This window comes from Sturnus vulgaris, chromosome 3 (genome assembly GCF_052056855.1).
Source record: "Sturnus vulgaris isolate bStuVul1 chromosome 3, bStuVul1.hap1, whole genome shotgun sequence".
NCBI classification, from domain to species: domain Eukaryota; kingdom Metazoa; phylum Chordata; class Aves; order Passeriformes; family Sturnidae; genus Sturnus; species Sturnus vulgaris.
The window spans coordinates 43,522,564-43,645,925 of record NC_142245.1 but is presented as its reverse complement, the minus strand read 5'-3'; the positions used below and the strand labels follow the sequence as shown (position 1 = coordinate 43,645,925).

General features: G+C 41.4%; 1 protein-coding gene and 1 long non-coding RNA gene across 2 annotated transcripts; one reads left to right on the top strand and one right to left on the bottom strand.

Annotated features, from left to right (window-relative positions):
- Positions 1-13,500: 13,500 nt before the first annotated feature.
- PGBD5 (piggyBac transposable element derived 5) lies at positions 13,501-76,095 on the bottom strand. Its single transcript, XM_088161485.1, has 7 exons — positions 75,414-76,095; positions 49,428-49,855; positions 41,370-41,504; positions 30,235-30,415; positions 23,396-23,593; positions 17,485-17,590; positions 13,501-16,015 (listed from the first exon to the last, which is right to left on the bottom strand). Exons 1-7 carry the CDS (start codon positions 76,093-76,095, stop codon positions 15,820-15,822), a joined length of 1,926 nt encoding a protein of 641 aa, XP_088017611.1. The 3' UTR covers positions 13,501-15,819.
- A 378-nt stretch (positions 76,096-76,473) lies between these two features.
- Positions 76,474-79,887, top strand: LOC148224310 (uncharacterized). The gene is made up of 2 exons (XR_015802858.1): positions 76,474-76,828; positions 79,577-79,887. It is a non-coding gene; the product is annotated as an uncharacterized LOC148224310 (long non-coding RNA).
- The last annotated feature ends 43,475 nt before the right edge of the window (positions 79,888-123,362 follow it).

Genomic DNA, 123,362 nt, shown 5'->3' with positions numbered 1-123,362 from the left:
TCCAGCAAATCCAGCATGGCAAGGCAAATCAATGCTGGGCCTATAGCTGTTTATTTTTCTGGATGAAATCAGCAAAGAGAACACTGCTAGATGTTCACAAGTAGTGCTTGCAGGCTACTGGTTGGAACTGATGCTCTGGAGGGCCTGTTAGTTTGCTCAGGGAGCATCCCCAAAATTGTTTGTCCACCTGGGAATCTCTGTGGTTCCCATTTTACAGAGCAGGATTAGGTGCTGGAATGGATCAAATTATTTACATATCATGCTGATGTCTCTTAAGAGGGGAAAATAGAGATAGACATAGTTCAATTACAAGCCAAGTGGCACAGAGTGGATGCCAGAGGCCAGTCCTTTCCCTGCTAAATCTGAAGTCCTTTATCAGCAAGGAGCAGGAATTGTCCCATTTTGAGCTAGAAAGGCGGGGTGGCTGCACAAGAAGAGGTTAGATCAGGAACAGCAAGGAGTATATTGATAGAGAGTTAACTCATGGCTGTTCTTGATAGCTTTTTTTTTTTTTTTTTTTTAAAGATGTTTCCAGGTACCAGGTTTAGGACAAAAATGCTTCATATTGTTGAAAATTACTTCATGGATGTGGCAACCATTTCAGTGGAAACTAGGGCTTTAAAACTTGCAAATATATAAACGTGCACTGGGAAATCTCTGAGCCACAGATAGATGGGAGCTTGAAGGGCAGGTAGAGGTAATACTATTTGATTTTAATTCCATTCCTTTGGTCTTTCCTTAGGCAATTGGTTACTGGGTTATTAAATCCTTTGGTCCATGCGGGCTCACTTTTTCCACCTGAAGTGTCCTGAGGCTGGACAAACACATGGATGCACTGAGCACAATTGGAGCACAGCAGGCAAGAGAAGAGAGTGCAGCACCAGGAACGTGCCAAGGGATGGTGCCAGGTGAGCACACCCAGGAGGAGTGACTGAGCAGCTGATATTTAATGTGCTGGGTGGAGAATCCCATCTCCAGCTCTCATTTCAAATTACTTTTCTTGCTACTTACAAAATGGTATCCTCAACCTCTCACATTAAATGTGAAGATGTTTCTGGCTGATTTTTATTTTATAATGGATAATGGCTGCAAACGGTTTTTAAATTTCAGATTTTCACATTGAGGAAATATGGGGAAGAAATTAGTCTGGAAAGGTTTAGTAAATTATTTTTGTACTTTATGGTGAATAGCAGTTTAGTGCCTTTGGGGACCAAATTCTACAGGATCTTAAGAATTTTATTCCTATCCAAAACCGCCACAGACATAAGCCCATAGAGCCTGCATTTTCAATAGACTCTTAGGTAGAAGATGGCATCTTTGACATTCTGGTGTCTTTTCATTGCATGAGTCCCTAAGGACAGTCTTTGAGAGCTTCTGAAGAAAACAAGTTTATATAGAGTTCTGAAGGCATGCCATGGTATTCTCAATTGGCCTGGATGCAAATATCTTTGTGCTGCATTTGAATTTCAACCTTTGTTAGCAGTGCCTGGGGAAGGGATTGTATGAGCTTCTGGATATCCTCACCTGGCACAAAGGGGTCCTGGTTCAAGGTGGGGCACCCTGGGCTCCATTGCTAGGGAAATTATGACAAAAAGGGTAGGTGGCTTTTGCCCCTGGGAGCCTCTGCACTGTGGGATTGGTTGGAACCAGCCCTGCTGTTTTGGCTCATGCCAGTACCATGGTACTTCTATGATCCACTTTGTATGGACTAAACACTTTCCAAATGAAGCTGAAGATGTGTCCAGCCTGTGTGGAGCAGAGCTGAACCTGGCAGGAGTGAGCAATGCCCTTGTAGCAATGACCATCAGATGACTTTCCAGGAAGATTAAAAAAAAAGGAAAAGCATTTATTTATCTAGATTTGGCTAAATAAAAAGTCATTTCCTGGGAGACACAAAAGGTAAGCCCAAATCTATGTGAGTGGAAGTTTTACTTGCTTCAATTTTACTTGCTTTGCCTGAACACTTGTATTGGAGGAGGCATCAGAATCAGCCTGGCTCCCTGTGCCTGCACAGGCTGGAGCAGGAGTAATCACAAACTGTGTTACTGCTCATGTTGTTGTGTGAAGAGCTCTGTTATTGTGCTGGTGCTCTCTGGTGGGGCAGGGGAGGGTACCTACCCCTCACAGGAAAGATTTGGGGGGGGTAGGGTTGTGCATATAAAAAAGGCAGTCTGAGCCCAAGGTATTCCCTGAGAAAATGCTTGTCTGTGCAAGATGGTTATTTCTGTGTTCACCTATGCATCCCATCCCACTGCTGTTTAATCTGTGGGAAATGTCCTTCCCTTTCCCAGCACATGGACTTGGCTACCCTTGTGGGTAGGATCAGAGTCATGCATCCTGTTGGCAGCTCTGCTTTCTTTGACTGGCTGCCCCGGAGCATGAATTTCCTTAGGAAAGCCAGAGATGGCAGCAAGACAAGTTTTCTGCTGGTTCCCTTGTTCCAGTTTCCTCCTTTTGGCAGAAGAGAATTTGATTTTCTTTCTCACTGTTATTATGGGCTGCGAAGAACAGCAGCTTAAATTAGCCCCAAGGAGGTGGAAAGGTAAAGGAATCGCTGTGGGGAGTTTGGTCTGACGCATGTAATAAGCACAAGCTCTACCTGATTCGACTGATGAACCCTGTCATATGCACATTCCTCTCCCCTGTTTGTTTTTGTTGTTTTAATTATCTTTTGGCAGCCATGCCAAATGCAACTCCCGCTCCTTTTCCCAACCACTGCTGCAATGTTACAGTGAAGTTCTTTGGCCACAGCTTGGCTTGGAAGGCTTAGGTCTATCCAAGGAGCCTCCTATGAAACTCAAGGCTGGGGTGAAGGTGCCTAAATATCCCCAAATAGTGACCCTTTTTCCCCCTTTCCTAAAACACTCCTGGCTCTGTCTTCTCCCCACTGCTTTGAGCAGCTCAGAGTCAGGCAGCTCTGCTGTTCTTGCCACTTCTTTGGGACACTCGTGCCTTGTTTGGCCAGAGATGCTCCTGGTGGAAAGGCAGAGTTGGGCTCTTCAGCCATCCAGTGTGGATGTGCACCCATGGGGACACAGATCTGGCATGTGTGACGCTGGCCGTGTTACCAGAGCCTCTGAAGGCTGTCCCTCTCTAGAGGAGACTTTTCATCAGCCCCAGGGACTGTGGAGCAGTTGCACTGCTCTGGCTTGAGGGGATGGACACCCTGCAGCACCTAGCTGATGGGGAGGGGAGGCAGCACACAAACCCCATCAGTGCCCTGCAGCATCACTGGGCAAGGCAGGATTTAGGTCACCTGCCTGGGGAGCAGGTTGTGCTCTGCTGACTGCCTCTGTCACACAGGCCTGAGGTGCTGACAGGAGAGAAGGGCAACTTTTGAACTCCAAGTATAACTCCCTTGACTTCCAATAAGGTGTTATGGTTTGCTTTCAGTGAGGGAAGGGAGCTTTGCAGCCACCCATTTTTACAGGATTCTGCCCTAAAAAGGTGGAGCTGCTCATACATTCCTGGGTGCTTCAGCCTTTGCATAGAGCCCCAGAGAACAGCAGCCAGATCAAATCTCATCCACTGCTGATTTACATTATCCACATGAAAAACTGGGTTAAGCTACCTCAGGCAAAAAGAAATCCTGCAGGCTACTGAGAGGCTGGCATTGCTAGAGAGGCTCTGCCAGCTGGGAAAGGGCGCTGCTTTCGTGCAACAATGAACCTCACCGTGTTATAAATAGCTCCTCGTTGTTCGAAAAGAAACAGGAAATTCTCACTCTCTTTCTGTTGCAGTTTTCTCCTTTCAGGTAGCATAAAAGCCATTTGGATATTTGCAGCACAGAAGCAGAGCTGGTTGGGACCAGAGGTCATAAAACCAATGAAACCAGAGGTAGGGTGAGCACATGGGGAGAAGAGTAGGCTCTGGCATGTCTGGTGGTTAAACCTGATGTACAGGCATGAGGCTGGGTCCCACCGACAGAGTTGCAGGACAGCATTTCCAGCTCCCTGGGGTTTGGGCTGTGGCAGGGCAGCTCCCTTGCAGCCCGATTGTGTTTGGCATCTGCTCTCCCTTGCTCAGAGGGAGCCTGGTCATCGCCCCTGCAGGCTGCTCTTTGGCGTAGCAATCAGGGAAGAGTCCTTCCCAGGCCTTCAGGCTGTTCATGATCTGTGACTTACCACTGGCCTGCTGAACCACCACTCTATATTGAAATTTAGTGGTGATGCTAGTGGAAAAATCACAAGAAACAGATCATATGGCCTGTGGGATAAAGTTCCTGAATTTGTTTTTCTTATCACATGAGCAACAGAAAGCTGTTGCTGGCAGCCACTGAGTCCACTTGAATGTTTGTGCTTGGTGTGTTTTATGTGTACTTGCCCCAGGCCAGGGGGGCTTTCTTTTGTTCAAAAAAGCAGCTTCTAAAATCACTGTAATGCACCATGCCTTGAAATTGGCTGCTGTCATCTCAGGCAAGAGAATGCTGCTTTGTATGGATGATTGTTTTAAGTTGTCTATGGCCAGTTTGTTGCACTGGCCAAGAAAGGGCCACAGATGTTTAACAGCTGGTCTGAATCCTGCTGAAGTACCTTTCAGATCCTCCAGGGTCACACACCTCAAGCTCCTGGCTTCAGTAACACGTTTTCTTCATTAAACGTGCAAGTATTTATTCTCTTTTAGTAAGTTTATTAAACCTGACTTGCAGTATTTAATAGCACTACTTGCTCAGCCTGGCTGCAAACTGTGGGTGATCATCTGTGACCAATTTAGTAAATACTTGACATTAGCTGGTGTCTGAAAAGACAAACTGTGGAACTCTGCAGTGGCACTTTGGAAATTGCTTTTCTGAACAGAGCAATGCTTTACCTGCTCAATATTAATTACAGGACAGGAGTGAAAAAAAAAAAAGTGATTATCTGAACACAGGAATGCTATGCTGATGTTATGCCAAGCTACTTGTTGGGATGTCTCTCTTCCACCCAGCAGTAGCTGTGGGGTTTAGGTGGTGGTGAGTTGCTGGGCACAGTAATGCAGAGGACTGAAGAAAGATGAATTGGAATGTCAAGGAGAACAGTACACATACTCTGGAGGAACACCAGCAGGTATAGAATTACATTTTTCTTTGCAAGTGTTGGATAGGGTCTTTCCTCTGCAGCTGGGTGCAAATACACTTGATTATGCTTGGAGACCAACTTTTCCAGTCCATATGTCCAAGATATAACTATGCCCATTAATTCGTGTGTTTGTCTTTATCTCCAACAGTTTCAATCTGAAAAGGCTGGGATACTGATAAACTAGTAGGCAAGGAACTTTTCCAGTTCCTGGGAGTGATTTGCAATTTATTCTGGTGTGGCTGCCTGCAGATACTAGTCTTATTTACAGCAAATAAATGTCTCTCTCCTTCCTGCTTTCCCTCAAACCTTTCCATTTCTTTGGGATTATTTTTTGGCATCATTGTAGGTGACTGTTTCTAAATTCTGTGTATGTCCAGGGGAGATGGAAGAGGTTTGCTTTGCTGTTTCCCCAAAGGGCCCAAGACAATGTTGCCATTTTAAATCCTGCCTTGTTGCCCTTGGGGAGTCTGAATCTGGCAGGAGGAATGTCTAACATTTCTCTTAAGGTTGCAGTCCAGCCCTGAGTCATAGAAGTAGAAAAAGGAGTGTATTTTGGCTTGCTGTGAACACACCTCGGTGTTTTAGCACTGCAGTTGGTACCAGCTGCCTCCAGGCCAGTGCAGGACAATGTCTGTGCTGTAGGAGGTGAGTCCCTCTGCTCAGAGGAGCTGATTCTCATCCAAGTTTGTGAATTGCCAATTCCTGTGAATCTGAGAACCTCCCTTGCTGCTGCTCTTGCTTCTTGGGTGAAGGATGGACTGCAGATTCCCAGGCAAAACCTGTGACAGGAAATACAATCTGCAAAAAAAGCCCTGGTAAAATACATGAATCCCATGCCAGTATTGCTGGAGCAGGTGTTCCTGGAGAATCCTGTCCAAGTCTTCACCTGGGAAAGTGGGGATATCAGAGAAGTGAGAGAGGTTTCTGGCTTCTCAATTCCCATCACCTTTTGTGTATTGATTTCTTAAACTCTCATTCCCAAAGACAAAAATGCGATTGTGCTGTAATCCAGGGGAACTGCAGCACGTAGACCATCTCTGAAGAGAGGAGATGGCTTTGCTTTGCAGGGGTCTGATGAGATGCCATTCATTACTGCCTGTAAAGTGCTTTTTCAAATCTCGGGTGAGGGTGCTTTAGGAGAGTCTGTGCTTTGACTTGGTGATAGCTGGGGGTGCTCTCTGCAGTGTCTGAGGTGGCATTTTTATTCTCTTTGTTCCTCTCTGGGGACAGAGGGACAAGTGGAACAGGATATTAGAAAACACTGCAAAAGGGAATGTTAAGTTTGGCTCAATTAATAAAGACCATGTTGTTGGAATTAATTGCAAATTCTCCTGAGAATAACTTCACGGGAGATTGAGTTACTGCAGGCCTTGGCCTGATCTGAATGGATGGCAATGTTGTAAATGACAGCACCAAGCTAACATGTGTGTCTGTGTCAATCAGATCCTGGGCTTCATAAATTAAATTCTTTCTTTTATTCAATTAGTGTGTTAAGGATTATTTGCATTGTTTATTGTACCTCTGCTGGTGTGGCCTGATCAGACACAGAGTTAGCTCTGGTCATGGCACATCCAGGGAACAAAGTGCTGTGCTGCTGGGGGTGACTCTCCAGCCACGACAGGGAACAAGGAGAAATTCTCAGCTGGTTTATGGCACAGCTGCACATCTCTGGTGTGTAGCTGGTCTCGCTGCAGGGCCTCATAATCCTCTCCTTAGGTCCCTCCTGCTGTGTGTGCTGTGGAGTAATGTGGGGAGCCATCTGTGTGTGGCTGGTCCCGTCTCGGGGAGCCCTGCCCTGAGCCAGGGCATGGTCATGCTGATCCACCACCCTGCTGATGCACCCACACATTTCCAGCCTCTGCACTCCTTTGGGATGAGCCAGCCTCCACTCTGAGCTGCAGACACGCACTGTGGTTTGATCACTTCTTGAACCTGGATGTGAAGCCTCAGAGCAGAAACCTGTGAGTTCCTCCCCTGCTCCTCAGCAGTGACTGTTGTGGTGCAAAAAACACACAGCAGAGTCTGTTTCTCATCTGAAGGGGCCAGACTGTCTTTCAGACCAGCACTGAGGGCTGCAATGCCTCTACTTACATGTTGAAAAGATTTCTGAGACTTGGCTGTGTTGAACAGCCAAAATCTCTTGACCCCCGTTTTGTGACACTAAGCAACTCCAGAAAAATAATCCCCTCCTAGGGACTGGGTCCATAAACACATGAGATAGGTCAGGGGGCTTGTTACTGGTTGCTTCTGTTAATGTTTTGTTTTCCCTGGAATTCTGGCTTCTTAGCACAGCTTAGGTGCAAACTAAATTCCTTCATGTGGAAAACACAAGATGCTATGAAGTAACACCCTGTGCAACTCAGACATGGCAGCCCGAGAGATCCCGGCCAGGGGTCAGTGTTGAGCCACACTCACACCTGGAGATGCCGGGCAGCCTGGTCCCAGTGGAGGCTTTGCAACCACGGGGAAAGAAGGGACACAGCCCAGGGCATGGGGGACATCTTTATTGTGGTTGTTGGCAAAGACCAACTGTAATCTTATCATGTGTTCTCCTGCAAGGCTTCTGCTACCTTGGTGGGATAAGGTTTAAACCAGGTCCTAGCAACTTGCTGCCTTGGAGCTGTGAAACAGCAGCCATCTGCAGATCACGAGTCTGGTTTTGCCTGCAAATATCACTCCTTTGGAACGCAGGTCATGGGTTTGGTGCAGACAACGCTTGCCAGGAAGAGCGTGAGCAGTGAGGACAAAGGGCTACTTCTGCTCAGCAGATATTTGAGAGCTGGGACAGCTCTCTCTGTCCTTGTGTCCACCCTGCTCTGCCATCCCAGGTGGCAGGGAAGTGTTGCTTGTTGGAGTCAGGATGGCATGGAGGGACAGTGATCCCCTTTCCTATGCCTGTGTGCAGACTACACTGCAAAGCTTTTTCAAGTCAATTAATTCTAAAGAAAATGCTTTTGTCCCCATGGCTGATAAAGATGGTAGGTTTATGATTCTAATGGTCTTAGAGTGTGAACCTGTAACTTACCTTGCAGCATATTCTCTACATCCTTTCACTTACCCACCCAGAGCATGACCCAACATATTCCTCATCTATTTCAGAAAAGAACAAGACAGGAAAAGCAACAGGTAATATATCTGACTGTATTTCAAAGTTGTTGATTGTAAACAAACTTTGTTGAAGAAATAAAATCACATGACAAGATATCAGAGTGATACTATAAATCCATTTTGTTATTGTTGCCACACTTCACATTTTTGGAACTCGGAATTCAGCTTATGGTGTACAAAACTTGTAAAAATTTATTGCAAGCGTGCCTTTGTGTAGAACAAAACTGGTGTCACAAAAGTAGTTCCCTGTCCCATGCAGAAATACAGTTGTGTGTCTCTTACTGTGAAGAGGTCACACACCTGCATTTCCTGAAAGACTTGGCTGTTATAAAACTGCTCTGAGATTTTTAAAAAGAAAATGAAAAAAAAAATTCATTTGCAGTGTATACTTTACCTCTGTAATTTATGCTTTCAACAGAAATCTTTAGAATTATAAAGAATATGGAGCTTTGCAACAGAACTGCAGTTGCTGATGGTGTGAGCACAGCCCAGTGGTCTTGAAAGCACTCAGCCAGCTAAGGCCCATCTTCGCCTTTGGAACTGTCACTGCATTTGATGGAATGTAAGTTGCACACATTGAAAAATAAAACAAAAAGTTGAGGGGGAGACTCCTTCTCCAGAATCCCCGCTGTTCCTGTTTCTACTGTGGTGCTTCCACAGTCTGTAGCTTCCATGCTGTGCTGACATGCAGCAGCGCTGTGACTCCAAGGCTGACGACTACTGAACATGTACAGTCTAAGGAAAGGCATGGGGTGAGGCCAGGGACGTAGGTAGCTAAAGCAGGGTTTGTGTTACTAAATCAGCTGTGCAGACTGGTTATGTTAAACATCAGCCTTTTCTTTTAATTCAAAGGCAGCAGGAGAGGGGAATATACATGCTGGAATGATGAGAGTTAGAAGGGATCACCTGGCTCTTCTCCCTCCGCATGCCCATCCTCTGAACTTCCCTCTGCCTTCTCAAACCCACTGTTGCCATTGAACTCCTCCTTGTGTCAGACCATGCTGATTAGCCTCACCTTTACAGGATCAGATTAATCACCGGCATAAACCTGAGTTTTGTTATCTCTGATATCACCCCTAGACCATGGGATCAAGCTATTTTTTATTTCAGAACTGAAATTCCAGACAAAGGTTTGGTTTATATCTAGAAGAAAAATCTAGGCTGCAAAATAAGTCCGAGAGACCCGAAAACTGTTTTTCATCAAATGAGCAACTATGTTTCATAGAGACATGCAAATTGTTCAGCAGTCACGTTTTGCAAATGCCTTGACACAGATTATTTGAGAACAAGACCACAAAGTTACTTTGACACAAGTAGGTTGGGGTTCTGGACAACTAAAGCTAGTGCACTGTTCTTTGCTTTTCAATTTCTAGGCTTTTTGTGGGGAACTAATGGAAATAAGTCAAAATGCTCTGAAGGCCAGAGCACACTGTAAATACTTGGAGTGTGAAAGCATTTGCCAGAGTATTTATTTTAGAAACAGAGTTGCCAGGGCTGGGAGCAAACTGCATAGGCCTGGCATTTTCCCTTTCCTAGAATAACTTCTGAAACCAGCTTGACTATGAAGTCTGCTTGTCCAAGGAGCTTGGATTACAAATTGTGTCTCCCCAGCTTTTTTCCCCAGTCAGGTCCTGCACATCACGGTCCTACAGCACAGCATGTCAGCCCTCTCCCACTGGGCTCCTCACCCAGGGCCCCAGGCATCCAAGGTTGTTCAGGTACAGCAAATGATGCTTTCGTGGGTAAGGTTTTCACACTACACATCATGTGGGCCACCTTGACATCCAATACAAGCAATTATTACTTCAAAAGTGTGATACAAAAGGGATTTACCACTTAAGGCCTTTTCATGGTACCTAACAGCTGTTCACCAAACCCATCAGAGTAAAAGGGCTTCAAAAAACAAAGCAAAACACAAAGAAAATCCCCAGACCCTGTCAAAGGTCTCCCTATGACAGCAATGCAGAGCTGAGGACTATTACAGCCATTCCAGTTGGAGTAGTGGATGTGGTGTTGCTGAAACCTCTTTGGGGTCCATCCAAACCTGCTGGGGCAGCACTAGTAGGGCAGAGCAGACAACACCTTCACAGTGATTGTAATCAGAACAGCCTGCTGAAACAATACCCTGTTTCATCTGAGATCTGCAAAATAGCAGAAAGGACCAGCAAAGAAAAGCTACAAAAGTAAACTGGAGGGCCAAGTCTGTGTTGGCAACTCTTCCAGACTGACCAAGAATCTGCAGGATGCTTTGGATGTGTTCTAAATGCGAGGAATGAGGGAAAAAAAGGTAAGTGTGGGGCAGGAAGCTTCTCCAGGGCTAGATTTCCAGAGACAAAGCTATCACTCAAAAGAAGAAGAGATCCTTTTTATAAAGCACAGCTGTACTGTTTCGCAGCAGTGAGGTGATGATACAGAGGTGCTTCCAGTTCATGATGCCTCTGGAAACAAAGGTAAGTTTAGGAAGAATTGTGACAAGAATGAGTATATATCAAGTAGCACTGATGACAGGCTTGCTTTTGAGTAGATGATGTGATGTGTTGGTGCAAGTATCCTAGTTAACAGCAGGCCAAATATACACCTGTTTTGAGCTTAGAGCTCCTTGCCCTTGTCAAACTGTGAACAGGCCTTTGACACTTCAGTTTTTCTCAGCCAGACTGAGATGAGCTTGTTTTACAACCAATCTTACATCAATCCAAGCATGAAGAAAGTGCCATGGCAAATTCCATAACAGAATAGGATGGAAGACTTCATATTCCATCTAAGCCTCAGTAACTTTTCTCAACTCCGTAATTATTTGTCTGAATTTCACACTGTTTACTGGACTATTGCAGAGCTTCAGATTTTCCATTTATCTCTTCTAAGTTCCTCTAGGCTTGTTGGGCTCCTTCATTTTATCAAATTTTCTCTTACCCTTTAGTGCAATTTGGTTTTGGCTCATGCCACCCTGTATGAAGAAACCTGTGTTATTATTATCTGAGAGTCCTTACTTAGGGGGAAATTATATTTGGCATACTTTCATTTCTAGTTTGGAAAAGTGCTTTTGAACAAGAACTTAGTCACTGAAAACAAAGAACATGGCCTTAATCAGCAGGAGTGCAAACTCCACTTTACAGTTTCGTCATCCCCCTTATCTGTGCTGTGCCTTGGCGTGTGGTAGGAAAGGAGAAGCTTTGGTAAGCTAATGATGTCTCACGAGTGCTGAGGTCGTTACAGCACTTTGCAGTCCTTGCTTGGAAAGTACCAGAGATGCACAGAATTATCAGAGCAGCATAATCCCCCCCTCATCAGTGGAATCAGCTCTAGCACGAGGGGACTAAGGCATGGAAGAATGAGATACTGGAGGCTTCTTTCACTACTCACCAGCTCAAGACAGACTTCTAAATAACTGTTAGAAAGAAAACAACACCATCGGGAAAAAAAAGGCCACAGAAATATAGCTGGAGGCAAAGAACAGGAATGCTGATTTTGAGTTGTGAAATTCAATTTTCTCCAGGAATTACCTGAAGAAAACAAAGTTGTACTTCTATAAATTATGATTCCTAAACTACTTGTATATAGAAGGGTTGAGGATAGATAATAGATACAAAAAGTGACGATGAGATTTCTTTAAATTATGCCTTATTTTCAAGTGTACAGATGGGCTGAAGTAAAAAGTGGCAGAATTCCTGCAAGCCCTTGAAGCATTTTTCAACTGAGACAACAGTGGAAACCACTTCCCAGTGGCTTCTAAGCCCTGGCAAGTGTGGTGTTACACACTGGGAAAAGAAATGTTTTCCAAGAATGGATCGTGGCACGACAGACATTTCCTGAAAGTGATGTGCATAGAAGGTGGTCAGTATGTTTTACTGAAGGTCCTGGTTCTTTGAAACAAAGTTTGCATACCATGAACAAGTAATTATCAGTTTTTAGAAGTAATGTCAGTGAAAATTAAATTCAGCAGGAGAGAAAGGAGCTGTGCTGTGCTTCCTTAACTACTTCAGTGTCAAACTTCTTTTTTTTTACTGAAAAAATTTGAAATATTCCTCTGTGACCTGGTCAGCATTTCTATTGCATTTTACCTACTGCTGAGTTCTCAGATCTCTTACCCAGATTGTCTTAAGGCTACAAACAACTCAAACTATCATTTCACAAGCTATTCACAATTAGACACACACGCACTATAACGAGCATCCTGGCACTACTTTGAGACTTTTTCCCCCTCTTTAATTAGGGAGAAACTTTAATGTTACAAACAGGTAGGGAACCAAATCTGAGTGAGCCAGTTTGCAGTAAAGGAAATAATCCTACACAGGCTGAGCTGCAGTTGACAAACTTTAGCCTTTTAAAAATTATCGTGTCTTCCTTAATTACTTTGCCTCGGTTGTAGTAACAGAAAAAGTGCAAGATGCTTTTTCAACAAGGAGAAATTTTAACTTTCCCCAACTCTATCCACTTCCAGTCAATAAAAGGAAAAGATGAGGGGGAGGAGTCATCTGTAGATATAGACTACACTTTGGTAGCTTGTTGGCTTTGAGAGCCAAAATTCAGGCATTTTGTACATACAAATATATATATAAATATTTTTGCTTACTTATGGAATGTTTGTGCATGATAAGAACAACAGTTCCAAATGATGAGGGATGGTTAAGGCTAAGAAAATGAAATTCATTGCAAAGCTATAATTTTGTCTTCATTTTTCTCCTTTACAAAGGAGACTAAAGCATCTTCCCTGTAATAGTCAGCCACTGTGTAATCCCCCGTCAACACCAATTCTAGGGAAAACTACTCAGGACCCAGTCCCTGAGGCAAAAAGCTAGGATCTCATAATTTGAGCTCAAGTAATTCACATAATTAACTGCATACATTGGTGAAAAATTAAATATCCAAGGCCTCAAGCCTACTGTTACCTAAAAAAGAAAAGGCATTTTCTGTATGGAATGGCCTAGGTCCAGGCCTTTAAGCATACATAGTTATGTAACAATTGGCCAAGGGCTCCAGATTTATGCCAGGGGCCTACAACATAGCTGGAGAGTGGTCTGTCTACTCTTCAGAAATGCCAAGTGGCTCCAAGGTTGTCTTGGAAACCATCCCATGTCTGCTGGGGGCACATGTGTGCATGGGATGCACATACCCCAGCATGGCATGGGAGTGTAAGGAAGCAGCTACTGTTCATCTAAGCCATCCCATCAGCAAAGTTCCAGCCAAACTGTTCCTTACTGCCAGAGTTTTAACCAACATGTAAGTTTATGGGACATAATGAGCTAGTAGCTACACTTCCTGATCCCATATCAGCTGGCATAGTCCAAAGCAGGGAACAATAAGAACACTCTGTGAAATTTCCTGAAGAAAAGAAAACTGTAGGTTTATATTGCTGAACATTTATTTTTCATGCTTCAGGCTAGCTGCTGTCTCTCTTTGAATACTTACAAGACTGACAAGAACCAGCTATCAAACACACTCAGTCTGAAGAGGGGTGGATTCAGTTCTCTGCAGGGCCAAGAAATTTTGAACACATCCTTGGGTTCCCGTGCAATGTGATATTGTCAAGGGCTAGAGTGGTACAAACCCACCTCCTTCTTTTGTGTTTAGGAGGCCTCAGTGCACAAAGTCTTGTCCTTTCTCCCATGTTTCCTGGGTGGAGACCTTGTGGACTGAGAAGTGAAAAGGATGCTTAGGAATCCTGCTGCTGTTCATTGTGCAGCTGGCAGGCAGAGCAGGATGGGTGGGACAGGCTCCAGGCTGTGGCACAAGCAGAACCACCAAGGAGTTGGCCATCCCCTTCTCTCCTTGCAACCAGGTGAGATCTGCCTCTAGGTCTATGCCAAACAGTAAGACTTTGGTGGAAACAGAAGGGTGTCAGTGCAAGGGTACTCCATGGGCTAGTCATTCATTTCCTAGCTTCTGCTGGATTCTTCCTCTGTTATTATTTACATGCTATGCATTTGCACGTCACAGAATGATGAAATCTGAGAAGTTTCCAAATATATGTTGGTTACCCTCTATTGCCTCTTGTCAGATTGATTTATCAGTGTAAATCTTACCAGGTTACATGTATCAATCATTCACTCCATTCCTCTTGAATCAACTCAAGTTAGTCTTTGGGAGTAAAACTTCTCAAGCTTGGGGGCCTCTAATCAACATGGTTTTCTGCCCTGTAAGTTAATGCAATTCTGTTTGTGCCCATCACCGCTAACCTTCAGAATACAAAGTTTTTTGATGATTGAGTTTCAGTGGACTGAAATCAATAAAGTGTAGAGGGCAGGGTCGTACTTCCCCCCGATATTGATTTCCTCATTTCAATCATACCTCTCTCTCTCGGCATTGTTTTCTGAAACTCCACTGGCTTTCAGATTCCACAAGCACCAAAACATGGCCTTGGCCACCAGCTCACGGTGATGCTTGTCCTCTACAGTGTCACTCAGAACAGAAGAACTCTTTGGGCTTGCTCTGTTTTAGCAAGGTTTAAGGTTGGTTGCAACTGGACTTCTTTCCTTTTCTAAGACACAATGCTACGGTATTTTCCTAAACATGTAATCTGCTTAATTACAACTACTGTGACACACCCTGAACTCTACCAAAAAGAATTCCTACAGAACACCCCACAGTGATAATGGGAAACACTTGGCTATTAGTGACTTCCTTTTTCTGCCGTGTGCCAAACAAAATTCTAAAGTGGACCAAAAAGGTCTTGACAGTTACCAAAGAAAAAGCAAGAAATTACTGTTCTTAAAACTTTAACAGTCCATTACATTAGCTTTTTAAGCAACATTTAAGATACAGTTGAAATCAAGAAAAAATATAGTTGATATATTTTGATTTCTCACCTGTACACTGACCGTGGCAGTTAAGATGTGAGGCAGTATTACTTACTGGTTTGCTCACTGTTAATACTTACAGTATTAATCACTGTTTGTGTATAAAATGTTTCATCCTGGTTAAAAATGAAAATCAGTATAATGTATTTGCCATTTTAAATTCACTAATGTACTTGGTTCCTCCTAATTTTCCTATGTTCTAACTGGGATCAAATTGTCTTATGTTACATGAATAAAAACAAAGGGGAAAAAAAAAACACAGAAAGAAAAAAGTCATGACTGGTCCTCAGTTCCTGGCTGCCTGCCTGTGAAGGTGGTGTTTGTCAAGATGCCAGCTGCAGTGTTCCTGTGCAGGGCTGCTCTGCCTGTCCCACTGGAGGACAGCAGTGACGCCGTGCGGGATGGCAGCCGTGCTCAGCCACAGCCCGCGGTGCAGCCTCACGGGGCTTGTCCTGGAATTTGGTAACTCCAAGGAAGGTGTAGAGTTTCCTGTAATACCCATCTAGGACTGCTGAGCTGTGCAAGCTTGTGACAAGCTCTTGGCCCAAAGGAACTTTACAAGATGCCCCTATTCAACAAATAGCATAGACATGATGGCTAATTTAAGTCTGTTTTGGGTGTACAGATTCCCACAGGGCATTCACATATGCAATTTTGTGTCAGCTTTTCCAGTGGCACTTTCTGCACGACATGTTTACATCCAGCTGATACTAGGAACAAAGTTTGCACCTCTCTAGTGGCATCACTTGGCAATTTTGGATGACAGCACTGGTGGTGTCACAAGTTCCTTGCTTTGCCGCTCCAGGTGTGGTATCTTCTGCTTTCCCTCCTTCCCTGCCTATGCCATCAAGAGCAAAGCATCAATGGGTGGGTGAGGTGTCCTCCAAGCCAAGAAGCTCCTTTACAAGTCTTTCACCAAACTGTGCACGGCTATACCTTGTCACGTGGTAGGCCTCTGACATTTTGTAGAGGATGTAGGCATTATTTATAGCGATGCTGATGGCAAACCAGAACACTTGTTGCCAGGTCTTGTTTGGTTTGTGAGAAATGAAATACCTAAAAGCCAAGAAAGGAGGGAAAAACACTGTTCAGCAGAACAATTGCAGCTGGGATGTGAGAAATCACTCCAGACAAAAATCTTTAAGTCCTTAAGGAGAAGCAGACATGGGACATAATGCCTGGTTCAAGCATTATTTAAAGAAATTTTGTACAATGTATTTAACAGACATTAACAAAAAATTTGCACGATTTTTGAGATTTGGGGTAGTGTGTAAAGGAACAGACCACCTTGCTCTCAGAAGCAAACTTCAGCAACACTCTCACCTCTGTATCACCCCATGTAAGTAAGAGTACTGATAAACATCCCTTGAGCTCACCCATGACAAATATCCTTGTGATGGGAGATGTAGGTCTGAATCCCTTCAATTTGTAACTAAAAAAAAGCCTCAGTCACATTACATTACAGTTTTGGGAAGCTTGCTGATGCTTCTCCTCAGGTTTATTGTGAGCAAAGAATGATTGCTGCTGCTGCTGTCAACAGTAGGTGGGAGGATGTGGGGGTAGAGCGAGAGCGTACACTGCTGGTAGGTGGACCACAAGGCAGAACTAGAAAGGACTGACATCTTTATATTTAGGTTCTGACTAATTCTAGGATTGCCAGAATATTCTCTCTTCAGTCATAAGACTTCCCATGTTCCCATTTTCCCATTTTCCTACTTTCATTTTTTTAGTAACCATTTAAATCTACTACCCCAGCTCTTTTCTGCATTGATTTCTTCAGATCAGATCCAAACATCATTCTCCAGCGACCACCTCCTCCTCTTTCATATATTCTACTGAATTCTTGCTGCCTTGCCCAGAACTGGCTTGAAAAATCTGTGCTGCTTTTTCTCTCTTCTCAATTTCTAGTTCCTGAAGTCTTCTGTGCCTCATTGCTATTCACACAGCCAAGCTTCACTACTGCTATTATTACTCACTTCTGTTCCTCCCTGCTACATTAAGAGCTAACACTGAGGACACCAACTGGAATTCAGGAGCCAAAAGTTCTACATTCTGCTCTCTCATCATGTAGATCAGCTTTACATGCATAACTGAATGTCTTTTTTCTTCTGGCTCCAGGTGATGTAAATATCACCAGGACAGATCACCAACTAAACACCATCTATGGCTAGAGATGGAGAGCTGAGCTAGCCTGAGAGACTTGTGGAGCTGGTAGACCCCTGTTGAATTCTCTATCAGTCTGCTGGTTCATTCTCCCATCACTTCTTAAAAGTCATTTATAAGGTACAAAGGACCTGTGTCTCAAAATTTCTTTTTTTTTTTTTTAACTGATGGATAGGTAGATAGAGCCAAACCAATACCAGCTATGCAGTTCTCGCTTTATGCAGAGCCAGCATTTGATCTTTGATTTCAACAGAAAGCAGCACTGGGCCCTCAGATACAGCTCAACATGAATAACTCAAACCTTGCAGCAACAGAGAAGGTGTGAAAGAAATACACAAAAACATGCATATCTTCTTACTTACTTGCTGTATTTATCATCATATTTGCAGATGTAGCTAAGGTGAGCAGCAAAGGCTTCAACTGCCAGTGGGCATGGAATTTCTCCACTTTTTCTCTTAATTATAACTCCTGCATCAATTAGAAACATAACAGTTTTAAATTGACATCATAATTCTAGCAATTGAAAAATATGTTTTCTATATATACCTTATAAAATAAGTATTATTGACAGTTTCCTCCCTAAAGCTGGAAAATTATCTCTAACAGATGCTAATTTGATTTCTTTTCCCACAGTTAGTACATTGAACAAGTGGAAGGGGAAGAAGAGGGATCATTTTTCAGTTTGAAATGAAAAGATGTTAGATACAAACATCTTTGCCATATAGTCAAAAGAACCCACACATTCCTGTAGTCCCACAGTAGCCCCCTACAGACAGTATTAGTCTTTCCTTTTTTGGATCACATGAAATTGTGGTCAGCTCTAGAGCAGTGACTTGCTGTTATATGCTTTGAATTCTGGAAGTCTCAGATTAGTCCCTTGAAATTAAATCTTTTGCTTATCTCCACCCATAGGGGCCAAGGGCAACATTACCTTCTCTTCACTGGGTGCCAATTGACACAGAGAAGAAAATGCAGTAAGAAGGAGCCAACTGGCTGAACTCAGTGAAGACAGAAGTGAAGCTGGTGGGTGATTGCAGAGCAGCCTAGCATTCCTGTTGTGGGGAGCCAGAGCTCAGAAGTACCCGTAGGCTGCTCACTGAGAGCACACATTTCTCTGCCTGCAAGTGCTGCTTCCCATCCTGCCTGGTCAGCTGGCTTGGTAACTCAGCTCATCATTCTGCACACTGCAGATATCTGTAGAAAGGCAACAGGCGTCACCCTGCAGCCTTCTACCAACCACTCTTGCACAGACAGGTGCTAGAGCAGGTTACTCCAGAAACGGGCCCCAGTCCCTCATGTGGTCTATCTTTGACCTGGCCTTATCCAACACTACAGCAGTATTTTTAAGTCCAGTGCCCTCCTAAGAAACTCCTTTAGATCTTTTCTGATTTATTGCTCCTGTCTTTCTTCCCCCTTGCTGGGGAAAGCTCCCTGCAGGAAGGAAGGGTGGGTAAAACAAACTTAGAACACAGGAGTCTGTTCCCCAATTTTTGACCTTATGCCTGTACAGGTTTCAATTGCTGGCTCTCCTGGGTATGGAGCACCCCTTACTCCATGGCCACAGAACACTGCCTTCTCTCAGGTGCAACACTATTTTCTCCAGGTCTAGAGCAGCACAGGCTTGGTTGGATCCTTTTTCAGCATTGTTTCAGTACAGGTACAATCCTTGGATTTCTCATTTCTAAAGCTTTCTTGAAAGCTTTGCCATCCTTCTGCCAACTCTTTTACAATCAGCCCTTAAATGCTACTCACGTTTTGATTACAGACTTCACCATTTCATTCCTCCAGCTGGAAGTCTCATTCCATCCATTATCTCTGTCAAGCCCCCTGTGCTGTCCTAGCTGGCAGGCTATTTTGAAGCTAGTATTGTGACACATACTAAATGTCATGTTACATCTGAGCCACGCAGAAATTTATTTGGGGTGTTTAAAGCCTGATTTTTCAAGAGTCCAAAATTATATTACCTCTGAATTGTTCAATACACTCTCCTTTCTCCTCTGCCTCCTCAAGCTGGGTGTAAATGTAGCCCAAGGAGCAGGGGGAAAAACCAATCAAACAAAAATTTTTTTCGTAACATTCATGCAATTATTATAGTGTGGTTTTGATTCTTTTAATGAGTCCTACACATATCTTGCCAGCATGAGGTAAAAAGAACTGGTACACCACCAGTCTGCCACATTAGCGCTGCAAAATCACTTGCCATCTCATCAGGGTAGGTCAGAGAAGGGTAAGTGTGTTCCTGGTACAAGTGTTATACAAAAAAAAAAAAAAAGTCACCTTTTTTCTCCTCTTGCACTCTTTCTTCCCCTTCTCTTTGGAGGGTTTGTATTTCCTTTCCAGTTTGCTTCATAAGTATTCATAATCTTTTAAAGAATGCACTGCTGTGGCAGAACCATATACTCCCTATCACTTTCTATTATATTCCCCATAACATTCCCCTGTTTTGAGAATATAAATAGCTTTATAGGCATACTATTTTTAGCCTCTCCTCGGCTTGTTTTGTAGCCATAGCCCACCTTCCCAGGGAAGACAACTGCCAGAGCTGGGTCATTCCTAGCTGCAGGCACATGGTCCCAAGCCAGCTGACTCACTGGCACATCCGATGAGACATTTCCCCTCCTGGTCCTCCCCCAGCACTGCCGTGTTCCCATCCCTGGCAGCACTCCAGGGAACACACTGCCTGCACTGCAGCCACAGCCTGCCTTTGCTTCCATGCTGGAAAGGGTGCCAACTGCCAGCCTCCATCCTGTCACCATAGAGAGGCATCAGTTTTTGGGTTTGGGGTTCTTTTAACTCTTTTTTTTCTTTTTGATTTAAAATTTTAAGCTGTATGATTGTGAAGCAAAACTTGGGCAGTATTACCTCAAATGAAACAAGCCAAAAGGTTTACATATGTTTGTTTCCTCGAAACACTTGTCTTAAGCCTATCTAGAATTATGCTTTTTTAAAAACTGGAGTCCCACTAATACTAGCTCTTGCATCCATCTTGAAACCCTGAGATTTCAAAACAATATAAAAGAAGGGGCATTGCATGATCCAAGTGCCATATGGCTTTTTTATCAGGACTTTGATTCCTTACAGTTCTTTATCAGAATTGCCAACATTCAGCATTGTACAAAGTCTCATGATCAAGGTCTTCCCCTCTTCAGTCTTACCATACTTGGACACAACCTCCTGACTGTAGTCTCACAAAGGATATATGGAAGTGGTAAGTTGAAACCCTGAGCTTATCCATTCTGAAATATGCTTTTTAACGTTATACTTCTTCCCCATATTTTCCAATTCTGGGCCAATCTCACAGGCTGATTTTTTCAGGAAACTAGATTGTCACCAGTCACCTGTCACTCCAGCTTCTCCTGGAGTAAGAACCAAACAGAGACTCATACAACTGCTTCATAAAATTGTGATGGCTCTGCAACATCTCCCATCTTCTCACATCTCATTTATGAGATGCTAACATGCCATCTGCAGCTCTTTATTCCTTGCATCTGTGGCCCAAGCTTTGTTTTCTACACTTAGTTATTGACTGTTTAGCTTTTAAGTAGAGCTAGTTAGTGAAGAACACCTGTGGAAGTTCTTCTCCCAAAGAAGCTACTTAAAAAGATCTTAGGTTCAACAGTTTTTTTGCTGAAGATGTTATTCTGGTCATCCTACTATGCAGCGAGGTTGCTGCCTCCTCCATCTTGCTACATGTGAAAGGTAGAAAAGATTGCAATTATTTTTAGAACACAATAATGGAGATGCTGGGGAAGTGGGCAGCAGATCTAGAGTGAAAAACCAAAATGCAGCCTTGTCCCACACATGGGGAGATTTGGGCCAGCGCAAAGATGATCTGCTTTAGAATAAGGTAACTTTTTAATCTCTGGGGGTCACAATTTCTTTTTAATTCTCACTTCTTCTGTAATATAAGCACAAGGAAAAATAAAGCTTAAGAGCAATTAAAAATCTGGCTGGATTTTGTTCTAGGCAGAAACTAGCAGGGTTTGTTTGCAAGACCAAAGGAATTAGATTCATCCTCCAGTATCTGAGATGATGTATTATGACAAGCTGGTTTAAAACATTCATAATAAATAACCTGCTGCATCTAAGAATAGTATTCATAGATCTGCTCTGACAAGTGCACTGCCCTCCTGGTGCCTCTGGCTTGGGTGAGATTTACACTCCACGTACAGGCAAGACTTACCTTCTTGACTTTTCTTTACATTTCAATAAATAGTAGTTATTAGCTATGTCCACCTCTTTTCTCATCCTAAGTGTTCTGTTGACCACCTCTTGCCTTCTGTTTTTTAAGGTTTTCTCTTCATGGCCTCCTCCAGCCCATGCACATTTATACTCAGCCAAGTGCAAACATGCATTGTGCATCACCAGATAATCTCATTGGCATCAGTCTCTTTTCAACTACCCTGTGTGGGTTTTAATCCTGTTTAACTACCTTCTCTCCCCTGTAACACATGCTGAGCATGTCTGTGCTACAGGCCTGCTTCAAGGAGCACAGATTTCTCCTCTTCCTCCTCTATATTTACATGCCTTAGAGGAGACTGGTGGTCCAGCTTCTCTCAAGTTGGTTTAAACTGTCTTTGCTGCACTGACTTAAGTGATGCCAAATCAGAGGCAAGCAATCTGGTCTCCTGCCTTCCCACCGAGCTTCCATCTGTTCCCATGTCCCTGCTAGAGACTCTTTGCCCAGCATCACTTTTCCAAAAGCCAGCCTCTGTTTTCTGCTCTGATTCACAGTGAACTATGTCAACTGTCCCAGCCAGCATTTGGTAAGCAATGAGTTGGGAAAGCCTCGTCCATCACACACAAAGGTCGTAATCATAAACACCTCACACACACCACCTACAATCCCTTCTATGGGGCCAAAACAGACCCAAGGTCAATCACAAGCACAACAGCTCACACCTCCACGTGCTGCTTTTAAAGGATGTTGCCAGCACAGTCTGCTTTTGCTCCTCTTTTTCAACATCACACTGATGTTTACAAGCCAAGTATTTTCCTAATATTTGTGAATTATAACCAAATGCTCCATGCAAGTCTACAAAAAACAAGTAGTAGTTTGTAGCAATAACACTTGTCCAGTTAGTGCTGCTGAATAATCTAAATCCAGCAAAAAACACGAGGAAAACAGCACAAATCCTGATGGTGAAAGCCCCTCATGGGGAGATACATTTCTCCAGAGACTGACTTCAGCAGGGTCTCCAAGTGCCATACTTCCTTCAAATATATATTTTCAGTATTTGTGCTCAGATGTCAGTCCATTTGAATCACCAAGTCCTCCCTCTGCTGGGATGCCCAGCACAATTCCTCAGGATCAGCCATACTTTGCTAAGGCAATGAGCTTTCTGGCAAGCACTGATAAACACACTAAGTCAGCTTTCTCAGCTTACCATACAGTAATTCTAGGCCTTAGCTTTGCTTCTGTAATCTGTACACACATGTGAGAGTTGCTTGGGATTCAGAAAATGAATGTAGAAGATGCCTCTGAATTGGTGGCTTTATATTTAAATGTTTATGTTATACTCATTTGTCTCTGGCAATTATACATAAATATGAATCAGAAAAATTGTAAGAAACTGCAACAACATTCTCACTGAAAAACTAATTTCAAGAAGTTAGTTAGTCATTGCAGTTTACAGAAGTTTCCAAATGTTCTTAAAACCATCTTATATTTTCAAAAAGGAAAATATTTCAGTAGCAAGAAGCTCTCTGTAATTATTTGAACTATCCAAATTATCTGTTTTGGTTTCTTTTCATCGACTGCCAAAATCAGTTTCACATAGAGCAGGAAACCTTAATCATATCTACTTCTGGCAATAAAGATACTTGTTTGTGACTAAGTTTTTACTGGATAAGAAAAATTAATGGTAGGATCTGCTTGGAGTTCAAAGTACATCACGACGTTTATTAATTTTTCTGTAGCAGTAATCCTACAAGATGCTTTGCAAATGGGGCTAATATCATCTTATGCAGTAATCATCTTCCTTTCTCTGACCATCAGCAAAGATATAATCTTTATACTCGAAAGGATAGTGGCACCACCAGCCCAGAAAAGGATGCTGCATTAGCAGTAGGCTTTTTAACCTTTGTATGGGAAAGAAAGAATAGCTGTAGGAAGACAAAAAGGGAAGTAATCATTACAGCTGTTTATCTAGAATGTATGATCAGTTACAATCAAGCTCTTTGTTCAGGCTTATTATCAATCTCAGTGACTCACTTTGGCTTGTGACATAAAGCAGGTGCACTTCTGAGATGAGAAGCAGGAATATTGCTTACCTTGTTGAACTGGAGAATAGGCATTGGTCAGAAAACGAAAGTGCCCTTTATTATACCAGCAAATCAATGACATGTTTCCCTTCATTCTTATTCTGTACTGTCCTCTGGACTGTGGAGTTGCAGAATTGTTCAGCATGGATGGAGGTAGGCCTGTGCAGTCACTCTTCCTGGTGCTCAGCAACCCACAGCAGTAAATCTCTGCATGTGAACAAAAACATTCCCCATCAGCAAGCCATTGCATGGACCCAGAGAGCAAAACCAGCAGAACAAACCTGAAGGACCTGTGAAAGAACTTGCCCTACAACTTTCTAGTCTAACAGATATGCCAGCCCAGTGGTTTTCTTCTGTAATACCAAATATTTGTGTCCTACAGACAAGTGCAGAAAGCCTCATCTCTTGTTGAAACATAATGACGCCTCCTGCAGATTTCCAGTTCATGATGAGACAACAGGAAAAATAATTCAGGGTATTTTCCTAGCTGTAACACCTCCAATTTGTGTTTAACATTACAACATGTTTAAAATTGGTCTCAAAACTCCCCAGTGCTGATATGCACTATGGGACAAATTAGAATTTATGATCCAAGAGAAGCTTGGGTGTTTAACTAAAAGAACAAATTTTGGAGGGATCAGGAAGGTGGCGAAAGCTACAGCCTCTCAGACGTTAACAAGTAAATTCTCCTACATGACTCCTATGCTTTTAGTCACAATAACTTAATCTACTGCTTCACTGGGCTGCTACATTCTTGATTTCTAGCTCAATACTCCTTGCACCTGCATCATCTGCTTTGCTAAGGAAATGCTGCTTGAGCAGCTAAAAACCACTGAAACCACTGTTTGATTTAAAAAAATGCAAATGCCAGAAGGATGGAGAAGATGGAAATACAAGCTCAGTGAAAACAAGTTCTGATTTTAGGACACTAAAGCAAGCACTGATCTTGTCCTGCACAGACACCAGAGGCTCTTGTAGGAGACACAGTCTGTTGCTCACAGCTTCTTGGCCTTTTCATATGGGAAAGATGCAATGAATAAAATCTAACACCGCAAAATGCATCTCAATACAGCCAGGTGGGCACAAACAAGGTTTGAAAACAACATCAATAACAATGCTTGAATTTTTCATTAGGCTCTGAAATACGAACAGCCTGTTTCTGTTAGTCCAAGACAAGGAGATCTTCTCGATCAAATTTTTCCCTGACTCAAAATCTTGGATGGAAATTTCCATGTTCTCCCTCAGTTTTGTGTTAACCCATTTGAGTGGAAAAAAACAGTGGGCATGGAAGCAGATGACATCTGTGCACATCTTGTGGTGGTTTAAAGCTCATCTGTCAGCTAAGTCTGCTTTATCAAATTTTTCATCATGCTGAATTTTGCATTATATCCTTACAGTGAAAATGCAGAGTCAGAATTCAGTGCCTGGCTTCCCCTAAACATGTTACCTTTGTTCTTACGTTTCCATAAACATGTTACCTCTGTTCCTGGATTTCCATTTATGTGGCTTTTCTGTCTCTGTCTTTCTGGAAGCACCTAAGCTCTTGAGAGCAGGTGCAGCCTTTGTCCTTGGTTCATATAGTGATTAGCATGCTGAGCATTCACTCAACAGCTCACAGACTCTACAGGAATACTAATAAATTAACTGCATATACTCATACATTGGTCCAGTTGCTGTGGGCAAATCTACAAGGAGCTACAGTTCTTCCATCAGAAATTTAAGCCACTGATGAGAGAAGAAGGTCAACCAACACAGCAATGGGAAACCTGTACTCCACCAGTTATTTCTAATGAATGAATCAGTCCCTGGAAATCCATAAGTTCCTTCTACAAAAGAAAATGAGAAAAGCCTGATGACAACAGGCTTACAATCATTATAGAGGGAATTGCACCTCCAGTGGAAAAGTGATTTTTTATTTTTCTTTTTAAAAATTTCTTCTGTTGCTAAGATATAGCCAAACAGTGTAGGTCATTTACCTGCAGACTTAGTTATTAACCTAGCAAACATTTATAAAGCTTTCTTCTAGCCAATATTAAGATCTTCCTGCTTTGATAACAAGCAAACCTGAGAAGCATTTCCTTAGCTGCCCAGAGTTTATTATTCATTGAAATGTGATACTTTTTCCAGGAGGTTGCAATGGAATAAAACCAAGCTAATAACTACATTGTTGTGCTAGAGCTTCAAACAGCAACAGCCATCTCTGAGATCCCATACTAATTAGTTGTAGCCTTTCCTTTTATTGTAGCAATAAGCCTGCAGAAAACTTCCAGCAGATGTTCCATTCCTCATGCAGAATAATGGGAACCATTTTCTCTCTAAGGAACACATCCTGTAGCCTTCCTGCTGTACAACCTAGAAAAGTGCAGCATTTCTACAAATTTACTAGCATCTCTCATCATGGATGAAACCCTTAATCTACTGTAGAGGTTTTTAAAACCACCCAGTTACTATAGCAATAGAAGCAATAAAAATTACACCCATCTGGCTCAATGAAGTTTTTGTGTGTAATTAAACCAGAATCACAACAGGTGTTTGCTGCACACACAGGAGTCACTGGAAATAGGTTTTTCTCTGGTCTTCTTAAACTGTAGGTGCAATATAAATGAATACCCCTAAGATAGTTTAGCAAAGAAGAATAAATGTGGTGTAGTCACCCAAAACTCATTCCCAGAGTCTCCAGCCTCCAGAGAGTTTGTGCTGAAGCCTGTTTCACCACACCTTCACTAGATCACAAAGGCCATCAGGCTCAAGCTAATTCAGGTGAAAATACACATTCTGCAATCATTTATTCTGCATGAAACACTGGGTCAAGTCAGAGCTAGGAAACCAGGGCAGGGATGCTATGAGGGGCAGAAGTGAGCTTGCTTTAGTCCATGTGCTGGAGTTGTAGGATCCTGCAAACCTTGTGGGAATGCCATAGTCAACCAGGCTGGCAGCTCTTGCAGCTTTGAAAAACAGAGCTAGCTGCTCCTGCTGGTTCAGAACACGTAGAAGGGACTTGCAGGGATCAGTGTTTAAGGGAAGCATGCAACACAGTGCTTTAGGAGGTTTTGACCCCTCTAAAGGACAATACTAATGCTTAGAGAGGGAAAAAGGGATGTGACTACGAATGAATGTCACAGCAAATAGCAGTGACAGCTGTCTGCTCACAGAAGAGAGAATCTGGGGCATTTCAGTGCAGGTTTCCAGTTCTATTCAGAGGCCAGTGAAAGAAATTCTTTGTATGTCCCCTGAAAAATAAAAGAGGTCTATTCAGGGTTTTGATTTTGAAAAAGATCAAAGTGTTCTATCTTATTTTCTGAAGTTTTCTCAGTTCTTGGTACCTTCACATGGGTCTTAGAATGATGTTCACTGACATGCCTTTATATTACAAGGCACACGATTGTCTACTGTGGTACAGGGAAGGTGCTGCACCACAGGCTCTCAATAGAGAGCATTACTGTCTTTAATGCATGTGTGGGCTAGGGTGAGGAAAATGAATAATAGTTAAGATTTGACAAAATTTTTATAGGATCACAGGATTCTATGGATTAAAGAATAGTTCAGGCTGAAAAACAACTCAGGTCTCTAGTCCCACCCCCTGACAGAGATGGGTGAGCTCTGAAGCCAGACAGTGCCATTCAGGGCTTTACCTTGTCTGGGCTTGTAAACTTCCAAGGACAGAGACTTCACAACCTGTCTGGGCATCCTGCTTCACTGCCCTCAGGAAAAAATCCTGCATCTAGTCTGAACATCTTTTGTTTCAGCCTAAATCTGTTGTTTTTTGTCCTTCCACAATGCACCACTGTAAAGAGCCAGCTCCATTCCCATGATAGGGTAGCATACGGCTGCTGTTGCATCCCCACAAAGCCTTTTCTCAACCTGAATAAGAACAGTTCCCTCCCCATAGCAGAGTATATTTGTATACAGAGTATTCTTGTACTGGGGGCATGTTGTCTAAAACTGTAGGAGGCAATAATCACCTCCCTTGATCTGCAGGCTACAGTCCTGTTAACACAGCCCAGGACAGTGTTGACCAGCTTGGTACCAGGGCATGCTGCTGACTCAGATTCAGCATCTTGTTACCAAGACCCCAAGTCCTTTCCATCAGCAATTTTGAAAGGAACTACTAGAGTTTGAGTGGGTGACTTTCCAGATTTTCCAGAATTGCCTTTAGTTGCCTTAAAACTTTCATGTTCCCAGAGAGTTTATGGCTTAAACTTATTTAAATATTTCCCTATTTCTCTGTTGATAGTCATGAAACCCCCAAACAAAATAAAGCAGCTAAGATCAATACCAATTTCTTTTTGGTTTTGGCTCTCAGTGGAATCTTTCTACTACTGGTCCTGCTCTAGCCCAGAAATTGAATCTTCTTGAACAAAAAAAGTAAATTTATCAGTTTAAGAATGGGTCTTGAACTGTCATGAGCACTTCAGCACAGATGCTTTTCAACAGGCTCTCGTGACACTTTCTGGTCATGGTGTCACTCTGCTCAGGTTTAGCTGAAGTCACACACCAAAAAAACCCCAACATTGACTTCATTGCTGAAGGAGACTCTGTGGCAGATCAGGAGAGATCTCTCTGTCCAGTCCAGGATTCTTTGCTTGCCTCTCCCCAAATGTACTGCTAATGCAGCAGGATCCCAGCAGGTGCTGGCAGTACACAATCTGCTTTGCAGCACAGTCAATAAACACCATCTCCTCCAAGGCTCTTACTGACTTCACCACAGCTTGACATCTCAAGCATCTCACCTCTCCCAGTGTCTCACAGTCCTTCCAGCTCAACATTCCCTTGCAAAACCTCTGAGCTAGCCCCCAGCAGCTCATGGCAAATGCAGACAATCCCACTGCCTTATTAAACAGAAACACTTTTCTCCCCATGATCTTATTTATGTAGGAGGGCCATCTATATTGCAAAGTCAATAAACCTGCTCTCTTAGTGTCCACCCCCCACCCACCTCATAGCTTCACCCCTAGGAAGGTGATAGTGTGTACCAGATCTGAAATTTAATTTTGGAGCCAGCTGTCAGAGATTATAAAGTCTCATGAAGCTATATAACAAGTCATGAACCAAAATGAAATCTCACTATTGCATTAGCATATTTGATCAGATAGTAAGTCAAAATTACATGTTTTAAAAAGACATTACTGAATTTGTTACCTGATAGAAACCATTAATTTGAATTATCTGTGCAGTGTAAAGCCTATGAATATATCAACTCTGTGAACAATTTGAATTATCTGCAAGTAATAAACACTCAGCTGGTTTAGTAGCCATGTATCTTTTTCACCAGGGTTACTGGTTAAAATGGATCATGCCAGATCATCTTTATCTTTCTCTAGCTGAGCATAAAGGATGAACTCAGTCAAGCTGTTAGTCTTTACACCTTTAAACCTTAACATTTCATCTCAGGTACAAAGAGTATGTGTGTTATCCTCTGTGTTTTTCTAAACTCACGTTTTGCATCCATTGGTTTGGTAGTCTTAAATATGTAATGACTATAATTAGCTGTGAAAAGCCTTCTAACAAAGATAGGTCTCTGCTCAGAGGAAAAACTCCAGTGCACTATAAATATGCTCTACTCCTTTCCCATTTGGCTGTTTGCAGCATTTGGGAAACCATGGCTCTTTTATGAGGTATGCAGATATTCCACTGTAGCCAGTGAGCTTCCAGCTTGCCTAAATTAATGTAGGAACAAAGTCCTGCATGGAGCTCAACAGATGCATCCCTCAGTGCTAGCACAGTTCTGTAGTGCTAGACTACAGCACTGGGGTAGCTCACTGATGTTCTCATTTCAAATGAGAATTAACATATTGTCTCAATTCCCAGACTTTCCCCCTGCTTTGGGCCTGTTTCATTAATATAATGGCTTGCATGGGTTAATTTTCTGCAATGCCAAAAAAACCCAACTTGGACAGCAATGGCGTGTCAGCAAAGGGCCTTGTAGCTGAGATGCATGATGGCAGCCTCCAGCCTCATTGCTGGGAAGGAGGCACCCATTTGGCACACCATCTATTCTATGCACCACAACACTAAAAAGCTGTGCTGACTGAACAAGACCAGAGTGACATGAAATGACTTAAAGCTGACTGGCAAGAGTGCAGGATCCTGTAATTGCAGGGGAGTCACAAGTCCTCAGCATCGCTGAAAGCAAAGCAACACGTGGCTTTTCCATGCTCAAAGTGAGGGGGCAGTTGACAGAAAGGATGACCTAGGATTGCTCTTTGCAGTAGCAAGAGACTTGCTTGGGAGAGCTGTATCAATGGACATTCTGCTGATTCATGTGGTTTTGCTAATGGAGAGTTCTATTACACTTTCAAAACTAAAATCTGTCCTATCAAGCTATGTTGATACTAACAAAAATCCCCCAAAACACAAAAAGCAAACTTTTCTAGAGCTTTTGCAAAGGCATAAAATGTCCTCTAGAGAAAACACATCTTTAACAGATTTTAAACCAAAGAAGACATCTAAGGCACATCTCTAAGGATTCATCCCATCCTTCATCTTTCAAAACAGGAATAGAAAAATCACAGGCAGATAGGAAATTCCTTGAAAAGTGCCCCAGGTCACATAGGAGATTTGACCTCACATTTCTAAGTCAAAGAACAAAAGCAAGCACTTTAAATAACCTTATTAAAATTGTTTTTGCATCTTCATTTTGAAGATTTAAAGAGGAAGATTTAAAGAGCAATTAGAAAGTCTTCTGCATAGTTCCTTCTCACAAATGAGAAGTTTTCTTAGACATGAACAACTTATCTATACAAGGAATTGAAATATCAGTAAAGACTTTTGGATTTTTTTTTTAATTCAATGGCATGAAGCCCCTAGGTCTGTCACCATTAAAACCCAATGAGTCATTCAATACACACCTTGCTTCTCAAATTCTTCAAAGAGATTCAAGCTGGTAATGCTCGGGCCTGTGAAGATGATGTAGTTCTTCCCAGAGGCGTTTTGACAAAGGCTTTTGGCCACCATACTGTGAAGCTGTGGTTTGTTCTTCAAAGCATCCAACCCGTCAGCACCACTCCCTTCTTTGAGATGGACATAAATCTTAAATGAGAAATGGTAAGAAAAATCAGGAGGTTATAAGGAATCCAGAGGGAGCAGATGCAATTCCCAACACACTGGCACAGCTCAACTTTAGACAAGCTGAGAAGGCAGCAAACACTTGTTATAAAGGCTAATTAAAGTCCCTCCCAACTGCCTGTTGCTTTTAAACCAATTCAGGTTAGATGGCACAGCGACTGATAAATACAGCATCCTTCACCTCACTTCTGAGGTTCCTGTCACTGTTGTGCAATTTGAAGATTTTTTGCTTGGCAGGGAAGGACTCCAGTCATAACTGGGATTACATATTATACTGGAATCTGCATAGGCTTCATTGCTGCCAGCAAAAGGAGAACACGGGAACTTTAGTTTTAAGAAAAGCCAGTGTAAGATGATGAGAAAGAAATGGCCCATTACCTTCATTGCATTAATATTCAGATTTATTTCCTGCTTGCAGTAACCATCAGGCTGTGACACAAGTGTGTATGCACCTCCACAAATGAGCAAAATGCACACCCAACCAGCCAGAACACCCTCATCAAACTCTCCAGGCACATTGCTAACATTCAGAGGGAGAAAATGTGTAACCCTTCGTTTGTACGCAAGCCTTCTATTTTATTTCATTGACAGTATTTTAGAAGCACAACTTTCACCCCAGTTCAACACTTATATGCCAACTAGGCATCCAACCTTAATCTTTTTCTAAGAGCTAGCTGAAATAACCTGCTAGAAAGAGAAATACAAAGAAGCAAACACTGTACTCTGTTACTCAGACACTACTGTAATACCATGGAACTTGCAAAGATTTAAATACACAAACAAATGCAAATTTTCAAAAAAATTTGCTCAAGCTTGAGAACGTGACTTTGGTTCTGAAATACTCAAATCTTTTATGAATTACAGAAAATTTTACCTGACAAAGAAAAAGCTGAATTTTGTTCAGTATTCAGGGGCAGGGAAAAATAAATTTGCCTTGGTTTTTGGAGTGATATATCCACAACAGCTTCGTTAAATTTGTTTGAGAATTCAACCATGCAAAACATGCAGCATTACTTTTCTGTATAGCTTATTTCTCTTACCAACAGACACTGTTACAAATGAAAATTCATAGCAATCCTCAGAACAAAAATGCTCATGTTTGCACTAGTGCTCCCAGTAATTTGAAACTCAATGATGTTAGAGAAGAACAAAATTCAATTAAACACTATTTTCTTATTTTAGATGGTGCATATCCCAGCACTGGTACTCTGTGTCACATTCCCTAGCAATTCATGCATCATGGAATAGACCTCAACAGGATGTGTTGCACATGACATTTCTGGGAAATTAGACATCATTTGTATTTTGGAGGAACTGACCTGCTGAAAACAAAGTTGGTGCAAGGACAAATGCACACTAATTTCAAAAAGTAGAGTGTATATGAAAAGGAAGTCCTAAATACATGATTTATCTTAAAAAAAAATAATTAAAACCTCTTTTATTGATAGAAACTGCTTCCAGATGAAGACAAAGGCAGCAATGTTTGCAGACTCCCTGATTCTGTTCCACTCGTTTTCGGAAGCTGTCAAATTTGTGCTTTCTCCAGTTCTAAGACTGAGGACTAGCTAATTATGATAAGTCATTTAGGTTATTAATCAGGGCTCCAGAGAGCCAGTGGAATGCATTCAAAGAACAGATTGTTCCAAATTTACAGCAAAGGTATTTCAAGACTATTGGCAATAAAATTAATATTAGATTACTAATATGTCAGCACAGAGACCACACATTAAACCCTCAAAACCTACAGACAGGGCAGTGGAGGCAGAAGATACAGATTAGTTTTGATCTTAGATTAGCAGATGAGAGGAAAACAAAGCAGGAATCTCTCAGTCTATAAAAGTGTCTTACACCTTACCTCCCCATATCCAGTAAATCTTAGAGTCTCTCCTGCTCCATGCCTGCTCTGTGCTCCCTGTAGAGTGCTGCCTCTCCAAGGGACAGTCCTCTGGAGTGCCAGCTGGTCCCTCACTGGGTTGGTTTGTGTCTGCAAGCAGCTCCTTTAAAGAGCATGCCCACCATGCAACTGGCCACTGAGGTACCACTATTTTTATATGAAGCTGCTACACACTTCACAGGTTTTGGCAGCAGAATTCCCTGTGCATCTGGCTGTGAATCTCAACCCCCTTGCTCTGTTCACCTCCCCAATGCCCTTTACTCAAATGTCCATACCCACTGCTGAACCTCTCCTCCTTCTCCTCCAATGCTAAATATTTTTTCTCCTTGAGCACTTCCTTACCTATCCAACAACAGCCTTTTTTCTTGGCACAGTATTTCTTGGTTTGGAGAAGCATCACTCAAAGCTTTATCACGCCCAGCTTTATTGGGATGATGGGTGACAGCAGCACAGTGTTGGAAGGCATAAAGGCTGCTGTGAAATGGTGTCTGTGTACAGATAACTGGCAAAGGCATAGCTTCAAATATCTTTGCAAATGCCTAGGATCCCATATGGCCTTTGTTTTCCCTCATCCAGTTTATTTCATTCTATCTCAACCTATTAAGATCCTACCAACTGAAGCCCACAGCATTCTCTGCCTTTCTGTAATGCATTATAAGTGTTATTTAAGAGCCAGGAATCTGCAGAAAAAGCACCAATTGGCTGTTAGACCTTCACAAGCACAGTCAAAAACTGCTCCCCCAAAATATTTGTTAAACTATTCACTAGATCTTCTGGTTTGTCCTGGGACGTTGGAATTTTGTGTTCTTTCCATGTGCACCACCAGCAAAATATCATCAGAAGTACAGGCTCAAAAACTATTGCTGGATAGCAGGTGGGAGCTGCTGGCAGCAAACATGCTTTGCTTCTGTGCAGAACAGCCCAAGCAGTGCTTCTTGAATATCTGCACAGTTCTCTTTCATTGTCTATCTTTTCTAATGGCTACTGATACATTTGATCTACAGCACCAATTGGGATAATCTGCATAAGATGTGACATCATCTGTCTTAGGAGACGATTATGGGCTGAAGATATTTAAGATGCAATGCTTTTTCTATTCATTCCTCAATTGTTTGTTGAATATTTCTCAAATATCTGTTGTTTATCCGAACAACAACACACTCAATTGTGCCTTCTCTCTATGATTGCCCTGCTGCACCAGATACTTTCAATCCAGTATATTTTCATTACATTCTTGTGGAAAGTTCATAAGGCCTCACAGAAACAGTAAAAAATGGAACGCTTAGGAATATAAACTATATCTTGACTGCACATTTAAGAGAATATGCCCTAGAAACTGAAATATTGGTGATTCTGCTCATATTTAAAGCTCAGATGGCATATTGAAAGCACTTGTGAATAGCACATCCCAAATACTCCACCTTCATACATAATTGAAGCACCCCAGAGTACAATTCTCAAATGAAATAGATGACATTTGGAAGCAAAAAAGGGCAGAGGTAGTACTAAACAGAAGGAAAATTTTGAAAGATATATTGTACAAAAATACTTCACAAAGGGCAGATCCTAAACAACCACAAAACAGAAGCCATCCTTTTAGATGACCCAGTTATAAAAGCAAGATAGCAAAGTAAAGTCGTCATGACTTTTTGATCCTCAATAGCTATTGAAAAAATAACTTTATTTTTTTTCTACAGGCTTCACAGCCAACCCCCAACTGCACTTTCTTAGCACTACTTTCTAGATCCCACCTCAGTCAGTCTTCCCCCCTCATGTTAAACCTCACCCTTCATTGTTGCCATTACCAAACTGCTGGGAGATTCTCCTCTCCAGTTTCATCCTAACCCTGCTGCAGTTCATACTCTCTCCTTCTTTAATGATCTCTTCCCAGACAGCTCTTGTCTAGCAGATATTGGCACCAGTGCTGGTGCTATTACTGAGACCAGATCTTTTAATTTATTCCAGCCTCTCTTCATTCTCTTCCTGCTACTCTAAAGGCTATTTTCTAAAGGGTATGCAAGAAAACACAATTTTCCCAACCTGTTCCCAGCTAGTTCCTGGTGTTCCTTACAAAGCTCTTTACTTGGTCCCCTTCTTTTCTCCCTCTGCATTCTATTTTGAATGATTTCAATCTGCAGTAACACACACAGATACAGCTAACATCTTTGTGCTGAGGACTGTTCTGCCTGCACATGTTCTTCAGTTTCTAAAAAGAACTTTGAGAGACTGGCAAAAAGATGCTGGTAGAGGTGACAATGCAAGTCAAATATGGCTTAGAGTTCTTTGCTTTTCTTTCCATGATTTCTTGTTATTTCTTTGTCACTGAGTGCACTGCAACATCTTACCTGCATGGCAGACCAACAACCCATGGATCAACAACCCATGGATCAACAAATGCAGATTTTGCTCTGTACCTTCTCCCAGGCAGCCACATCCCAGCTCAGGTGGATTCATTTGCTCTAACAGCTCCACATAAATAATTTCCATTCTTTCAAATACCTAAGAACTGCCTGGCTTTCCTCCCAATTACTGCAATCACCCTTCTTTTCTTTGGCCTTGCTGAAATGTATCTTGACATCCAGACAGTGCTTTACCTCAGATTATTTGCCTAACCCTTTGCTTTGACCAAGTCAGCCTTCTGCCAGTTCCCTCGTTGCAGCACCAAATGGAAATGGGGCTGGAAAATGGAGACAGGCTTTTATGGTCTGGGCTTTCTTATTGATCTCCTCCTATATCATGTCAGTATAGTGATTCCTGCTCACACTTCCCCTGTGAAGCCAAGCATCCAACAACCCATGTAAAACAAGCCCTCATTTGCCTCTTTCCATGCTGCCCTTCTCCTGCCTGGTTGGAAATCACCACCATTTCAACAGAGCTCTTTACTTTTGCTCTTCAAAACCTTTACTAGAAAGGATGTAATCCCCACGAGGCAAGTGCTAATCAATGCATTGGTCCTGTTTCTTCTTAATGCTGCTTTTCCAGCCTCTCTGTGTGTAATTGGCAGCCCAGCTCAGGTCCATGACTGAGGCTTCACTCTAGTGCCACACAATTGCACAACATTGGCTCAGTTTTTCTATGAAAATTACTGTTGAGCTGTGAGAAGGTGTGTAAGTAAGGAGGTGTAAGTGGGAAGGTATATAAGTGATGCAAGGCAAGAGCAGCATAAACTATCAGAAGTTCTGTAACTGTTGAAAGGATAACACTCAAGGAGAAAAATACATGAAAAGGGCATAAAATCTTAAAACCAAGTGATGACAAATCAGTGACATCAAGGACTCAGCTCATTTCCAAGGAGGAACCACAAGGCTGGTGACTGCCCAGCCCGTGCAGGCTCACCGGGAATATACTGGTAAGTATACTGGTGCCTAGCAATGTGTTAGTCCCAGACCTCTGCCATGTGCATTAGCCAAGAAACACTGCTGCACTCAGCCTGCTTCCAGAGTTCTCTGGGCTGTCAAAATGTGTCTGAACCAAAGAGATTTGCTGTAGGAAGTTTAAGCCTTCTTCTTGCACTTAGATCCTAAACTTTCTAGGGAAGGGATTTATTTTTTGATCTGCTTACTGCACCCAGCACAAAGGGATGGGATCCATGAAGGGCATTCCTATGGCAAACCTATTAAGTGCACAAAGCAGGAGGCTCTGGTGCTTTTAGTCTCTCTCCCCAGACAGAGTTGCACTGAGTAAGAACAGCTGCAGAAGGGACACAAATACACAGGTAGTTTTATTGTCATAAACTCCAGGCAGCTCAGCTGGGAACTAAAAAATAACTTTCATTCACAAGTGAAAACAGACACTAAGACTGTACGTAAACTGTGAGAGATCTTTGCATTAGATCACATTTAGGTTTGGTTTCCTATTCCATTTATTATTCCCTTCCATTTAGTAAGATTGTAAAGTCCATAAAAATGAATAGGACTGACCCCTCCCACATCTGCAAAAATACCTTTCCAATTAACACTGATGAGCAAGAGGATAATTGACTTTCAACTAAGATCTGGGATTCTCAGATGCTGACATTACAGAACCACATGCATTAAAAAGCCATAGCCAGGTAGGAGCCAGAGGAAGAAAGTAGATAGGATTTTCCAGTCACCAGAGACTGGCATATGAAGCTGATCAGATTTCCTGGGATCCCCTCACAGACAAAGCCTGACCTTGAGAACCTCCTCAAAGCAGCTGCTACATCTGTGTGTTCCAGATGCAACTGTTCCAGCAATAGAGGAATTATCAGGACACTGTTCAAAGAAATGCAAGGGCTCAGACTAATCTCTAAACAGAACTTAAATAGGCTGAAACACCAACATTTCTGAGCAGCTTATTAAACAAGTGCACAGATGGCTAACTCTCCTGCAACTCTGACCTTGAAAACAAAACTGACTCCAGGTTTATTTACCCCTCCCTTTCCCATTGACTGAATGCACTTATGTGGTGTGTCGTAAAATTATAAATTCTTTGGGGCACAATCTCAGTTTCTCTAAGTTCTGGAAATTCTTACTCTGTAAAATCAACTTGGTTATGAAGTATTTGAGCTGTCTGTAGCTACCCTGTCTGAAACGAACTACAGCAAATACTATAGAAGCAAGGTGTTTACATCGTTTGGGGTTTTTTGCTGCCACTGAGATCTGCCACTGATCTGTGGAGAGACCACAGACATCTCCCTTCACTGAGACTGCTGTTTTTTGGGTAGAGAGCCCTTTCCCACCCTCTCAGGCAGGGGCCACCCTGATCCAGGTTTCATTCTTTAAACATGGCTGTCATGTAAATCACTGTTTCTTCAGGACCGTGGAAAGATTCAAGATGCAGAGAGACAGTATTTTTCCTTACTCTGTTCTGACTCATCGCTTCATGGGAAGCGGTGGAAGGTGGAAACTCAAAGTCAGTTCCAGAAAAAGGACCTAAAGGACTTCATAAATCTGAGCAATATATTTCACAGGGATATTAGTGAAAATGAAATGCATTATTGCAAGAATTTTCTGCCAGGGAATAAAAGCAAGTGCAGAGCTCATATATTCAGGGGCAGAGAGGAAGTGTGGGAAGGGAAAAGTCTCCAGTATAGTCTCAGAAAATAAAATTCATCTCAATGAATAGGAAAGGATATACACATCCATAAAGTAATTTCTTCCTCACCATGATACCAGTTTTTTAAGCAAATAATTACGTTGATGAGCTAATTCCATTATTGCCTATCAGAGTGATTAATATTGCCTGACTGTCCCTTTGTAATGCTCTCTACCATCTACATACTGTCTTCCATCTTGTTAATTGATGGCTCTTTGGGTCAGGGACTGTCTGAGGGTTACATTTGGGCTATGGCTCTGTGCTTCAGGATGAGGCACTATGGGAATACCTTGTTCTGTCAGCTCTCCATGTGCTGAGGTTTGCCAGCATCCTCTGCTTCCTTCTCCTGCAAAATAATCAGAAAACCTTCTTGTGCAGGAGGAGCTATGCAAGGACTAGGCATTGCATTACTTAGTAACAGTTAGTCATAATCATCCTCACTCCTTTTGAGCCACACAAGAGGTGCAAAGAGAGAGCATAGTATGTCCACCAGGACAAAATAACTAGCCCTACCATGGTAAGGTATTTGGGAATTCTCTTCATCATTTTATGATGAGTGATATTGCTGTATCTAAAATGAGATATAGTCCTACTAATCATATTTATGAACAATTTTTATAATCAAGTGTTCCAGATTTTCAGAGAAAAAGAAAGAAATAAGAACTCACAAAAAAACTTGACACAGTTGGAATTTTGATTTAAATAGTATGATTTACTATTTAAATATACTCTAAGCAAATACTGTAAAAGAAAGACTTCTAAGCTACTTCAACAATTTAAACTGCAATCAAGACATTAAAATATTGTTTTTAAAAGTGTCTCCATGGTAAGCAGGGAAACAGAAGTGCTAAGTAGTATGTAGGGGAAATAGATTGGAAAGAAACAAGAAAAGCAAAGAGAAGATGGAGCAGAGAGGGACACCTGAAGTCTTGCAAGCTGTGTTTGTTGTCCCCCCTGAATTAGAGAAAGAAATGAGACGGCCCAAGCCCTCCACCACGGCAGCTGCTGCCACCTTAATGTCGGGTGTTAAGGGCAGATGAAAAGGCAACAGTATCAGGGCAGTTTTGCCATCTACTTTGCCAAAGTCAGCTCTCCTGGAGCCCTTCTGAACCCTTTGAGAGGTTTTGTTCGTGTTCCCAACTGCGGCAGACATAAATTTACATTGTTTGAATGATGTGTCCTTCCTGCATGTTCCCACTTGGCCAGCTGACCGTGAAGAGATGCTCAGCAGCAAAGCTATTCACTGCAACTGCTTGAGATTTCCTGAAGCAGAGATAGAATCTGAAATTGTGCATCCATCTTAAAACAATTAACTGTCAGGGTGCAGTCAAGTTATCTGGAGTGCAGAACACAGAAAAGTAGTCTAATATTCATACATTATTTATATTATGAATATATAAGCCTATGCACCTTCTTATGTCTACAAGCAGCACATGGCCTTCATGCCACTTCTGTTCCACAAATGGCTTATTGGGCTAGATTTTTAACCAAACACCATTTCCTTAAAAAAGTAAATTATGGGCCTTCAAAAAGAAGTGTTTGCTCATACTCAACAATGTGATTCAAAGTTTTGTTCACAAGAACAAGCAGGAACAGGAATTTGAGGAGACAAAGAGCTGAAACCCTTAACATTATCAACTGACCTGTGAGCTGCCAGCCAGAGTTCACAGAGTAACTCAGCATGTGGCATATCCATTTTTCATTAGGAAAAAAACAATCAATCCTTTTCATCGTAGGAAAAGCAGAGCACTGGGAAACCCAAGATGTCTCCTGAGATGGATTTTTTTGTTGTTTTTAACACCAGGCTTATAATTCAGGATTGGAGGACATTGGTTTTGGCCAGGAGCATCATAAACCTCTTGAGGTTCCTTCCATTCCTGAAAACCAGTCATACATAGGTCCCTCCTGCCTTCTGTCTGGGCCTACCTTTTTACAGATACATATTATTCAGATTTTTGAAACTGAATTATCCTGATTTATGAAGCATTGTTAGTCCTATTTTGTCTTGAATAAAAGGACCTCAATGTCATCATGTGGAAGCAGTGAGGGAGGGAATTCACCCAGACAGTATTACAGAATATGCATGTTTAGAAGTAGGAGCTGTAAGGTTTTTCCAACAGTTGGAAGATGATAGACAAGTCAGTCCTTAACTATCAGACAACAAGTCTTTGCTCCATTATGGCAGCTTCACAAGAGATGAAAGGGAAAGTGTGTACATGAAGGGGAAAATACTGGGTTTATTTCTGGTTTAGATCAATTCTCTACATTTGTCAAACACAGGAAAAAAATCAAAACCTCTGTTTTAATACTGTAAATACACAAAATAACCACCAAAAAAGTGCTTTGGATTCTGCAAGACCGCTTGTGTAACACATAAATGAACATAACATTTCAATCATATCATAATTGAAGTTGCCCATCCTCCCCAAATCAGGATTTTCCATTTTAGCATGAAGGTATATTGTTTTTCACTGTTCCCTAAGGTCCCTTTCACCCCATCATTTCAGCATGTTGATAACAACAGCCAAATCGAGGAATGAAAATAGAAGGCAGCTGGTAAGATAATCCTGGACGTCATCCGGATGCAAGTGAAGCATGAGCATCTAATTCATTAAGGGAGTGGGAGGATTAGGGTGGTGCTGAGCATCTATTCTGTTTAATTTGACATTCCATTAATTTAGTCTCTCAGTGGACAGGACGGAGGTGCAACATAATTATAGCTCAGAATCTGAAACCTCTGGCATGTCTGAAGACTTATTAGTTCTGTGGCAGTTGGCTGGGGGCAGTGTGGCAAGAGAGATGAGCAGACTTTGTGCTCGCTGTACCCAATATGCTTCAGTAATAAACTGCATGAAGTTCTCCTTGGAGATCAAAGACACTGCCTCTATATAGCAAATGACTTTCCAAGAGCTTTGAGAGCAGAAACTTCCAAGGATGCTTCACAAGGTGAGCCTATTTTGTATCGGACAAAACAGCTGCTGTAAAACGTAGATGGAAGAGGTAGGATCCTAAATTTCTTCTCAAAGTGAACAGCATTGCTGAAAACACAAACCTCTGTTCCTAGTGAGCCTCTTTTCCTGCACAGCTACTCAAACAGTCATAATGATTCACCAACCAAATTCTGCTCTGAATGAATGTTCAGCAGCAGCAAATCCACAGGTCCTGTTCTGACACGTATTCAACCTTAGCAAGCATCCTACCTCTGAACCACCACTCTGGAACTTGTGGGACACAACGTTTTGACAGGAGCTCTTGGGAAAAAGAAATATCAAAAAACATCTGCCCAGTCACCTCTAAGTATCAAAATAAATGACCAGATTTTTCAAGGGCTCTCAAAATACATCAGTAACTGGGGAATCTGAGAGTTTGAGATGTTCCCAACCCCTTACAACAATAAAAACAAACCCTTTAACATGTCTCTCACTCCAGCTGGCATCTCACCTTGAAGTCACATCAGATTTTATTTCCTTGATAGAGACGTAGATGTGTGAAAAGATATGTAATAGGAGCCCCCACTAATATGTTTCTCACAGAAAAATGACATCTTGATACCATATTGATTTAGTCTATTGGACACCACTGGCTATCACAGGTGCAGCTTTATAGAGAGAAAATCAGACTCATTAAAAATGACATAAGTCACAGTACCATGACATTTAGATAAACTTAGGATATACAAACAGCCAGACCTTTTAACTGCATTTCAATGTAATTAGCTGAGGGATGGCAGCCAGATGAACAATATTAGAGACAGAAACTCTCAGCTAAATCATACAGCAAACAAAGCATCAGGAACTTGTCATCACTGTCCATCGCATTTCATATCCGCAGGAGTCAGAGGCCTCCTGCATTCAGACTGTAGCCCCCAGCCAGGTAATCAAGAGAAGTCACTGCTTCCTTTGCTCCTGCAATACATTTAAGGGCCTGCTGGAACTGAATGAAGACATTTGAAGAGGTAAAACCCACCTGGCAGATGAAACCAGTGGATGAGCACTGCCGAACCCAAAGACTGAATTTCCTCTTTTTCCTCTTGCGCAGCTCCCTCTCTGTACAGGTAGCAATGAAAACAGGATCCTCATCTATCAGGGGCTCATGTAGTACCTGCAAGTGGCAAGAAAAGAGGCAGGGAAAGAAACATGAGTGCTTAAAAAAGGTGCTTTAAATGCTTTCAAGGAAATACAATCCTTGCACTGTACTTGTGTGCATCACCCCAAAGAAGCAAACCCACTTTTTTGATGCTACCATCCAACAAAAACCAAAAGCCTGGCCAAGCACAACCCATTACGGATAGCTGCTCTACACGTAATTTGCAAACATTGCAAGGCACAGCTCTCACTTCTTACTATCTGCTACAGTTCAACATCCTTCCAAAATGATGCAGGGGATGGGACAGGGAGAGTGAATTGTTACCAGCATCCTTCTCCATGCTTCTTCATAAGCTTCATATTGTTTGGCAGAATGTCTTCCACCCAAATATCCCCTACAACTTGTTGTAAAGTACATTCCTTGGTTATAGCAAAGGAAAACACATAATAAAGAGAGAGAGAAGGGAGAAAAAGATGCTTTCTGCTGCCACTTAAGGAGGAGGTGAAGAGAGAGAAAATATTTTTCCTGGCAGCAGCAGCTTTAGGGAAGTCTGCCTTGCCTTAGGAGCTGAAAAAATTGACAAAAGGAGACAACGATAAACCACCAGAGGCAGGAATAGAAAAAGATAAGGCAGGCTGGAGCAAGTAACAAAGACCTGTGAAAGTGAAGCAGCATTCTCCATCCACATGATGTAAGTGGTTCCCTGTTTCATACAACTTTTTTGTTACAGTTCTCTCCATTAATTTAGTAGGAAAGCTGAAGCTGATACTGTTAGGTATCACACTGTGGAATTCACCTATAGAAAAGTTCTAGTAGCTCCCCACAGCTCACAGGCAGCTGTACATAACATTCACATACCTGACTGTGAGATGTGCAAGTTGTCTAACAAGCCACTTCTGAAAGTACAAAGACTTGTAAACTGTTGAAAGGTCTCAGCTGATGAATGCTGACCAAATTCAGACACATACAGCTAAATCAGAGCAAGTCACTGCAGGCTCCCCTCCTTGTACATGAGGGGAAAGCAGTCCCAGCAGGCCATAATTCATACCCTTGTAAAGACGTGCAAAATAGTCAGATGGGTTATAATTTAAAGGAGTCTGTTCTTTTCCAGCGACCATCCATCCAGGAGACAGGCTCAGATATAGGTATGCAGAGGCTCCCACCCTCAGACAAAGCCTTTCCATGCCTGCATGTGTGCTACTTTTGTGCATGTCCATGCAGTGAGTGGCAGAAATGAGAACAAAGCTGCGCTAAGCCTGGGAGTGATGCTTGTAGGAGAGATGTGGTGGGTGAGCAGCTAAGCATCAGAGATGAGCAGCTGCTGGCCTCCTGAATACAAGATGTTTGCTGAACATCATTCTGTCAGCCCAAAATAGGCACCTGTGCCCTCCCCACACAGTGATGGCTGCACACTGTCATTTATACACACTCCACTTCTTAACGACTCATGAAACATTCACAGGACCATCTGAAAGCACTCTTGTGAAATGTTCAAATTATACACCAAAATGCAGATGTGAGCAAGGAGAGCTGCACACAAAGCTATTTGTTCTTCCAGCTGCAGCTGCCCTGTTTCCCCACTGAAGCCAAATCTTCCTCTCTCAAGGTCCACACAGAACACAACCTTTCCTTATCTAAAGGCTACCTAGGGCATTTCCTGCTTCTGCCTCAGAGGATTCTGAACAGCATTTTGCAAATATTAAACTTGCCCTCATTTGCTTTTGCCTTTCTGCATCGCATGTGCAGAGGGAAGGAGCACATCCTTTGGGATAGGGTTGGATGCATGGTTAAGAATTTCTCAGCTTCTGGAAAGGCTCTCTTGCCTGCCAGATCCCATTGAGTGGTGTGGTTCCACTGCTGTAATCTCCCCTGCTGTCAGATGGAGAGCAGCAGAAAGAAAAGACTGGTTAAGGTTCACCTTAGGACATCTTCTACCCTCTGTCATTAGCTTCTTTCCCTCTGCACCACAGCATCAACTCTCTTTGCAGCAGCTCTACTGCATCCTGTTTACCCTTCACACTCTTTCTGCTTTCTATGACCCAATAAGGCTTGTCATCTTACATCAAGCCTTACATCTAGAAAGCAAATATAAATATTTAAGACCTCTCTCCATCTTCCTTTTCTTCCTGCCCATGCTCAGCCCTGCCTTCCCTCCTTTGTTCCCCCATATTGAATTTAAGTAATTTCTCTCTAAGTTCCTACTCAACTTTTGTGAAAAGGGAATAAATATGTGAATAGACTAAGGCAAGATCTGCTTTTCCTGCAAAGACAGGCAAGGAAAATTACCTGAAAACCCTGGAGCTTGGTCTTCCTTCAGAGAGTGGGGGACAAGTGTCACTCTTCCACATGTAACCACTGCTTCAACAGCTGTGAAGAACTTGGCAAGCAAGGCACTGTATGGGCTGTGCCTGCCCCTGGCACTGACATGGTGTTTTTAGAACAAAAGTTAGCCCTGCTGCTACTGGCCCATCCTATTAGTTTGTTCACCCTCCTGTATTCTCAGTCTCCTTGCTTTTCCTGTAATCTCAAATCCACCTATTTGCCAAATCCCTATGCAAAGTTATATTTGCTCCCTTTCTATTCCCCATTCTTGCTGTTGCTGCAATACACACTTTTACAGGAGTGAGCTTACTGCCCCCAGGGCATATTCTTTCCTGCTTCTCATCTTCCTTGATAAAAATAAACTTTCAGGCTTAATTGACTCTACACATATTCCTGGCTGCCTCTTCACCATCTTTTCCTCACTCCCCAAGTGTTCCCCTCTTCCTATTCTGACTTCCTATGATGAAAGATAGATTGTGGATTTCTTCATAGAAATCATCCCTATTTTTTTCTCTCAAATTCCCAGTTCTGTTCAGATCTTAGAAGCTCCTCATCTAGTTGCTTTGCTCCCCCACTGCTCCCCCACTGCTTTCTTTACTTTTCTTCCCTTTCTTTATAGTAATCCTTATCCCTAATAGATCTACCTGCCAAACTTTCACTCTTTATTTTCCCCTCAATATGTGTTTGCACTCCAAGTGTTGCAAAGGCAAGACTCCAAGATGGGACTCCATCAATTGCTCCATCTCACAGTATTTTTCACTAACAGAACAAAACAGCTACTGTCAGGAGTGCCTTTCTTGTCCATTTTAGATCATTTTCAATGCTCTTTCCACACCAAAATCCCACCCATCCTCTCTCACCAGAGCCCAACCAGGCTTGTATACAAAGCCCTGAATCATTTAGTCTTTGTACTTGGAACTCCTGGACTTCATATACTTAGATAATGAACCAACATATCCGGGAAACATCTCCCCCTGAGCTCCATGGCCATCCACAATACAGGCAGTCTCTTCAGCCTGTCTCCTGGAGAAGCTGCCCCAGCTTGCTTTGTCTCTGGATTTTGGTGGGTACCATCCAGTTGCAGAGGCCCCTGGGTAACTGCATCTGGATGCACAGTCAGTTATTTCTTGTGCAAGAGTAACTCATGCTTCTACCTCTCTGCTCCAAAGTTCCTCCTGTCTAATCTAAATTCTCTTGCTGGTGTCTGACATCTCTGCTTGCATATCTAGCTGCCAGTTCTGATTTCATTATGCTGCATTTGAGAGCATCTCCCTTCCCTTAAGAACCCCTCAGTATCTCCTTTTTTGGTCATTGCAGACGTCCCTCTCCTACTGCTGCAGGTATCACTGGCTAGTGAATCTGAATGTCAGTCTTTACCTCCTACTTGCAAAATCTCCTCAGCCAGGCAATGCCTGCATTTTCCAGGCTTTCTGAGTAAGAGCTCTAAAATGGCACTCATTTTAGAGTAACAACCCACCCACCCAGACAAGTTTACATCCAAAACCCACAACCATCCTGCAACAGTTTTACTTTTACTCAACATAAGGCAACATTCTCCCACAGACTGCTGCTGGAAAGCCATTTTCCTAGTCCATCACACTGACCACATCATTTTTCTTTATTTCTCTCTCATAGTTCTTCTCCAGTATATCAGACAGATTCTTTCTCTTTTAATTTTCAAAGTCCTGCTTGGCCTATCCGCATTTTACAGATCTTCTTTGCCATCATTCAAAGGTTAACTCTGACCTCCAATGGAGCCATGATTCCCTACTCCTCTGCCCATTTGTTCAGTCTTCAATCAATCCTCTTAAAAAAAAAAAAGTCAGTTCTTACAGCACTCCATTACCATTAGGTAATTTAAAAATAGCAATGAAGTTTCATCATTTTCTGTTGCCAAACTCTCCCTAAAATCTGGCTTCATGAAAGGATCAACTGGCCAAGAGCTACAGCACATCAGAAATTCACCTTGCTATTCAATATTCTTATTACTCCTTTGTCTGTCTATCTCTTGCTTGATGTCTCCTACTTGGCCAGTGTTCTCTGAATATTTATGTATTTGTGTCATAGTCACAGAAGCCCTAAGACAGAATGATTCTCATTTGGGACCAGCATCCTTAACTCCTAAAGAATCATTTTGAGAACAGGAAATCTGAAATCTAGAGGTACAGCACAAGCAAGATCTTATAATTTGGAAATACCCAGTATCAAATGAACATTTAATCATGGGGACACAAAAGCAAGTTCACCAGCCCGTTTTTGCCCTTCTGTGTTTTCAAAGAGGCTGTCATCCAAAGATGTGAGCTGGTTTGAAGAGCTATGTTGAAACTGCATAGCTGTACCCTATGATACCACCGAGAATGAAACACAAAGAAGCTGCCCAGTAATTGGCTAAAGTTTATGCACTGTGCCCTTGGAGCCAGAGGTTGGACTTACATCTCTCTTTTTGCCAGGGGGTTCACTCCTGCTGAAGATAAGAAGGTGACTGTTTCCAGCTGGTATTTCACTGGGCAGATGCAAAACTGTTTGGTTCCAAAACACCAAAGAGAAGGTACTTTAGAGAGAGAGAGAGAAGCAGACAGTACCTGGGTTTATGCTCCTGACCTCTCCCACAGCAGTCAGGGGCAGCCAGAGACAGCAATCCTGTCTAGCCACATCCTGCTGACAAACATATAAATACTCAGCAGGCACAGAGGGATATTTGAGCAGTGATGTTATTTCCCCTGAACTCCTCTGGTTTCTGGAATTCAGTGTGTATCCTTGGCAGGTGAGTACCCTTGAATTTGCTGCTCTATACCTCCCGAGTGCAGGCAGGGCATCCTCCCTGCCTTCAGGCTTGCAGACAGTAGCACAGCTACAAAACTAAGTAGCAAAGAAACAACACTGCTTACAAGAACAGAACCAAATTTCCTCCTCTTGCTGCTCAAGTAGAGGCAGTGTTTATTTATACAGATGATGCTGAAGAGGGATAGGATGCAGAGAATATTCCTGTCATTTTGTTCTTTACTAATCTAGGTCAAAACATCATTTTTGAAACTTCAGAAACTTCAGCTAGCACTGCTGATACACAATTAAAATGTTCTGGACTTTCAATTCCTTCATAAGCTAGAGAGTAATTATTTCCTTTTGTTTGCTCAGTATATTTAGCAAAATAATTATAATTCACTAGATGGTTTTCTTTGCTTTCATATACTGGCATAGTTCTTTCTCCCTGTTTCCTTTCATAGCAACTGTGGTGTTATTTTTACAGGCACATTTGGGTGGGGGGAGGGGTCACAGATGAGAAAAAAAACCCAAAGTAATTTCTGACAGAAGTTCCACTTGAAGAATCTTTTCTAGCTTTCCAAAAATAAAAGATCAAATCTATAGAAGAAATAACTGTGAAGGCAGATGTTTTACTGCCTGCTGGATGCAGGTTGTCTGTGCTCTGTCCATAGGGGTGATTTAAACATGGCATCTTCCTAATCTTTATTCTGTGAATCCACACTGCCAGACGAAGAAAGTCACTTAACAAGCTTACACATAAGCCCAAACAGCCCTTCTGCATTCAACAGGAGCTGTGATTTAGCTGTTTGATGTCACTTACAAGAAGGTAGCATAAACCTTGTGGGTCAGCAACAAGCCACCCAGGTACCACAAATCTCATGCTTAAGATACAGATGTACCTTAAGCAACAAATCCATTCTGAACTTGGGATTTCAGGTATCACTGATCACAGAAACCTGGACCCACCCCCCCTTTCCAACTGGCTTTCAGAGGCAGAACTTCCAAAAGCCCATCTAAGTGGGTCTTTTACCACATCTTTCCATTTATTTCTGTGCAACTGCCTAATTATTTTAAATTATTTCTGGTATTTCTCACTGGGCATTCTGGGTTTGATGTTTACTGCAGTCTGCACTCAAGACAATTTGCAGGGAGAGACTCTTTCCTGCTGTTTTGAGCAGATGGGGTCCTCATCTCTTGAGACAGGTAGTGTGCAGCCCTGACTGATGGCACCCAGGAGGATGTCACACACAAGGCTCCTTTCAGGAGGAGGCCTGGAACATCCCCCAGTAGGCTACTAGAGGTACACTAGGGTATTTTTAACAACAGATTCAAAACCTTATTCTTTCTCACAGGGTTATTTTTGAAGCTGCATTTTAGTGCTTTTTGTTCCACTCAATATCACCGAAACCTGCTGCGTAGAAATTGCTGACGTAAACACTGACAAAGGAGCAGAGAAGTGGAGGGGGAAGGAAGAAAATTGGGCTCTCTCTACTTCTTCCCCCTTATTTTCTTTAAGTAGCATCTCCTTACCAAGCTCAGGATAAAAATACATTTCACTTGAAGATTTAAATGTTTTGCCACTGCAAACAGGGTGCTGTGATTTTGTCAATTCCGTTCTCAAGCCTTGCTTAGGATGAGGAATGGGAGAAGGGATATACATGCAAATCAAATCTTACCCTTTAATGGATTTGCTCTCACAGTGTATGCCACAGCACACCATTATAAGCATTTGCATTAGACAAAGTGATCACATTTCTGAAGCCTTTATCTTCTGCCCATTGAAGTCAGCAGCCATAAGGATTAGATTTCATCTTTATGGGAGCTCAGTCCCAACAATTCCATGTTTCTCACTGCCTATTTAGTCTTAATGGAAACACACCTTGCATAGCTTAGTGAGCACAGTCCTCCATCCCCCTTCTCTACCTTAACAGTATTTTAGGCAGCTGTGCTCTCATGAGTTATATAGATCTGATTTTTATTGTCTATAAAAGAGAAAAAACTGTAATCACTCGCTATTTATTTTAGGCACACTTCAATGGATGTGATGCATCTATGCCTTCATTAATTTTGTGTGATGGGCAAAAATGGGATGCTTCAGAAGGGAAACAGGAAGAAAAAGAGGACAATGAACACAATACCCTTTCCAAACGCCTAAGTGAAATATTTATATTCTGGAAATAGAGAATGGATTGAAAATTATATCAAGCAGTAACATATTTCATGCTTATTCCTTTTTCTTTCCAGATTTCTGAAGACGACCAGTAGCAACAGCTTCAAAAGCAGATCATTTGTACTGAACAAAGTTTAAGTAGAATATGATGAATATGAAAAGATTTTCATCTGTCTCCCTTTTCAGCCATGAGGAAACAGCTGTGTTACTGAACCATACAGCAAGCACCTACTGCTAAGGTCAGACAGTCACTTTAGCAAACTCAACTCCTCCATCCAACTCAGCCTGCAGCAGGAGCAGCTTCCCTCCAGTCCAGCTGCACCCCCTCTGCCCTTTCTATCCTTGCACAGTCTGCAGGTTCCCATCCTTAGGTTAGCAAAACCTACTGGTGCCAGCCTCAGTGAGAAGTGCCCAGGCTTGTGTAGGTCACTAAAGCAAACAGCTCCAGCTCAGAGAGCACCATTTCCACCGAAAGCTGCTTGGTGCCTGCACTGACAGACACTGATGAGCACTCACACAGGGCACTGCTGCTTTCTCTCTCGTTTCACAGAGGCATTGCAACACAGCTTCACACTGGGAAGCCCCAGCTCTTTCCCCAGGCAGCTGTGCTGGGCACTTTCTGTCACAGTGAGACAACCAGAGTGCACAGGTCAGATGTTCCCTGCCAGCAGCTTAACTCTTACCTGGGCTTGTGAAGGTCTGAAAGCAGAGTCAAAGCCATTCTGCAGAGAGTCCAGAAAAGGCTGGATTTTGTAGAGGCTATGCGTTGTCTGGCTCGAGCGGAAGGCCACAATGTGGAAGTACTTCAGAATCTTCTCAAACCTTGATTGTGTCATGATAAGTGCAATGCTCTTGTTGCTGTAGAAGCCGCTGCTCCAGATGCTGAGAACAGACTCACAGTGGTGGATGCTGGTTGATATCATGTAGCCTAGGAAAGCCTTCATTTCTGTCAAGGTGACATCAATCCAGGCATCGTCACTACCAAACCTCTCCTGGTATTTCTTGGCATACATGTTGGTCTGGACCACCATATTCTTTAGTACATTGTCAGGGACAAAGAGCTGAAAAAAGTCCATGGCACTGGCAGTCAAGGGCATTTTTCGTGTTGGACCTAGGATAAAAGCAAGAAGGAAAGATAGGCACACTCCTGATCACCACAAGGCATGTCCAACACCAGAAATTTAAAGCATTAATTTTACTAATGCAAAATTTACTGATTAATAATTAATTAATAATTTACCGATTAGTTTTACTAATGCAAAAGATGGCGTGTACCCATTGTCTGACAGACTTCATCAGGAAACTTCCCCTCCCCCTCCATTCTTCCTCCTGTATGATACTATACTCTCTGAAAAGTTTCTCCCTCTGCTCTGCATGCTCATTACTTGGCAGCATGCAGGCCTGTGAGACATGCAGGCATTTTATTTCTCTACTTACACATTATCTGCAACTTTTATCCTCAGCAGCTGTTTTGGACTTTTTCTGGATAGACTTTTATTCTGCATGCCAAAGCAATACCTTCCTTCAAACAGCCCAGAAGGACAGTGTGAGCCCTCCAGAGACAGCACTGCCCTCATCCCAGATGACAATTTCTAGGCTCTAGAACCTGATCCCACCTTTTCTCCTGTACCTCTAATTCCTTCCTAGTTCATTTTCTTAATTCTATGACTTTCACATCGGCCCCTGCTCCACACAGAGCCACATACAGGTCACACTTATGTTTTTGAGTTTTGTGTCTCTGCCACCACATTGGGGTTTTATCCTGAACTCTGATATCCCCAAGAAAGCACATTACCAGAACAAATCCCAGCCACCATGTGGCTAAGTGTCATTATCCCACGTCACAGGGAATATTTTTAGCTCTATAATGCATGCAGTGCTCCTCTTCCTCCCATAATGTAATAAGCCTTGCAGTGGCATGCTGTCATTACTCTAGCATTTCACTGATCTTGCACCTTCTCTGCCAGTTTCAACTACTCCATAAGAGGAGGGCGAAAAAACCAAAAAGGAGGCTCTAAGGGCTGTAAGCACTGTATCAGTGTTACAAGGTCAGCCAGCCAAACTCCAGATTACCCTAAGCTGAATTAGGAACATCAAACCCACACCAGCATTTACAGCCCACTCTCCTCTAATTCCTCCCACAAACTAACCAAGCTCCATTCAAAAAGTAGTAGTTTTCATGCTTGAACCTCATGGTAGTGTTTTAGTTACCAGGTGAGGGTAGGGAACATTCTTTATTCTACAGAAGCAGTGAAAACCAATACCCTGAGAGAAGCAGCCTCTTCAAACCCAGCAGACAGGGGAGGACTTAAAAGCAGCTCTACACTCCTGTGAAAAAGACAGTGTCATGGGTATAATCCCAAACCAAGAGCTGGATCCATGAAATACCACACCTTAGTCCAGCAGCCTTCAGCTGGAATTACACAAATACTGTGGTTGGACTTGCTCTTAAGCCTTAATGTTTGGGTGCACTCTGGTGAACTCAAGCTACTAGAAGGACAGCAAAAATAGCATCAAGGCTTTGAAACAATAAACCTTCAGGTTGCAAAGAATGCCAAAAAAGCAAACAAAATTGGGGTTTTTTTTTGTAAGTGTAGCAGGGAAAAAACATCTATTTAAAGGTTACTTTCCAATTTTAATTTGTGAGATGAGAAACTCAGTTGAAAGGACATTCCTCTATGTTGTAAGACCAGAGGAAAGAGCCCCACACAAACCATGCTTTGGTAAGAACAGAAGAGAAAATGTCAGTTTAAATGATAAAGGGTTTTCATTATCAAGTGAAAACTATGGGGCTTGAATAGATAATTTACTTCACCCTAACTGCTAGTGCAATACTAAAGCTGCTTAACAAATGTTTTCTTCTTTTGATCAGAAGGTTTATTTTCTGCTAGCACTGGCTTGACTATTATAGCTCACAAAAGATGCTCTGCCCATGATTCTGTATCTTCATTCTTCCCCATAACTTAATCAAGTTTTTATATTCTGCAGTAGGTATGGCTTTCTGATAACAACACATGGAACAGACTGTATTCCTAGTTATAGAGGAAATCTTGAGTAACTATAGAACTCAACTCCAGTGCTCAGGCAACCTTCTAGGTAGCATACAGAGATGGTTTTGAAATACTTCAGAATTGAAATACTTCAGAAGCAGAAGCTGGGAGTAGGGGTAATGCTTTAAATCTTGTCCACAGCAAACAATAATTCATAAAACATTAAGACTTACAAAGTAAAGTATGTTCGTCTTGAGACTTGTGGATATAGACAATAGTACATGCTGTACTCCATCTATAGGGAGGTAAGAGCAGTCAGAAGCACAAAAAATGTACTTTTGGTGTAACTAAATTTTCAGCAGCTGCACAAGTTTACCTTGCTAAGTCTTTAAGGAAACTTGACAGATATACAAGATATGATAATCCTTTCTTACCCAGCAGTCCTGCTCCAGCCACAGAGAACCTGCTACCTCCTCTCCTTCCTGAAATAAATATCCAAGCTTTGTATCTCATTGGTCATGCAGAACCGACACAGCTCTAAAAAAGCAAGCTGAATCACTTTCTGACTCAAACATCAACATAATTGTTGATTAAATAAAATTATGAAAGCCCCTGTATAATCTCATTTTCTTAAAAAACAGCCTTTGCCTCCCTGGCAAAGTGAGCACAACTGATTCATAATTTACTGATATGCAATATAACAAGAATGACATTGAATTTGAGTAGGAAAAGAACTGAATTTTTAACATTAATTGAGTTTTGCATAGTTAATGACCAGCCTAAAATATTTAAATATGACTTTCTTAATACACAAATATATCCCATAGAGAGAGCCAACTGTCTGTATAAGGAACTTAAATACCTAATTCGTACTTTTAAAGGATTTTTATATTGATTTAAATGGCACTTACCCAGAAAATATTGATATGAAGAGTTCTGTGTTTTCATACATGCACTGTTTACCTTTCCAGGCTTTACTTAGTCAAATGAAAGAGTGGCTTTGCCTAGTTGTCCATTCTCAGAATGATTATACAATTATATTATGACTGTATGTAAAATTCAGATTTTTCTCTCTCCTCTGCTATAGAGTGTTCGTATGGAGAATAGATTTACCTTCATAGGGTTTCTTTAGACGCCAATCAGGGTTTCCAATACAAATTACAAAGTGGAGAAGCACTCTTGGAGTGTCTGAACATGCAGCCAGACCGAGTATTCCGTGCAGAGTCAGGACAGAGACAGAGGTCTACTGAATAACCTCTGACTGGGCAGCACACACTCCAGCACCAGTACCTTGGGCTTGCTCTAAGTGACCTTGTAGGACATGGAATATAACAAACAACTTCTTTTATGATACAGCCTAAACACCCAAGCTCTTCTTCCTTCTCACTCCATCTGCCAGCAAAAGTTTTCCTGTGCAATCCACAGCAACAAGCTTGCAAGTCATTACTGCTATTTTGACTAGTTGGTTCCATTTTCTCTTTTGCACTCAGAAGGAATGTCTCCCACAAAGAGACATCTCCATTTATAAGAATAGTCTCAAAATAAATGAAAAAAACTAAGCATGAAAAGCCATTTATGTGTCCGTACTGGCGATCTGACTGTGAAGCAAAAGCTGGCACCTGACCCTTGGAGTGTGTGCATTGCAGAGCCCAGTTTGGCTCAACTCAGCTCAGGGCAAACTGCAGCTGCCTCCCTGGCTCTGCTGTCTAGCAAGAGAACAGGCTGCACACTCAACTTCTCAGCAAACATATCCACTGCAGAACTCCCAGAAAGATTTAAGAAAAAATTCAGGTGGAACTTCAGGCAGCCCCTGCATGTAGTCCTACAATCTCTGGTCTCTCTTGGATGGGTCCCCACTGGTCACATTCTTTCCCCTGCTTCATTCTCTTTCTCGTCTTCCTCTCTGAGCAACACATGAGGAAAAAAATAAGAACCCCAAGTGAATGAAATACTTTTTCCTTACTTAACTGTTTTGCAGAATTAAGTAATTTGAGAGCATTTTTAACAGGTTCATACATCCTTTCCCATTTTTTTCTGTTCTGATTCCCAACCTGTAATTTAGCAACTCGGCGTTCACAGACTCAGAATAAGGGATGGACAAAAGAAGGAAAGTTTCAAAACGTATTGTAACCTATCAATGCTTACAACATAGCATAAAAATCTTAAGAAGGTCAAAAGCATGTTATTTTGGGCAGGATAAATCAGATGTGTAAGGAGAAAACACAGTGAAAGAAAGTTCTTTTGCTCTGCTGTGCAAAAGACTCTGCTCTCATTCAAACTGCAATCAAGGCCCACAATAAAATATCCCATTACGCTGACAGGCCCAGGTGTTACCCTATGTATAATAGCCCAAATTGCATCGTTTGTAAACAAACCTTGCACAGACCTAATCACAGCTGACTTTGAAATTGATGCAACTTCATTAACAGCTTGGCCAAATCAGGAACAGGAGTGATAGAAGTATCAGTTCAAGAATTTAGAAGTAATTTTATTGTCTTATTTGAGGAAAAATCTAACAATTTATGGCCATGCATGAGAATAGCTCATTAAGTGTATTATATACAGATACATACCTAAGAAAAATCAGTCTAGAAACTTTTTTTTTTGGCTGTTGGGAAGTACTTTCTCCTCCAACATATGGTACAGCCTTCAAAACCCAAGGTTTAAAAAGCCAATTAATTCCTTTTTCCTAAGTCCAAGCAATTAAAGACTGTTTTATATTTCTGACAAGACACCTTTGCAAAAGTGCACAGCATGATTTTTTGGTCTTATTTAGAGAACATAAAAAAATGCTGACAGAAGCCTTTCATCAGAAAATAGTCATCCATCAAAAAAATAATGACGTCTTTATGGAAGGTGTCAATTAATGAAATATGACAGACAGTTAAAACAATTTCTCATCTTTTTCAATGTATAGAGAGCATTATAAAGAGCTTAAAAAAAAAAAAAGAGGCAAGAAAACAAAAAATGCTGCTTTAATATTTCCCTAGTGAATATTTTTCAGAATTTCTCTTCACACTGTTTCCTCATGTAACCTTTGAAAGCATTGGAGCTTATCTGGCTTGCCAGCATATCAGTTTTCATATCAGCTCTATTCTTAATGGCCTGGAAATAAACATCAGACCATCTTCAAACCATAGCCAGTTTGATGGCCTTACAACAAGCCTGTCAAGACAGCTTGAAGTAACATAACTCTTCTTTTCTGAGTTTTATTCCAGTTAATTTCAGAGACCACTCTCCTGTACGAACTGGGCAGCAAGTATCCAGGTCTTTGGGACATTATGCTGCATGTTTTTGTTCATCTTCATTAGAAAAAGCTACCAAAGCTTCAGTGACAGACCTCCTTTGCTAAGTCAAAGGTATCATCCTAATTTATACCAGCTGTGGTTCTGATCAGTATTTTGAGCAAGTAGATGTCTGCATCTGTTATTTTAGAGAACAAATCTTAGTTTCCTTCAGGGACTGCCTTGCACAAGAATTCAATATAAATGATGAAAACATGATCCATACTGTGGCATTGCTTGGAGTTGAGAGCCAGCTTAGGGGGAGGCAATAAAAAAAGTCAACAACTCCCAAGCAGACAGTCTTGGCTTGCATAGTCCTTCCAAAGAAGGCTCTTTTTGTAGACTAAGGGCTCGCTTTCAGCAGCCCGTGCTCCTGGGTAAGTTCTAGCAAGGTCACCTTTACAGAAACTTACTTTGCAGCCTTGTGTGGGCGCTCAGTAGCTGCACTTCTGCTTTACATTTAGTTTCAGTAAGTCTACTCCAAGCTACTTAGCAAGTGTGATTTGACTGCACTCTTCCAACCTTATAAGTAAGCCTTTAACAATGCCTCCACGTCTGCACATAATAACCGTAGTCAAAAAATTGTTCCAAACAGCTTCTCTGAAAGGCCACATTCTCTTCCCTCCTCGGCATTAAAAAGGATTGTTTTCTTCACAGCGTCAGCAATAAAGCGATCCACAGACTATAGTCTGACTTTTATCCATAGAGAGCATTAAGAGCTGTGTCTAGAAGCAATCCAAGGACAAATGAAAGTGACCTGAAAATCAGCACAGAGCTGCTCTGTGCTGACTCTGGTCCTAAGAGTCCCTGGCCTCCACAGCACGCAGCACTGAATTAGTGATAAATTAAATAGAGAACTTATTTAGTAAATCACACAGTAAAATTTAAATTAAGCAGTAAAATTAATGAAGTATTTAGCAAACTAAGGAACTTCCTGCAATTCAGCTTGTTTCCATGCTGTGTACTGGATCCGAACTGTCATTCAGCTTTTTAAGCATTATAGCAAAGCCCTTGAGCATTAAGTGTAGCAGGTCAACCTGGCACAGGTCAGGGATGAGTGAGGCACAGTTCCACCAAACACAAGACAGTCTCCTCCCCTGATGCGACAATGATCTCCCAATGCCTGGGGTGATAACCAAGGCACCCTGCCCATTCCTTCTCCATACTGCCAAGTGCTGCCAGTTCAGCCTGCAAAAGGTGAAGAATTCCAATGGGGCATCGAGATTGGGATACCAAGCGCAAAGAATTTTGACTCTTAGTAGATTATCTTGTGTGATAAGACATTGTAGAACAACTAAATTTGGGGGCATTTTCAAGAGATGAAGCAGGCAGGTATTACACCTTTCCCATAGACCAGATTTATGTTGTACCACCAACAGCACTGGTCTGAGAATGAGAACATGCCAGACATGTTGTGGCAGTCTTCCATGGAACTGTGCCTTGTTGTAGATTTAAGCCATGGCAAAAAAACTGTTTAATTAAGAGAGTATTTTGTGTTTACCATCATATTTTAAAGCTACAAAGCTTTCAAGCTATCACAAGTACAAAGGATAAAAAGCCCACTGTGGCTGATGTCGACACCTTTAAATATATACTTAATTTTCGTGGTGAGATCTTGCAACCTACCAAACACCATCTTCCCAACATCCAACAGAACCTCCCAATACACTGATACAAGGTCTTAGGGTTAAAATAATTTCCAGAAGCCAAAGACCTTAAAGCAGTAAAGCCAATGCTGAAGTACTACCATATTGTGTCAGTTTACATAATTCCTTGCACATTATTTGGCTGTGGGACTGCATATGCTTCTCCTCAGGGGAATTCCTGCTGCAGCAGCTTCCATGGCAATAGTCCACTGCACACTTTTGCCACTGTAAGTTTTCTATTAACATTTTACTGCACTGCTCCTGGCAGCCCAGCTGACACTGGGCATATCTCGCAGATTAGAGATGACCATCGATGTGCTGACTTCATACACCACCTGTAACACAGCTTTCAGAAAATCACATAGCAGCTACACATCTGTCTGTGGGCACAGCTGTGCACATTTATGAAATAACTGTACAAAGCAGAATGGATAGTTTTATGTCAGCACAACTCCCATTACCAGCAGGGTGACTTTCGTAACTAAATCCCAGAAGACTGCTGTGGGATGGTTCCACGGGGGACTCCTCTCCTGCACTGGCAACTCTGGCAGGTGCAATCCTACCATCCCATCTTTCTGTCCCAGACTCCTGCTCTGCTCTAGTGTACACTGTTCACAAATATCATTACCCCCATGCAACTTGCTCCTTTCCGGAAATTTAAAATAAAAATCCCCCTTAAGGATCAGCAATATTTGATGTGAGGACCTGCCTTGAAAGGTAGGGCTTTTGTGTTTGAAGGAGAGAAAATAGCCTGGTGTGTTTTCCAAGCAAAACATCAGAATATTTAAGTTATCTTGTGTAAATAAAAGTCAATAAAAATGACCCAATTAATGAGATGCTGAAAGCCTTCACAGCAACTCCTGCCTTTTACATACAACACACACATATGCCATTGAAAAATAAACCTCCAGTTTTTGAGTAAGTCTCACACAGAAATGGCTATTTTGTTCAAAAATTAGTTATTTAAGAAAAAAGGACAAAAAAAAAAAAAGAATACAGCAACCAGAAATCCAGACAGTTTAGTAAAACATTGGAGACAGACTTATAATGCACAAACATTAATTTTAGTACAGAACCTCTTAATGATTCATATCCATCCCACATGAGCTAAAGTATCTACAGTACTGGTCTCTGCAATTGCTTCCCAGAAGCAACAGGCTCTTCCTGGAGAAGACAGGGAGTAGTTGTTAGGGTAAGCACATAGTCCCCAAAGGATTCAATGCTACTGCTCATGAACAGATAGGAGTACCCACTGCAGCACCCACTTGGGAGAGGGTGATCAGCAGGATGATGCTGCAGCTCGGCTAGAAGAGCTCAAAACCTGGAATCTGCCAAGGAGGCTGGTGACAGGAGCTGCATTGGGATACTATCCAAGCTTTTTCAAACCTGTTTCTTTTAGGTTGTACCAGCCTCCCTTGGATTACTGCTCTCTGTAAGAAAGTGTGCACTTGCATTTCTAGGTGAGTTTTATCAACTGCTCAGTAAGAAAAGTCTTCTCTGTGTCATCACCCCAGACTAAGAGGCAAAGGAGCTCTCATCACTCCATATTGCATTTGCACTTAGATACATGCTTTTAAACTTGTAATTTCCTTGCTTTATATTCTCCATTTTCCTCTCCAACACCCTCAAAAATCTTGGGACAAGCCACATGTTCTCTGCTGGTGCATTAGGCTTAGAGACAGCTAAAAGTCTTAATATTTTCTTAGGACACCTAAGATGGAAAGTGGAGGTCATGCATTTGCAATCCTTGCTAGAGTCAGGACTCCTTTACACATACACAATATCACTTTGTGTGCTTTTGGTTCTCTTATTGCTCTTTTACTCCTGCCCCTGTTGTTAGACTGTCTTTTTCCATCCTTGTTCTGCCAGCCTGAAGAAGTGACCAGTGTTGCAGGCTGTCTGAACATCTCAACTCAAGGCAAGCAGTTGGAAAATTCAATAACCGACTTCTATACACCATGTACATCAACATCCCTAATCCTCTTACCACATGCAGGATACATGACACACCCCACAGCACTCCAAGTGCTTAGACTTCCTAATAACTCTTATAAAACCACAACTTGCTAGTTTTAATAAGTCAGTGCACTTCTTCAACAATTAAAAGTGTAAAAAAGGGCAGTCACCTGAGAAAAAGATGGGATTTATTATTTGTACTGCCTGTGTTAACTTCAGGGTGACATAAATGTGTTTACAAGCCACTGTACCCCCGGAGAAGGTTTTCAAGGAGTTGCATCTGCAGAAAGCAAGCCAGAAACACAACTCTGAGCTGAACAGCACATAGAGTGGGAGTGGGATCCTCAGTGGCACAGCACTGCTCAGTCTCAGCAGCAGCAGTCCCTCAGCAGCACAGCTTCCCTCCCACAACCTCTGCCACTGTGAGCAGCCTGTGGAAGTGCTCAGCTCCCGGCAGCTCCCACCATGGCACCAGTACAGCAGGAACCAGGCCACGGAACTCGGCGTGCAAAGAAAAGCATTGTGTACTTTCCCCCCACAGCCTTTCAGGCAAGATGCTTTGTGGCTCTGGAGCCAAAGTCCACCTCTTCAAAGACAGGCTTAGCCTGCTGTATTCTGAGATTAGGCAGGGAAAAGTCTGGAGGTCACCTGACGGACATTGCTTACCAGTAGCCACCCAGAACACCAGATCACAGCTACACTTAGAGGTCAACTTGTCCAGGCTTCTTGGGGGCTGCCAACATACAAACCAATAAAAGCTGAAAGATCTCATAAGAATTAGTCACTGTAAGAACATAAATCAGGTTATAAAAGGAGAAAGTAACTTTTACTTCTCATCTTGGACCTAGCAGTGAGAACAATTTCATACAGCAGAGATTTTTCAAAGAACTTCATGGTGTGTTCACATGGTATGTTTAAAAAAAGGGAGCCTCCCACTTCCTAAGCTTTCTGGACGTAACTGCTAAAGTTAGTTTTATCTAATAGACAGATTTGCCCCTTTACGTGGCCTTTCCAGTTCCTCAGCCATTTGTTACTGTGTTCACAAAGCTCTCATTTAAACAACATTTCTTCCCATTCATTCTTTATGCTGACTGCCTTATAAAATAATTTTAAGAGACCTACTGTGAAACTCCATCAACTTATTCTATCACTTTTGGTACAGTTTTTTCCTGCTCACTGTGAATGGCTCTGAATAGGTAGCATTTTACCTTCCTCATCAAGAATTTATTGCATGCCTCTCCCAAGGTCCAGATTCTATAACCCCCATTGATGTTTTAGTGGAGGATACAAAAAGCATTCAGATTATTATTAGCAAAACTGGGCCTGGAGTTTTTAAAGCCTTGTGGGAGAAAACCCCAAGCCTACTAGGCAAGCCAGAACATTATTTATTTGGGGAGGAAAGAGAAGACAGAGATAGCAGGTGAACATACAGCTTTTCATCACAGCTACATCTGGGTCTGGTAGCATCCCTGGCAGGGGCATTCAAACCACTTCACAGAAATTCTCTTTCTGGGCCTGACTGAAGCAGTTTGGCAGAGCTGAACACAGATGACCACAATCCTCCTTGCCAAGATCTAGGTGCCATCTGCTTGGTCATGCATGAACTTTTATCTAGATCCTTTGATAGGCCTTAGCACAGTGCTTTCCAACATGGGGTGCTGCACAAGACAATCTACTGGGATGCTGGAAGAAAATATTTTCCTCTATTGTTAATAAATTTTAAAAAATTATTAAACAGTGTTACTTTCATCTTTTTCTCATCCTGGTTGAAATTCTGGTTTTGTATATGCTTTATAATGTACATAGTATATTAGTACAGTAGTGCAGGTGTATAATTTATAAATAAATCAATAAATATACATAGATTGGGGGTACCTGTTGAAAAGACTTCTACTGATAGGGATGAATGATCAAAAATGATTGGGGAACACTGCCCTAGTTCTCCAGTAACTACATTGAGGATTAAAGCAGCCTTGTAGATACAGTTCACTCTCTTTTTAGCAGAGAGCCGAAGGTGTGCTCAAATCCTATAAGCTTCAGTTGATCTACATGTAGGTTTTACACCAATATAAAAAGGAGTAATTTCCCTTTGTCTTCCAAGAAAACTGTCTTCTTGTAAGAACAAGGGAGTGGTGGTATCAGTCAGAGGTCCTTCTGCATCGGTATAACACTTTTCATGTCACTAAAGAAATACATATTATTCAAGCCATTTGTCACGTATCACTAAGGTGTTACCCCCTATGCATATGCTTATATGCATCTCTGGATTCAAAGAATAATGCACTATATTTACATCCCTTGACACTCCCCTTTGAATTTTAACTTGTGTTACTCAAAAATCAAAAGGATGTGTAAGAGCCTTGTGGTTTTCTCTAGTAGCAGAAATAGGTTTCCAGAGCAGACACTGATTTTGCAGTCAGCCATGCAAATTATTAATCCTAAAAGCACAACTGAGGCTGCAATATATGTCAGGGCAGGAAAAAAAAAAAAGGGGAATGTCTTTTTACTATGAAACTTTTCTGTAGTCTATCCTGCAGCCCCTTTGTCGTCCCTCCTGGGCCTTATGACCACCACAGATTTTGGTCTTTGCAGACTTCAGCAAGCAAATTGGAACTCATGTTCTTCAGGAAGCATGATTTTTCATTTTGATCAAGGGATTAAATGTAGTTCTACCATTCAGATCTGATACTAAACTTTCTGCTGTTGTGAAACAAACAGGTTGTACTTTCAACAAACATCAAAAGGGATGTTTTTAAGAAATTTTTGAGGCTATAGAGTGACAATAGTAACCTCTTCTAGGGTCTTTTCACTCCAGCTGAACAGAAACCATTTGAGGCAGATACTTAGCCTTAAGCTACAGTTTTCAAATTATTCTTAGGCATCAGTGCAACACTACCCTGAAGTGCATGTTTTTGAAGTGAGATTAAGCATATTTCTTCTAGCCTAGGATTGCTCCAAACAAATGATTTAACAGTGTAAGTATTAAAACGTCAAGTGATGCAGTCCATAATAAAATACAGAAATAACTGCAAAACAATGAATATTGGCAAGTACAGTACAGAGTCTTTGAAGTCACAGCAAAAGAGGTGCTTAAAACTTTGCTTAGAAGAAGCTTTTTTTTAAAACTTGAGTTTAAAAGCTTGCTTACTTTCTCCTCCCTCTTCTAAATAACAAGGAAGGCAGCTAACAATGACTCTCTACAGCAGTAGTCAGAGAAAGCAAAACTTAAAAACTTTTGTGTCTCTTTTCTTTAGGAAGCATTCAAGATCCACCAGTATGTAGAACATTGAGTTCAGCTAGCCTCAAAGAGGAAAAGAAAAGCAATAGCTACACCAAAACTGCTTATAAAACCCATAACACTTTGCATTCTTTATAGAAACTATTACTTGATCTTGGTGACATCCTCCTGGCTCTAGAACCAGCGTCTGGCAGATAAGGGACTGCAGGGTACACTTTGCAAAGTGAACAAAGAACCAAGCACAGGAGACACAATCCCCACTCCTGCCAATACAGGTGATCAAGAAGGGAGAATATTCCTTAAATGCTTGCTACAAAGAATCAGGCCCATTACTCAGTGCATTAGCCTCTAAAACTGCACTGGTTTCTTCTATTAGGCAGCAGGAGCACAGATGCATTCACAACCCAGACACGTTAAAATGCTAACTCAGAACTCCATGTGGGGGCAGTTGACACTCCTGAAGTGCAACCTTTATCCAAAAAGAAGACTGAATAATCATGGAATAACCAAACTCATAGATAAACACTATTAGATCTAAACTCAGATTTGGTTGGGCTGCATACTGCTTTTCTTCCAGATTTTTAATGCAACGTTAGACGTTGTGGTGGGTGTGACAGTTTACATATTGTATTTCCCACAAAAGCAGACCTGGAACATCAGCTGTAGCAGGCTGGATAAGCAATGTGGTCAGGAGCACTTGGACATAATTTTGGTATGTGAGAAGTACCAGCTATTATCTTTATGAGGCAAGAACAGACAGAGTCTGGTTTCCCATGACCTCTTGTCTCAACATCAACCTGCTTTTTCATCACAGGAAATGCTATTGGAGCCTACAGGCTCTTCTCACTACAAATGTGCTGTCTAATAAGGATTGAACTCAAGTGAGCCATCTTTCAGCAAGGGCAATTCAAAAGGCTATCACCCCATCAGCTCTCTTCCCGTAAGTTGGGTGAGAACTCAGTATCTGGAAGACCTTTACCTTCTCCTCCCACAAGAATGGACTTGAGCACATGGAGCAGAGCAAAATTGCACAAAGCCTGGCTTACTAAGAAGCAAAATTTGATGAACTCCTGCCCCGACTACCTGCAGTTTTGACAGGAACAGTGGAGACATGGTGTCAAAGAATAAGAAAAAAGGAAGTTTCATAATGACTAAGAACAAGATGTTAAAATGTGAAGTATTGGTAGAATCTATATTAAGATATAAGAGAAACATTCATTTTTATGACAGAAGAAGATTTTAAGAAGCAAAATAAAATTAGAGAAACTAAATGCTGTAGCACAGAAGGGCAGGTTAGAAAGAGGTTATAATACAGATTAAAAGGATTCAGTAGAAACGGAAAGCTTGAAAGTAAAGTTTTGAGCAGCTTTTTTTATACTTATTTCTTGTTCCTTTTCTGATTAAGTATTGTGCTGAAGAATTCTCCCTTTAGCTGCCCATTCCAGCTTAAAAAAGAGAGTCCCATCACCCTTTTATCTTAGGAAGAAAGCTGACATTAGAAGAATTGGCAGTGCACTGCTCAATGTCAAGCTGCTCCAGGTCAGTACTCAGACCCCTTCTGAGTCAACCTTTCAGCAAAAGACCTAAAGAAAAGGCACTGTTTCTATTTTAACATCTCGCTCACTCTCCTGCAATATATATCCCTCAAATGCTATCAAACGTTTCTGCTTCATCATACGATAAAAATTTTAGAAAAATTTAGAAAAAAAATACTGCTTTTAGAAAAAAAATACTGCTCACTTAGTTTCTTTTCATTGATTCAGGGAGAGATAGCCACAAAAAATAAAAAATTTAAAAGAAAATGAAAGAGAGAGTTAAAAAGTAGTATAATCTCAACAACAGAGTCACATTAACAGTGTCAAGTCCATTTCATATTCCTAGAACCACTTCATATTCAGTACCCACTTTGACAGTACCAATTCAAAAATATCCATAGCTGAATATTTTACAACCACCATCTGCTCCTAGAAAGCAGTTAGGTGCCCATACTACTGTTTGCACTCAACATAGTTCAATGTATTTTGAATTTACCCAAGTCTAGGGGGATTATAGGTTTTGGTACTGCTGGCTAAACTCACACTTCTCTTAACCAGAAACAGTCATGCCTTGTACAGAAAGATCCAAAGTGCTCTTCAATAAAATAAAAGGGGGATGAAGGGGAAGAAGGAGGAAGCAAAGCCTGAGCAATTTTCATAACACAGATATTCATGATAACCTGGGCAGGTTTCAGCTGTTAGGGCAAGGATTTTGGCTTCATTCTCAAGGCATCTAATGAGATTCATAGAGTAAGTTTCAAGAGTCTGATCACAGGACACCAGAAGCTGAAATACCTGGGACAAAGACAGAAAAAAAGTAGAATCTTGCAGTTTAGTATATATATTTTTGTTTCTAATCCTCAAATACTAGGAGCCCCATAAGAAGAACCTAAGTGAATCCAATTTCAAGGTAACATGTTAAGCTGGGAAGACCTCCTAAAAGAAATAAGAGCCTTGGTGACCTTAACTTGTTGCTCTGATCCCAACACTCCTTAAACACTGAATAGATTTTAATGAAAGACTAACAAAATACATCAAGACAAATGCGGACAAAATGCATTTTTATCATTGATAGGTCACCTTAAAACCATTTTTAGCAGGTAAGCTTCTAAGATATTACTTACAGGAAAGTTTAATTTATCTGTTCTGTTTCTAGCTAGATACTTGTGAATTGGCAGCAGCACAGACGAGTAAGAGTATTAGTGCGTCCTCCTTATCCAGATCCTTGACTGAGAAAGAAGTTATCTGGATGAAGGGAGGTGACTTTGGGAAAGGCATTTCCAGGACATGGAATTAGAACCAATTTTATGCTAAAACACCATCAGAAAATACTGGGCTGATCATCCTACTCTTCAATAGTATTTGAATTTATTGACCAACATAAATATTAAAACCCATATTGAAAGTTTTTTCTCTAATTGTATGCTGAAATCAGACACAATCTCTTATTCTGCCAAAAAGTGATACACAACTGACTTCTAGAACAGTGTGGATAGCAAGTTATTGGTTATCTCCATAACTAATATAGTGACAGTAACCAATATAGAGATAGTGACATACCAGTACCTTTGAACAAGGAACTGTAAGATCTTACTTGGACACCTGTGCAATTTGTCAACAAAGAGTTGATCCTACACTGGAAAAGGCAGAGAACTACTATTAGAAGTAGGGGTGTATTCTTTCAAGGAAAAATTGTGAAGAAATATTATACTTTCTTATTTTTTAGCCTGGGGGAAAAAAAAAAAGAAAAAAGATAAAAAAACCACAAGAAAGCTAAACAGCAAATCTCTTAAAATATACTTGAGGTAAATATCAGGAAAAAAAGAAGATGCAAATGCCGAAAAGTAGTCTTTGAAGATGAAACAATTTCACAATGCTTACAAAGAAGAGAAGGAACAACCTTCTGATACCCAATCCATGAACTGAAAAAACATGGAATAGACATTCTGTTGTTCTTTCTTGCCAAGACATGTTACATGATCATCAGTTGTTGCGGGTGTCTGCACTATGACTTAGCTGAGCCTCTTCCAGACCTGTGCTTGTCTTCCTCCATGTATCCATCCTTATGGTCTACAGAGGGGTGTGTTGGGATTCAGTTGCAAGGAAGCTCTTTATACCTCAAGAAGTGTCATGAACAGAGGCAAGTACAAACCCAGGCATCACTGGATGATACACTGCCTCCAGAGTGTAGCATTGCTAATCTCACAAGTCTTTGGGTAGTGCCACATCAGACATCCCTAACATAAGCAGATTAGTGCTTTGAACATAAAGTACTCTCAGACTAAGTCATTTGAGTAGATACAAGATTCATGGACACACAACTCATTAGCACAGAAGTGAATGTGGAAACAACACCCTAAGTAACCATCAAGTCTGCCTGGGCCACTTTCTGGGACAAAGGGAAAGAGGTAGTTTTGCCTTAACAGATCAGGCAGCCTTCTCCCCACTCCAAAAGTTGACATGGAAGATGCAACTAGCAAGTCCTTTGCAGAACATTCCAACATTTAACTTGCCACTAAACAGTTTGCTAGTTTATCTTAACCAATCTAAAACAAAGGAAAAGAGCACTGGAAGGGACCTCAGGAAGTCCTTCGGTCTATTCCCATTCAGCACACATACTGGGTGTCAGTCTGTTACAACAGATATAACAGGTTAATGACACTTGTTCTTAGGTTTTCAGTGACACATTTGTCTTCTGCACCACTGCACTGTCCGAGAGTTTCCATTGTGTCTGATTCAATTATCCATCAATTTATATCCATTATTCCTCATATTTAGTTTTCAGAGTTTTCCTCATATTTTAGTTTTCCTGTAATAGCTCTTTTACTTACCTATATGGCTTTTTGGCTTAAAACCAGAATACTAAAGGGTGGCCAGGTTAGTAGATTTTCTGCTCCTGTCCTTCCTCTTCATATTTAACTACATGCTTCTCACCTGGGCTGGCAACCCAGACTCTCTCTCAAGTGGCAAAACAGCCTCATTTCAAGTCTTGTACACTCCATTTGGATGCTTGCCTTTTCACAACAGCATGACACTGAGTCACATTTGTCTGGTGTTCAGCTTCGATCACCATTTCCTTTTCCACCTAGACAGTTCTTCCCCTCCATTTTCCACTTCTGCTGTTAGTCAGTGCCGCCTTCACACGAAACTTTTCCCCTCTTGCACCATCCCACTGTGTTTCCTGCACCAGACTATTCCAGGCTATCAACCTTGGAAGTCCTCAGCTTGCTCTTCAGTGTACATGGAATCACTCAACTTCATGTTACCTAAAGGTTTAATAAACAAATTCAAGAAGTCCAGATCCACTCAGGAATACACTTTCAGGTTCTTATTAATCAAGAATAAAAAATAAAATTAAGGGAAATTAAATAAAAATAAAAGTAAAAATGTCCCATTGGAACATTTAAGCTTTTGACAGGTCTTTATGCCACACAGTTTTGGAGATGCTAGACCACACCTATCCAATTCAAATAGAGACAAACATTTTCAGTGATAACAATTTTAGTGAGAATACCTGATGGGGATTAGATGGTATTTATCCAATCAGATATTTCTGCATCTGCCTGCTTCACCCCACTACATATTTTAATGTTTGTAAGATTTGTTGCAACAGATGTAGTGTAAGGCAAAGCACAATGTGAAACTCAGAGCCAGTAAGTACTGCAGAGATGGCTCCCACAGGCATTTGCCTCCAGTTCACTGCAGAAAACAAGGCAGTAAAATCTGTCATGGAACACAGTGACCATTGGGATCTCCACAAGGATCACCTAACTCCTAACTTTGCACAAGCACTCCACACACCAAAACCCCCACAGGGCTGTTTCATACACAAGACATAAACAATGCAGATAATCTGAACCAGAAGAACTTGCAAGGCACCCATGAAACAAAGGTAATGACAAGGCAGAACTATGTCCCAGCCGCTCTGTGGCAGCAGCCAGGCTCTCCATGGCTGATAGGAGAGCTGGCTACCAACAGCCTGAGCTGTAGGGACAGGGTACAGAGAATCCACAGCCACCAAGAAGTGGGCTGGGAGAATGGTTCAACTGATTCAAATTCCTTCTGAATACTTTTTTTGTGGAAGAGCCATTACAGAAAGTCGTGGCTTCTGCCAAGGAATTTGTTTTAAGGAGCTGCTGTCAGTGCCCCAGGGTCACCACCATGCCTGACTGGCCTTGCCTGGCCCAGTCTCCATGACAGCTCCCCAGGGCCATCAGCCCCCACCCCAGCCGGGCCAGGCTCCAGCTTGGCACAGCCCTGCCCTGCCATGGGCCCACCCACACACCCACCCTGAGCCAGCCTCATCTGTCACCCTGGTGCCCAGGGCTGCCCGAGTGCCCTTGGCTGCAACTGTCCCGGCTGGGGTGGCAGGATGGCCCTGGCTCTGACAGACCCCAGGGGCACAATGGCAGGGGGCTGCTGTGGAGTTGGACAATCTCTTAGAACATCTCCGATGTCAGTTTAAGTGTGAGTCATTACCCTGTAGTACAGAAACAGATGAAGAAAGGCCTTTTTTGAGAGGCCATTCTTTATTCATCAACTACAACCTCATCAAGTGGAAAGACCAAGATGTCATCTACTCTAAAACCCATCACTCTTTTCCCAAGACAGGAGGTTTGTGATACACTTGAAGACACACCCTTAAAAGAAAAAACTGAAACTACTCGCAACAATGAAATAGCTTGGAACTTGCACCATGAAAATAGCTACAGATCACTTAAATGCAGACCAAATCTTAGAGCCTAATTTCTTTTAATCTCAGAGTTAGTGACAAGAGGGAACTAATGCAGATCTCCAGATATAAACCTTCAAACATTGTATTTTTCTTCATCTCAAAACAACTACTAACGACACAAAACAACAAGTTTATGAGTAAGGAATAACTACAATGGCTAAAAATTGAGAAAGTCTTCAGTTCAAGGAGGTCTTCTCATCTAGTGATCCTTTTAAAAAATACAGTCCAGAACGCTAGAAGCCTTGAAAGGCTAAAGAAAAATTTATGTCCACATATGTATTTATATCCATAATGCAACATATCCAGCAAGACAGATGTAAGAGCATCTCCCATTTTTCAAGATCATCCTGGGAATCCCTTGCCCCAAACCAAAGGTGGTTGATTTTCAATTGTCTGCTGCAGCACAAGGTTCATGAACCTGCCCTCTGAGGAGGGCTAACCACCTCTTCTGCAGGGAAGAGGTAGAGTTACCATCCTGTAAGTGTTCCAAACACCTGTGAATATGACACTCGGAATGTAGTTTAGTCGTGAACATTGTGGTGGTGCTGGGTTGGCAGTTGGACTTTATGATCTTAAAGGTCTTTTCCAACCTTAATGATTCTGTGATTCCAAATGTGTAAGGGCACACGTGTGAGTTTCAATACACGTAGCCTCTTCCAAGTAGTTTTCCTGGGCATGAACTGACAATATTACCATTGCCCAAGCACTCTGTCAATAGGGTGCATCCAGCAGCAGACAGCACCATGACATCAATGGGAACAGCCACACACCCACAGCTACATGCTGACCCCCTAGCACTGCACACCTACAGGTGCTCCCTACTCAGAAATTAACCACACCTACCTTTCCAAAAAAGGCAGAGATGACTACATGCACTGGATACTCAGACTTTCCACAACAGTGAATTTTGTAAGTAAGTTTAAAATAGATATTCTCATTTTTTTGCTTGATTTTAATCTTTCATACACACCCACCTCCCTGCCATATGTAATCAGAAATGAATCACAGTTATAACAGCAGCTGCTTTCAGTCTTTTTCTGATTTTTCTTCACTGGAAATAACACCTTCATTTGTGTCCACTGATGGGCTCACAGTATCTTTTATGTCAGTGCAATAATCTTCCTGTCCACACACAGCTAATTGCCCCTATGCATACAGACATACACAGTATTCTTTTGTGTTTCCTGTGTATCCCTCTCCAACATTATTTTGGCATCCTTACAGTGTACCTCATTGACTACACTTCAACTTGTTCAGTTTGCAGCTGCATAGCATTGCTTAATGCCATGTATGGTTTGTCAATACAGGTCATGTGAATCCCTCATGTTATCCAAGAAAGCAGAATCAAAAGCATGTTTTCTATCATGTTACATGAATACCAGGTGTTTTCACAGAAAATAAGGACATAGTCCAAGAGTAATTTATACAGACACAAAATCAGCTGTGGAGCTTTCCAAGCCTATTTTCCTGTCAGTCAGGAAACTCTGGCTTAATTTTTAAATGACCTAGTCATGTATGAGTTCATTCATTTTCACACAGTCACACAGTGACTGGTTAACATCCTGTTCTTTAAAGAATATGAAGGGGGAGCTTGGATAAGCTCCTAGACATTATGTCTTGCTACAAGGAACTGAGATGTCAAATGATAGTATCCTCATGCATTTGTCTTAGCCATGCATTCCTTTTGAGTCCATCTGTTCTGTTTTCTAATAACATGCCCAATTTTTGGCAGTACTAGAAAGAATGAGGTATTTCAGTGATTATACTCCACTGACCTCTAGTCAGGATGCGTACCTGAATCCATGATTACCTTCCCTTTTAGAAATATCTTCTATTTCCAAACCACTAAATCCATCTACTCCAAAATTTTTGGAGCTTCAGCACAGGAAGAAAGCAAAACTCTTACATGAATATAAACTGGTGAGAGAGACTTCCAGTTTCTTTTAAGTCCATGGCATCCTGTGACCTAGCAGTCAATACAGAGTTTTCGAGTCAACTCCACAATTACTATCCTCATTAGACTGAGCAGAGAGGCTGATTTCCTCTCTAGGCTGACTTAAAGGTATACAGACATGGAAACTGCTGTACTGTTTCTGAGATGCTGACTAAAGGATATGAGTAGCTGTAGGAGCTGATCTACTTTAAATGGCCCCATCAATAGCTGCAAGGAGAAAATACTTATTTTATGCAGTAACAGATCAAGGAACAAATATGCCTTTTCTCTGTAAAGGACTAGGCAAGTGCCTATGGAGAAGACCTTAATCTGCAGTTCTTATAGACTTTCATGTATGTCTCAAGTACTGACCAAAACAGATTCCCTTTATAAAAGCAGAAAAAAAAATAGTGTTGGGTTTTTTCCTGTAAAGTCTATCAAAATAGCAGATTATTCCTCAAATGGATGTTTAAGGCAAAGGTACAGGCAAAAGAGGCAAGGGAACACAGATAGCTAAGCTGCACTAAATGTTTTAATCAATAAGGCTGTCATATGCCCTTTGTTCTCTTCAGTGACGATGGAAGCAGGAAACTGTGCTCCAAAGCCATTAAAACCTCCTGAAAAGCACATCTAGATTTCTTAAGATGAATGAGATATTAAGCCTGTGCACAATTCACTTATTTAGCAAAACTTCAAGACTTTAAGTCATCCTATAAAGGCTTTGCAAAGTAGTAATGTACATCTTCAAGATGTATTTATCATATCTTCCAGAGAGTGTAGTGATACTGTCATTATATTATAACTTCTACATCAAATGCAAAAACAGATTATATAAATATGCATTTTTTTCCCCAGTATTTTCCATGGTTATGCAAGTCGAAAGCAGCTAAGTTCTCTGATGACATAAGAACAAATCATATCAGCATCACTTCATCCAGTTACAGTCAGAGAATTTGGGCCAGATATTTCTGAAGCAGAATCTGACATAAGTGACTAAGTAGCTTTCATACTTTTCTTACTCTAGAACCTTTAAATATTGACATCAATCCAGTAAGACTAAAGCCTTCAGATTCTATTCGCGACTTGAACCACGAGCTCCTGCACTGTTAGGTGGTAGCATGTATATGGACCAGGCTGACCCAAAAGCTCTTCCTCCAGGCTCCTTGCTGCTGGAATGCTGCCTTCCCATCCCACCATCTGTGCTCTCGAGAACAGAAAACACTAGAAACTACTTTAAATATTTGCTTCAACTTCTTCAAGGTGACGAGATTGCTAAAGATGGTCTTAGCAGCTTCTTGCTGAGAGCATTCTGTTATACAGCAGCATGTTCTTCAGAGATGGCAACTTACGGCACATTAAGTGTTTCAGAGAAATACTCTGGAAGTTTATAAAAACTATTTTTACTGTCTAAATGCAATTCAAAGAGGATCTGCTATGCTCCTTCAGCAAGGAGCATTCTTAGTATTTTGTCCTTAGGTCCAGGCTTAAGAACGGGGTTTCGAGGGCATAGAAAAATAAAGGAAACAGTAGCACTAATTGCTTGTATCTTTGAGGACTTCAACGTTAACTTTTGCTTAGATTTCCCGGCTATTGCTGGCACCCTAAAACATAACTATAACATAGCATTCTAACAGTAAGGAGTGCTCTTACATCCGAGGTCAAATTTTCTGGTTGCTGAACTACATGTATATAGGATGCATTGGATCCTAGGAAGAAAACGTCAAATGAGGAACATCAAGCTGCAGCAATACCTGGATTACTCCAAAGACTCCCAAAGAACCAAGAGCAGAAGCAATAGTGCCTCCATGCATTACAGAACAGTTCCTGGCCAGATAACTGAGCTAACAAGGGAAAGCACCACTCAGAGCCACTCTGCTCCTAAAGAAAGGAAAAGCACACCAATTAAGTCTGAGGCAGGAACGACCAGAAATAAATGGCTTATGTTGAGTTACTGGCACGTACAGGTTTGTAATATTACTCATTCTCTCTCTCCTTTTCAATTATGCTTTCCCTACCCTAGCAGCAATTTGTTCTCTTATCCTTTCTGCACTCTACAACTAGGTCAAAAAGCTTGGATCCAGCATTTGATCATGGATGACATCATCTTTTTAAACACACATGTTGATCTACCCATGGACCTGCTATAGCCAGGTGCTCTTTGTAAGGAAAAGCATTTCAGCAACTGCCCCAAGACCTTCTAGCCATTACTCACATCTCAGTACCTCACAACTTCTATTACTGCTTTGATATTTGTGACAGACATTTCTTTCCTCAACCTGATTTCATTAGAACTACACAGTGCCACAAGTTACCAGTTTAAAAATTAGGGTATCAAATCATATGGTTGGGAATTTTCTCACCCACTAAAATAATGATTTGCAAAATAGTTTAACAGGAAATAACACAAAGTGCCAGCAAGCCATCTGTTATAACCTCTATGTTAAAGTTAACAGCTATTTTGGATTTCAACAAAGGAAGTCAGCTAAAGCTATTAACATTGGGGTATTTTTTTCCCCAGGGAATCTAAGCACCCACTATTTTTATTAAATGGAACAGGAACAACAGGAACTGGAGATCCCTGAAGAAGAGGCAGAAAACAAATCTGGGACACAAACAGCACTGTGTTGCATAGCAATGCCAGTCACTTATCTCCTTGCACATAAGACAAGCCAGACCTTTCCCAGTTTGTCAGAACCTGCCACACAAGCAAGGCAGCATCACCACACATACATGCAGTGACTAACTGCAGACTGAGGATATACTCAACCATCTAACACACTGCCAGCAGCCCTCAGCACACCTGGGTCTTGAGTGTATTTCTGGGATGAAGTATCAGTTAACCTGTCTGTGCTCAAGATTAATTCCAGGGATAGATACAATGCTTTGTAAAGACAAGTTTAATACTGAGGCTGGGAAGACAGTAGTAAGTAATTTATTCAAAAGAAAAAAAGGGAAGTGATAGAATTTTCTACTTGTAGTTAGAAAGACCACAAGTCTTTATAAGTGTCTCTTTATTTTTTCTCTTGGGAGCTTTAGCTAACTCAATAACTAACTCAACTCTTTTTCTTCTCCACACAGTCCCTTTCATGAAGGGGCAGTCTCCCAAACCAAAGAGCTTGACACTAGGTTCGACCCTCGTCTGATTCAAGAATTTATCTCCAGCACCAGTGAGGCTGAAGTCTCATGAGAGAGTTGTCTCCTGGCATCAGATGATGTCAAGTACTTGCCCCTGAGAAAACCTTGAGATTTTGACCAAAAGGCCATGTTCTGAAGTTCTGGTGCTAACCAAAGGTAATTTTTATCTCAGTCTCATGTAAACGTATTCCTTTTAATCTCAGAACCTAGAAAGAAAGGATCTTACATCCAACAGATCTGAACTGAGAAGACAGTTTTCTTGGTCCTCTATCTAACCCTGTATTTCTTGCTTGTACTCCATAAGAGACAAAGACATGTTTCACTGCAAGGCACCTCAGTGGAGACCTTTTCCTCAACAGGTATAGATACAAACTTTTGTGTCAGAATGGTGTCCAAAGAAGCAACAATGGTGCCAGCACAAGTATGTTTAGCATTACTCTGATGATGATATATGCAAGGCCTAAAGCCAGCCAATCTACAAACTAGATTTATAAGAGTTCAGTTATATACAATGCAGTAGTTTCCATAGCTTGGAATCTGAGTTGTCAAAAATAAAAATATCACAAGCAGTACATGTTTCCCACATATCAAATCACGACACTACCTGAACTTCTGCCAAACCAAATCACCATTCCATGAAGAGCGTGCAGCATCTATCATCATTATCACAATCAACAGAAAGGGCAGAAGTAACCTCTTCTGCATCTATTAGTGGGAGGAAATATTCACAGCAATATCCATACACCTTCCTCAAGAGACATCTGCATTGTTTCTGTCAACCATAAATCTGACTCCTTTATTTCAAAGGAAATATTAATTCCTGAATTAACAGGTCATCAACTCCTTTCCAAACCAGTATTAAAGCACTAATCACAGCAGTTCTGTCTGTGTTTGAAAGGATATTACCATAAAGCAATACCATGAAATAATAAGTCAAAGACAAAGAAATTAAATGATAATCAATGCTGAAATATCATCACATCATGACGCTGATAGTCCAGAATGTCATCTCAGACATGCTTATGAATAAGAACCTTCAATAGAACTCAGGAGTTCTTTACAGAGGCACATAACAGTGATTTTTAAACATTTTACAAGGTTCAGCTATTTATAGAGACAAACACAGCTCCTATTTGCACATCTGTCAGAAGCACAACTGAACTTTCTCTGGGTTCCAGTGCTAGCTCCACCTTCCTCCCCAGCCATCCAAAGCTGCTTCCTCATATGGGCTCCTGCCTGCACCAATTTCAGTACACTACACTGAGTGCAGCAGTACTCTTCGGCATTTAGTTTTAACAGCAAAATGAAGGAATTAAACACTACTGAAAAAAAAGCAAAGACAAGCAACCTTAGGACAGGCAAACTGTCAACTCAATTGACAGCAATCATCCTGTCCTATTCTGAGACATGTTGAATTGCACACCCCAGCTTTTCATAACCATTAACCTGATTTTGCAATGCCTTGCTGCTCTGCTACACAGTCAACTTGGCTGTCGAGGTCTGAGGATATATTGTAGGTTATAATGGCTCCCTCGGCAAACCAGCGGGGTAACTTGCCACGCAAGCCACTCCACGGAGGTCTCCGTGCTGTGCACTGCTGCTGTAGGTCGTGCTGTGTCATTTCACCACTCTTGGTATTCGCTCTGGCCAAAAGCCAAGCAAGTGGGTTAAGTTGAGGGACGGCTGCTCAGGAAACCTTACAGCCAGGGGGAATTCCAGCTCCAATCCCAGAGCCCCAGAGCATAGCGCAGGGCAGGGGGACCCGCAGAGCCCTGACCAGCGGCTTTCCCCACCTGCGAGTGGGGACGAGGAGCCCGCCGCACACCGGAGCGGAGCCACGGCGGGGGCCTGGACACGCACGCTGCTCGGGCAGCGCCTGTCCTCATTCCGCGGGGAGCCCTGCGCTGCCGGCGCTCGGGGCACCGCCACAGCCCCGCCGGGGAGGGGATGCCTGTGACTAAGCACACGCGGCCTCTCCTCGCTCTCCCGCACCGGCGCGCCCGGCCCTGGGCACCGGCGGCCGGACAGCGGGACCGCTCCCGGGAAGGGGCCGGGCAGGAGGCACCTGCCGTGTCCCCGCCCGCGAGGCCCGGCTCCAGGCAGCAGCCGGGCCCGTGTACGGCTTTCCCTCCCGTGGCTGCGCCGCGACCCGAGCCTGGGGGCCGCGATCCGGGCACCCCCCGCTGGCATCCCCCCGGCAGCCCGCTCTCCTCGTACCGCTGCCATCCTTGAAATGAGGGGGTGGGACGTCTCGCAGCGACCGGGTCCAGCCCCCCTTCTCCGCTTCCTCCTCCTCCTCCTCATCCATAGGGCCGGGGCCGCCCGGGACGGCGCTGCCGCCGCAGATCTGCCGCTGCCGCCGCCGCTCCGCCGGGGTGGCCGCCGCCCGGGGAGCGCGGCGCCGGGCCGCCCTGCCCCGCGGGCTCGGCACCCCCGGGCGCCCCTGGTCTTCCTCGTCGTCGTCCTCGTCCTGGGAAGAGGCGGCGGAGCGGGAGTCGGCCGAAGTGCTGTAGAAGGGGTTCCCGCTGCTGTCCTGGCCCGACTCCCCGAAGACGTCGTCTGAGATCTGCAGGCTCTCGTAGCGGGATCGGGCCGCCTCCAGCAGCGATAGCGCCTTCCTGCGCGCCGGCCCGCCGCCGCCCTCCGCCATCATCTCGGCCGCCGCCAGCAGCCGCCCGCGCTCCCCTTGGCCCGGCTCGGCCGGGTCCTGCGGCCGCAGGCAGCAGCCCAGCAGCAGGAGCGACTCGGGCACGGCGGCGGGCAGGCAGCGAGTAGGGGAAGCCCCGCCGCCGCCACCGGGGCTGAGCCCTGCCTCCCGCTCCCGCCCGCACCACCCGCCCCTGTGTGTGTGCAGGGACATGGGGGGAAGGAGCCAGCTCAACATCTCCAAGTACCACATCCAGCCAATTGCCGCGGCACTCCGCGCTCGGGAGGTGGGGTTATATGGGCGCCGCGGGCCAGCGCGGGCCGCCCACCGCCCGCCCCGCCGCCCGCCGCCGCTCCGCCCATTTAAAACCACAGCACCGGCTGCCGTGGGGCCGCCGCTGCGCCCCGGCGCCGGGAGGGGTCTCTAAGCCCAGCACCGTTCCAGCTCCCCCGCCTGGGCCCGGGGCTGGCTCTCGATTCCGGTCTCCACCCCGGCTTCCCGTCCCGGACCCCGATCCTGGCCGGAGCTGTCCGCCGCCGTGGTGCTGGAGCGGCGCAGGACGGGGGCAGGAGCGCTGGCCTCGGTGCCTGCGGGTCCCTCAGTAGCGCCTGCCGTGCGGGCAGAGGGTGAAGGGCTCCCGCGGGCTGGGAGGAGAAAGGCACTGAGGTGTTAACCCACTGGGTCCGAGCAGAGGCCACACAGCTCGTCATGCAGGACAGCATGAGCAGTGAGCGCTGGGGGCCCTCACGCCGCTGCCCCAAAGTAGGAGACAGAGCTCCACTGCCGGGGCAGCCCTTGAAGTAAAGTGAGGAAGATGCTGGAGCTGGGGAAGGGCTGTGAGACACCTGGCACCGGGCAGGCCCTACCAGCCGGCTTGGGCTCCGTGGAGGCTTTGCACTGGCTTGGGGGACACACACATGTTCTCTGTCCAGCTCTCTGCAGAGTGTGGGGACCAGCGCCCCCAGGGCATGCTTTGGATTCTCAAGTGAGTACAGAGTGAAGTAACCATTCTTCCAAAATCACCACCGATTTAAAAGCAGTATCATGGCACAAGAAAAACGAGAGAAGTGAAAACACCCGTGCCCTGACAGGGTTAGTTAAACATGATTCAGAACTATCCCTGGAGTAATCTGAGGATTTCATAAAACAGCTGATGCCCCTGGTTGTGCAGCAGTCAGAACGGTCTCTCTGATGTTACAGGAATGTTTGAAATCTCTGATCAAGGTTTATTATTTGCTATTGGGCATCCTACTGTGCTGATTACTGTACAAACATTTATTAGGATGACAGTCCTTCCCTCCCTTGTCAACAGCAATAGTAGCTATCGAGCCTACCCTTTCACAGCTTTGCTTTCAAAATAAACAGTAATAGTATTCTGGAGGGAGGGTGCAGCATATTATTTGCAAATTTTGATATAATCTTTCAGTGTAGGTTGTTCTGAAGATCTGCTAGTGCTGCAGATTTAACAAATTTTATAACACTAAATGTTTCTGTTTTTATAAAAGAAATATTAATGACCTTCTGATGATTTCAAGGACTCTAGCACAACATGGAAAATTATAAAAGCTGGACTGTGTAGGTATTTAAAAGACCAACCTCATGTTCTCTTCAGATATTTTTAATTGCAATGACTTCGTTAAAACTTTATAGTTCTATATAATGTATACAGGCAAATCCAGAGAAAAGAATCTATCTTCTACACCCTTAAGTAAACAGGAAAGCCCAGTGTGTTTTGAGGGATGAGATTTGAGTTGTATTTCTATTTTCAAAAATGTCAAAACTGTCTTACTGATTATATTAAAAAATCACTAAGTTTATATAGAAACTGTTTTATTTAATTGCAAGTTCAGCCAACTTAGCCTGAGTTAAACATTGCAGTGTCTTAATTTCATCTCATTGGTCACCAGAAGTCATAGCTCTGTAGGCCAAGCTATCCTTTTAATTGATCCATACCACCCTGTGTCTTCAGAATACTGTGATGGGAAGGCATGACTGGTTATGCCAATTCAAATGTCTTCAGATTTGCTGATTCTCTTCTGTGGAAGGACTACTCCAAAGCTCAGGACAGAAAGAGAAGGGTTTTCAAAATGGGGTCCCAGTAAAAGAATTGATGGGAAGAGTCCAGAGACTGAAGAAACCCACATAGCCCTCTCTAGCTGCTGGCTGCAGCAAAGACAGTGTCTCACAACTCATGCATGCTTTGCACCAGCAATAGGCTCCCATTCCAGCTGCCTGATGTACACTGCCAAAACCTTCCCACCTAATGGCCAAAACTTCAGTTTTCATTTTTTTAAGAGAGTGAGGGAAACAAGAGCTCTGGGAGGAGACCACTGCATTGATGGAGAGAGGTGGGTCTGACCCTTTTGTCTACCAATCCAACATAACATTTTAATGATGGAGTCTGCTGCCATGCACACACATGCAATTTTTTTTTGATGGAAATTTTCCCTCTTTCAGTGTAGTCTATACAATGACAAGTCCCTCTTCTGCCTGTCCCACTTGCAGAGAAACTGCTTTAGTCTCCCCTGCTTGCATGGGAAGATTGCTTTTCTGAGCCAGGACTTTAGAGGCTCCCGCACAGGGCTGCATGCCGAAGGTTTTGGCTTGCCTTATGGTCTAAGACTTAGCTTTTCATATGTACCCCTATAACCATCCACAGAAGGTGCTGATTGGATTACTGTAACCCAGAATGAGAGTTCTGGATTGTGAAAATTACCATGTATGACATGCTAGTAGTCATTTGATCCCAAATGATTGCAGAGGCACAGAGATATGATGGATTGTTCTAAAAACGGTTACATAAGTCCACTGGGTTTTTATGAACAGTCAAGAAAACCATCACCAGGGGTGGTTGAAAGATCTAATTATATAAACGTAATGGAACATTATAAACATAGCTATGTTTTCTCCTTAATCACTTAAACTTGTGTTTAGCTGCTAGAAAACACTACTCGAGTAAATGGACTTTTGTAGCCATGGCAACCTGTGGATCCACTTTTAATTTGTCTACAGAGAAAATGTTTGGTGGGTTTTTTCCTTGAAGTTTTCTGGTTTTATTGCAAAAGCAAAAATGACTTCTATGCACTCCTGACCCTGACAATCTTCATGGCTAAGACTGTGATAGTGGGAAATCTTGTGTTTCTCAGTTCTCAGTAACTTATTTTTCATAGTTAGCTCTTTGAGGAAGGGTCATGTGCCATCTTCCACCATATTTACACTGACAAACCTTGGCCTAGATCCAACAAAATATTGACATTTCTGTCTCCTACCTAAGCTTCCTCACTTCCTATTGATTTCACAGTTTGTAGACCCAAGCCTGGTATGTGGCTGGTACAAATACACTGAGATGGAATAATATTTAATCAGATTACAAAATTATTCTTTTCTAATCCCTTGTTCTGAAAATGCAGTCTGGAATCTGAATTTCAAACTGTCTTCCATCGTAACACCCCCCTAAAAAGGAGTCTGTAGAGTCAGAGTAAAGTTGCTTATCCAGGGTCAGGCCAATAGGCTTCAGTTCCCTCTTCAATTATTGCATGGCCCCAGAAGAACAGAAAAATTTGCAGAAAAAACTTAATCAAGACTGAAAACAATAATGAATTGGAGCCAGTGGACTGTTTCCTCCCAAGCCCCTGAGAAGTGGTTAGGGAGGGACTGTCTCATCCCCGGTAGAGATCATGGATCAGTCTGGTTCTCAAACACATCATCACTGTTTGGTATCCCTACTTTGCAGGGAAGAAATCTCTATGACCACAGCCAGTCCTGGTACAGAGCTCTGCACACCCTCCACAAAGGCTTCTGGTACGTCTTGCTGCATGGCACAGGGAAAAGAGGCTCAGTAGGGATTGATCTGCCACTGTCCTGCCCTGCCTAATACACTGCTCCATGCAGGTTGCTGTGGAACTCTTTCTCATCCACTCTGCAACTCTCCTGTTGGAAGCAACATTGATAATACATATGGGTTGGAGTTTTTTTCTTTTAAATTCATCAAGTATTTACAGCACATGGCATGTTGAATACAATAAAAATGCTTGTCTATATGTTTCTTTTTTGCTTTCTGTTTTCTGACTGCTTTGTATTGTTTGAATCCTGTATTTCTTGGATTGATGTTAAACATTGCCCAAGTATGATGTAGAACCAAAACTCAAGGAAAAAAAGCAACCTGCTGTTTTCACATGAGAGAAATTGAACAAATATGGGTTTTTTTCTTATAGTATGAGAGATGGTTTTTTACTCTTCTGATACTGAAGCAAAAGTGCACTGAAGTTTAAAATTCAGGAGAGAAATTTCAGTGCTTCAGTGATGAACAATTTTGATTTTCAGATTAAGAGCCTTTGGAAATCACATTTTTGTGCATGCCCAGTACATTTTTAGCAAAAGCTGTATTATGAAAAAGACTCACCTAAGCTCCAAAGGGAAAATAACGTGTGTTGCTCATGCATGCATGGAAAATCAGCTGTTTAATCAATAATTTAAAGACGGTTCATAGGGTGTTCTGCAGTGGTCTGCAAAAGCCCTTCCTTCCTCTGGTGGGGGTGTGAAGCAGAAGCTAAGTGCAGTAGGCCAAAGACACAAAGTGGTGCTGTCACTCAAAAATCAGAGTGCTGTAGGGCTGCATTTGCTTTTCCATTGAAAACCACGCAGTTTTCAAATGCACTTTTGGAAGGGCTGACTCCACCCACACACTTCACAGTAAGACCTGAACCAGTAAGGCAGAGCCTGAGGGGAGCACTGTTAAAGGCTGAAGTCCTTAAGCCAATGCTCTACAACAGCCTGTGTCCCCTGCAGCGTAGATCAGGTTTAACTTTTGATCAACATGGGAGCTGAACCTAGAAAGTCCCTGGGACTGGTAGTGTGGAACCATCTGGAGGCTCTTTGTTTCACTAGTTAATTCTATTAAAGCACACTACAAGATTATTAAGTTTGCAGGGTTTGATGCCCAAAGTTAGTGATAGGAACTTAGCTCCTTGTGACCTACAACTCCCAGTCAGGTCTGTGAGAACACTCCTTATCATGTAGATCACACATGCAAACCTACCTGAATTTTTGCCATCTACAACCCTGTTTGCTGCAAATTATAATTTCAGATCCTATCCTATATTTGTTCATGAGCTTGGTAAACACCTAATAGGATTTTCAGGGAAAGCAGTGTTGTGGAAACACATGAAGGAAGTGACTAGAGAATGGGATCCCAGCCAGGCTGGTTCCTAGTGTGTTGTCTTGCATAATATTTGCTTTGCCATGGCCATCTTTGCTTTATCACCACTGGTCTGCAGATTCCCAAGTTTGTTTTCTTGAGATTTTTCATGAAGGATGTCTCAGCTGCCAAGTCAGGTGCCTGCCTAAACGCATGGGTACAGCCATATTCTATCTATTTCCACCACAGATTACACTGTTATCTTCCCATTGCAGCTCGACATTGAGGGCTGTTCAGCTGCAGAATGTGCTCATTCTTTCTGTGTATCAGCTTGTTAATTTACCTTTCCAGCACAGAAGTAAAGTGGTAAAATTGTTAAATACTGCAAATATTAATATTTTATAATAAATATTTAATAATTTATCATTTATTTGAATTTACCATATGCATATTATTATTATTAAACCATCAATGTTTCTAATAATTATATAATAAAATTAAGATGTAATGTTATTGAAAAGAGACCCAAATATGCACTAATGTTATGAAGGCCTCTTCTCGGAGACAGAAAACATAACCCATGAGTAGGTAGATGAGCCATTGTGCCCAAAACTAGTTCCTTGAGTTGTTTATCATCTACCATCACATTATTTTCCTATGGGGAAATGCATTCTGGTTTCTAGCATGTTTTTCTAAAATACCCTTTAAAGCCACCAGGAAATACAGAACCCCATCTGGCAGTTTCCAAGATGCATTGATCAGCATTATCTAAATAGGCTCCGACCCACCAATAACCTGTGCTAAACCTTCTCACAAGAGATTGTTTCTTCCTATTTTTTTTTTTTTTTTTTTTTAATTCTAGTAACTTGTTAGGCAATTTTAACCCTATGGAAATAGGTAGTCCTTGTGAAGCAGTACGGGTTAGCAAAGTGAGTTGAGACTCATGCTCTGTTGCATTTCATCAGACACCAAACAGATTCATGTACGTTTTGATTAAAAGCAGCCCCCTTCATTGCATTTTTTATGGGACTCAATTTCTTTCCAGAGGTGAAAAAATAGGCTGAAAAGTCAAAATATCTTCTCTATAGGGTGATTTGAATCACTTAAGGATCTGAAATGGAATCGCATCTTCCCACAAAAAACAGAGTAATTTTAGTCATAGACTGTGGCAGATGTCTGTTAGTCACCATTAAATTAGGAGAGTTTACCCACTCTGTTCAATCAGTGCAAACATGAAATAGATCAGGTCTCAATTAGCTGTAGCAAAAGAAGTCTTTCAGAAATCAAACTTTGATCATAAATGGGGGCAATACTGAAAATGTGTGAGGGAGCAGGAAAGAAGAGTGACAGACTATTTTCATTAACAAAAATAACTGTTAATCTCAAAAATACCCTCTGTTTGACATCTGCCCCCCCATGGGAGATAATTTCTTTTTCCAAGCAAAGGCTGAATGTTCAGCCGTCACAAAATAAGAGGGTTTTGCTCTTGAGGGTAATTGAACATCTGCAGCAGTGAATGAAATGTACAAACACTTTCCAGCTCTCAGGATTTGGTCCATCAGGTGGTCCTTTCAGGACATGGAACTGGCTGCTGGCTCAGCACACTCAGAATTTCTATTCTGAGATGCACCACTGAAATTTACCAATTCCAGAAGCTGAGGTCTCTAAATAGCTTGTAATGTTGTTGGGAATAGGATATTTAAAAGACATCTGGAAAAAAATGTTTGTGATCTTCTGTCAGAAATGGCTTTATTTGCATGCCAGTTTTTCTCCAAATATGCAGTCAGGATTCAAAAAAGAAACATTTCCAAAGAGTGTTGTCAAGATAGAACTCAAATTTTTTGGTACTGCAAGATGGAGAAAATTATTAATTGAAATGCATTTTTAGAATTTCCCTCTAAGTAGCACTGAAAATAATTTTACAAAAACAAAAGAAACAATATAAATTGGCTTTTACGTTAATGGTGTTTGTGTAGCTTAGATAGTTTGGTTAATGACTGTTACTTTCATTCAGATGGGCATGCCCTGACAAACTCTTTTATGCCTTCATCAATCAGTGACCTTGTTGTGTGATGGGTTGATTACATTTCAAAAGAAGCTTAACATTTTATTTTAAAAACCTGTTCCAACTGACTTAAGAAAATGTGAGAACACTGTTATGTGATGGAATCCCACTCTGAGCCCTTTTTTCTTTTTTTTTTTTTTTTTCTTTTTTTTTTTTCTTTTTTTTTTTTCTTTTTTCTTTTTTCTTTTTTTGGTGCAGTGATGTGGTCTGAGAGGCATTAAAGCAGTGCTGGTGACCAGATGCAGCAACCTCAAGGCAGAAGGCTTCACTTCCATGCATGCTGTGCCATTGCTACATGGTGGATCACTGAATGGATCACCATTGCAGAGAGCTGCCAGCAGTGCCCCAGCTACTGCACTGTCTTCTTCCTGACAGTACCAACCTAGAGCTTAAATCCAACCTAGGAGCTATAAAGCCACTCTGTTTCTTGCTGTTATCTCAGTTTATTGCAGCTCATTGTCCCATGGTGGGGAGTTACTTCCTGCTCACTGAGGCTTCATGGCAGAGCAGTCCATTTCTCAGACCTTGGAACATCTCCTAGTTGGCTTAGCTTGCTCTTCTTAAATCATCAGAGTCTACTTACAGAGATCAATTCTGTCTTTGTGCTTATTCTGTCACTGGTCAATCACTCAGGTTGTAGTTTCTCTAGAGATTTACCATGGTTTTTTCATCAGAGCATTGCCCAGCTATCAGAAATCTACAAAAATCTGGCAGAGCACATTGGCCTGGATTGGAATAGGCACCTTCTATGACATCAGGGTATAAACCTTCTCCATTGTCTGCTTTCTCCAAAAAGGGACAAAGAAAACACAACTCTTTTTCATATATATGCAAAAAAAATCCTGCTAGGTGAGCACAGTTTTTATGAGACTATTTTTTGGCAAAGCTGAAATCAGCAGAATGTTCATGGAAATTCAGCTATGACTATAAATCTGTCTGTGCTTCATGTGTCATGTCCTAGTCTCCTTAATTTCATGAAGTAGATGTAAAACCACAGTGGATAAATTATTTACTAAATTTTGGAGGGACATTGATATTTGTCAGGTACTTAATTATCACTCTTTCAAAGTTAGTCTGTAACATGGAGTCTAGTATAAAAGAAAAAGAGAAACTCTTCTGAATGCCAGCTGAGTTATTGAAGCTCAAGACAGATGTTACACAAAATACAGCAGCTGCTCGCTGTCAAACTGTTCATTTGTGCACTGCAGTGTCTGCTTAACTTTTCCTCACTTGGGTCACCTGCCTTTTCAAAGTGTTTCACGTGTAAGATACATCCCTGGAGGAGATTGTACAAATAACCTAAGGAAATATGGTGTTATTCTCCTGATTTATACAACAGTTTCATTTTCCTTCATCTTCTCCATTTTGCACAACTATTGTCTGGGAAATCTGCTGTCACAGATGAGAGCTTCCTTTACTGACTATAGGCTGAGGACACACACTGGTTCCCTGCATTTCCTTTACACACAGTCCTGAATTGGTTTGTCTCCCGTTTGGCCCACCTGTCTCATCAGGACCAGAGGGGTTTTTGTCACTAATTCAGCTAAACATAAGCTCATGGACTTCATCTTCCTTGTAAGGCTTCCTTGGTAGGATATTTGATTTTAGGAGTTTTTTCCCGTGGTGACTCTCTTTCTCTTTTGTTTTTTTTTGGGTTTTTAAAAATCGTCTTCCCTCTGCCATGCTCAAAATATAGAAAAAAAATCACAAATTAATATCACTCCCTGGTGTCTGCTTGTGGAGCAATGAGGAATTAGGAACTGACTACCTTAGATGGCACAAAAATATCTTGTAGGTTTTTGGATTTATAGTAATTACTCTTAAAAAAAATGTTGTGTGGCTTGAGTTCCCCTCTGGTCGTCCTTATTAGTGGATTGCTACAATTGCAGAGGGAACATTCTCTTTTGACTGTGATTCCTTACCCATTAAAGAGGGGAAATCATGCTGCTCTGTTGATTCAACTTTCCTTCTCAAGCTGTACTGCAATTACAGGCATGGTCTGAACAGCCACTGAAACACCAAGAAATGTCCCTGGGTAACTCTGTACCTGTCATTCCCTTGGCCCCATGTTCCCATGTACCCCACGTCTTTGCCTTCTAGAAAGAAGGCAACATCTTGTTCATAATTTCTTCTCATCCTCAATTACTTCTAGTAGGTGTCTGAAAACTGTCTTCTCCACGAAAACTTCCCATCTACTTTTGCATCCTGGATATCTTCAGCTGCTTCAGCCCCTACTAACAAGGTGATACTTCAGGAACACACTGAGTATTATACCACTCTCTGAAAGAGAATTAGTCTTAGCAATACTTAAAGACTGGTATATAAACTACGTTACTCTGTAGCCTTGAATTTCTTAGTGAGGTAGGTATTTGCTGCAGGCAGCTGCAGTACAAGTCAAACCAATTTATTTAATGTAGATTAATAACTTGATACAATTATTTTCCAAGGACACTTATTGGGGTTATTTTTGAATGTTCAGTCATTTCATAGCCTCAAATATACTCTATGATGAAAGTCGCTGGATTTATACTTTTAAACTGTCTTTGTTTAATTTCAATTCCTTTTTTTTCCCAAGCAGAGACTCTACAAAGATGAGCAGATGTCAAATCGTCAGCTGTTGGCTGTAACACTGTCCCCTTTCTTCTAGTTCAGCAAGCTCAAATCACATAAATCTCCTTGATCTTGAAATACACAAAAGCACACTGAAATCTAAAAGAAGCACTTGAGCATTTAGCTGTCTTGGAAATGTACTTCCAAATATATATTCTGCAAGATTTATCTTACAAAGCTTGTTAAACAGATGTGTTCAGTAGTGGGCACCTTTTGTCTGGTGGTTTAAGTAAAGAGACATTGATTCCCCTGAGAGAAAATAATAAGTAAAGATTACTGACAAAACAGCTGACTATATATATGCACTTCTTCAGGAATAAATGCATATATATGAATTTATTATAATTGTGGAAAATCGTGGAATCACAGATCAGTTAGGGTTGGAAGGGAGCTCTGGAGATCATCCAGCCTAACCCCCCTGCCAAGGCAGAGTCACCTCGAGCAGGTGACAGAGGAACATATCCAGGTAGGTTTTGAATGTCTCCAGAGACAGAGACTTCACGAGCTCCCTGGGCAGCCTGTTCCAGTGCTCTGCCACCCTCAATGTAAAGAAGTTCTTCCTCTTGTTGAGTTGAAACTTCTTGTGTTTTAGTTTATGGCCACTGCTACTCGTCCTGTCCCAGAGTACCACTGAAAAGAGTCTGGCACCAATGTACTCATATATTAAGGAAAATCTGCCTACTTCTTCATCGGATAAATATATTTATAATTTGCCACATCAGTGAATGATTGCTTGTTCATGAGGATGTGTGTTTGCAGCAGGTGCTGAGATCAGTCAATAAGTTAGGCCAGATAATCTGGGGTGGTAACAGTGATTCTATAATATTCAGCCCTATTAGCCTTATCTGGCCATAACATGTACACTGAGCATGTTGAGGAAGCCTCCATTTGTCAGTGCTCTCCTCTGCCTTGTGTGCAGAATGGGAAGCAGCACAAAAATTCAGGCTTGCAGCCTTGATCCCATGAGACATTGACAAAATCTACTTTATCTGTGCCCCTTTTTCCTTCACAAAGGCTCTGCCACATTCTTTCAGAAAGACACTTCAGACAGAGCAGAGAGCCAGCTGCTGTCTGGATGGGTAGTTCCAGCAGTGACAGCCAGCTCAGAGTGGCTGGATGTACACCTATGACATTAATTAAGAGATCACTGCTGCCACTGGGTGATGGGTGTGTCAGGCTGCTTGACAGAGAGTGCCAGATGCCATGCTCAGTTGCCACATGAATGTCCTGTCACCAGACAGATGCTGGGCCTTTTTGCACCTTCCATCAGGAGCATCCCTCTCTGGCATAAGTATGGAGCCTCCTTTCCATAAAAGCTCTTCTGGTCAGGATTTCAGATATCTGCATCAGTGTCATACCTTTTCTGCATTAACTCAGAAGCAAAACTCATTCCCTTGATCAATTCTGAATGCAGAGTGCACCCATCCATCTCTTATTTCTTTCTTGTATTTTTGTTTTCATATTGATCACTTCTACCACATGAAAGTTCGTGAGATGTAGACATGATATTATGAAGCTGGAAGATATGGTCACATTTCTTCATCCATGGAGGCATTCTCAGCAGTGTGCAAATGCTAAGAAAGGATGAAACCTTTGGAAAACCAGTTGATGTTTCAGTTCAGGTTATGACATATGCCCTAAAAGTATAAGTCTTATCATTATGTGTTTTCAAGGACAAATCAATTCCCAGGAATTCCTATGAAAGAGGTGAAGGACATGGGAGGATTACAGTAGGAATGGTGGCCTTCAGGAGGGGAAAAGAAAAGGAGTCCCAGCAAGAGGGAAGGAAATAAAATAAGGATGATAAGGTTTTCTGTCTAATGGTCTTGGTAGAATTTATTTCCAATCACTTTTCTGATTCCTTTTTCAGCAAACTTGTACTTTCAGCTTTGTCAACATCCTTTGCAGCATGCTGTGGCAATGAATCCCACAATTTAAGAACAGCTTGTGAAGTATTTCCATTTTTTAACCTGCCACCTGATCATTTCATTTGATGTCCCTCAGTTCTTGTACTGTGAGAAAAAGTCAACGATTGTTCCTCATTCAAATTCTCTGTGGTAATCATAAATTTATACATTTACATATTTTAAAATAGTTTTCTTTTTTATTTGTTCTAGTTTCACTATATCCTTTTAAACATTGATTAATCAAAGCTCCATTAAGTTTTCTAGGTGTGAGTGCATTGCAGACTTTGGCAAAGACTTATTGATGTTTCTGTTTTCTACTCCTTTCTTACTAGTTTTTTGCCTTCTGCTTTCCTAGTTCATGGATGCTGAATAGTGAACTGTTGTTTTCTGGAATTAGTCAGAAAAATAATCAGTTTCTCTTTCATGGATAATAGTTGCTGATTAGAGCATAATGAGGTAGAGAACTTCAGAACTGAGGTGTTTTTATCTCATGCAAAAACAGAGACAAAGTATGAAAAAAGAAACCAGGGTGCATACAATCCTAGGGAAATATGTAATGTGAACTTTTTCTTCCTCAGCTTTTCTTCAGAAAGAACAGGTAGCTGTATGAGAGGACGCTACAGAGAACCAAGCTGCAGTGAGAGGTAAGAGACGACCAAGATGTGGACCATAAAACTTCTCTTTTCACATCTAGATGAAGTAGACATTATCAATGAGGAATAAAAGCATTTGTTGTAATTCTTGATGAGGACAGAAAATAAAAATGCCACCATTGTGAAAATGATGGCATTTCAGTCGAGAGAGGAGGTGAAAAGGTGAGAGAAGAAATGATGTAGCTATTCAGGACACAGCTACACCAGGGACCAGTTATCAGAGGGGCCCAGGTGCAGCCTAGGAAGATGGGGGAAGCAAGGGGCAAATGTCAGCAGCTGGTAGGATAAACAGTTTCATTCTCATTATTGCTCTGCTGCCTGTGTTAAGTACACAGTACCACTAACGACAAATGCAAAACTAGAAGATAAGTTCCCAGTTCCCTGTTATTTTTGAAATTGTGAAAAGATGAAAATAATTCTTTTGATTAAAATTTTCCCTGTGTTTGTTGAGAGCAAGGTTATTTACATGTAATATATGAATTTACAGCCATTGCTGCCTTAAGAGGCTTCCAGCAGTTCTGTCTTAGAATATTTCATGTGAAAATTTACGTGCTCCGAACATTATTAATTTTTTTTGCCCTTACGAGATTATGATGCACACATTTGCTTTATGCAATCTGAATAGTTTAATCTTTTCTGTCCCTTACAAGGAGATGATCATTGGTCAAAGAGGTATTTATATTTCCCTGTTCACCCCAAGCATGTCAAAATTCACTCATTTTAGCCTGATTAATTTAGTAAAAATTGTTACCAGCCAGAATGAAGGCTGGAAGGTTTCTCCCTCTAGTTATAAATCTTATTTTTCCTCATTTATTATTTTTAATTAAATAATTGATTTGGTTTCAGTTAGTTACTCTTGGTTACTTTGCAATCTAAAGAAAATAATAGATCTTGAAAGCCTGAAGAGAAAGGAACAGTTTTATGGATATAAATGTCTTTTTTTCTTTTTTCTCCAGATATCTTTGCCTTAAAATAATTGTTTTGCATAATGTGGCAATTTCCAGAATGGTCAAGTCAGTGAATTACAAAAGAATATTGAGGCAATGTGATAAATGTACTCATTAGCAGACTTAAAAAGTATATTAAAAGCAGACTTAAATGGGGGAAGTGAGCCAGCACCGAAGAAAATAATAGCATTTTTAGAAACTGGTTCTGTCCTCTTATATAAACAGGTCACAGTGGAAAGAAGCAGCTTCTTCCAAACAAAAGCAAACATGACACTGTTTTCCAGAAAAATGCAGAATTACAGCAGGTTTCCCCAGGGTTTGGAGAGCGTCTGATTTGTCCCACTACTTCACTGGAGGTCTCACACAGAGATAATGAATGGCCCTCACAGTCCCCTGATGGTGTCCTCTGGGCACCAGAGACAGAAAATCTTACGAGAGGGAAACATATTGTGTCTTGCTGGCAATCTCTCCCCTGTCCCTGTGGTGAGAGCAACAAAGACAACTGCTTGGATCTTGTCCCTAAGCACTGAGAAGCACCGATGTGCCCTGGTGCAGCTGTACGTGCCCGGGTCTCAGCAGAGCTCCATGCAGGACAGCTGGACTGGGCTGCTGCATGCTCAGTCCTGAGGCCACACTGTGCACACAAAGGACATGTTTGATACAGGCTAAAGCATCCAGCAAAACAGAGTATTTCTGCTTCCTTGTCTGTGTTGGATGAGTCTGACCTGGTGACCCAGCTAGCTTCCATATTTAACAGGTGCTGTAGACAAACGTTTTGATACCTTGATGCACACAAATGGCAGCGAAACAGAAGAAAGTCTGCCTCCATCTCCTCCAGTGCCTGGGGTCAGGCTTTGTCTGTGTCCAGATCAAGGGGCCGTCACGCTTGCAGAACGCAGGCAGAGACTCTGGAGAAATTATGAAGTCTCTTGGGCCTCCATGAATTGGAGTGCATAAAATAAAATGCTAGGGAAAACTAAAGTTCAGTGCTTTCTTTTCCTTAAGACAATTGTGTTTCCACTTCACTTGTTATTTGAATCATGCCTCGGCTACTTTTAAAATCACCTCTTGCACAGCAACTTCATCTCGTATTCTGATTTCAGTCATCTTCTAAGTCAACTAAAAGCTAGTGGCTGCTGTTTCAGGAACTCACAACCCTAATTGCTGTCCCTGATACTGAGGAGCTCGCCTTTTTTTCCACATGGTTACACTTGGAAATCTCAGCACACTTACATAAAATTGTTATCTTCAAAAGACGTGATCCCTCAAGAAGTCCTGTCAAAGACTTAATCAGAGTAAGAAAACACATCATCCTGAGTTGCTCTTCAGTGTGGCAAAAGTTTCTTCTAGGCCAACCCAGCAAAAAATGTCAAATCAGACAAGGATTGTATTAATTTTATTTGGCAGTTCTCTGCAGAATCTAAGGAGGTAGACCTCTGCTCTACATTTATTTTATTGGAAGGAGTAGAAAGCTTGTCACAGACCAAAGTCTTCCAGCAGCTCTCTTGGGAAGGCACCACTCCTTCTGCTGAGTCTATGGAGCGGTAAGAGCACCAGGCATACAAGTAAGAATAAATAATATATAATAATTACTTGTGATTACTTTCAATATTCATCTCCTTGTACAGTATAAGCTAAACTTTCAACTGTCATCAGACAGTGAGCAGAGTGGTGTTTAAAAATGTCTGCTGGAAATGTGGCTGCAAAACTCTCTCTATACCTATTTTCCCTAAAAATACCTAATTTCCCCCTCCCCATATTTCACAGAAATATGCCAAATTTTTTCACACGTCCAATAAGGAACAGACATAAATAGCTTGGGTTTGTCTTGTTTTGATAATTTAATTTAGGTTGCATTGTTTTCATTCACATAATTTTGACTCATTAAAATATTAATAATACATTTATCAGTACATGTACTAAATATATTTAGATTTTATGTTAAGACTTTATGAAGTGTTTCAGTAGAATCAGAATAAAGTATTTAACATATAAATTTTTTTAAATTCAGAATTTAAGCTTTTATTATTTTAAGAAAATTTTAATTTTTTTTGCTACAAAATACAACCTCTTTTTGCAACTTCTTACAAGCCACCAAAAGATACAGAAGACCAGGCCAATTTTTATCATGGATTCTTTCTGCAAATATTTGGAACTTTCTGAAAAACTGCTTCTTCTGAACTAAGTCTGCATTTAGGACCCTCATCTACTGAGCAGCCTCTGCCTGTGGCTGAGAGGCCCCTTCTAGGCTAAAGCCACTTATCGTCACAAAAAAGGCTTAGTATTTATTTTTAATGTGTTCATTGCAAATCTTTTTGACTTGCATGTCTGTCATTTTGGAGACTGGGCTTAGATACATCTAATAATAAGGAAATGTACAATCCCTTACACCTACAGTTGTCTGTTTCCCTCTCCAACATTGATGATGTTTTTCACATTCCAAAAGTTATCGTATGCCACAGAAAAAAATACTAAATTTCCAGTCCCTGTGCCCCCTACATCATCTCTGTTAGTCCATTTATTTTTAAAATAATTTCCACATCTATTCAATTTCAGATGTGAATACAACTAGTGCCTTTATTTCCTGCTCTTTTCTATGCTTATAATTGAAAATCAGAACTCACTTCTTTGCTCAGCTCCAAGAATTTTGAAGCCTGAAAGAATGGAAATTAAACTGCAAAGAAATTTCTGCATATGGTCACCTTATTTAACAGGGATTCAGCTTTTTAATAATCCATAGTGTGATTAGATAATTAAAGAGCAAGGAAAATGTGAAAGAGCAAACAAAAAATGATAGAGACCAATTACCAAAATGAAACAGACTAATGCACCCTAAGATGAATGATGCTTACTTAAAAATGGTGTTTTATTGAATCAGGCAGAACTTGACCTATATTGGAAACAGAAGGAATTATAATGATTATGTTGGGATAATGTCAGAAAGCAGCTTGGCTGCATTATTAAGCTTGAAAGAATCAGCTGCCACAACAAAATGCATCACTAAAGAGACAAGGACAGTAACAAATTATCCGAAGGAAAGTGAGGGAGTTGAGAGGCCATTTTGTCACTGCACTGTCATTGTGCTGGCACTGATCATCCGTCTTGCTAGGACAGTCCAGGGAGGTGGGGAATACCTGTTCTCTCAGGAAACCAAATCAAGCCTTGGCACAAGGACAGTGTGGAAGGATCCTATCTGATCCTATTGAAACCCAGGTAGCAGCTCGAAAATCAATGCAGTTAACAGGATGCTGCAGCTGGATCAAGGTCCTTCGGGAAGAGGCAAGTCCTTTTTACCTGCAGGGACAGTGTCATGTTGTGCTGTTTGCTTTTTTTGCTGTTTCTAACAGTGCAAACAGTTGCATGCAGATGTTGTTTGTTAAAGATGCTGAGAATACAAATACAAAAATAAACCAAAATACACTCGCATAAGGTGCCAGAGTGAGAAGGGCAATTACAAATGAAGATTGTTTCTCTCTTGGTTATGCCTTTTTTACCCTTGCAATGCTGGTGGAGCTGCTCAGTTGTGAGCAGTTTTAAAAATTAGTTTTAAAGCTAAGAGAAATGAAGGTCATAGCAGGAACATATATGTCACTGTCATCTATACTTACCATTTATGTGTCTGTATTTTAAAAGTCAGTATTCTTGGTACAAAGAGATGCTAAACCAAGAAACAACAATGGGAGAACATGTCCCAGGCCACCTTTTGTTTCTAGAAGAGAGATGCAAATGTTGATAACTAGTTCATGGGGATTTGATGTGCCAATATGCACAAGGGAGTGGAAGTGACCTGATGCTACCTTGGAACAGAAGAGGGTTGAATGACACAAACTCATCTTCTAATTACCCAGACCAGGCTGCAGATCAACATTAAAAATAATATGTTCTTGATGGATCATATTTATTCAGTGAGACATCTTCTGGAAATACCATACAATATAACCACAGATGTTAACATTTAATTGTAGAACTTGAGACTGGGCTTGAGGCTTTCAACTGCAGAAATTTCCCTGGTGCAAATTTTTGCTGGAGGGCTGAGAACAGCCTATGGAGATCACACTGGAATTTTTAGACCTTTATTGTGTTTTCATAACTACAGGCTCATTCCCTTCCATTAGTGAGGCTCTCATGGGCTTGATGCACCATCTGTAATTTCCTCGTGCTGCTGAACTTTAAAACATTGGTTTACTTCACAACTTAATCAGGGTCTTTTGGAAAAAAAAAAAAAAGACCAGTACAAATATTAGTCTATTAGTCAGTGTTTTGAAAATAGCTTATGTGCTAAATGCAGATATATTGACCCATATTTTTTAGGGAAAAAAACAAACAAATAAAAGAACTTACTTTATCTATAGACCAAGTGGTGAAATCCTGGGATTTGGTGGGCTTTGGAAGTTGCTTATTTACTTCTTTGGGCTTTTTAAGAAAGAAATCGAAGAAAGAAATTTCATTTTTGCCAATTTTTTGTTTCAAAACCTTTGAAATATTTCCACCCAATTTTCATATGAATATTACTCAAATCATGGAGTAATAAACCAGTGTTTCCACATGGGGAAATTCTCTAAACATAATAGAAATATGCTGTAATTAGAAAAATACTTTCATTGAAACATTTTTAATCAATTTGAAAATTTTTAAGGGTAAAAATAAATGTCAGAACTTACAGTTTCCTGCAAAAAGTTTTGGTCTTGAATGAATCAGCATTATTTCTTAAGAAACCGGCTTGGTGAAAATGACCTTGACTGTCCAAAGCTTCATTCAAAGTTGATGATTATGCACCACAAGTGTCATCCACCATGATGCTTTGATGCAAAAGAATTTTATAATTTTCAGTAATGAGTAAATTTGACATGAGAACTTTTTAGAAGAGTTTACTTCCACGCAGTCTCTTAGATAAATGAATATATTTTCATTGATAAAAAACTTTCTAAGGAACTCCATTGTATGTTACAAATTTATTTTTCTAACTTAATTCAAGCAAGCACAGTTTGGATCAACTGATTTTATAGGGGGAGAGGTGTTGCAATCTGATTTCTCAGTCTCATTCCAATTTGACTTTTTGATTTTAAAATCAGAATTTCTTTGGCTCTCTGACTTCTTCAGCTGTATGTAATTTAAGAGAAATCAATTTAGAAATTAGATGCATGAATTACTCAGCAGTGGTCAGAGAAAAGCTGGCCTTTTTATAGTTAGTTGAGTCCAAATATCTCTCTTAAGTGCTAAAGCATTAATTCCACTTGGAAGCGAATCAGATCAGGTTTTAGAAAATGCCAGTAGTTTTCAGTGGAAGCATTCCAATTGAAAAAAAGCTATTTTTTAATAATTTTAGGTTCATCCAAATTTGGACTGATCGAGCACTCAGCTCTGTGAAATGCTAGACGTGAAGGTGATCCCTCTTTTGATGAAAAATGTCCCAGGCATCACAGCAGCATGTAGGAAGACAAATAATAAAGAACCCATCTTCCAGAGGGAAGGGACACAGTCAGGAATCACAACCAGAGTTGCTCCTTATATTGACTGGCACATTCAGGATCCTGTTCTTGTTTGTAAAACCAGAAACACAGAATGATTTTCCTGTTCCTTGGGTAAGTGGCGAGATTAGTTTATGTGCATTTATTAAACATTTAAAATTCCCCAGTGGAGGAACTGCTATAGCTCAATGTTTTATAAAAACTACAGGCAAGGGTTGTTGCAAGGCAATATAATTTTCACCAAGAGCAGTATTTTAGGAAAAACAATTAATTAATAGCAAGAGTCAAAATCAAGAAGAAAAATCCTTTAATTCGGCACTTCAGTGGGCTTTACAGGTAGTATTTTTCTAGATAATATATCCAAAAGTGGAACATTTGAAACTCACTAACCAAAACTTTGCCTGAATTGATGCTTTTGTTCCTCTCTTTGAAAGGTACACAAGTGGCATACTATAAAGTGCAAAGTCAAAGCTGCAATGGAAGTTGTAGTCTGTGATAGTCTACAGTGCATCACTCATGAATGTGTGGGAGAGAGTTGGTCATGTCCTGAAAGGAAACAGAACAGTGTTGTCCTTGGGTTACAGTGAAATTAGTTTTATCATCTGAAGATGTGGCCCTTTGTTTTGAATCACATGCTAGTCAGGGGAGCGAGCTCTGCACCTCTGATTGCACACCTTTATTGCTCCTTACCAGCTGCTTTAGCTGGCCACTACCCTGTCTGTATTTGTTAAAGCACTCAAGTCACTCAGTGTAGAGTAAGCAAAGAAGATGTCCTTCAGTCCTTTTAAAGTTAGAAATCTCTTCCTCTCTTCAGGATGCAATACAGAGGCAAAGCTGATTTCATCTCAGTTTGATGTCAGGCATATTTGATATGTCTGTCAAGAGTACCTGTCCTGTTTCATTATTTTGCTCCTTCAGCTTCTCCCTTAATTGTGCATGTTTAAGGAGAACATGGAGGACAAACTCTGTTCACTAGGTCTTATAAAATTCTTTGCTTCTAAGCTATTTTGAGGACTGTAAGAAAACTGATCATGCTGAGCTATAGATCTACGTTTTTCCATCTGAGGTTCCAAGAAAAGATGTTCACACCAGAAGCCTATGAAAAAAAACACCCCTGCAACCACCATTTGGCATCTGTCTGAAAAGACACTGGTACTGTGAATGGATGAAAGTCATTACAGTGTGAGGTGCACAATAGGTGGGTTTGTATTGCATAACTTGGAGTTGTTCGTCAATAATTTCCTGCATTACAGAAATAATTCTGGAAAATGTTAGGAACAGTGTCATGTTTGTCTCTGGCAGAGGGAACTTAGACATTTTTGCTTCAAACAAGGATTTCAGAGATCACTGTTGCTCCCTATCAGTCTGACGACCTAATACAATTTATGCTCAGGTTCAGCTCAAGCACTAATCCCAAGAGCCACCCCCTTCCTGTAATGGCCATGCATAGGCAATACAGTGCATAACGTAACCCAGAACCTGTTTCCTTGGGGAAACAGTGGCTTGGGAATGGCTGGGTTTTTCTGGGTGGAGCTCTGTCTCCATGTCAGTGGTGGTCCCAAAGTCTCTCCCAGAAGTTTGCTATTGAAAACTGGGCAAGGCACTTCCAAAAATGACACCAGTTAGTTGTGTTCCCAGGGGCACAGAGAAGGCTGGGTCCTGCAGCGAGTTCTGTGCCACTGACAGAGTAAGACCCTAGAGTGTAAGAGACCCTGACAACAGGCTCTCAGCCAGCCTTGGAGACAAGCAGGGGCCTTTTCAGGGTGCTGTTGTAGCTCTCAGCCTTGCCCCCCATTATTTGCTTCACATTAATGTGTCCCAGAGCATTAAAAAAGAGCAACAGCCTTTTCCTCCCCCCTTATATGATGACAGTTTCCACCCCTCGGTGGCCTCTATGGGGGCAGGAGCATACCTACATTTTCAACAGACACCAGAAAAATGAAGGAGAAATATTCCATGAGAAATGTTCAGAATATTTGTCTGCATATATGGACAAAAATGATGACTGGGTCATGATTACCAAAATCTGAATGGCTTTTTTTACCTTCTTACATAGCTAACTTCTGCTCCTAGTCCCTTGTATTCTTAGGAGATGCTGCTGTATAAACATTAATACCAAAGGTAAATGCTAGCTATGAATGTTGGACGATATTCCTCAGTGCAGCAGCTAAGGTGAGAAAGGAGAAAGGGGCTTTTATAACTTTCACCCACTGTTTCCCTGCTGCTGAAGTGGCCATGGGTGTGCTCAGTCCCCTACATAACTCAGAGCAGCTGATGGGCTGCCCCACCTTTCCCCTCCTTTGGATCATCCCTATAGTCCCGTGGGCACCAATCCTTCACTGAGCAGCCCTGGCAGAGACATCCTCTGCTGAGAGCCACCCCTGGCCATCACAAAGGGGATGGCAAAGCCCCGTCTGAGCTGCAGTGGCTGCAGCCCCCAGGATGCCATTACTGGCCTGTCTGTCATGCTGCTATTAGTGCGACGGAGAGGAACGACTCCAGCCTGTAAAAGGCATTAGCAGAGGTCATTAAGCAAAGGTTCTGGGTATTCTTAGAAAATTGCAGCATTACTGGGATGATTTGAAATATTTATTAACGTGGGGAATTATTTCAGTTTGCAGATTTCTCTCATTATCTTACATTTTATTTTTTTTAGCTTGTTGCAAGGCTACCAAGAGGGCTTGCGAGGAATCCAGCAGTGGTCTCTTCAATCGTGGAAAGTGCTTTTAGAAAACATTATGGTAATACTCAGCTAAATGCTGTTTATCCCCCCAAAAAAGGAAAAATTACCATGAAGAAAACAAGAAAGTAGCACAGGGAGGAGTGTTCACTGCAGGAAGCAGGCTTCTTCACTCTATCTGTGAATGTTTTTGAAATGCAAAATCAAGATGGCCTTGAGTAACAAAATTCTGATGGTGAACAGTCCCCAGACTTGAAAATAGGTAATGGGCTAGGCACACAAGAAGGAAACATCACTGTTTTCATAGTGTTTCCCATTTCTTGCCAGGGATGTTTCAAAAGAAAGCATGCAAGCTTGGTTAAGGAACCGGTATTTGGGGCAAATGTTGACCTAGTTTTCAAGATAAATATCTAATATTCATTTGCGGTTCCTTTGTAGGTGCGGATGAGTGGATGTCACAGCATTTGAATAATGTCTTTAGAGACAGTAAACTGATTTTCAGACGCTCTTCCCAACTACTTTATTTCAAATCATTTGGAGCTGTGACCTCCTCTGTAGACACTAATGATGCCTGCCTACAACCGTTGGCTGGAAAAGCAGAGAAAATATAAAGAATCAAGTTAGAGGAGTGGTTTTCAATCTGTGTTCTCATAGTCCATGTAGCTAGAATCTGACTCACAGAGGAGAACTGCTACCAGAAAAATCGTCTTTGAGACTTGTATACCCACTCACACCTCCAGCTGAGCACTAGCTCACTCAGAGTGAGTCTGAGCGCTGATGGGGGAGCATTCGTGTTTAAATTGTTGTTGCAGCAGTGGAGAGGCTCTTAATGTTACCTGATGAAAGGGACAATTATGATAGCCTTCAAACTGGTGAGTAGAATATAGGTGATTGGCATAAAGAGGCAAAAGAACATTTGTCATTTGTGCACTATGCCAGGCAGAAATTGCTTTGTGGGTGTGCAGCTTTGCATATGCTTGTAGTTGTCTTAGCTTAAGTCAATGATTCTGCTAAGTACCTGAAATGCCAGGGGCAAGTCAAGCAAGGAAAAGGCAGGTATGTAAACCCCACAATCGAAATAAATCTCCAGTGTAACACCTCACAGTTACAATCCAGAAAGAACTTGGCAGTCAGTTTTGAACAGAATGTGACTTACACTGAAAAAACATAAAAGTGTAAGAATTTACTGCACAATAAAAACAATCAAAGAATTTTGATGTTATTGTTATTTTTAGCAATCAACTTCATTATTAATTATTTACCTTCCCTGTATCTGAGAAAAGAAAGGGTGAGAGGGAGTGAAGAGAGATGTGAATAATTCTATAAGCATTGACTTTAGAAATTTTCTCTTAAACCTGACACATTCATTCTTTCTGTCAGTGGGAGAGATCATTGAAGAAGGAAGGATATCTAGTAACAATAACAACAACAAGATTAATAAAAATTAAATTAAAGGACACAGAATCTAAAACACATATTGGCCATTTGAATCCTTAGGGGAACTCTAAGAGGCTCAAAGCCAGAGGAAAAATGTAGACTCAGGATTATACCATGCAAATCTGATACAGCATGGAAGTCTCCCACTAATGAAAGGGAAAGCATTTCATAATTGATAAGCAGAATGCATTCTATGTTAGTTTCTGGAATCAACACAAAGACTTAACATTCATGTTTACCATGCACATCCCAAAACTGGATCAAAACAAATAAAAGGTGACTTTAAAACCTTAATTTCAGGCACTGTTAACAAATCTATATATGCGACTTAAATATGTTTTGCTCAGCCACCACCTTCAGTAAGAGAAGGAACAAAGACCATATTGCTAAGATTTCTTCCCTAAGTTACATGTAATTATCTATAGAGGTGCAGAAGTTTCGCATTATTCTCTTGTTCATTTAACTAGGATTCCTCATGTGACTAAGGGCTCATTGGCAGGAATAAACATTAATAAAACCTGCCCCTGAAAGATCTTCATGCTATTGACAGATGGATTTTCTTCTTGCACAGTTTATTAAAAATATCAGATACCTGAAACTGCAGCATGGTTGCTTAGATTTCATTAGATACGTACATGTAACACAGTAAGTGCATGTCCCTAGAAGAATATCACTGTTGGAAGCAAATTTCTAGATAAATTTTTCCTTTGTATAAAGGCAAAATTTATTTCATCATTTTTTGCCATTATTATTATTATTATTATTATTATTATTATTATTATTATTATTATTATTATTATTACTTTTCTTCTTGTTAATAAAAATGCTATCCAGAGAGTTTCTTACTGAAGTATTCATGCATAAGGAAACTACAGTTTTCTCTTTTTTTATATATAAATTAGACCTTTTTTTGCTGTTGTCTCAATGCAGATTTTTTACAGGGTATGAGGAATTAAGGAGCTTTTAGATGTAAAACAAATTAGTCATAGGGTATCTTGCTTTCATATTAAAGGGAGAGCTGAAACACCACTGTGGAACATGAAGAATAGAAGCAAACCTCACCACTTCTTTCAGGGAGCTCTGGAAATGGGTTCTTATGCTTTCTTCAGCTGGAAATGTGAAAGGTTTCTCAGGTTTCTGCTTTCTTTGGTTAAAATTTTATTTTTATTCCTTATGCAAAAAAAAAAAAAAAAAAAAAAAAAAAAAAAAAAAAAAAAGTTGCAAAATTTCTGTATAACATCCGATGGCCTTAGGAAGATCTTTCTCTGAGTGGTCTCTGGGAACAACACTCAAATGTCTAAATAGAGTTCAACTGAAATGAATATTAAAATGTCCATAATTTTCAAGAAAAAATTATGCCTTCCCCACAATTTTAAAATGCTACAGAAAGCACACCAATTCCTCTGAAAAAGTTTACATTTCCACCTTTTAAAGGGCTAGAAACAAATGAATATTTTCTGAAGCCCCAGACTGCGACAATGCCATTTTGAGAACGTGTGAGCAGTTGCAAAGGTGAAGCTGGGCCCTGACAAGTTGGGTTATTACTCAGAGGAACATGTGTGGGTGCTGAAGAAGCTCTGACTAAAGACAGCTGCTGCCTGTCCTGCCTTGGATGATCTCTGCAGCTTTTCATGCATGTCCAGTGAGATACAGGTGGCGTGGAAGGTCATGGCTCCAGAACTCCAGCAAGAGAAAAGAGACTTAACAGCTGTGCTCCTGAAATGAAACTGCAGTTGAGGCCAGAGGAAAGGTGCAGGGAAAAATGAGGACAAGTTGCAAACTGTCAGAAACTAATTGGCACCACAGCCAACTTCATTCACTAAGGCATGGGCATAAAACCAAACTGCTTTCTCATGAAAATATTGAGGTTTTTTAAATGCCATTCTCCTAGGCTTTCATCCCTTCTATTGCTTTCCCCCTGCAGTTTTATTCTTTCCTTCTCTCTGATCATTGGCTTTCTATTTGCCCTTCTCTCTCTTAGTTCAAGCATTTTTGCTTTTCTCTGCCCTGTTTTTCAAACAAACACTTAAACTCAACATTTATTTCCCCCCCTTTAAATAGTCACTGTTTCAAGCATCATTTTTCCCTCTGCTAGTTTGACTGTCTCACCTTCTGCCTTCTCTGCTAATTCACACCCTCCCACATTCACCCAAACACAAAATTTTTTCTTGGAAATTTTGAATGAATGGATGATGGGTGGGAATGAAAGGGTATTCAGAGAATGGGTGTCTTCAACTCCAGTCATCAAATTCCCAATGAAAATTGATCAGCAAATATGTTGGGATAAAGGCAGAGAAGGTGGCAAGGAGGTTTTTGGACATGTATTTACTAAGTTGGAAAGCTGGGGACAAAGATGCTTAAGACAAAGGTTTTGCATTGGAAATAAAACTAACCTTTCCAGTGTCTAACCTTTCAAGCCAACAACCCTCTGGGAGTTTACAATAGTATGGGCAGAAGACACACAGACACCTGCTGCATTCTATCTGACATGGACTTTTTTTCTGTCTTTGTTATCCGAAATTTTAATTAAAGTCATCCAAACTGAAAGGGTTTTTGGCTCTGGGCACAGCATAACAAAAGCCTCCACTAGCACATCACAGCCACATGTCATAACAAACCCTGTCTTTCCAGGCAGCAAAAACATTCCTTCAATGGTGAGCCAGGTATATTTCTGTGATGAAATATGAGAAAAATCTACAAAGAAATGCAATCTCTTTTTCCCTGTAATTCTGTCGGTCACATAACTACACATACAGAAGGAATTTTCTGATATGTGATTAAAGCCCTGTCTCAGGCTAAAACATGTATATTTTTTAATAAACTCAAGTTTCCAGTCAGTCATCGCTTTGCTTCAGATAGATCATGTAGTATTTTTATTTCCTTGCCTTTTTAAAAATATGCATTAGCACTGCAGAAGGAGCAGTTGGAAATGCAAGTTTGGAGAATAAAAATACATTTGATAAAATACCACAATTCTATTACTGAGAAGGACAACTTGGTGGCAACAAGCTCCATGGACCCTTACAAAGATGGATTGGGCATGCAGCACATACAAAAAGCAAAGGCTGGAGAATGAAAAAGCAACTCCTAATATTTTTTAGAACAAATTTTCAATCTCTCAAAGTGATGAAATGTATAAATTTGCTGGATCAGAGGTAAGCAGTGGCATAAAGACAAAATAGAGCAGGCTGAGTGAAAGTTCTCACCAAGCGCAGTAGTGTGTCTTCAGTCATTAGAGCAAGCCCATTGGAAATGGGTTTGCTGGTGGACTGAGAATGATGTTTTCCCTCCTGTACAGTCAGTCTTTGGCTTCTCTGCTGGCACCTGTCATCACTAACAGACTGAAGCAAAACTAGTTTCATGCTCTGTCTCCTCAAAATTTATCGTGGGACAAAACCAAGTGGTATTCCTCCTCTGAATTTATTGCTACCCAAAGAGGAACAGATTCTAATACAAAATTTTGGAACAAAATACCATCCATACACACTAACAGGTTTGGTCATGAGAACTGGTCCAGGCATGGAGTAGTCACCCAGAGGAAATTCTGTGTTCTGCTATTTGAATAACTGCTTGTAAATAGAGGTTCATAATGTACTCATATAGGCCATGAGATGCTAACAAGTCTTAAGGAGCACAGCCCTAATCTGGATTTAAAATGACAATCAAATAGGAATGAGACATACAGCATTTCCCTCAAGTAATCTAATTCTCTTTCTGTGACATAATTTTAATATAATTCTTCACATTCACATTGCATGGCTTAATCTGCATTAGCTTTCTGAGCAAGAGCTGATATGGGCTGATCATTTAGCCCCTCCAGCTGATTTTCTCTCAGACAGACCTCATTTTAAGTTTCCTTAATATTTCTGCAGCTGTTTTGTCATGGCCTTCAGCAGCTCTATCTCCCTCCAGCTGACCCAGATGCTTTGTTTCTGTAATCTGAATCTCAAGTTTTCAGAGGCTGATGCTAATCCATTGCTGTTTTTTGTGTTTCAGCTCTCACAGACAAATACAGTCATCATGGCATGGAAGAGAAGTCATTCTTGCATTTAAAATCTGCTAATGAGATAGGGAAAAGAAGATATGAACAAATGGTCACTTTTAACAAAGAAGGGAAATTACCACTAAGAATCCCAAAGATAATGTGCTTAGACTTGGGAAGCAGTTACAGACAGGCAAGGAAGGTGCTTATGTAGGTGAAAAACCCTCTGTGAAGATTAAAAATGGTATAGTAAAATCAGTTCTAAAGCTGACTGCAAAACGTGTCTGAGGGATTTCACAATGTTGAATAGCTGTGAGATAAAATAGCAGGTGAAACATAAGGTTAAGACCATTGTTATCACATACAGGAAAAACACTTCGATGTATACATAAAAGTGAATGAGCTCTAATTTAGCTACTGACATTGGGGGGGAAGAATGGGAATCACAAATAGAAACCATCATTAACTGGATTAGTACAGTGTGCCCACGCTTTTTCTGAGAATATTTTTTTTGCATAAAAGATGTGGACAAAGGAATGTCCGTTCAAAGCTATGGAAATAGCTCAGAGTATTTTAACTTGGAAAAGAGATGACTGAGGGAAAATATGATCAACGTTTATGAAATGATAATGGTTTGAGAAAGGACAACAGATCTTCACTAGTTCTTATAATGAAAGAATTATATTCTTTCTAGCAGCAAATATAATTTATAAAAATGTAAGTGCTTTTTTTGTACAGCAGATAGTGAAACCATGTAACTCTTTGCCATAAGTGTTAGGCAGACAAAAGCAAGAATGGGTTAAAAAACCCTGATAAATATATTAATTAGTGTGGAAGGTTGCCTTTTAACATAAGTTGGGATATTTAACATAAGTCCAGTTAAATCTTGGAGGTGAAAAAAACCTCCCAGTCCAAAAACCTGCAATTCTTGATGCAGAGGCATCAATAAGTTGAATAAAGATTTTTTAATATTTGCCCTTTCCCTTGATTTGTCCTTCTAAGTAGCTGGTATTGGACAGTATCAGAGACATGACGTTGAGTTAGAGTTGCCTTTATTCTGACTCAGTACAAGCACCTTTCTGTAATTAAAGTAAAAAGGTTATATAGAAACTGTTGATCAAAAGCATCTTTATGTTGTGATTGGAAAAAAGTAAACATGATCTCCAGCTCAGGTACTTTCAGTATGCAATTAAATCAGCCTCCAAAGAGATGATAATATTTTTAAGTGCAGAAATTGCATGCCTAGCGCAGAATCACACCCTCAAAAAAATCTAGGCAAGGAGGAGTGTTGTTTAGATCTTCTGTTGCCCAGATATTTGGACACAGAGTTAACATAAGCACCTCTGTGAGCCATCCTGCTCAGGGCAATTTTGTGAACTAGCTTCCATGGTCAAATATTCTGCTGCATGAGGGAGGAGCTGCTGATGATTTCAAATGAACTATAAATAAACCAAAGGACATTAAATAAACAAGTCACATACAATCGTTGAACAGTTTGGGTTGGAAGAGACCTTTAAAGGTCACCTCGTCCAACCCCCCCTGCAATGAGCAGGGACATCTTCAACTAGATGTGGTTGCTCAGAGCCACATACAATGTGACCTTGAGTGTTTCCAGATATGGGGCATCTACCAGCTCTCTGGGGAACCTGTTCCATTGTTTTACCACCCACATTGTAAAACGTTTTCCTTATATCAAATTTAAATTGACCCTCTTTTAGTTGTCATAAGAAGAACAGAGCAGAGGGACAGAATCCCCTCCCTGGCTCTGCTGGCCATGCTGCTTTGGATGCAGACCAGGACATGTTTGGTTTCTGGGCTGCATGCACACATCACAGGGCCATGTCCAGCCTCTCATGCACCAGCACCCCCAAGTCCTTGATGGATGTGATTGAGATTAGGGATTCTGAGGAACAATAACAGATTATTGTGGAAGAAAAATAGAACATGCACAGTGATGATTTTGCTAACAGGCCAGGCTTTGTATCAGGTGTAGAAAGCAGATGGCAACAGAACGAAATCTGAGCTACTTGTAGCTGTTGCCACAGGCATGCTCTGAAAGCAGTGAGCCAAAACTGCCATAAGAGACTGGCCAAAAGCTGTTTATATAACTCCATGGAGAAGAAAAAGGAAGCAAAAGATGATCTGAACAGGATGCTGCATTTCAGGACATAAGGTGGGAAGTGTTAGTCACAGCATTAGGCATGCATGTCTTTAATCCAACAAGAGGAACTGTCTGTGTAAAGGCATTGGCTTTACTTTCTAAAATTGTCTGGTACACTGTGTTTTGAAAGGGTGCAGTGAAAGTTCATGAAATGAGACTTTGAATGGTGGGGTATGTCATGTCAAATGGAAATGTTAATCTTTCCCTTTGCTACTGAATCACAATGAACAATCTCTCTGAAGTTCTGCAGTCTGGAAATTTCATCAACTACCCTCTTATGAAAACAACATCCAGCTCAATTCTATTCACCCAAAGTGGTAGGAAACCATAATTTTTCTGGTAGCAATGGTACCAGAAGCTTGGAAATTGATGAGATTATTATAATTATAACCATTTTTGTTATTTGCTTTCTGCAGAGGGAGCTGAAGCTAAGGGATGTGGGCAGCATTTACAGAAGCAGGAGCCATTCATCCTTCACAGCAAACCAAGAGTGGACATGACTCAAATGAAGGACGAGCATGAGCCTCAATGAACTTAAACACGCTTAATAGGATTGAGGGCTGAGGAAAGAGAAGGAGAAGCTCAGAGTAGAGTGACAGCTTTTACACAACTCATCCTTCTACACAGGAGAGATGGCATCTAAGCCATTGACAGGTGGAGTCATAAGGCACTTTTGGAGCACTGCTCTCAAAGCACAAAAGAACAATCAACTTGTGAAGTTAACATGCAAACACTGTCTGCCTCCTCACCAAAAGGTTCTGCCACTGCATTTGCAGCTCACAACATTGACTCTTGCAAGGATCAAAATACATACAGAGGTTCAGTCTCTCCTCTTCATTACCAGCAAAGACAGTCAGCTATGCTGTCCTCAGTTCTAGAAAAATAGATCTGATGTACTGCACTGCGTTGCAAAACTGAGAAGATGTCACATCCCATCACAGAAACAGTGGGTTCTTAAAATGGATAGGTCACTGCATAAGACTGTGGTTTCCAAGGACAGAGAACAGCTACCTAGGTTAAAGAAGTAGACAGGGTTTTTTATTTGCTTATAGCAACATATAGCAATATATATGATTAATACATTAAAAAGACTTTTCTGGATGGCCCTGGTTTGTAAGACGCCATTCTGGAATTTACTGTTCCAGATGGTGAACATCAGAGAAAGCTTCTCTGGGGTTTCTTTTCTGTTATTGAGTATTTGACTGAATTTAAAAAAAAAAGAAAAAAAGAAAAAAAGAAAAAAAAGAAAAAAAAAGAGAAATCTATTTGTGGCAGTCACCCAGCAAGGCATGTTTCATCCTAAACAGCTAAAGAGTTATATAATTATAGTCAACAGAAAGCAGTCTTATCTGGGAAGTGTCAGGCAGACTTACTTAGAGGCAGTGATAGGAACTCAGTTCCTGCCACAATATGCTTTTTCATATTTCTTCTCCTTTTCATTGTTTTTTCTGTGTAACTTTATGCCCTGATTTTACACGGGTTGGATTAGTTCATTATTAGTCTTCTGTAAAATCAATGTATGTAGCCTCTGAATTAAAAATACGGATCAAAAGAAAAAAGAAGGGGTTTGCCAACATAATATTAATGTCTTGTCAAGACAGCTAAGCTTGGTGTATGAAGGCAGCTTTCTTTGGCTATCCAAAATAATTTCTACAGTAATTGGCTTCTTTTTCACATTTTTGAAGGTTGTATCCCCAGTACAGTGCTATACAACTGACGATTTATGCTTGTCATAAAAGTGAGGTAACTACAGGAAAAAATAGTGCCTAAGCCACACTGGAGGAAAAAATGGCTAAAACATAGCTACCAGAACTTTCTTAGGCCACTTCATTAAAAATAAATCCTCCAAATCTGTAAGCTTAGGTCTCTCACAAACTGCAAAGTCATTGCAATAGGCAAGGCATGGAGAAGATATTTCCCTAGGTGGGTGTAAAATAACTTATACAATACAATCTTAAGTGATTGTGGAGGAGGTGTTTTCAGCAGCTGCATTGTCCTAAAGGGACACCACAGCTCTGGATTTTGGCAAGATACCTCTTGGATTCGGGTCTGTGTGTGTGTGTGTGTGTGTGTGTGGACTTGGAAGGTTATACTCTCTGCCTTTGAGAAGAGTGGGAAATTGTAGCAACAAGAACAGGGGCTGTGGTATTTTTTCAGCTCTTTTTTCAGGTGACTTTGTGAGGGATTACTCAACTGGACAGGGCAGACCATGGCTGGTGGAAATGCCTGTGCAAGTCCAGGGCTTGTGTGCCTCGGCTGAGTCCTGGGTACAGAGCAGCCATTCAAGGCAGAAACATGCCAAAGTGATGCCCTTACCCACCTCCCAGGCAATGAGAGGAGCCTTGCAGGTCCTAGGAAACAGAGGAACTATAAGGCAAACAATCATACACCTTTTCCTCTCTGTGAAACAGAATGAAGTCTAGACTATTTTCCATTCTGGTTGTCAAATATGCCACGTGTAAGGACTTACAGATAATGCACAGATTCTATGTCATAAGTAAGAAGACATGGTTTTTCCATCATCAATACAACTGATAATAACAAAAGAGAGCAAAAAATAAAAGAAATAGTACTGGGTAGTGCTTTCTTGTAGCAACAAAATTATGCTGACAGTAGAAGACAGAGGTGAAGAAAATGTTGTCTTAGCAATGAATGGATGAATAATCCCCACAGCTGTTCTTTCAAAACCTCCCTATCCAGTTATTTTACAGGGGCCTTTATAAGGACACAGAAACCTCTTCTGAGTGATGTACTGATCCCAGGGCAGTATGACAGCTTACAAAAGCCACAGGACCAAAGACACCACCAAAACAACAGGGCAGTCACACTTATGCTGTCTGTGATGCTCTTCTGGGGTCAGCTTATTGGCCCTGCTTTCCTGAACCTCTGTCTTCTTTGTGCCTTGCTATGCTGCTCAGAGCTGTCAGTCATTAAATCTTGGGGAGAGGAGAGGAGAGGAGAGGAGAGGAGAGGAGAGGAGAGGAGAGGAGAGGAGAGGAGAGGAGAGGAGAGGAGAGGAGAGGAGAGGAGAGGAGAGGAGAGGAGAGGAGAGGAGAGGAGAGGAGAGGAGAGGAGAGGAGAGGAGAGGAGAGGAGAGGAGAGGAGAGGAGAGGATGAAACACCATGGCCTTTATCATCCAGAGATGAACAATACTCTCTATGGAACCACTTCATGTTGGGAATCAACTAAAGGTACGTGGTTTTGAGGGATATAGTGAAAGAAGAGATTGGAAAAGTGGTAACAAGCCAATCAACCTTTCATATTCCCTCAGATCTGGTGGGATGTCCAGTTCCTTTCACTGTGACTTGTGTTGGCACCTCAGTGGTATCTCCCAATGCTCTGTTGTTGGCAGATATCTTCAGAGTGGCTTGAGTGGTTTCCTCCTATCTTGGTGACTGGCTCCTACATTGTGCTTTCTGCAGCTTAATCACATGCTGTCAGACACTAATGGGGACTCTAATGAACTAATTATCATCTATTGGTAGTTGATCTTCCTAGGAATGCAAGTGGAGCTGCTCTTCACATATGTCACTAGAACAGTCTCTGCTGCCAACCTAATCAGAGATTTTCACCTGTTGTTTTTTTCTTTTTGGCAAAAACAAACATTACACAGTCCTTTTCACATCACAGATCCCAAGAATGTGCATCCATCAGTGGGACAGGCAGCTGTGGGGAAGAGAAACAGAGGATCAGCCACTTGAGTGCAGAAATGCATATTCAATAAATCATCCTAAGAAGTTGGGCTTGATCGTTCTGGTAAGCTTTAGTGGAATTCCTCTTGTCTATTGACCACAGCAAGAATAATGATCTAAATGCCTCATACATTAGATACAAGAGAAAAATTAGTTGAGTGTAAAAGGACTTTTTAAAAAATTGATTCTGGGTTTTAGGTTTTAGGCAAGATACAGCTTGTCCAAAAAAGCAAAAATTGAAATGGATATTATTTTCAAGGGAATACTGGTACTGCTGTAATAAGACATGTTTACTAGATAGCCTGGATGTTAAAATTAAAAGAGCTCTGGCTAATTCAGAAATTAGGAAACATGCACAAGGTCTACATCAGGATACATGAACTGTATCTCTGCAAAGATAAAAATCAGCATATGGGATAGAGCCGCCAAATTCCAGAGTGTGATCTGTGCTGTGGAAGAAGACACCAGATATGCCAGCTGCCAGTTCTTGATATGCTATTTCTATCTACAGAAGAAGTGGAGAGATTTCCCTTAGTTAAAATGGATTTTAAATCTGTCCCAGAATTCATTGGAATACCTAGGATATTCTCCTAAGAATGTTAAAATGAAGAATTGGAATGGAAGAGTGGGGAGAGCAGGAAGAAAAATCTGTTGGAAAACACATGGAAGGGGAGGCAGGAAGAGACAATTAGTGCATGTCACAATATGTATGTAGGCAAGAGATACACTACACAAAAATAAGTGATAAAAGGCAGCATAAGGAAATAAGAGAACTTTTTTATTCTCCTCTCTCTTTGCTTTCTGAGAATATCAGACGGACAAGGCATTAGTCCTATTAAAACTTCTGGTTGTAGAAGGGAAGCATGTTGTATGTATGTCCCACTTGGGGGAACAGTTAAAGAATGACAGTGTGGGCCTTGCATGGTTTGAACAACTGATGGTTTGATAAGAAACACTGGAGATGCCCAACCAGCTATGTGACAGCTTTCAGGTCAGGGGAGACAGAAAAAAAAGTGATGAGTTTGGGCGTAGTTGCCACTTCTTTTGAGTGTTATGCACTTTTGCGTAACAGTCATGGACAGGACTGAAATTTGTTAAAAATGTGCTCCTGTCTCCTGTGTTGCAGTGTCCTATCAATCTTCATGGCAGTTTGGATTTCTGTGTGCAGCTACAACACTGCCATGTCAGAGGTTTGCCATATGACTTTGAGGAAAGGACAGTCCCAAAACAAGGATTTTTAAAGGAAATTTTACATAAACTTCAGGAACTCTTACTTTAAAATCAACTCTAGTTATCTGCAAAGAAAGGGTGTGAATAAAATTAAAATAGTAAATAATATTTTAAACGGTAGATTTCAGCATTGCTAAATAAAATCCTATTTTTTCCATGTGATGGGATTTTTTACTGAATTACTTTTTTACTGAAATAAAATGGGGAGGTAGGGAATTGGTAAAGCTGCATGATACTAGAGGTTAGCTCTTTGGTCTATCATTTAGTTCATGCACAGCCATACACAAACAATATTAAAATTTATTTGGTTTCCCTACGAGGTAAGTAATAGGTATTTCTATTAATAACATCATGATTTTTTTACAGGAGTGAGATGCTGCTTAAAAAACACTAAGAATTTTCAGATCTACTGAGAGTAAATGCTAAAAAAATTCAAGTGTTGTTACAGCAAAAGGGTTTCCGGAGAAGACAATAAACAAGCTGAGAGAAAACAGTAAATTATAAGCCTGTTGAATGAATGGTCTGACTTCTCTAGATACAATTAATCTAAATAAGTTGAGACTATTTATTTGCTTTCTTTTGCGTTAGGATCACATCTCATTTTTGCTGCTGCTCATGTTAGGCTCCAGTAGCTGCATGGACCAAAGGATGGGGGGAGAGGGGCAGCTGCACTGTCTCGTCCCATGTCACACAAGCCAAGCACATGCCAGCTGAGCTATCTGAGCAGCTGATGGCCTTTCATCTGCAATGGGAAATCTGTGTTTCCTCTCTGTGCTGAAGCTGCGGGGAGCAATAACTGGGGGAAAGTTCTAAAAGGCAGGATTGTGTAGATTTTATTTCCTTGTTGCATAACACGTTATGTGAGTGTCTGAAACACCAAGTTAAGACTTATCTTGAATTTAATGATGCTATTGCCCCATTCCATAGCAAGCTGCAGGAATCACTAATTACATCTCTTAGAGGCCAAGCTATTCAGCTTACATCAAAAGAGAGACTGGAAAAAATAATTACTGTTAACAAGTGAACTGAAACTATTATGCAAACTTCCCCAGTGAGCAAAAGCTGCAAGCCATAATCTGAATGAGATGGAGGATAATCAACAGCAAATGCTATTAGAGCATTTGTGCCCTCTTTTAAAGACAACGACAAAACAAAACAAACAAAAATCTGAGAGGTCTGTGGAAGAAATGAAAGCACAGATTTCTGTCCTAAGGTCACAAAGATAAATTGGGATGCTGATGAAACACTGTTCTCTGCAAAGCCTCTGAGTTGAAGGTACAATTGCATTATTGCCATCATCCAAGCTGGTTGAAGATCAGTTCAAAATCTGCTTTCCCTTTTCCATGCTATCTGCTTCCCGCTGGCTCTGTCAGCTCAGATGTTGTGAAGAAAATTCTCCTCCTTCTCTGGTAAGGAGTGAATGTGTGCTGTAAAGACTGGCCTGAAATAAAACTGGGCCATCTGCCAAACTTGGATTCAGAGCTTTAAGTTGTCCTAAAATAAACACATTTACCTTTACCCACGTGGTGAGAGTCCATACCATAACTGTTTTCATCCCTTCCACCTCTCCCATGTTCTCTTTACTCACCTCCAGTGTATCACTCCACATTGTACCCTGCTTCCCAAGGCTCACCATAACTTTTACAGGGCAGTGCTGATCCTAACATGGGCTCAATGTTTGCATGGGGCACTGCAGAAGAAATCTGGCAGCTGCAAACCCACCATGTCCCACAAGAACACATCTGTTTGCTCCACTGTAGTCGATGTGCTACAGTGCATATCAAGCTGTGTTTCCTTCCAAAGGAAAGAGATCTTCAATTATCTTCAGTTAAATCCTCCAAGCAGTGGTTGCTGCAGAGGGCTGGCTTGATAGGATGCAGGGTCTGGCATGTGGCAGGGTCCTTAGAAGCACAAGGCTAAGACAGTCGCTGGGTTTGGCTGAGGCTGGATCTAACTTTAAGCCTGTCCTACTCTTTTGTTTCCTTAATTAGGATATTGCAGTCAATTTGTGGCATAAGAAGAGATTTGACATCTCAGGCTGCTAATTTGCTTTGAGGCATCTGAGTCCCTTTGAATATTATCTGGGGAGAGATTTCAGTAGAGTATCTTTCAGGAATTTAATAAATATTCTTATTTTTTTAGACACCATCAAAGAGAGAACGTGAGGCCAGCTGAGCTGTCAATTAGACTTTCTGTAGCAACTGCTATCATCTCAAAAAAAACCCCCAAACCTGAATTAGAAACATTTTTAATTTAAAGAGGGGACTAGAGAAAACATTTTAGGAGATGGATGCTGCAGAATGTGAGAGAACTGGAACAGCAGAACAGAACTGAATTTTCACCTGCCATACTTTATAAGACAATGGGAGAAAATAGCAATAAGTTTTATTTGTAGCAAGGTGACCCAAGGTGCTTTCACGGCTGAACTCACAACTTGCACAAAATAGTCATGGTTTAGGGTCTGTGAGTCAGAAATAAATTTAAAACCTGTATTTTTTATCCTGCCTGCAGCACTCGTTTCTTTCTTCTATATTCTCCTGTCCTTGCTGAGTGTGACACTTAGAGCCTGTGATCTGCAGGACTTTAGAGAAGAGAGGCAGGTGTGATGATAGCTTTAGTCTATTTATATCTACTCAGAAGGTACTTTAACCTTGAAAATTCTCTCAGGCTCTTTTCTCTCTTTATCAAACAATGTCATTGCTGTGGATGACAACAAACCCCGTTGGGAATCACTTACTACAGCCATGTGAAATGCAGCTTATGAGACTGCAGGTGTGTACAAAACCAATCAGGCAATGGAGGTACATCTAGAGGTACCTGGTCAAGCAGAATCAAGCTGTGAACAGCGAGGGAAATTGCCAGCACAGAGCACCATATGACTCAGCACTGCCAAGAATTTTGAAGGAAACAATTTAGAGGGGAGCTTCAGAAAGGCTTAAAGTATTACGGCCTCATTGTTTTCCTCATGAGTCCCTTCCATAATTGAAGCAGGAACTATTCCTTCCCTTGAGTTCAATCCACTTTCTTTGGCATTTCCAGATGTTCTGTAACTCTTCCAGGTTCATTTCTTGTGATTCCATTACCTCAAATGCTTCACACCGTATTCTGGCCATCTTAGCAGCATCTGTATATGGGTTTATTTAGTGAGATCAGACCACTCTGGCGCCTCCGTTATTTTTCTTTTTCTGTTTTTGCTCTCTTGCTCTCCTTACCTAAAATGCAAGTATTCCAAAATGCAAAACAGCTCTCCTCAATATGCTCTGGGGCTTTCCTCAATGCCACAACCCTTTAAAGACAGCAACCCAGAGAACATTCCGAAAAACACGTCAGCCAATCTCTGGTTTGCTCCCTGTATTGGGGAAGTGTGAAACTCTGATCTCAATCTGAGAAGTTCTCCTAATTTCTCTAACTGTCAATCAAATACATACACCTTATCCCCTGTACACAGCCCCAAGGATTCATCCAAGTACTGAAAAACAGTTGTTGTCCCCTCTGCCATTTGGCTATGCCAAAGAGAAATGAAAGAGGAATTCAAGGAAACAAGAGCTGCATTGTGAGACTTCTAACGAAAATTACCAGCAAGCAGCAGGAGTGGGAGCACTGGGAGCAGCTGACAAAAATGCCTCCCCCACACTGGCAGTTCCCCCACAGTGGGGTGACCCAGGGGTAGCTGGCTCTGTCAGTTTAGAGAAGAGCCACAGGTAATATTGTGGGCACCCCAGAACCCTGCCCTCCATCCTGACATTTAGCATGGATCTGGGGAGTCCCAGCAAAAAACTCCATGTATCCAGTGCTCCTCATGCAAGATTTGCAGAATAGGACCACACGTATTTTCTCAGAAAGTGGACAATGCCAGTAACCTTGAGCAGTAAGGGAGGAGTGGGAGTTCCTCATAGCAAAAGATATTTGGCACTCCTGTTTCTAATTAATCTCCACTGCACACCTTTTCCATATCTCACAGGAACTGTATACTCAAAGACATTGGAAAATATGGAAACAGTTTTTGCACTTGAAGAACTGTGTCAGGCTGGGCACTGCCTTTCTGGCACAAAGATTTAATTTTTTATATAGCAAATGGTGACCACTTCACCAAGACAAGTCCTTTTAATCTGTATAAAGAAATCATATCTTGCCTTTAGTCTTCCCCATGACAAATTTAAACTTATTGGAGCAATTTGTGTTCTTTATTGCACAGCAATTATCCTGCTGTGAAGGGATGAACTTAATGACCAATCAGGTAATTTCTATTGCAAATTTCTTTGCTTATATCTCGGGAGGGTGCATGCCAAAAATTCTTTTTAATAAAGAGAACGTTCTTAACCTAGTGCATATAATTACAGCACTGGTAAAGCACAGATACGTCCTACTTTTTTAATAAATGACTCATGATTGTGCCTGCCTTGCTTTTCAGATGCTGAATGTGGTCCATTTTGTAGGGATCTGATTCATAAGAAGGCTCAAGCACGGCTTTTAAATATGCAGTCCCTTCAAAATACTGTAAGTTATCTAAAGCAAAAGCTCCATAAAACTAGCTGATTGAAAATTTCATCTGCAATTGCAATATCTTTCTGTATTGCAGCTGAGGCCAGAGGAAAACTTTTTTTATCAAAGGCATTTGGCTGCACAAGTGTCCTGATAAGTCATTTGTTAAGATTAGATAGCAAAGGACAAGCAAAAAATGCTGGAATCAACAGAAAATACGAGCTCATGTCCAATCATTTATAGCCGTGTGTAAATTACTTGGTAGCCCAAGTGAGAGTCTGGCAAAACTAGCCTAAGGACAGAATGAGGGTTGAAAATCATAGTCTCGTGGTTTAGGGTTTTTTCCCCCCCTTTCTATCTGTACAGCATTAGACAAATGCAGTGACTGACAGCCCTATGTGAAGTTCAGGATACCATCTGTCTCAGGTATGATCTCTTGCCACTCAAAAATTTTTCTTGGGCAGAATAAAGGGATCCCTCACATTTGCCTATGATTCCTAGGCAGCTGGCATTATTTCTCACTATCTCCAACCAGCCTATTGTATGTCTGGAACATCAGGATATTTCCTCAGAGCATCAGCAGATTAGATTTGTAGTGGTTGGCCTGCAGGATCAGCACATGTGGATGGTGTAGCACGTGTGCTCATGACCTGCACCCTTCTCAGGAGCACCAGCTGATGAGCACATCTATACATGCTCAGGACATGTATCATAGAAGAATTGAATATTCTGTATGGCTTTTAGTATTTGGCAGAGTCTTAAAACTTAAGGAGCATCACCAGTGTTAATTTACCAAATACAATACAGAACCAGAAAAATTTTCTGAGCATATTAGAAAAGGTTGGTTCCCTGTGACTAATTGTGCTGATACTCACCTACCTGTGCATTAACTGGAAACCATAGCATGACAAATACAAAAAAGGAATGACACAATTTCTATGAGTTCTTGAAACTGTCCAGATGTGCAGGTTTTTCCACAAATATTTGAATAAGAAGCAGAGAGAACTTCCCCCTGGTAGTGAGTCAAACTCGGGTCCTTTAACTACAAGTATATTTTTGGTGATTTGAAGGAAATTTAACATTTCCTTATATAGTTGCATCAGAAAGGTGCTTTAAATGACTTCTAAAGTCCATGATTTCTTATTTTCTGAGAGTGTATACAAATCTGTGATCTGCACAGCATTTGAATTAACAACTGCTTGAACCTGGTCAATACATTGTAAACATTACCGACAGAGAAAGTTCATCAGACACTGTATAAAATAATGGAAAAAAACAGACCATTCTCTTTCAAAATCACCTTGTCATGGTAGAGGAGAGCTTTGTGTGGAGAGATGTCATGCCAAGTTAATGAGAAGCGTCTGCTCCGACACCTGCTGTCCTTAACAAGCTGACACGCTGTAATCACGGAGCAGTCCTGCGCTGGAGCTGGGAGGGCAAGGCGAGCGGCACCCACGGGGCAGCCGAGCCAGGGAACGGGAAAGGCAGGCAGGGTGTCTCGCTGGCCCTGTCCCCTGTGAGCTCTGCCAGCAGCAGACAGCTTTAAATCCACTCTCAACTGATACACAGCCCTCCCCTGCTGATCCTATTTACTTCTTGGGCTGGCTCCCAGCACCTAGCAGTCGTGAGAGATTGCCAGCTCTTCCTGATGCTGCTCCCACTCCCAGAGGAGAAGCCAGGAGCCAGTGGAACATTGGGGCGATGAGCAGATCTTGGCCCCTCTGACAAACAGCAATAAAACTGCGGAGTTGTCAGGGACAGGAAGGATCTTGCCAGGAGGGGAGTAAGAAGGATTTTTCATTTCTTATTTCCACTTTGTTTCTGATCACTTGCTCTGTTACAGGCTGAAGTGCCAGTGTGTACTTCAGCACAGAAAATGGGAGGCTGAGACAGAGCCTGATCTCACTCGTTGCTAAGAGAGTAACCTAATTTGCAGCAGATGGTGTTTATTGTTACTTCCCATCTGCATGAGGATTAAGAATTCTTCTCAGAAAAAAATGATGCAGCCTGACAGCATCCTGGTAAGAACAGGCAAACTTAATTCCAATCTAATATGACTTTTCTGAGCCTTTGGGTAAGCTTAACTTAAATAAAGTTTAGGATTATTATTTTAAGTGGTTTTTACTTAATTTCTTTATTTTTTAGTTGAGGATATTATTTTTTTAAAATAATGTCACTTAAAGTTTCTAGATGTGCAGAGTAATTTTAAAAATGTACAAGTAAAGAGTAAGCACATTGTCTCTGATCAAAAAGTAACAATGTCAGGGCTGAGATTTTAAGTTTCAGCTCCCCAAGGCCTTAAACCAGGATACAGTCCCACAAAGGAGCTGATAGCATATCTTGCAGTACCTGTCCTTGGCCCCTAGCACTGATAAAAGAGAGCTATGGGTATGCTGTCTGTGAATTACCAGTCCCTTAAAAGCACAGATGTCTCTCTTATGTCCAGCACTCATTGACTGATTGTGCCTCATGGTACAGCATGTCCTTTAGTACACACTAAGAAACTAAACTTTTATTCAATTCATATAATCCATTTGGAGTCATAAGAGTTCTACCGAGGCGGTTAGTGCATTGAGCCTCGTTAAAGTCTGCCTGAGGTTTTTTGTAACCTATACTGTAAAATTGTCACCTTGAATTTACTGCCACTGTCACTTTCAGTTGTGCCTGGGCTTTAATAAGTACAAAAGCATTCACATGACTACAGCTAAGAAACAAGGATGAAACTTTAAGATGGAAATCATAATGGACAAACCAGAAAAAAAAAATACTATTCAAAACAGAGATAGCAAAAAACCTCAATGAGTGAAATGACAGTTTGGTCAAATATGTGTTTATTAATGAGGGCAACTTGCCTTAACATATGGGCCACTCCTCAGACTGAAATGGTTATCCTCTATTGTTGCCTAAATCTATAGTAAAATCTCTCTATATTCTTGCTCATAGATTGATTTCTTGATCAGCATGTCCTCTTTTCCTTCCTGTATATTATGCCCTAGAAGGAAAAGCAGAGTCTGGTTATTTTTCTACAATTCCTACAAATCAGGCATCCCCTGGCAGATGGCTGATGGTGCTTGAGAAGATTAACCGGGTAAGTCAGGAAATTCGTGGCATTCCAGTCAAAAGGAATGCATCTGAGGCCAGTGGACCTGACCAAACCCCTGCCTGGACTGCAGCAGACAGCATCCGTGGCACAGTGCTGCACAGCTGATCTGTACATTCACAGCAAGTCTGAAGCAGCTGGGGCATGTCTGGTGTCTGGCATGTGCACTGCATAAATAGAAATCGCTCTCTAGGATTTCTTGAAGAGAAGTCTAGAAGTCTTACACACATCTGTCACAGGTGTTGTAGGGGTTGCTAATTTAATGCAAAAATCATGACAGCATTAAGTCATTTGGTAGTCTTGAGACTTGCAGTGCAAAAGGCACAGCAGTGGTGGCACTTATGTGGGTATTTTTTGTGGGGATGCTTTGTCATCCTAAAGCACATTTATTAAAATCCTCAGATGTGTATTTTTCGTCTAAATTGGTTTGTACAATAATGGCACATCTGAGCCTTTTTCACAATTTCCTCTGTTGTGGTGTTGCTAGGTGGGCTCCACGTGTGTTAGTACTGCATGATTATATGCAATATCCACGACATATACACTGCAACTCACACATAGATTTTCCCATGCAGAGGTTCTCTTCCAACTTGGTTAGCTCACGCCTCTTAAATGAGCCAGCAAAAAAATTTGCTGGCTTTCTTCCTCAGAATCTTATTTGTTAGGTATCTGGTTGCCACCTTAAAAGTCAACAAATTAAACAAAACTTGGCAAGCCCAAACGGATCTCTGCTTACTGCATGCTAATAAAACTTGCTCCCATTTCAGATGGAAAAGCTTCTCCTCCAAATCTTGTGTTCTTTAAGTAATTTTTTACCCTTTGGAAAAAGTGCACAGTTTTCTTTGTTTCTGTGAATCATTAGTGACATCCAGTGGATAAAATGTTAAAAATTCATAATTCTTATTGTCAAGGGACACCTAAATTTGCATCTATCTCTAAAATATACCTATTAGGAAAAAGAGAAAGGTGAAAAATTCTGTTCCCCAGCTCTTCCACAACACATTGTGGGTTTGATTAAATCTCACTGAACTTGCAACATACAACTGTTATCTTTCCTTTGTGATAACTATAAGAAACTTTGGAGCTCCCCTAAGGAACCATAGAGTTCCCTTAAGAAACAAAAGGCTGAAACTATGCCACTTTCAATCACAACACAGATACATATCACAGTGCAAATGAAGCAAACAAACACGTGAAAATGCTGCGAAATATGAACCAAATGCAGTAAGGGTTTCACTAGGTAGTGCTCCAGGGAGGGGCGTGTCTGGCAGAATGAGACATGCTGAAGAAACAATACAGAATGAAAGAAAAAGAACAGCAGTGATCTTCTGGACAGTCACAGCATTGCAGAACCACAGAATGAAAGAATGATTTGGCTTGGAAAGGACCTTTAAAGATCATATAATTCAGCTTCCCACCATAGGCCAGGACATCTTTCACTAGTCCAGGCTGCTCAAAGCCCCAGCCTGATCTTGAAAACTTCCACTGTTGGGGCATCCACAACTTATCTGGACAACCTATTCCTGTACTTCACCAGACTCACTGTAAAAATTTTTCTTCCCTATATCCAATGTAAATCAACCTTCTTTTAGTTTAAAATCATTGTTCCATGTCCTGACACTATAGGCCTTGGTAAAAAGTCTCTCTCCATCCTTCTTATAAGCCCTCTTTACATATGAAAAGGCCGAAATAAGGTATCACACGCCTTTCTCTTCTTCAGGCTGAAAATCCTCAGTTCTTTCAGCCTTTCTTCATAAGAGAGGTGTCCAAGCCCTATGATGATTTTCATGGCCCTGCTTGTGAATAATGTAACCTTGATCAAAAGTTTAACAGATCTTTCTGGGCAAAGCACTGACTAAAGGAGATCTGGCTCTATAAACCAACACACTGTGCTATTGTTTGAATGTTCTGTCTTTAAAAGAACATCTTTGAATGTTCTGTCTTTAAAAGGTAACCTTTTGTAAATTCTTGTAGTAAGCACATTATCAAAGTTATAAACAACTCTGCCATTTGTTTCCTCTCCTGATGGAAATAAATAGATAATCCCTGAATTTTGGGTAATAGTCTGCTGAATCAGGTATATGCAGTTATCTGTGCTCCAGTATTGCTACTTCTGTAATGCCTGGGAAATTACTGAACTCCAATTAGCCAGCTAACTCAACAACTGAGAAGAAATTTTCAGGTTAAATCAAAATAATGAAGTTCCATTTTGAGAGCTTTCCTAACTGTAATAGTGAGCATGTCAGGAGGAGCTGAAGATGGAAAACCACAGTCCTTTTTTCAGTTATGTGGGGCCCTGAGGCAGGATGTTTTAAGTTAGCATTTTAAGTTAGCTCCTTTACACTATGCCTTGTCTGGGCATGGCAAGTTAAGCATGAGAGAGCTGAAACCTCCTCCTTCACTTCTCTCCCCTCCCACCTCTCTCCTTTCTTATGTCACTGTACTCAACATACCTTTGATGTAAAGTATCAGTCTGTACTTACCCCATCAGGGCAAGGGAACAATTCTACAACATTTTAAGATGATCAAAACTGGTTTTAAGCTAGTATACTTTCACACTGCAGCTCTACATTTTACATACATTCACTACAGATCTTGTAGTACATGCCACGGAAGCAGAGAATAGTTCAGTTTGGAAAAAACCTCCAGAGATTATCTGGTCCAACCTTTCATTAGAAGGGCAGCCTAGGTGAAATTATTTAGCACCCTGTCCAATTGCATCTTGAAAACCTCCAGTGATGCAGTCATGGGCACTTCTCCATGTCCCTGAGAAGGCTGCTCCAGTGAATGATTGTTTAAAAAATTTCATTTTTATGTCAAGATGCATGTTTATATCATAATACAAATTCATGTTTTGATTTATCCACAAACCAATGTCATTACTGCAATGTTATAGTTGTCTTCCAAGACCCATCACCTTAGGAATTTCCAAACTTTTTCTTTAACTTGTTTATTTAGGACCAAGTCTTTTTAAATCTACTTACTGACATTAGGCATGACAAGACCCTCATCAGCTCAGTAGGCTTATTAACACCTCTGGAGTTGGGTGACTGACAGTTAACCACAGAAATCAGCAGCATTCACTCACTGACTTCCGTGTTCAGGACTGGAGTCAGCTATATAAACTATTTTACACTTTTTCATTTATTTAATTCAATTTCCAAAAGAAAACAAAATAAAGGCACTCGGTAAGATGTCAATATTAGGAAAATACAATTTTCTGCCTTCTGAACTTTTATTTATTAACTGATGCTCTTTGTTTTTAACATCTACTGAAAGCAGCTAACACAGAATGTTTCTTACACAGTCTTGCTGGAGAGCCAGAAGATACATTGATGGAGGTGTCATCTTAGGAAGGCAAGGTACTCAAAATAATACATTAACACTGGCACCTCAGTTTGCCTAATACTACCTAAATTTTTGAAGCTTCTCAGTACCTGGAGTGTTGTACTACATATTAGCTGTAGTGTATCTGTCCCTACATGTTATACACAGTCACGCTTTTCCTATTTATCATAAATTTCAGGTGATGTCTTCAACTTTTTAAAATAATAAAACCAGAGACAACTTTCAAGAATGTGGTGGAAGGTGAAACTAACTGCTTTCTTTCCCAATTTAACTGGTATATACTGGTATTTCCAAGATAGTGGATTGGTCATTGGTAGCTTTCAGTAAAATGATGATACAATTAACCTAAACATAATTTGTTGTATCATTATTCCTCCCTTGAAATGTTCTTTATTTGAGAATAAGAAAGGGTCCTGGAATCGTTAAAATTCAGCGCCCACACAACAGCTAAAAGTAGTTCATCTACTCTCAGGCACCTACGTTATCCTTACTCAGATAATAACAATAATACTGAGACAGACTTTCAGGTGCTCTCTCTTCATTCATCTAATGGGTCCATTAATGATATGCTGTTCAAAAACTGCAGATTAAATGGTGAATAAAAGTTTTCAAGAAATTCTTAGGTGCCATGTCTTTGTGGTTGGGAAAAAACATTTACAACTGTGTTTTCCAAGCCAGGAAGTGTTGGAATGACAATAACAAGAATTAGGAAAGGAAAGGGACAAAGGGGCTTGCAATATGAATGGACTAAGTAATGAAAGTAGAGGGAGCTTTGCAAGACTCTTTGGAATGGCCAGCTCCCTCACTGCTTTGCCTGTCTCTTCTGTCTTAGAGAAACTTTACTTTGTGCACCACTGCCCCAGGTGAAAATGGCTGTACAGAGACACAGGGCATGTGGAAATAACCTATGACTCCTAATTCTGGTTTTAGCATGAACTTACTGTAAGTGCCACATTGCAGTCTGTGCTGGTAAATTACTAAGTTCCACAAACTTCATATTCAAATGTACAATTACATCGATAAATATGAGGATTGTAAGAGCCCATCAATAAACAAATTCAAGTTAGAAGCATATATTTTATTTCCTTGAAGCACTTCATAATTAGAGCTTTGTAAACAAAACCATAAATGGCAACAGCAATTCTTCTTAGAGCAAGATTTGTCCTAGCTAGTACACTTAGAAGAAGTAGGGGTAACTACTTGTTAGGAAGTTAACATTAAAAACTGGTTAGAATTTTAATTTCAGGCATCAAGCTCATTAAATTAAAATCTGGCTAAGCAATAATGTAGCTTTGTTACTGTACCAGAATCTAGACATTTAAAAATCACAATGTAAGAAACCTGACACGCACAGTCATAGCTATTGCAAAAAAGTGCCATTGTAGATTTGCGAGGTGAGTGTGTTGTTTTCTGCTCTCCAGCTGACAACACATGACAGCTATAAATCATGCCTGCCAACCTCTGAGATCTCTGAGAGGATTGGACACACTGAAAATGTCAGTCGTGTGAAGCTTTTCAAAGGGACAGGGTGAAAGCAAGCAGGAGCAATGAGCACACAAGGAGCCAGCCAGCAGATGCACGTCCCTACTCCGGACTCTTCCTACTCCTAGTAATTCAGGGAAGTCCTGAGAAACTCAGAGCCATGAATCACTGGCACAAATCTTTGCTGGTTACAGACCAGCCAGGCTCTGTGGCAGCACTGAAGGACTTAGGAGGGGAGGTATGTGTTAGTGCTGTCAAAATGTTGGCTGCCCAAAAGGTCTGGGGGTTTCCAGCCCAGTTTGTCAGGCCTGGGACAGTCTTCTCTGTCATTATCCACAGAGCAACTGGCAGAGAAACAGTTGTACAGGATGCACCTTCACAACTCTTTGGTGAGGCACTGGGATAGCTCCTCATTTGAGCTCACTGAGACAAAATTAAATCCATAAAATGCTCATGCAAGGAACAAGATCATTTGCTGTCTTCCATCCTGAGGTGCAAACAGAAATGTAAGTGACAGCAGGGAGGCTTTCTAGAGCTAAATTTGTCTTTGCTAAGGCATCAACGACCTTGAACAAAAGATTTTGAAGGAAACAAGAGCCTAAGATGAGACGCTGCTGAAAAGAAGGATGGGGGAAGTAAATTATGCTCTGACTCAGTGCCTGTTACTCAGGATCACGTGGGCACAAACTGCAATAAATTTAAACATGAGAAAAAGCCTATTTTGCTTTAAAGAATACTCAGACCCTGGCATTTCTTGTCTATAGAGGCTGGGTATCCTCCATGCCTGGTAATACATAAAACCTGAGGAGACATGGAAGTGGGCTACCGGATCTGGGTGATCCTGCTCAGCTTCCATCCCCTGGAGCCCCTTTCCTCCTCCTCAGCCCTGTGACTCCATGGTTTGTGCCATGAGCCCTGATGGCTGGGTCATGTTGCATGACTGGGTCAGTTTGGTGCACTCAGTGCCCACTGTGAGGCACACACCAGGCACCCCCACCAGCAGCACAACTCAGCGACCCTGACATCTCAGGGTGGCGAGAACCATAGGTTTAGATTAGATATCAGAAAGAAAGTTTTTACTGTCTGGGTGGTGAAGCACTGGAACAGACTGCCCAGACAAGCTGTGGATATCCCAAT

Excerpts from the sequence above, each read along its gene's own strand:
- PGBD5 (XM_088161485.1), bottom strand. The coding sequence starts at position 76,095 with ATGTGGTACTTGGAGATGTTGAGCTGGCTCCTTCCCCCCATGTCCCTG. Across the intron at positions 49,856-75,413 it reads TCATTTCAAGGATGGCAGCG|GTCCAACACGAAAAATGCCC; the intron begins GTACGAGGAGAG and ends CTTTTATCCTAG. Across the intron at positions 17,591-23,395 it reads CTATTCTCCAGTTCAACAAG|GAGTTATAATTAAGAGAAAA; the intron begins GTAAGCAATATT and ends TAATTGATGCAG.